This window comes from Notamacropus eugenii, chromosome 3, assembly GCF_028372415.1.
Source record: "Notamacropus eugenii isolate mMacEug1 chromosome 3, mMacEug1.pri_v2, whole genome shotgun sequence".
Taxonomy (NCBI): domain Eukaryota; kingdom Metazoa; phylum Chordata; class Mammalia; order Diprotodontia; family Macropodidae; genus Notamacropus; species Notamacropus eugenii.
The window spans coordinates 273,466,546-273,610,724 of NC_092874.1; the positions used below are offsets into that span (position 1 = coordinate 273,466,546).

The window sequence follows — 144,179 nt, forward strand, 5'->3', positions numbered from 1 at the left end:
TAAGAGACTGACGTAGTCCAGCTTCTCTCTAAGGAAAATCATATTGGTACCATCATAGCTGGAATAAGACAATCTCAACCGTACTTTCCAACTCTTATTCATGTTATCCTATAACCCACTTTACACTGCCTGCCTAGATACCATGAATATCTTGAAGAAATAACTTTGCAAATGACATAAATATGAATATTTATTATTAATACTACTACGGAAGAGGAGATAAGTGCCTCCTATGAATTAGGCACTGGGATGATAACTGCATAAGATTATATACATTTTATCATCTATGTAGTTGAAGAAAATGGAATTAATAGAATGGAAAGAATATTGTACTTAGTGTTAGAAGGTCTGGGTTTCACTACTGACTTACAACCTATGCAACCTTGGGGAGGTATTTTAACTTCTCTGGCTTTCAAACTCTCATCTGCAAAATAACAGGATGATGGACTAAATGACGTCTAAAGTCTGTTCCTTCCAACTCTATGATTCTAATAACCATGCAAGGGAGGAGATGCTACGTCTCTTATGATTCTGTTGCCTGAACAATAAATGCGTTCATCATTTCAGTCATGTGGGACACTTCGTGAGTTCATCTGTGGTTTTCATTGTGTTCTTTTGGCAAAGATATTGGAGGGTTTTGCCATTTCTTTCTCCAGCTCAGTTTACACTTGAGGAAACTGAGGCAAATGGGGTTAAGTGGCTTATCCTGGATCATACAGCAAGTATCTGGAGTCACATTTGAACTCAAGTCTTCCTTATTCCAGGTCGATGCTCTACAATAAATAACTGCGTGTGAGGTAAGGGAATGTTATGTCTCTTATGATTCTAATATATGAACAATAAATAATTTCAAGGTGGGAAATTCCATGTCAGGTATGTGGTATAGACAAGTGATGCAGAAGTGAAGTGGAGGGAGTATTTCCTGAAGGATCAGAAAAAGGGGTAGTGATGGATCATGTGACTGGATAGATGATCCAGTTTTAGGTTATCAAGAAGGCAAGTTCCTCCTGAAATCAGGCTGGCCTCTTCCTTTACAAGAAATAGTCCACTCCAACATGAAGTAGACAACTATCACATCTGGTACTGAACTTGAAAAGTTTGCCTCTAGCACTCATGGGTTTATCAGACTCTACTACACAATACCTGATTAGACTAGACTAGACTTAAGAGGTACATTAGAAAGTGTAGTACATTAGATCAATCACTGGCTATCTACACTCAGAAATTGGGTTCAAATTGTGCCTCTAGCGCTTATTGCCTCTGTGCAAATTACTCAAGTTGACTACACAAAAGACCATCACAAATAGTGAAGAACTCCCTCCTGATGTGCTTCTGGCTAGTAGATTTCAACAGCTCACCTCAGCTACATTCTCACCCTGGAGCCTCCTGTGGTACCTGGGGCATTGTTGAGTTCCCTCACTTACCAAACAAGGTGGTTGAACTGATTGGCATCTGAGGTCCCTTCCAGCTTTAGACATATGATTCTGGACTGTAAGTTCTTGAAATAACATAGGGAAAATGAACCCAGGACTTGGGCTTTCTTTGGCTAATGCTCCCTGGCAGACCTGTGGCAGCTTCTCAATCCCTTACTCACTCTCTTTCTTTAAAGTGGCCTGGCTGCAACTCAATCTTTCTCTTTCTGGCAAGTCAGTCAATGTCTTGTGGCCTTAGCCACATTTCTCTCTCCCTTTCTCTGCCAAACCAAAGACACAACCACATCTCAATGTCTCTCTGTGTTTTCTTCCTTCCCTCTTCTTTTTGTCCTTGTGTGTGGAGTTTGGAAATAGTAAGCTGGCTGAACTCTCACTTAAGTAAAGCCTAATGAGGTTTTTGGAGCATTGGACTGGTAATTATTTATAATTAAAAAATATATTTTTTTGCAATTGCCTTTTCAATTTATAAATTGTAATAAAAATTTCTATTAAAATCCATGTTCTTGCTAGGCCTTCTGACTCTCCCAAAAGGTAATGTCTATCTTACCAGCTATCAATCTGCCCCAATGATTTTTTGGCCAAATATCAAAGATAGCAACTGATTGTTTTGTTAACTATTTCTATCCTGAGGGTCTAAGAGAATGTTATTTTCACAGAACATATTTTATCTACGCATAATACAAACATAATATATCATGTATATATGATACATATATGTATGATCACAGATATGCATACACATGCTTATGTCCTTGAACTGGATGGAATTGGAACCCTGAATTATTGCCTGGATTGCAGAACCGTACAGGGGAAGAGTGATAGTTTTAAAGTCAAAGGATATAGTTTGAATTTTGTCTCTGCCAATTAGTATCTATAAAGCCTAGAGTGAATTATTTAACCTCTCTGGAACTCAGTACCCTAATTTGCAAAATGAGGGAATTGGATCAGCTAGATGTTCTCTGACACCCTTCCACATCTCGATATCTTGTACTATATAATGTAAAACCTTGGGATAAAGCAAAATAGAGATCCAAGTAAAGGTTTAGGTGAAAATTTAAAGAGGTAAAAATCACTTTCAGGCTAGAGTATTTGGAATTTGAGAAGGAGGTGACTTCTGTGACTTAAATGAAAATAATAGCTTATATTTGTATATTTGAAGGTTTACAAAGTGTTTTCCTCACAACAATAGACAGTGGGTGGCTTATTAGGTGATGAATTGGACCTAAAATCAGGAAGATCTCAGTTCAGATCTAGCCTGGGATAATAGTTATGCAACTCTGGGCAAATCATTTAACCACTGATTCCTTATCTGTAAAAATGATAATAATAGTATCTACCTCCTATCATTGTCATGAGACTAAAATCAGATTGTATTTGTAAAGGATTATTTAAATGCTAGCTATTATTATCACAATAACCTTGTGAGGTATGTAGTTTATTTATTAGTAATCTCATAATACAGATATTGAAACAGAGAGTTTTGCTTTTTTTTTTTAGTTTTAGATGGTAGCTGAGAAAGTATTTAGTTTGTTTTTTTTTTATAATGACCTCAAAGTTCTATCTCCTCTTGCTGTTTTTTCTTCATTTCAGTCCTGAATTCAGTCCATGACTCCACTTGGGTTTTCTTGTCAAAGGTATCAGAGTAGTTTGTCATTTCTTTTTACAGCTCATTTTACAGATGAGGAAACTGAGGCAGAGTGAAGTGACTTACTCGGGATCAAATAGGTAGTAAGTGAAGTGGGATTTGAACTTAAGAAGATGAGTCTTCCTGACTCTAGACCCTGTACTCTGTCCACTGAAGAAAGAATCACCACTAATGATTGAATATCAAGGGCTGTGACAAATGGTAGGGTAAATATTCTAGGGCAAGACTGAGCAACTTGACATAAAAGACTAGATGTCACAAAAGTCACACAAGTGACTTGAAGTACACGTAAGCTTTTCCATTCTGGAAGGAGCAACAAAATATCATATTTACTGGTACAACTTTTGAGAAACTGTCATCCCCATACCACCATGAGGCACTGGAATCGAAGTTTAGAGGACACTAAAGGAATGAAATTATGAAATGTCATTTACGTAATTTCCAGGATCTGGAAAAAAATCCAATTTCCATTCATTTTCACTCACTTCTACAGTTAAAAGACTTTAAAAATATGAAGTTAGGGTTCTCCATAGTTCACTGGGCAGAAGTATAGTTTTTGTTTAAAAATGTAAAATTTTAACGGTGCAAATATCAGATTTTTTCATATAGTTTTGACAAGACAGCCATCTAGATTTATTTTAATAAGCAGTCCTTCCCTAAGTTTTATACTAATGTTTACTTTAAAGGAAATGTTGTATTCACTCATCATTGCCTCACTTCAGAAAAATATGTGTGATTTTTTTAAAGGTATTAAGTTTGATGCCCAAGGATGTCTCTTGAAACATTATGCCAAGTGTCAATAAACTCAAAGCATGTCTTGCTTTGAATAGATCAGCCAGGGAAGTGATCATTTTAAAATTCATTAAACTCTTATTTTTTCCATCTTTCCCATAATTTTCAAGTACTTGTACCCAAAGGTATCTGGCAGTTTCAACCAAATTCACTGGAACCCAGTCAGTGAAGATGGGACACACCTTCAAAAATCAGTATTTGCTTTCCCACATGGAAGCATGGTTTCAATCACAGTGACTTTTTCTGGTGCCATAATTCAAACCCCAGAATTCCATTGGGTTTCTATAATTTCTCTCAGTCATTTAGATGAAAATTTAGTTTTTGAAAATGATAAGAAGAGGAATAGAAGTAACTCCATTGACCTTTCTGGCATATGGAAGTTAAAATGATTAAAAAGACTGACATTTCAGTACCACTTGGTAAATTCAAGGATATATAGTTCAGGGACCCTATTACAAAATCTTGGTCTAAATTATTTCACTAAGCAAAGAAAGACCTGTGGTCAGTTGCAGGCAATGAGGTCCACTATATCCTTAAATATATACCTTTTATGGGTTCTTTTGTTCTTAGGGCTCAAGTTCCTTCTCAGTATGAAACCCTTGATTAACCAGAATCCAACTAACCCCAAACCATCAATTAACTGGATTCTTTTTGTTGTTGCAGAAAAAAAGAAACGAATGAAAATAAACTAAAAACAGGGATTTCGTGGGAGTGGGGTGGAAGATAGAGGTATGGGAGGTAGAAACAAGAAAGAAAGCATTGATATGTGTGGTAGGTTTGGGGGCCAATAGATATTGAACTTACTTTCCTCCATTGTCTGTATTGACCAATTAGAACTGAGGTTTATATTATTGATGCCTAAGTGAATCTTAAGGGAAAATCATCAGATCCTAGATCTGGAGCTAGAGGAGATGTTAGAGTCCAGATAGTCCAACATTCTCATTTGACAGATGAGATCCAAAGAGGTGACTTGTCTGAGGTCACACAGATGTATAAAGTTGGGATTTTAACTTAGATTTCTCCCCAACTTATTCTCCTTTCACCAAGCTTAAAGGTGTTCACTGATTTTGAAAGAATTTAGGGAAGAATTTTTCCCCAGAGAAATGTGGAGCTGGAAAGGGGAAGACTGTGAGAGTGTTATTATTTCCTCTCAATTCTTTTGATTCTTGATTTTCTGGTCTCTTAGGTACTCTGCCTAAGTATCTCCCCCTTCCTCTCCTCTGGAAAATATATCTAATGGAATTTAAGTCAATAAGTATTCATTCAGTCCCTTTGGTTTTAATTATCATCTCTGTGCTGATAATTCTCAGATCTACTTATCCAGTCTTAATCTCTCTGCTGACCACCAGTCTCAGATCTCCACCTGATTTTCAGACACCTCTAATTGGACTCCAATAGGCGTCTTAAACTCAACATGTTCAAAACTTAATCCTATATCTTCTCCCCTAAATCCTCTCCCTTATAAACTTCCCCATTACTATGGAAGGAACAACAATCCTGCCAGTCTTCCAGATTCACAACCCAGATGTCACCTCCAACTCCTCAGCATTTTTCATCCCCCATATGCAATCTGTTGCCAAGGTCTGTCATTCTACCTTTGAAATATCTTCCAAATATGCTCCCTTCTGTCCTTGTTGACATTGCCACCATCTTGGTGCAAGTACACATCATCTTATAGCTGGACTATTCCAACAAACTACTGATATCTGACTGTTATAAATTTTTTCCAATTCTAATTTCTTCTCCATTCAGTCACCAAAGTGATTTTTCTAAAACACAGGTTCAACCAAGTCATCCCCTCTTCCCCACTTGATAAATTTCAGTGGCTATCTATCATGTACAGGATTAATTACAAAATTCTTTGGCATTCAAAGCCCTTCATAATCTATCTCTCCTCATTTTTCAGTCTTCTTACAACTTATACCACTCCTACATACTCGTCACTCCACTGACGCTGACCTCCTACATCCATCTCTCTGCTCAAGGGATTTTCTATGTGTGCCTCCCATGCATAGAATGCTCTTCCACACATTATCTCTGCCTCCTGGTCTCTCTGGTTTCCTTTATCTCCTGCCTAAAATCCCACCTTCTAGAGGAAGCCTCTCCCATACTCTCTTAATTCTAGTTTCTTATTTTTGTTAATTGTTTCCTGTTTATACTTTTTAATGATTATTTATATAAAATTACTTGCTTCTTGTCTCCTCCATTAGACTGTGAGTTCCTTGAAGTTAGACACATTTTACCTTCCTTTATTTCTGCAGTCTAATCACAGTGTGTAACACATTATAGGCACTTACTTCTTTGAGGAAGATAGCTGGCACAGTAGATAGAGGACCAGACCTGGAGTCAGGAAGACTCAACTTTGTGAGTTTAAATCTAGCTTAGACACTTACTACTTGAGTGACTCTGAGGAAGTCACTTAACCCTGTTTCCTCAGTTTCCGCATATCCAAAATTACCTGGAGAAAGAAATAGCAAATCATTCCAGTAACTTTGCCATGAAGAGTCAGGCACAATTGAAAAATGACTAAACAACAACAAAAAATAAGTGTTTATTGCTTAACTGATTGATACCTACTCTTTCCCAGATACTGAGCTAAGCAATGAGAACTTGAATACAACCACAGAGCAACTCCATGGAGCATGTATTTTATTAGAAGGACCTAGGTTGTAGAAAAAAGGAATGCTTACCCTGGTGAAAGAAAGACTTAGGAGGAAAATGGTCATTGTCTTCAAACATTTTGAGGATGATCTTTTGAAACAAGAATTAGACAGATTATGCTTCCCCCCTCTAAACACATTTGGAAACAAAGGGTGAAAGTTACAGTGTGGGGTCTCAAAAACAAAACCCCCTTCACAACTGTTAGAGTTGAATGAAAAGGCAAAGGACATCATTGGTACACAGTGAATTCCCTGTCACTGGAGGTGTCCAAGCAGAAAGTAGAGGTTAATTTTCCAGAAAATACTGTTGAATTTTGGCAGGCATGTTTGGCACCAACTCTGTTATTTCTAAGAGAAATAAGCTGTAAGTGATTATAAAACCTCCCCTGGTGCTCCTCTCATCAAAGTCCTGTCAGCAATTCCAAAACAAATCCTATGTGAGAAAAGCATGTATTTGAAGAAGAGGAGGGGGAGGAGGAAGAGGAGGAGAAGGAGAAGAAGAAGGAGGAGGAAGAAGAAGAAGAAGAGGAGGAGAAGGAGGAGGGGAAAAGAAAGAGGTGGAAGAAGAGGAGGAGGAGGAAAGAATATTATAACTCAGAAAATTAGATTTTTCCTAAGTACCAAAGAAAAACAATGACCAGAAATTAATTTTGTCTTTTCCACAGGATTTATTCTGTGAACATGAAGAAAAATGGTTTTTCATTCATTTATTTATTCAAAACATAGCTCTGAAGCTGGCTTGACAATAGGTTGAAATTTATCTGGTGGTTCAACAGTTGTAAATAGGTGGTTCTGTATGGGAAGGAAAGCATTAGCCAGGGTGTAGAGTAAATAGAATTTTACCAAAGGCATTGTGTTAAAACAAGTTTAGTCTGGATTCCTTGGGACAAACTAGAGGGTTGTCTGCACTGGTCAAAAGAGACCTAGGCTGGAAGTGAGGACACCTGAGTTCAGGATTCCACATCACTATTTCACTGTTTATTCTTGGTCTTTATCTCGGTGATGCTTCTATTTATTTCTTTGTAAATTGTGGGGATTAAACTGGGTAATAGCTAGGGTCTCTGCCAGTTTGGACATCCTATGATTTTAGGATCTAACTACCATGGGTAAGAATTTTTTTTAGAGGTAGTAGCCTAGAAAATCCCAGACACTTCAATTACTGACCCTCTAGAGAAGGGATTTTTAACTTTGTGTCAAGGCTGCAGGTGGTCTGTGAAGTTGGATGTGGAAAAAAATATATCATTATTTTCACTGACCTCTAACTGAAATTGAGCATTTCCTTCAATTATTTGAAAATATTATTCTAAGAAGTGGCTTCACCAGACTGATAAAAGGGCCCATGACCCTTAGAAATGATTAAGATCCCCATCTCTAGACAAAGTGATAACTACAGTGAGAATGTAGATTTGGGGGGAAGGTCTGTTTCTTTTCCAGTTCACTTCAATCAATCAATAAACATTTATTGTTCCCACTGTGTGCCACTTTTTAAAACACTATCTCATTTAATCCCCACAACAATCCTGTGAGGTAGGTGCTATCAACCCCTATGTATAGTTAAGGAACCTGAGACAGAGGTTAAGTGGCTTATCCACAATTGTACAGATAGTGAGAGCTGGAAACGACTTGAAATCAGATCTTTCTGACTCCAGGCCCAGCTTTCTACCCATTGCACCACCTTGAGGGAGACAATATAGTAGGGTGTTGAAAGTGTGGACCTTGGAGACAGGAATGTGTTCAAATTTTGTCAGTATTATTGATTTCCTCATCTGTAAAATGATTATTTCCAAGGTCCCTTCCAACTATGATCCTATAACTTGGAAAAAACCTCATTCTAGGCATGCTTTCTTCTTCTTCAACTGTGTGGAATATGGTGGTATCTCAGGGTATACTTCCTCAAAGTGTTCAGGGAGGACTAGCACCTCTGGTGTGAGGGCTTGCTAGACTTTTAAGGGCTGCTCATCCACAATTTGGTGTCCACCTGTCACCCAACTCTTCTCTGTGACTCTAAGAAGCTATAGATTGAGTAGCAGCCACACCCTAGTAAAACCATTGTGGCAGACAGATTGAGGATGACCAACAAACTTCAAACCCATCAGTTCCAAAAGGCATGAAGGTGACTAAAGCAGGCACTGTGGAGCGCTTAAAGTTTGGTCAGACATAGAAGATGCCAAGGTCATCCATTTCATCCTGAGCCATTACCAGGCATCTTGACCTTTGTTTTGACACTGGACTTAGATAACAATGGAAGGGAGAGTGAGACTGACAACTTTGTCCAATTCTACCTCACTTTAATCTGAATCACAAACAAGTCAATATCATCCAAGATGTCAGTTTATCCTTGTCCAAAATAAAGGATGAAAAACTTCCTCAAACTAGTGGATGCAGCTCCAGCTTCAGATGAGTGCTTTTGTTTATATAGAACCCATGGTATCATGAAGAAGGCTTCTCAGCTTGGATCACAAACCAGATGCGCTTCCCCACTTCCAAGCTGTATAAAAACCAGTGTTATATAATTTGGGCTTCTCCATCTTCCTGCTACTTCAATCAATCAACATTAAATCAATCAAGATTTGTATAGTGCATAGAGAATTCTGAGAAGATGGCAAAGCAGGTCAGAAAATTTAGGCTCTTCAGATTTCCTCCACAGTAAAAGACAGAACATGGTCTCAGAAGGAATACAGAGCAGTGGAAACAAAGAAAAGTCAGAGTAAAGTATTTCTTCTAAGACAACCTAAAAAGATCCAGGAAAGAACCAACCTCCAGGGGCAGAGATTTCGTGTGAGTGAAATGCAAACATCTCCAGGTCAACTTTTCAGAATCAACTAACAACATGCCCTAAGGGAGGGCTTGTTGGGAGGCAATCTTAGCCTTAGACACTTTTTCATCTCTTAGACAGCACACAGGTCTGATGGCTGAGGAGAAGGCCCTTCCACTGTTGAAGGACTCCAAGCACAGCTCTGCTGATCAGATGCAACTGTGGCCAAAGGAAGAAGGAACTAGCACATGCCTGGTGAGTGTAATAGCAGAAGGGCAGGGACTTTGTTGGCTGTGGGTACTTGCAGGAGACCAAAATCCCTGGTTTCAGTTCCAAAGAAAAGAGGACAACTGTAGTTAGTAGCCACTAAAGGGATGGCAGGGAGTAAAATCACTTGAGGGATAGTGTGATCAGGGGCTCTAAAAGTGGCTTAGGAGTGGAGAGAAGAGCCCAAAGTTGAGCCCCAGGACAGATCAGAAAATAGCAGTAAGAAGGATCTGAGGCTTTGGGAAATACTCCTCATACCTTGGAACTAGAAGTTGATCACACTAATAGCTGCAAAAAATGAAATAAAATAAAACCAAAAAAATGAGAAAGCAAAGGAGAAAGAACTCAACCATAGATAGCTACTATGGGGATAGAAAAAATCTGGGTTCACATTCAGAGGAAGATAACAGAGGTTAAAAAAGCTACTCCTTTTTTATGAGAAATATCAACTGGTCCCAAGTGCAAAGAGGTTTCTTAGAACTTCAAAAGCACTTTAAAATAAAATAAGAGAGATGAAGGAAAAATCAGAAAAAATAGTAATACAAGAAAATTATGAAAAGAAAGCCAACCAACTTGAAATAAAGAGCCGAAAACTTAAAGAAGAAAATAATTCTTGAAAACTAGAATCAGGCAAAGGAAAGCTAATGATGTCCTGAGACACAAATAAATAATAACACAAAATCAAGAATGAAAAAATAGAAGACCATATAAACCATCTCATCCAAAAAACAAATGATCTGAAAAACAGAGGAAAAATAATAAGATTAGTCAGACTGCCTAAAAACAGAGGAATCTTGACAGAATATTAAAAAAAAAAATTATCAAGTAAAATGCACTGAAATTCTAGAACAAGAAGGTAATGCAGAAATAGAAGGAAAAAAATACACCAATCACAACATGAAAGACATCCCAGGAGGAAAACTTATAGAAATATCATAGCTAAGTTTCAAAGCATCCAGGTTAAAGAGAAAATATTGGAAGTAAGAAGAAAAAAATTAAATATCATGAAACTAGAATAAGGATTACACAAGTTCTATCATCAACTATGTTAAAGGACCCTAGGTCTTAAAATACTATATTTGGTAGAGCAAAAGAGGTGGGGTTATGACCAAAGGGGATATTCCCTAGCAAAGTTAAGTATAATCCTGAAAAAAGAAAATAGACATTTTACTTCAGGTATCCTAACAAAAATAGGGAAAATTCAACATAGAATTCCCAGGAGAAGTATAAGATAAATATGGAAGACGAATTACAAAGGATTCAATAAATTCAAGCTGTTTACTTCATATTTGTGAAAATATTAGCAGTATTCGTATGATTGTCATAATTATTTGAGCAGTTGAAGAAAGTAATGAATTGAACTGAGTACGATTGGGTGATTCTAAAAAAAATAAATCTGTGTAGGGAGAGACATAAAGGAGTAATTATACAAATGACACACAAAAGGAGAAATTGATGCAGAAGATGTTAGTGCAGGAGGGTGGATAGTGCTAGAACCTTACTCTCATCAGGACTGTGTCAAAGAGGGAACAAAATATATATCTTCTATATTCTTCTAAAATCTTCTATATCCAGAAAGAAATAAGAGGGCAAGGGGGATAGGATCAGGAGAAAGGATAAGGGAGGGAGTCTTGCAAGGGTAGGTAGTTTAAGGAATAGGAGGGCAAGGTAGTGGGTAGAAGCAAAGTAGAGGAGGGGGGAGGAATAGGAATAGAGTGAGAAGGATAGTGAGGAAAAAGAGAAAGGAAGAAAATATACAACAAGCAATTATAGATTAAAATGTGAATGGCAGGGTGGAGGAGGGACAGAGCCAAGATGGCAGAGTAAAATCAGGAACTTCTAGAGCTGTCCCCTCAAAAAAAATCCAGCCAAATACCTCTAAAAATGACTCTAAACAAACTCTGGAGCTGCAGAACTCACAGAATGACAGCATAAAGCAAATCACCTGCCCAAGAGAGCCTACAAGGTCAATGGGAAATGTTTATCATGCTGGCTGGGAGCAGAGCACAGTCCAACATGGGCCAAGGCAGCACAGACAGGACCTGAGCAGGTCTTGGCAGGACTGAATCTTTGCCCCTGTAGTGGTTTCCAGATTTCACAACCCCAAAAGGGTGAGGACAAATTAGAAAGTCAGTGGAAAAAACCTGTCTCACCTATGTGAGACAGTAGAATAGTCCAGCCCCAGGTCAGGGGGAAGAAGGGGTGAGGTGGAGAAGTCTGTGGCAACCACAGCATCTGCAGGGGCAGAAGCAGAGTCTGTTTCTGGTGCTCTTGGTCCACAGATTGCGGGGGGGGGGGGGTTGAGTGGTTGACAGAACAGCCCCCATCCCCACCAGAAGCAGAGAACTACCTAAACTAAGAGCTCAAAAGTCAAATAACTGGCTGAAGAAATGAGCAACAACTGGAAAAAGAATCAGACTATAGAATATTACTTTGTTGACAAGGAAGAACAAAAAATACAAACAGAAGAAGGCAAAGAATTCATAGCTCCTACATCCAAAGCCTCCAAGAAAAATATGAATTGGTGTGAGGCCATGGAAGAACTCAACAAGGATTTTGAAAATCAAATAAGTGAAGTAGAGGAAAAACTGGGAAGAGAAATGTTAGTGATGCAAGAAAATCATGAAAAATAAGTCAACTGCTTTCTAAAGGGGACCCAAAGAAATGCTGAAGAAAATAGCATCTCAAAACATAGATTAACCCAAATGGCAAAAGAGGTCCAAAAGACCAATGAGGAGAAGAAGACCTTAAAAAGCATAATTGACCAGATGGAAAACAAGGTCCAAGAGCTCACTGAAGAAAATAATTCCTTAAAGATTAGAATGGAGCAGATGGAAGGTAATGACTTTATGAAAAATCAAGAAATTATAAACCAGAACCAAAGGAATGAAAACATAGCAGACAATGTGAAATATCTAATTGAGAAAACAACTGACTGGAAAATAGATCCAGGAGAGAAAATTTAAAAATCATCGGGCTACTTGAAAACCATGATCAGAAAAAGAGGCTAGACATTATCTTTCAAGAAATTATCCAGAAAAACTGCCCTGAAATTCTAGAACCAGAGGGCAAAATAAATATTAAAAGAATTCACTGATTGCCTCCTGAAAATGATCCCAAAAGGAAAACTACTAGGAATATTTTAGCCACATTCCAGTGCTCCCAGATCAAGGAGAAAATATTGCAAGCAGCCAGGAAGAAATCATTAGAGTATTGTGGAAACACAATCAGGATAACACAAGATATAGAAGGTTCTACATTAAGGGATTAGAAGACTTGGAATATGATATCCCAAAAGTCAAAGGAGCTAGGATTAAAACCAAGAATCACCTACCCAGCAAAACTGAGTATAATACTTCAGGGTAAAAAATGATCATTCAATGAAATAGAAGACTTTCAAGCATTTTTGATGAAAAGACCAGAAGTGAATAGAAAATTTGACTTCACAAGAAGTCAATCATTGAATCAAGAGAAGCATTGAAAGATAAACAGGAAAAGAGAAACCATTAGGGACTTATGTAAAGATTTGAACTCTTTACATTCCTACAAGGAAAGGTAATATTTGTAACTTTTGAAACTTTTCTTAGTATTAGAGTAGTAAGAGGAAAGACAGACAGACAGACAGCTAGATAGATAGACAGCTAGATAGATAGATAGATAGATAGATAGATAGATAGATAGATAGATAGATAGATAGATAGATACACAGACAGAGGGCACAGAGTGAGTTGAACATGAAGGGATTATATCTAAAAACAAAATTAAGGAATGAGAGAGGAATATACTGAGAGAAGGAGAAAAGGAGAAATAGAATGGGGTAAATTATCTCTCGCATAAAGGAGGCAAGAAAAAGTTTTTTCAATAGAGGAGAAGAGTGGAGAGGTGAGAGGGAAAGAATGAAGCTTACTCTCATCTGGTCTGGCTTAAGGAGGGAACAACATGCATGTTGAATTTGGTATGAATATCTATCTTACACTACAGGAAAGCAGGGGGGAGGGATTAAACGGGAGTGTGGGGGGATGATATAAGGGAGGGCAAATGAGATGAGGGGATAATTAGAAGTAAACACTTTTGAGGAGGGTCAGCGTCAAAAAAGAGAACAGAATAAAGGGGGACAGGATAGGATGGAGGAAAATACAGTTAGTCTTTCACAATATGACTGTTATGGAAGTGTTTTGCATGACTACACATGTGTAACCTATATTGAATTGCTTGTCTTCTCAATGGGAGAGGATGGGGAGGGAGGAAAGGAGAGAACTCAAAGTTTTAAAAACACATGTTTAAAAATTGTTTGTGCATGCAACGGGGAATTAAGACATACAGGCAGTGGGGTATAGAAATTTATCTTGCCCTATAGGAAAATAGAGGGGAAGGGGATAAGAGAAGGGAAGGGCATGATAGAAGGGGGTCAGATTGGTGGAAGTGATAATCAGAATGCACTCTGTCTTGGGGATGGGTGGAAGGGTGATATGGGGAGAAAATTTGGAACTCTAAATCTTGTGGGAGTGAATGTTGAAAACTAAAAAAAAATAAATTCATTTATAAATAAAGAAAAAATAGAATGTGAATGGGATGAATTTATCTATAAAATGGAAATGGATAGCAGATTAAAAATTTGAATTCAAAAGTATATTGCTTCAACAAATGCTGTAAAAGTGAAACATACAAAAATTAAATAAAGGTCAGAAGAAGAATTTATTATATTAAAAAGTGGTGTAGTAATCATGGTGTCAGACAAAGTTAAAGTTAAAATAGATTTAATCAAAAGAGAAAAATAGGGAAACACCACTATATGTCAGTCATATTATTCAATATTATTTTAGACCATTTAAAATAACTAGACAGTATAAAATATCTGAGTATATACCTGCCAAAACAGACATCAGAACTATATGAATATAAACATAAAAACTTTTTATACAAAACAGTTTAATCTAAATAATTGAAGTATTATTTAATGTTCATGGGAAGGCAAATCTAATATACTAAAGAAATGACAAGTTTATCTAACTAATCTATTTATATAATGCTATCCCATGCTTAAATCTAGTCTTCCTTGGTGGGGAGAGGGGGAAATAATGTAAAAAAGCACAGCAGAGAACAAAAGAAAACCTGCAAAGAAGCAAAGAAAAGTTGGACAGCTTTGAAAACCATGTTTAGTATTTGTTATATAGGATTTCTTGAAATGGATATGTAATTCTTTATATTGAAACCTCTCATTTTCTGCTGTGTACCTGGCAATTTTTTCCTCTTTTCTCATTTTTTACATAAGTTTAAAATAAATTTTAAAACTTAAAATAAAGATTTCTTTAATGCCTGCTGTGTGTCAGAAACTGTCCTAAGTGCTGTGGATACAAGAGGCAAACAACAGTGCCTGCTCTCTAGGAGCTTATAGTTTTATGGAAGAACATTAATCCCAAATACCAAAATTATTGAATATTTCTTTTTCTTCAGCTTTATCTATGATCCTTTTGGAATGTTAATATAGTATTTGACAACTCACTACGAAATACAGAAGATACTTTATTTTCTAAACACAAACCAAACCAAGTATGTCTCTTCATAATTGCCCCAGTGTGCACATAAGACATATTTGGCTTTGAGCTTAGAAATGAAAAGCTGTCTTTTAAAAATGAATTTAAAGAGATTATTTAAGAGCTTAGAAGGACAACTACGTGTCTCACTGGAGTCAGGAAGATGTAAGTTCAAATCTGGCCCCAGACACTTACTAGCTACATGACCCTGAGCAAGTTGCTTCATCCTGTTTGCATCAATTTCCTCATCTGTAAAATGAGCTCGAGAAGAAAATGGCAAACCACTCTAATATCTCTGTCAAGAAAACCCCAAAGAGATCATGAAGAGTTGGACACCACTGAAATGACTAAACAACAAGAGCTTAGAAATGAAATAAAAGAAACTTAAAATCTCTAGAACAGGGCTTCTAAACGAATCTTTGGTACATCATAAAGCCCTTTGGAATTATGGTGAAACCTTTGAGACCCTCCTTAGAATCATTGTTGTAAATACAGTAAGTAAAATACAAAGAAGACCAATTATTTTGAAATATAGTTATATTTTTTTAAATTCAGGTTTGTGGATCTCAGGTTAAAAACTCCTGATGGTGCATTTGCATATGATCTGTTGGGCATTATGAGGCAGTGCTTGCAAAATCGCTGGGAAAGAAATTGCTTTATGAACACAGCCCAAAGGATACATATCTCTTTTTTATTATCCCAACATGCACATGTGCAAGAGATGATGGTTTTTAAACTTGAGAGGTTGCCTCTGTAAAACTTAAAAAAATGCACAAAAAGGCAATATTGAAGAGACTTAGAGAGGAAATAAAAGAAGGGAAGAACAATCCCATTTGAATTAATAAAAAATGAAAATTATAATGTAAAAGAAATTTCCTGTGGCTGTCCCCAAATATGAGAAAACATCTGGAGTGCTACAAGTAATGAGACCAGGCCTGCACTTCAGAGGACAAATACTTTCTTGTGCATCAGGAAACAGTAAATAAAGAATTTATGCAGCCAGATGTTGTCCCGTGCATTCAGCCCTCATTCCTATATCTAGTCATGACAGGTGGGATTTTGTTTGCTTTGAGGATACTTGTCCAAAGGTCAGTCAACTTTACTGATGAATAGACAAACCTTTGTTTGTTGGGAGATCCAAATGACCTTGACAAAGAGAGACTTTTCTGACATGGGAGCATTTGTAAAATTAGTGTTACAATCCCTAATCACGGCACTTACAATCAGCCCTGAGAGAGGTTTGTCTACAAAGTAGTAATTAAGGCCATGTTTAAAGACAAGTACCAGGTCCAACAAGCCTCCTGTTGTCTCAAAAACAACCAACGCCCACTTCCTGCCTGATTTCTCGGGGGAAAATTTTTGTTTAAGAACTAGTTGAAAACCTAGAAACTGAGAAAATAACAAGGACCTGATGAATTAAGGGCTCTTTTGTAAAATTAATTTTTTTTAATTCACAAAAGTTATTTTCCCTCTTTTCCCCTTTCCCATTGATAAATAGAGAAAAGATTTTAAAAAAATTAAAACCCTTATAATAAAGGTCTGTCGTCAAACAAAACAAATTCTCACATTGACTAAGTTCAAGAAATGTTTGTCTCAGTCTACACATCTTTACCCTCCATAACCTACCCACTTCCTAATAGAGAGGTGATGAATTCAATCTATGCATCTGTACCTGAGTCTATATCATTTCTCTATCTGAAAATGGGTAGCCTTTTTCATCATGTCACCTTGAGTCCTGGATGGTAATTGTGTTGATCAGAGTTCTTAAATCTTTTAAAGTTACTTGTCTTCACAATGATTTTGTTATTGTATAAATTGTTCCTCGGGTTCTGTTCATTTCATTCTGCATCAGTTTATATGACAAAGCAAGGATTCTTAACCATTTTTGTGTCATGGACCCCTTTGAAAGTCTGGTGAAGCTTATGAACCCCTTGTTTTTAAATGCATAACAAAAAGGCATATAGAATTAGAAAGGAAACTAATCATATTGAAATACAGTTTTCACAACACACACATACATATATGTATATATGCATGTGTATCTATGTGCATACACATATGTGTATATCCACATACATATGTATGTACATATATGTGCACATGCATGTATTCACCTTCTTAAGAGTAGGTACAGAGGAATTCCCTCACTGTGTGTTCCCTAGACCACTGAAATCACAGGTCCAATCTGTATACTTTTCAAAGAAGTAAAGAGGTGATCAAAACTGAGAAAGTCTTTTCCCCTAGCCTCTTTTTCTCCACAGAGCGGTCTTCAATTCTGCAGGTCAAATAGAGCTCTGCTCCTCTTTTTATATGACATCCTTCTAATACTTAGACATACAATAATGTTTAATTTTCCTTCCAGCATAAGTATCATCATTTGTCCTTTGTGTGGAACAGTTGTGAGTCTCATTATCTCTTTTGGTCACTCTTCAGACTGTCAAAACTGTTTCTAAAATGTGATACCCAGTTATAAACGCAAAACTCTAGTTGTGATCTAACCAGTGCAGAGATTTGGAGAATACTGGCTTTAGAGTTAGAAGATTTGGGTTTAAATTCCACTTCTGATGGCAAATTGGCCAAGTAGCTTCACCTTTTGGGGCCTCAGTTTCTTCCTTTGTAAAATAAAGATTTGCACCATGTAGTCTGAAGAACTTCCAGTTCTAGATCTATGAGTCTATGAGCCCGGCACTTCACCTCTCTTAAAGAAGCCCAAGATTTCATCAGTGCAGGTTTCCTATAGGAACTTGCAAGGCACTAAAACCCAAAGATCTCTTTCACACGATTTCTTTTCTACTTGTGTATTCCTCATCTGACACAGATACAGTTGCTTTTTAAAAATCCAAAATTAAGATTTCACATTTTATGCCTGTTAAATTTTATCTTTATCATGCTAGACTGGATAGTCTTTTTACACCGAATCCGTTGCTTATCAGATTAGCTATAACTTCCAGAATTGTGCCTTCTATATTCATTCAAATAAATTCAGAAAACCTTACCTCTAAATCTATAATCCATTACGTCTACCCAAAAGAATACAATTCCTTGAGCCATGATTACGGCTTTTCTTTTTGAAACTCCAGTACCTAACACAGTACTTTATGTATAATAGGCATGTGATAAATATTTGTTGAGTATACCAGTATGCAAGTCAATACAAAGTTTAATGAGGAAAATGGTTAATAGGGACCTGTCCTTAGTGCATACACAATATTTTCTGTCAGTTTGCAATCTATGTGTTGGCTTCTGGAAATGTGTAATGGAGGAGCATTTCCCCTCCCTTATTTAGGACATGAACAAGCATTTTCTGATTCTTGTTGAATCACTGATGTTGGAAATACATTTAATTGTCTGTTGAACTAAAACTAAGCATTAATGTATGTGTCTCTTTTCTATGGTGATGAACAAGGCAAAAATTGTAGTAGGTCTACCTTACTACATAGACCACTAATGGCCTGTTAGAATTCTCAGTCAATTTGTGGGGTTGGAAAACAAATTGCAAGGGATTGACAAATAAATTGTAGAAAAAGGACTCATATTCTTGAGTCCAAATCTGGCACCAAACCATTACTAGATGTGTGACCATGGACAAGTCACTTAACCTTGTTTGTCTCAGGAACTCTTCTGTAAGATGATATGGAGAAGGAAATTGCAAACCACTCCAGTATTTTGGAAAAACAAACAAACAAAAACCACAAATAGGTTCATAAAGAGTTGGACATGACCAAACAACAAAAGAATTCTACAAGGAATTATGAGTCAGCATTATAAAATAAACCTCCCCATTTAAAAAAAAAAAAATTGCCGAGATTTTCTCATCTTTCCTCTTTGAGAATCTCTATCATTCTCCACAAGTTTTCAGACTTCATCAATTACCAGCTCAGCAATCTCATCTGGATACTCCTTTATTATTGTATGGTGTAGTTTATCTGGACCTGGTAACTTGAACTTATTGAGAGGATTTAATTACCCTCTTGATATCTCTTTCCATATCATGAATTTTAATTCTCTAGTAACTACTTTAAACCTTCCTGTTCTAAAATCTTTCCATAATCCCCTAACATGAACAGTAATTTCCATTGTCTATTATATACAAAACCAAAACCTTCTGACACCCAACTTCCAGACGTTGCTCACTTCTTCCATTTTCTTTTCATCTCTCCCCATATTTCAGGTGTGATCTTTCATCTCTATAACATAGCTATTTATTTCTAGTAATTAAGAAAAATCAGGGTCCTTAGGTAGGGCAGGAAATCTTACTTTAAATGACCAAGGTGGTGTCCCTAAGATTCACCAGCTCATAGCAGAGGATAAACAGTTGAGGGTGGCACCGTATTGAACAAGAAAACAATTTGTTAACCTGGAAAGACCAAGATAATGGAGTATGTAGACCCAGTTGGCAAGTAGTGGTGTCAGTGTAGAGTCCTAGACAGGACAACAGCCCACAAACCTAGAAACTTGTATTTGAATCCTAGCTCCATCATTAACCAGATGTGTGATTTGGGGTGATTTGGTATGTTTCTCTGTGTTCTGTTTTCCTCTTCTGTAAGATGGAGGGAGCTAAGCTTCCACAGTCTCTAAACTCTTGTCTGATTCTAAGATCTCATCCCTGTGTGAATCTACTGCTCAAATACTCTGATTTTAGGACTCTGAAAACATTTGTCCTGATACCAGAGAAGGTATGAGGAATTTTAGGTAGCCTAGGGTAACCTGGAGAATCTCAATGCAATCTACAGGGAGTTTTACCCTGATTTGTATTTGTTTGCTGATATGAGGGATAAATGTTAGTGTCTCTGGGTGGGCAAATATACACACATATGTGTATACACACATACATACTCATATATACACACATACATATATAACATATACAAACATACACTTGTGTCTGTATTTAAGGGAGGTCCTGATATATTTTAAGTGGGAGATTTTTCAAAGGATAATTTTATGCTTTAGTAAGAAACAAATTCAGAGATTTGAGGGACTAATATTGGAGAGGTTGCAATAATCCAGAAAAGAAAGGACCGCAGCTTGGAATAAAGATTTGGGTTAGAAATTCACAATTTACTAATAAAGTCTTCTTTATTGATAGCTTATTTAATAAGTGAAAGTAATTGAAAGTTTTATGAGAAGTTTCAAGAAGTTTCTGGAAAATCAATAAAAGGAACGAAAAGTTCTTAACATGGTGCAAATGATTCACTTTCACAAAATAGAAAGGGGAAAGAGGGGAAGATAAAGAGTATAATTCAAGGCCAAATCAGGATAATTTAAATGTTTTGGATAAACTTAAAAAAAAAGTCAGCCATCTAAAATTTTCTCCTTTTTTATAAAAAAAGATATCATAATACTTTTATAAGATTACTTTAGCAAATACCAAATTATTAGCATTTTTCTTTCATTTGTGAAGTATTGCAAGGCTAATAGAATTCATGACAGTTCTATCAGTCAATCATTATTTATGAAGTCCCTACTATATGCCTGGCACTGTGATAATCCCCAGAGATAAAAAAAAAAAAAAAAAGCAAAAGATAGTTCCTGCTCTCAAAAGCTGACAATGTAAATGGGGGAGATAGCATTCAGATAGAGAGAAAGAGAGAGAGAGAGAAATACACATATATACATATATACACATATGCATATATACATATGTATATGCATGTAAATGTATATACACACATATTTGTAAAACTACATATGTATTGAGATATATATAAACACACATTTACACATACATGCATATGTCAAGCTGTATGTGTGTCAAGATATATGTGTATGCTTGTGTGTGCGCACGTGTGTGTGTGTTTGTGTATATGTGTGTAAACAAATGGAAAGCTCTAGAATTAAGAGTTATTGGGAAAGACCTCCTGTAAAAGTTAGATTTTATTAAGACTTAAAGGAAGCCATGGAAGTCAGCAGGTGGAGTTGAGGAGGGAGAGCATTCCAGGGATGGGGCCAGGCATCTTTTAATAAATATCCAAACAATCCCTGGATATCAAGACATTGTCTCTGTCCACAGTCTTTTTGTCTGTTCTAAGTCTTTCACCAGCCTTATTTTACTTCAGGTCTCTACCCAGATTCCATCTTCCATGAAAAACCTTCCTGAACCATATCCTCCCCTCCTTCCTGCCTCCTCTTGACTCTAACACAAGTTACTAAATTTATCCACCTCCTAAATTTGTTCTCAGTCTCCTTCACCTCACATGTCTAATCGGTTGCCTTATTGAATCTACTTCCAACACATCTTTTGGATGTGTTTCTTTGCTTCACTCACATGGCCACCCGAGTGCCCTGGTTCAGGCCCTCATCACCTCTGATTTGGATCACTGCAATAGCTCCCTAATTGGTCTCTTGTTTCTGGTTTATCCACTAAAGACAAAAATAAAAGAAAAAAATGCTTTCTTCTTTAAATTCTAAACTTGAAGATGAAAAAAGAATGTATGTGTTTTTTTTATGAATGTATTGTTCCTATACTTTGCCTCCTGTAAGTGCTTACATATGATATAGTCCATTAATTTCAAACAATAGCAGCAATTACCAAGTTGTGTTGATGTTTACACTTCTGTCCCAGATCTAACTTGAGCAGCATGGTATTTGAGAAATAGTATTGTATGAGGATCATGAGATCATAGATGTGCAGCTTAGGATGGACCTTAGAAGTCATCTAGTGATTTTACACTGAGCAGAGGCCACATGGGGCGCTTGAGGTCCTCCAGGGCCAACCTTTGACAGAACCCAAACTTCACAGACCAAATCCCCTTCATAAAAGGATTTGTTCTATAAAACTTGGACTCAGTCAAAAGGCCCCACCCAAAAGAACCTAGAAAGCCATATATGTCCTTGAGGCCACAGGTTCCTGGATACCATTGATCTAACCAGGAGTTTGGAACAAGCCATCTCTTGGCCCATTCATGCGTTCCTGAGGTGTGTAGCTCACTGCCTTTGTAATTGAGTTTGAGCCCACCTTCTCTGGGTAACATATATATATGTGTGTATTTTTTAAAGGAAAAGTAAACCTCTTATTTTAAGGGGGGGGGGTGGATTGTTTTGTAACTGTCATTCTCACGATACCTTCTCCTTATATACCCTTTTGTAAAACTAGCTAATATCATTTGGCTGATTGATATCAGAAAGCATATCAGATAGGGTCCTTATGAAGAACAGTACTAGAAACTCCATCCCACAGAAACTTGAGGGGGAAAACTAATCAGCCAGGACCTGGGAACCCCAGAATAACAATGTGAAAACAAGTGGGAGAGAGAGACCAGAGAAGGGTTCACATAACATCCATATTCATAGTCCAACATATTTTTGTTCTCCCTGAGAAAATCATGTATGTATACGTATAAATGTATATAAAAGCATATATATACACATGCATGTACACACATAATGAACATGTACACCTACATATACATGTATACGTACACATACATATATACACATATGTGTGTTATGAGTATATGCACACACTTATATTTATATACACATATGTGTGTGTATACACATGCATACATGTGTGTGCACACACGTGTGTGTGATTTGAGCCCTACCCCTTAAAGCCAGGTCTTGTAGTTAAAATTCCATTCTCCATTGCCACAACTTCCTGAAATGCTTGTTTACATGAAGATATATCCTTTTCCCCCAATGGAATTCTCCTCTGCTGCTGATAAATCATGCTATTTCCTCTTGTATTAGCTACTTCAACATAGTGCATTTCCTAGAAATGGGGTAGTGGCCATCTGGGGTCTGGCCCACTAGTTATACAATTAGAAGCAGTGGGTGGAAGGTATGAAGGAGTAGCTTTTGACTCAGGGTATGGGAAAATTCATACAGAATCATGCTAAACAAAAATGTAACAGGCAGCCTACACACTGGAGCTATAAAGTCAAAGCTGGAAAATCATTCTTCAGGGATATTGTCAATGGAATTCTTGTTCAGGTATGATTTGAGCTAACTGATCTCTGAGGTCTCTTCCAAGTCTTATGTGATTCTGTCATACTGATAGACACCCCTCCCTACTGGTTTGATTTCTTTTAATAACATAGAGGAGTAGTGATCTGCTCTGGTGGAAGGAGCATACACATCAAGAAAAATAGAGCTTCTTGAAATATTGACTGAAAATAAGATGTACTATCTATGTGAACTTGGGCAATTCATTTAACTTCTCTTGACCTCAGTTTCCCCCATCTGTAAAATGAAGGAGTTAGACTAGACAGCCTCTGAATCTCTTTTAGCTCTAGCTAGGAGTCATAGATTTAGAAGCAGAAAATGTGTTAGAGGCTGGCTTGACCAATCTTTTCCTTTGAATGTTCAGAAACTGAGGCACACAAAAATAAAGTGACTTGCCCAAGGTCACAGAAGCAATAAATGGCAGAATAACATTTGACAACCACATCCTACTCAGTGAAATTCAAATCGAGTCAACAAGTATTTCTCAAGTAGTTACCGAGGACTAGACATTTTATAAGACACCAATATAATAAAAAGGCAAAAACACCCAGCTCCTAATCTTGAGTACAATGTGATTCCTGATTGGAAGAGTACATTAGAAACTGCAAGGGTCAGAGTGGGTTTTCTGTAAGGAGGGGTACGAGTTGAGTCATGAAGGGAGCTAGGGAACCTAAGAGGTGAAGAAAGTGAACTCCAGGCATGGTACAAAGGTGTACAGAAGGACCTAAAATGTTCTGTACTGGGAATAAGAAGTAAACTAGATCAGCCAGAAGACATGTAGTCTACCTAAGTGAGGATAATAAGCTTGGAAACAAATGATGGAGACAAATGATGAAGATATGAAATTCACCAGCAATGAATATGCCCCACAATATGCCCCAGACAGTGTAATAAGTGCTAGAGTGGGGTACAAAGACAAAAATGAAGTAGTCCTTGGTCTCAAGGATCCTACATTCTACTGGGGGTGGCAGGTGGTGAATGGGAGGTGATGTAACATGTATGTGGATTTGTTGCTCAATCATTTTCTACTGCTGTCCAAGCCTTCATGACCCCATTTGGGGTTGTCTTTGCAAATATACTAAGGTGGTTTGACATTTCTCTCTTCAACATGTACATAGGTAAGTAGATATAAAATATATATGAAGCCAGTTTGGAAGCTTGGGAGTCCAAGAGGTTGAGTATTCCAGGTATGATAGACAACTTATGCAATAACAAAGACATGGGTAGTATGACAGTCAACCTCTAGCGTAGAGTTGTTGACACACATCGAGTGAATACTTGAGTAGGGAAGGGATTGTTCTCTTCATTGAAACAACAGTTTACATGGAACCGGCCAATAATATGTATTTTATTGTGCTTTGTGCCTTTAAAAAAATCTAAATTCATCTATCAATTATGTAAGTTAACCATCCATCAACAACACCCATCCATCCAGAGTGTAAAGTAGAGAACACAGGTGAGAATGCCTGGAACTTGAAATGATTTATTATTTTGGTAGCCAAAGTGAGTTGTGCTTTCTTTAAAAGATTCTGTTCAGGGAAGGTTTGTAAACCAACACTTTTTAGAAGAAAATGTTAATATGAATACATTATGAGTATTTTTTTTTTGCCAGAACAATGATGATAGCGCTTTTTACATAGCCTGTGTAAATAGATACATTCAACATGATGCTTACAAGATGATAGTGGATAATAATTAGTAAACCTCCAGGGTTTGAATGAAAGCCAAAGACAATGATTGCTTCAGGAATTAGCAAAAAAAGGAAATAAAAATAAAAGTTCCCTTTTAAATTTGATACATTCTCAAAATTTCAAAAGTTAAAGTTTAATGATCAAATGTTAGGTAAACATCTATTCCAAATCTCATATACAACAATTAATGGAAAGTGGGAGGAACTCAAAAGATGTTTCAGAAAGTAGGCTGAAAATTGCAGGCAAAATATTATTTTTTTTAAATCATGGTAGGCAATTATTTCAACTGCATATTTGGTCTAAATGCGTAGTGAACTAATTGTAAAGGGAAAGTCCGCTTGACAGATTTCCAGTATCTAGCTTTACACTAACAGGCCTTTGCCACATTATTTTTACCTGTTACACAACCAAATCCCCTCTTTCGCTTACACACATTCTCTCTCTAGATCTATTTATAATTCCCCAGTTGGATGGCGGAGCGTTCATAGACACATCGGAAAGTCGAGGGCTGGATCTCCCAGTACCGTACGGGGTTGCTGAAGAGGCTCACGCCTGAGTAAGAAGCCTTTTTGGTGTTGTAACCCGGGGGGCAGAAGTCATTGGATCCCACATTGGAAATGTTGTTGTTATGGAGGTAAACCACCTATAACATAGAATTATGGGAAATAGGTAAATATTCTCAAAATTCACTAAAAATAACATATTTTCTTTAAAATTAAAACAGTCATTCTCTTTAAAAAGAAATTGATTTTACCTAATATGTCATTTTTACCTGTTTTTTCATTCATGTTGCTTAAATGAGTTGTTATTTCACGAAGATGGAGTCGAGAAGAATGGGGTTTAGAGGTTAGAGATCGTTTCTATTTGTATCACCAGTAAGGTAACAAGATGCTTTATACATAATAATGGTCTCTTAATAAATGCCTTTTTCATTCATTCATATAATAGTAAGTAAACAATCCTAAAAGATAAGTTTGAACCAGGTCTGGAGCAATTTTAATTGCCCAACAAGGAAATTTATGTTTTATCCTATGGCAACAAGGAGCAATTGCAGCTTCTTGAGCAGATAAATGACTGCTTTTCCCGTTATACTACATGTAACCTAATTATGTGGAAACAAAATCATAAATTCTGGTGTTTTGTTTTGTTTCATTTACATTTAAAAACTTGAGACAGACCACAAATAACATTGATATCAGGTAAGAACTAATGTATATAAATGGTTGCTTGACATTTACATAAATCATTATTGAAAACTGTATTCTTTTAATGGGCAAAAGTCTTAATCAATCATCTGATAGAAAATGGTGTTAAGACACCATTACGTAGGAAAGAAGAAAAAGAGAATGTGCATAATGTGAAGAACCATACAGAATTTCAAACCCTGAAAAAATGCTCTGACGATAAGATTTGGGGTAAATATTGCAAGAAATTGATGAAATTACTAAGTGTTATAGTGAATTGAATGTTCTACTTGCAATCAGGGAGACCTGTGTTTAAATTCTGTTTTAGATACTAGCCTTGTAACCTTGAGCAAGTCCCTTAGCCTCTCTCAGTCTCTGTTTCCTTAGCCGTAAAATGGAGATAATCATAATGCTTACCTATAGGGTTGTTATGAGAAGCAAATATATATATATGTATATATATGTATATGTATATGTATGTATATGTATGTCATGCTAATATATATATTAGCTTTACATATAACATGTACCTTTATTATCTTTTATTAGCTTTAAGTCTAATAAAAGATAATAAAGATAAAAATAAAATATAAATACAATAATATTAAAAGAAATATATAATAATAAAGGTTATATACATAGAACTTTGCAAACCTTAAAGTTTATTAAGTGTTTATTAAGGTTATTAAGTGCTTACTTTTATTATTGTAACAATAAAGTTAATGGTGTCAACATGGCGCTAACGAATAAATATAATAGCAGTTTACATTTACTTAGTGTCTTAAAATTTTCAAAGTATTTTACAGGTATTATCTCATTTCATCCTCCTGACAGTCCTGTGAGGAAGGAGTTATTATTCTCTCAGTTTTATAAATGAGGAAATTGAAACTCTGAATCCAGCTTTGAGACAGAAAGGATGCAGCTTCTGCTCTGAGGTAGTTTATCTTAATGTAAAATATTAGATCATGCAATCTGTTTATTCTATTGGAACATTTTGCTCCTATGTTAGGTGATATTTTCAGAGTAGTGTTTATTTTAGTTTCAGACTTCCTTCTCTTTTCTTTGAAAATTCTTGTTTTTACATATCCCTCACCTTACCCCTGGGAAAAAGAATAAAGTCATGCAAAATTGAGCAAAGACAATAATATCTGGAACTGGAACTGACTTTTCCTACAGTTCTGTGGTTAAACAAAGAACTTTATGCTCATTATCTCATTTCATTATTTTGATCAAAAAGTTGAAATGAAGGTAAGTTAAAAAAGACCCAAGACCCAAAGAGAAATTTTAATAAAAGAAGAAGAAATGCTGGCCGGGCCAGGAGGTTTTGTTTCAACTTTAATATGGAGGCAGGTATCTCTAGTCACACAGCTCTCTCTAGAGGAAGTGTGGAACAGTGAACAGAAAGACCTGCATTCCAATCCTGCCTCAAATACTTATTAGCTGCATGACCCTGGGCAAGTCATTTCCTGTTTTTGTGATTCAGTCTTTTCCAGTTGTATACCTATGAAGTTTTGATCTATGTGATGTGGTTGTTTCTTGGACCCCACTGAAGTTACAAAGGATCGTTTTATAATAAAGTTTCAATTGCTAGGCAATCTAAGGACATAGAACCTAAGGACAATGTAATAGGAAAGCTTACTAACAAATAGATGACTGACTACCAAAATAAATTTATGCCATTATAAAAGCTAAAAGTCAAAATTAGACTTTAAGATAATTGCATAATAGAATTTCTAAAAGGACAATTTATAAATTCTCTGCATACATTATCTGTTCTTTAATCATGGAACCATAGAATTGTAGATTGAGTTGGAAGAGACCCCAGAGAGCATCCAGTTCAACCTTGACATTTTATTTTTAAATACTCTGCTTTGATTTGTGAGAAACATGGGGAATAGAGAAAGAGAGAGAGAGAGAGAGTAAGCAAAAGAGGGGGTTCGGTTGTGTAACAGGTAAAAAATAATGTGGCGAAGGACCTGTTAGGGCCAACATTCAAAATGATGAGAATAAATAGAAGAAGGCAGCTTTTCTGGTCAGTCCTCAGGAATACTAGTATTATAGATTCAGAACTGAAAGGAACCTGTGAGGTAATCTAGTTCAAACCCCTCATTGCACAATCATGGAAACAGAGGTCCAAAGAAGGGAATCCAAGGTCATATGAGTAATAAGTGACAGAACCAGTTCCTTAACTCCAAATCCGGTACACATTTCATTGGGAACTATTGCCTATAAAAGCTTCTTTTCTTGCTCTGTTTCAACACCACTGAACCACTAAGGTGTATTTTCCCATCATTTTTGGCAAGTACAACTTGATAATTTATAGCAATGAGGCTGCTAATTTTATTAAGTGCATAAGTCTACTTCTAAAATTCAATAATTGGCTTTAGATCTGTCAAGTGCTGAAAAAGTTAGAAGTGTTCATTGATATTTGTCCCAGGGTCCATTTATGTCATTATTGAGCTCACTTTTCATTTGAAATTAACCTATAGTTCATGAGCTTTCAGGTGTGTATTAGAGCCCACTGAAACTGCTTCATGGGAACCACTTGTTAATAATCCCTACTTCCCAAAGCTTTTGTGAAGATAGAATGAAATATTTGTAAAGTACTTAGCATAGTACCTTACAAACAATAAGTTCTTAATAAATTCTTATTTAAAAAAAATAAGTGTTTATTTTAAAAATATCATGAGCACTTATCCTCCTGAAGTTGGCAAATTATACAAAACAGGGTTTGCTTTACTGTTTTGATTGTCTAGACACACAAAGGTCATGGAAGAAATGTTAATAATGCTGATTAAATTTAAATTATGTCATGAAACCTGTTTTCCAGTTGTTAAAACATTTACCAGTTCTCCCATCCCCCAGTTTTAAGTCTCCAACCAGGATGATCATAGTATATTTCATGTTGAAGATCTGTTTCTAAGAAGATTTTTAATGTACATTTTGTTAATTATGGCATGTTTTGTGTTGCATATATTGGTTCAGACCTACAAAACCAGTGATATCATTGGTATGGAGAAATCTCAGTGAGGAAACTCCTTCCACTGATGCTCACTGGCAACTTCTGGGTAATTTATGCCCTTAAAGGATTACCCAGAACATGGAAAAGTAATGTAAGTTTCCCAGTGTCACAGAAGAAAGATGTTCCAGTCAAGACTTGAACGAAGGTATGCTTTGATTCCAAGGTCAACCCATTGCACACTATGACAATCTGTCTCTCAAATCTTTGTTATTCCTGTTCAAAATACTATCAACAAAAAACTATTGAGTAAAATCCTTTTAACTACAAGAATTATACATGTAATCTTTGTCCTTTTCAATCCTCTCTATCTACATGACACTGTATACCTGAGTGCCCATGTACCCCATTACCTGAATATATTTGTGCTCTGCCAAACCTCCAGGCACTTTGAGAAGCTTGTTGTTGTCCAAGTGAAGCTCTCTCAGGCGGGGTGTGTTAGCCAGAGATCCATTGTCCATTGCAGAAATGCTGTTGAAACTAAGACCCAATCTGCAAGAAAAAATGATATTGAATGAGTAGTAGGCTCCAGTGACTTTTTCATGGTTATGGCTTATTCAATCAAATTTGTACAGATAAGAGGAGTGGTTATATTTTGAGATATAACTCAAGAGGCATCTCATTCCTTTGTTTATTGCTTCTGTCGCTGGAAATCAGCATGCTGTATTTACTTTAACATTACTTCCAGGGGAGAAAAAAAAGAGAGCCAGTGTTCTGATATAACGAAGGTTAGTACAGTGAGTACTCTATGGTGGAAGGAGTGAGCTTCACAGAGTTTAATCCATTTTCAGAGCTTGACAGCCTTTTAGCTTTGTTCCTAATGCTTATGTTAGTTGTCTAGAACAAAATTTCCTCTTTTGATTAGGCTTCCAATCTAAGAAGGGATTGTTAACCTCTTTGTGTGTCATGGCGAAACCTATAGATCCATTCTCAAAATAATGTCTTTAAATGCATAAGATAAAATAAATAGGATTACAAAGTAAGTCTATAAAATTAGAATAAAAATATGTATTTTTCCCATTCAACTCAAAGTTCTTCTGAAAATGTTTTACAGACTCTTTTGGTGTCCATGGATGATGTTAAGAAGCCCTGATGGAGGATGGGGACTGGGGTAGAGGTAAGTGTTGTGTAGTGGTAAAAATCTGAACCCAGAAGACCTGAGATCTAATCCTAGATCTGTAGTCTTGTTTATATGACCTTAGACAAATGATCTCCCTGCTTTGGTCCTCAGTTTCCTCATTAGTCAACTATGAGTTCATTTTAACTTGAACTCTATAACGTATGTCTCTGCTTTCCATTAAAAGGAAAACTACATACCTTTTGCTTCTTCAAGAGATTGTTTATTTAACCCTGGATGATATATGACTTCTGTCATCCCTCATTCTTTAGTTCAATATAATTCAACTGCCCTGGGCCTCAGTTAACTTTTTTTTTTCATTAAAAGAAATTCTTTTGACAAGATGATGATCTCAGAGGTCCCTTCTAACTCTAGAACTGTAAGCTCCCTCTGCCTCAACTTCATTAGCTATAAAATTGGGGGATGGAATAATGGCCTCTGAGACTGTATCAATTTCTCAATCTATGTCCTCTCAGAGACTCTTTTTCTTCTTATGTAAAAGGAGAGAGTTAGACTAGATGGAATTTGAGGTCTTTTCTATTTCAAGATCTACAAATTCTCTCTGCCTCACTTTATAAAATTTGAGGCTTGACTTAAACGGCCTCTAATGTCCCTTCTACTTCTAAATGATAGGTTTTTAATCTTCTTAAATTCCATTAGACAATAAGCTCCTTGAAGGTAGGGACTGTCTTTCCCTCTTTTTCTATTTACAGTGCTTAGAAAACTGCCTGGCACATAGTAAATACTTAATAAATATTAATTGACTGTGTGGTAGACTCTTTTGGCAATGTGGTGAAGTCTACAGAACCCTTCTCAGAAAGAAAAAAATGTTTTTAAATGCACAGAATCATATTTAGGATTACAAAGGAAAGCAATAATAATGAAAATTTATATATATGCACATATATATACACATACACTCATGTATGTACCCATGTACATGTATGTATAAATTCATATGTACATGTCTATGTGTGTATATCTCTGTGTTTTCATGAATCATAGCCTAAAAACTCCTATTACAGAGCTTCTACCCCTAATTCAAGCCCTTTATTTGACAAATTGGGAGTACCAAAGAACTGAATTGGCTTGCTCTAGATCATACGCTTAGGGACAGTATTATTAAAACTTAGACAAAATAAATTCACAAATCTAATTGGAGAGCATGGAGGAACAAGGCATTTTCTTTGGATTCAAATGCTCCATTAATTTTATTCATCTCCTTCTTTGCTATATTAATTGAACAAAATAAATACTAAGGTAGTAAACCTTAAAACATCTCCACATTGAAATACTTTGAGAGACAAACAACATCGTTTTCTTTTTTCTTTTGTTATTTTGAACTTAACATTTAGCCAAAATCAATACTAAATGGCACCATTTTTTAAAAGAAGCTACAGTTACATCATATGTAATTTTATCCTATGGGAATATGCAATATCTGCAATTATTTATCTATCCTTTTAGACCTCTGATGGTTGTTCTTTCAAGGATAATTCTATAAAGATTAAACAGATGCAGCTCATCTGCCTGCTTTTTTCCCACAGCTAGAGGGACCTAGTCAACAAGGAAAACTCAGAGAAACCGAATGGTTCTGAAAAAGAACTTTTGTGTATACTCAGAACAGTACAAGATGAATGGGTTCTGAGAACTGATGCCCCTAGTGGAAGAGGATATCATTACAACCCTCTAGGATGGCGATCCAGTCAGCTACTTGATAGCCAGGTAGCAAAAGCTTTGGGTTTATCCAGCTCATCTGAAACATGTTGCTGGAGGCTTGGCACATGCTTCAAAGCTGTTTAGCTATCTTGGGATTTAGATGCTGAAAATATAGCCAGTTTGGTGTAATACACACTTTCTCCTCACTGGAGACTTTTAGTTAGACTCCTTGAAGAATCCAAGGGTGAGAAGCTTCTTGAGAAAAATTCAAACAAGATTTCTTGGTCACTTTCTCATATTTAGTTTTTGACCAGATTCCAACGATAGGTTTATCTGTCCTTTAGGAAATATCTGTCTATCTATCTATCTATCTATCTATCTATCTGTCTGTCTGTCTGTCTGTCTATCTATCTATCTATCTATCTATCTATCTATCTATCTATCTAGCATGAATATATACTAGAAGCTTCCCCAAAAAGCCATTATACTACGTTTATTTTTTACTAATTTACTGATAGTAAAACTACTACTTTTTTCTCATCCTCTTTCTCTGTGGTTTCTCATTCTGATTTTTAAAAATTTGTATGTTCCATTTACATCCAGAATGCAATCATAATATATAGCATGCATTACCTTGCTATCCTTTTGTCTATTCTCTACATATATTCACCATATATCAGAGTTGGAAGAGGGTGGCTAGGTAGTGCACTGGATCAAATGCCAGACCAAGAGTCTGGAGAACTCATCTTTCTGAGTTCAAATCTGGCCTCAGACACTTACTAGTTGTGTGACCCTTGAGCATGTCACTTAATCCTACTTGCCTCAGTTTCCTTATCTATAAAACAGGCTGGAGAAGGAAATAGCAAACCAATCCAGTATCTCTGACAAGAAAACTCCAAATTTAATCACAAAGAGGTATATGTGACCAAATAACCACAAAAATTTCAGAGTCGGAAGGGACCTCTCTGCCCATCAAATCAAACCCACACATGGAAAAATAAAAAAATAAAAAAGGATCCCCATGCAACACATTGAACAAATGCTTGAAGTGTTCATTTTTTGGAATTAGAACATCTTAGGTTTATGAGAAATGATATAGTTCGTTTTTACAGATGGGAAGACAGATGACTTATCTAAAGTCACACAGATATTGACAGAGCTAAGACTCAATTCTAGGTCCCCTGAATCCTACTTTTGTGCCCCTTATATTATTTGGATGCAACAACACAGATATACCCAAATCAGGTTTATCTAGGTTTACCAAGAAACAAGTTGGCAGCCTTAAGGTCCCCAAATTAGTCCTTCATCTTTCCTAGAAATTAATACACTTCATTGTGGTCTTCCAATTAGAACAACAGCATCATTTTTTCCCTTCTTGAGATTAAAAACCAACGAAACAAAAAATATTAGAGACTTAGGGTAATAGTTCAAGAGCTGGAAAAGACATTGGAGGCCATCTAACTCAATCCTTTTATTATACAAATGAGGTAACTAGGCCCAAGAAAGGTAAATGATGGTTCCAAGGTAACATAGTTTGAGAGATGGGATTTTAGTTATGATCCTTTAACTCTGAGTCTGTGTTCTCTCCTACAATATTTAAAATACTCTAAAATGTTTTCAATTCACAAAATGACATATATGTACTTGTAAATGCATGTATGGATGGATCTGCATGTGCATGTGTGTATAAAAATATGCATATACATAACCATTACACTTATAAAAAGCTGGACGATAACATTATTACTTAGTCAGGCTGTTGAGTCCTTTTAGACTGGCTGCATCAACTTTTGTGATTTTGTTGCCGTCAAGATGGAGTTCAGTGAGAGAAGCCGGGAGACCTGCAACATGAAAACAGAGGATACTGAAATAGCAGATAAACATTCTAATTATAAATGGACAGACATAATGAGGAGGTCTGCTGCCAACTTTCTGAAATGTATAGTTGCCTAGAATTTACATGGAAAATATTGTAATAGACTCGGTCTTTAATCTTCCCCTCTGCATTCTCCCCATCTCTAATTGATGCCTTGCTTATTTGGAGCACAGTGTTTCTTCTCAGTACCTTCCCCTAGAATTGACTGTTAGCAAAATCAAGAACCTATGTTTATGGTGTCCTTGACTCTTGTCCTGGAAATTATTACAGAACTACACATGCCCAACAGAGACACAAGACTTGAATTGACTAATAGCCTGAGCCATGGTTGTATGGTTCATTGAGGTTACTCTTTGGAGAAACAAGAAAACCACCAAAAATGTTCAGTCATAGTGAGCCCATGTTTAAGAAAGATTTTGAGGCAAATGATTGTCTTCTCATGGGTTCACCAATTATATAAAATGGAAAAAATTCATTGAGGAAAATAACGAATTACTAACAAGGATATATTTCATTGATGTGGGCTTTGATTGACTGTCTAACTAAAAAATGGAACGTCTTTGAGAGATAGACACATGGAAAGCAGATCAATCCAATGCAACAATTTACTGAGTATGTATTAAAGGTCCACAATATGCCAGACACTGGGAACCATAGGCGAAACTATTAGAATGTACATTTTGTGAGAGTTGGGATTGTTATCCTTTGTATTTGCATCTCTAGCCCATAACTCAGAGCATGACATATAATAGGTGCTTAATAATTGCTTGTGATTGATTGAAATATTCTTTACTTTCATGAAGCTTACATGCTATTAAAGTCTAAGGATGCAAATAGCTGAGTAGATACTACATATTTGTATGCACATACATATGTATATAATATACACACATACAGAATATATACATATGTAATACATATACATTATGTATTTCTATATCTAAATATATGTGTGTATGTTTTATGTGCATGTATGCATACAGGTGTCTATGTATGTGTATTGTATGTGTACATATACACACACATATGTATATATGAGTATGTATGTATGTGTCTGGAGGGAGAGTCCGTGCAAAAGCATTGGAGCCATTAGATAAAATATTTCATAAGAATGATTAGACCATTTTGACTGAAACAAAGAGTGAGCAAAAGAGAGTCATTTGTACTAAATGTAACACATACATGAAATGCTTACATTTATGAGAACGTTTCTTTTTAAAAAGAAAATTAGGTGCATTTTATTTGAGTGACCTACCATATGTAACTCTCATGGTAATGTTAGTTTTAAATAGAAGGTACCCACTGAATTTTTGTGATACTATTTTCCCCTTATGACTGAGATATCCAAGTATTTGTTCATAAAAGTAATAGAATTTTGAGGGTTATTGTTTTCATTCTTTTTGCCCATCTGAAAGCACTGTTCTTTCAACCTCATATTGTTCCAGTTACTCTAATAACATCAGCTAGAAAGGAAATAATTGGTAAGTTACACTGCAGAAGTAACACCCTGATTGGCTCAAGTCTTTGCTTAGCCAACATCCATAAAAGTTCAAAATTGGAAAATTGCAAGATTACTTTGGTCTGGAAACTTTATTAAATTGCATCAACTCTTGTCAATGTCTCTGTAGTAAGTATGACCGCCTGGTATCCAAGATAATTTAGGAGGTTTTTGGCTGCTCCTGGAAATTCTTAAGTTATATCTAATGATACCTTTTTGCCTGAGTTTGGAGACTTCTTGGATGACTTTTGAACCCTACCACTGCTGAGATGTTTATTTATTCATTCATAGCGATAACTATATAAAAGAGATGTCACTGTGTGCTTCCTTTCCTCCAACAGATATTATTAGAAAAGAAAACCAATAATGCAAGTAGAGTTGACAATAATCATTATAGAATAAGATCTCATTGCCCACAAGGTCTCTCTTTTTTAAATAATTCCAAACCTGATGAGTGGAAGAAAAAGCTACATACTAACTCTGTCAATGAGGAAATTACTTCTTCCAACACAGGTCTGCACCTTCTAAATTAGAGTCAAAGAACTGACTAGAACACTGGTCTGTTAAGTGACTTGCTTCATATATAACCACCTTCAGTTGGGAGGTCTTAAACTAGGTCTTTCCTCATGGCTCTGAAGCCAGTTTTCTACCCACAGGGGCCAGGTAAGGCAAAAATAAATAAATGAATAAAAAAGAAAAAGGAGGAAAAAAGTTTTTCATTAGGTGTGCCATGATAAATCCTGGTGAATATGTTGATGAATATCTGGTCACTGGATCCAGATGACTCTGGAGGAGAAAGTGAGACTGGTGACCTTGCACAGCCCTCCCTCATTCAAAATAAAGTGCAAGTCATGTCATCATTTCTCCTATGTCATGGTCTTTGAAAATAAAATATAAACACAGCATGAGTAGGGGCTATTTACTTTGTGTTGGATTTTTTTCTTAATTTCTAATGCCTAGCCTATATTGTGGCATATAATAATCACAGAATAAATGCATATTGATTGACTTTTTGATGATTAGAAGTGACCCTGAGATGTCAAACGTTATGTCAGTCTATCTCTCATAGGTTCTATCAAGCTGGAAAGACTTGTGTCCACTAAAAAGTTTTACGTCTGTTTAGAGAAAGTTCAGACATGCTTGTCACCAGATTAGCAATAGAATGATGCCATTTGGACCCGCAATAACTATAGGAGACCACCCCCTAATTTAGTGAGGGGTTGCAATCTGTATATTGGAAGGAGGACCCAGTGCAGTAAAATTACATATCCTTGTAATGAGACATCTCATAATTATTTTATTAGCTCAAAGCAATTCAGTCATTTATCCATTGTGAATATCTTACCTCGAGGAACAGAAGTTATATTAGTGTCTGAAATTCTAATATAGGAAAGTTTCTTCATTCCACTGAAGGTCCCAGGATCTATTCCTGTGCTCTTAAGTGGATTGGTGCCCAGCTCTGTGAAAATAACATGAAGGATTCTGGGTAGATGGCTTGTGAATATTAAATAGCAAACTTCCTATATTTCAAAATCCCAAGGAGTATAGACTCAAAATTTCTATCTCCAATACCCTGTTGACCAAAACAAATGAGAGCCTTAAAAACCTGCCCACTGTTTGTCTTCTCCCCTAGAGTAATCAAATAAAAGATCTCTGAATTTGCCAATCCATGTTCATGAGCCCCCCAGGAAATCCTCTAAAACTTTTCCCACAGAAGGCAAGTGTTCTCCAAGCACACCTTACTGAAAGGCCAAATTGAATTAACATTTATGTAATTTGGCCTTTTTCCATGGAATTTGAATGTACCATCTCACCAATGACTTGGGAGGTGTTTATCAAAGGTCATAAAAAATAAGGCCAAGTCAAAACTGACCCGAAGATTAACTGGGGGTGGGGAAAGGGAGTTTGCTCAAAGGCCCCCCACATCTTAGCACAGGAGGCTAGTTTTCAGCAAATGCCTGACATGAGGATTTTATAGAGCACCAAACAAGCTTTATGTTAAACAAATAATAACACCTCTGCGAATGATTGAAATTTTTTTTCCTCTTTGTTTCTAAAATGCAGCCCTGACCTCAGAGTTTCTCCAACTCAGATTCCCATGAAAACAGAAAAGAAACAGAAACTTTGCCCATTTTCTTCCCCTGAGGACTGATTAACTTACTGGAGGTTACAGACCAGTGGGCTGTGATTCATTTTCATGTTTCTAGCCTATGTTCAAAATCAGCATAAGGGAAAGGATGGTGGCAACTGAATCACAGGACCTGGGTTCATACTTTTGTTACCACAGTCAAGTCACTTCACATCTCTGGAATTGACGTTTTTTCATATGTAATATGAATCATTGATACTAGATGAACCCCTCTAACCTTAGAACTATGATTCTATAATACCTAGCATCTCTCTCTGTTCTCTCTGTGTGTCTCTGTCTCTGTCTCTTTCTCTGTCTCTCTTTGTCTCTCTCTGTCTCTGTCTCTCTCTCTTGCACACATGCACACACACACACACACATCTCTGTCTCTCTCTTTTTGTCTCTGTGTGTCTGTCTCTATTTTTGTTGTTTCTACATCTCTGCCTCTTTCTTCTCTCTGTTCCTTTCTTATATCTGACTCTCTGTCTCTCCGTCTTCTTCTTCTTCTCTCTCTCTGTTTCTCTCTTCCATTCTCTCTCTATCTCTCTGTTTCATTCTTCTTTCTCTCTTTATTTCCCCCCTATGCTATTTCTCTGTCAATCTCGGTGTCTCTCTGTCTCATCTCTATCTCTCTCTCTGTTCTGTCTCTCCTCTCTGGCTCTCCCCCTTCTTCCTGTATGCCTGTATAGATCTTACAAAACACTTCTCTTATGCCCTTGAGGCAAACAGGACAAATATTACTGCCATTTTCCAGGCAATGACACCAAGACTCTCCTTGGTGATGCAATCTGATCACCACCATATGGCCAGAAAATGTCAGAACCAGGATCTAAAACACAGGTACTTTGCCTCCAGCTCCAACCCTCTAGTCCCTAAACAAAGCCCCCAATATACTTTCTCCTGCCAGGCTTATAGAGTTGAGAGAAGCACTGCACCATGGGATTCAGGGGTCTCAGAAATCCTCTAAGGCACCCTCCATCCCACCCCACCATTTCACAAATGAGGACACTGAGGCAGATGTCTGGATCACAGCAACAGCACATCCTGTACCTATGACGATCATCTGATTGAGCCCATTGAAGACAGCAGGCTTCAGTTTGCTGATCTCATTCTCATGGGCCCGCAGCTCCTGGAGGCTCTTGGGCATGTTGATGGGCAGTTCCTTCAGCTGATTCTTGGACAGGTACAATCTCTCCAGTTTTCCCAGAGGAGCAAAGGCCCCAGGGCTGATTTTGCTGATTTTGTTGTTAACCAGAATCAAAGCCTGTAAAATAAAAAAAAAAAATCCAGTGTCATCTCCAAGATTATCTGTACCCCATTGAGCAGTAATGCAGTGTATTTTGTCCATTTCAATTCAACAAATATTTATCGTGTCTGTTCCCAATGTGTGCCAGCCAAGAGGTTGTAGTGGTTGTTGAGTCATTTCAGTTGTGTCCAACTCTCTGTCGGACCTTTGGGGTTTCTTGGCAAAATTAGTTTCCTTCTCCAACTCATTTTAAGCATGAAGAACTAAGGCAAACCTGATTGAGTGGCTTGTCACATAGCTAATAAGTTTCTGAGGTCATATTTGAACTCAGGTTCTCCTGAATCCAGAGCTAGGGCTCTCTATCTGCTGTGTCACCTAGCTGCCCAACGAAAAGATAGGGTGGTTAAAAAGCTAGAGAACTGGCCTAGGATTTGGGAAGACTTGGCTTAACGTACTGCTTCTCATCCATCTTGCCTTCATGACCATGGGCAAGGGACTTCACTTCTCAGTGCCCTCTGGGTCAACTCTCTAAAGTGGCAATATGCCCAGCAGATGTCAACCTGCATTTGGTAGAGGAAATTCTTTATTTGGAGTGCCCTCCCCTGATGAAATCACAAGTCTGGGAAGGAAGGAGGGAAGGAAAGGAGGAAGGAAGGAAGGAAGGAAGGAAGGAAGGAAGGAAGGAAGGAAGGAAGGAAGGAAGGAAGGAAGGAAGGGAGGGAGGAAAGAAAGGTCACATGGCTGATAATATTCTATAGCAGGTTTTGAGCCCATGTTTTTCTTACTCCACATCCAGAACACTATCCAGTATACATCACTGCCTCAGAAAACCCAGGTACCCAAAAGGAAATAGAATCACCAAAGTTCACACAAACTAGCAAGTGCCCAGAACAAGGGCTTCAAATCCAACCTTTCCCTCCCTGCCTAAATTGCTTTATGTCTGCAGATCACAAGTCAAATCAAAGTCTTCGTTTTACTGATGAAAGGAAAGGTAAATAAATTATTCAAGATCATAGGTAGAAAACTGTAGATGGGATTTGAACTCAGGATTCCTGACTCCAGTACCTTACCTCTGCTGCTCATACTCATTTTTTAAATTATTCGGAATAATGAGACTCATTTTTTCCTTGTTCCATTAAGTTATCATCAGATCACATTAGTTAGAGTTGCAAAGAAGCTTAAAGATCATTGAATTCCTACACACACAGTTATATGCATACCTCATTTTACAAATAAGAAAACTGTGATCCAGATGGATTAGGTGACTTGCTCCCAAACAACACAGGTACTGGCAAGGGTGAGATTCAAACCCTTAACTTTCTTACGGCATTTTTTTTCTAGATGTCTCCTGCATCTTTATCACGCTCCTCTCACCATAGTCTTATTTCCACCACTTGCGACCTTAGACAAGTGGCTTAATTTTTTGGACCTCAGTTACTTCACCTGTAAAATGAGGGTGTTGGGTTCTCCAGAGTCCCTTCTAACTCCTGAATTTTAAACCAATGAAACTCATCCCTGTATGCTACCTTCCCTAATTTAGATTATAAACTCCTTGAGATTAAGAAGTCAGTCCTACTCATCTCCACCTAGCTGAAAAAGTACTCTATCTAAAGAATGTCTCTTTCCCAAGCTATCAATAGCTCCTCCTCTTTAGGATAAAATACTAACCCTTCACCTTGTCATTTAATGCTGTCAACAGCTTTGTTCCAGCTTATCTTTAGGGGCTTAATGAACATCACATCCCTTCATGAATTCTATTTTCCAGTGAAACTGGCGTACAAACTTAGCATCCCATCACTCACCTCTATACCTTTCTCCATACCTAGAATATGATCCCTCCTTAACTGTACCACTTAGAATATTGAGTTTTTGGCTCAGCTCAAGTGTATTCTTCTAAATGAAGTCTTTCCTGATTTCATTAGTTATTAGAATTCTGTCTTTCTGATTCCAAATTTCATGTACATACTTAACTGCTTTATGCCAAATCCCTATTCCTAGTATTGTAAGCCCGCTGGAAACAATGCCTATATTTTCCTTTGTCTTTATGTCTTCCTTACCTAGAATGGGGTTCTTTGAAAAAAAAAAAAAACATCCAAAATAAATTAATAAATAAAATAACATTCATCATATTGGGTTGGGTTGAATTGAAGTAGATTGGAGTTGAGATCTAAACATAAAACTACAAATATGTTAAATGAACCTCCTCCCAATGAAGTATAAACTGGTTCCTTTCCTATAAGACATAAAACATGCTATGTTCATTAATTAATTTTTTAAACTAGGATCCTTTTTTTCTTTAGCATCTGTTCAAATTGATCTTGCTTTTGTCTATTTTTATTTTTTTTTTACAATTAAAATTATGAAACACATTTGTGTAGGCACTATGATCCATGTGTAGGTCCATGGATGAAAGAGCTGCTGCCCACTTTATGAATGGTTAAAAAACTTAACAGTCCCCTTTTTTCTGATAGATACTTTGAAGTACCAAGAAAAAAGGATACATCACAGAGATGATAGCTGCTAAAAACAAACAAAAAACCTATTTAAAAGCATGCTTGGAAACACAAAGAACATGTCATTAGGGACTCCCACTTTAAAGAGAACAGAAAACAAGTGGGATAACCCTCATATTATAAAATTGGATGTATGCAATTTAAACAAATTATTCAAATTATACTTAAACATAACAACCTGGTATTAGGGTAAGAGCATTTTCCAACCCTTAAAAACTTGCCATAGCAAAAAACTTAGGGAAATGTATAAGGTTTTTCAGAATTTCTGTATTGCTAGAATAACAGATTTGGGGCCAAAAGAGACCTCAGAGGTCCTCTTATCCAATCCATTCATTTTATAGAACAGGAAACTGAGGTACAAAATTGGTTAAAGTATCCTAATCGAAGTCACCAGGGTATTGAAATGACAGAATTCAAAATCCTCTGCCATCAATTGCTCCATAAAGGAGACTTTAGAATGAAAAATGATCATCCTTCCTTGGGTCTTTTAATGTTATCTCAGACAATGGGAGGCAAGTTTATACATATCACCACACTTTTTTTAAATAACAATTTGAGAGTTTACAAAACAGAAATATCTTTACAATGATACTCTTAGGTAGGGAGAACAAACATTAGGGTTTTCATTTATTTCCCCTTTACAAATGAGAAATATGAAAAGCAAGGAGGCTAAGTGACTCGTGAAAGGTCATACAACAGGTAAGTGGTAGAGATGAGATGCAAGCTCATGTAACTGACTTACATAATCACGAGGCATTTACAGAGGTGGAAGGAGTCTAAACAAGCAAGTTCAATGCATTCACAAAAGGAATGCTCATTATAATGTGTCTGAGGTGTCATCTCACAGTCTCTTCTTAGAGATCTCCAAGGAGAGAGAGGCTCTACCTCTCAAGGCAGGTCATTCATTGTAGAGACTTCTAATTGTTAGGGATTCTCTGTCTCTGTCTCTGTCTGTCTCTGTCTCTTTCTTCTTCTTCTTCTTCTTCTTCTTCTTCTTCTTCTTCTTCTTCTTCTTCTTCTTCTTCTTCCTCTCTTCTGAATTACCCTCTTTTAATTTCCATCCACTGTTCCTGCATCTGATTCCTTATCCATGTCAGCCTTTCAAATACTTGGAGAGGTCTATCACATTGTCTCTGAGTGCTCTCTCTTCTCTGACACAAAATATGTAGTTTTTTTTTTAATCAATTTTCACATGACATAGACAATACCTCTCACCACTAGGAGGCAACATGGTGTAGCTGTGAGTCAAGAAAACAGTTCAAATTCTGCTTTGGATACTTGCTAACTCTTTGACCATGGACAAACTGCTGAACCTCTATGGGCCTCACTTTCCACAAATATAAAATGAAGCCCTTGAACTTGATTACCTCCAAAGTTCTCTCCAGCTCAATACTGGTGAATTTCCTGGTCTCCCTCCTTTAGTCCCATACTCAGAACTTATCACAAAAAGAAGAGGTCTAATGAGAACAGAATGCAGAGGGACTATCGTCTCTATATTCCTTGAAGGTGTTACTTTTAAAATATAGCCCAAGATCACATTCACTTGTCAGTATGATTGTTTTAAGCAACGTATCTTCTGATCCCCAGCATAGAGGACAGTGCGAGATCATAAGGCCATAGACTTGAAACTAGAAGGTAACTCAGATATTCTCATCCACCCCCTTCATTTTACAGAAGACAAAAAAGAGACCCAGAGAAGTTATGTGCTTTATCCAAGGTCACACAGAAAGTAAATATCAGAGGTAAGATTTAAATATAGGTGCTCTGCTTGCAGCACCAAGCAGTCTTTCAGTTGGACATGACTGAAACTGAATAACAGACTTATTGCACTTCCTTGTATAATATAAATTCCTTAAAGCATTAGTGACCTAGAGATGGGGTGATAAACTTGGAGTCAGAAAGACTTGGGTTCAAATCCTGACTTTGACATTTTAAAGTAATTAATTAATTAATTTTTCATTTTAAACATTCACTTTCATAAGATTTTGAGTTTTAGATTTTCTCCAGCCTTCCACCCCTCCCTCCTCCCCAAGATGGTGTGCAATATGATATAGGCTCTACTTATATTTTAATATTAAATACATTTTCACATTAGTCATGATGTGAAGAAGAATTACAACTAATAGGAGGAACCAGGAGAAAGAAGAAACAAAACAAAGTAACAAAATAAAAACAAAAAACAAAAAACAAATAGCATGCTTCTCTCTGCATTCAGAGTCCAAAGTTCTTTCTCTGCATGTGGGTGGCATTTTCCATTGTGAGTCTTTTGAAGCTGTCTTAGATTCATTACTGAGATGAGCTAAGTCTATCAAACTGACTTTGACATTTACTAGGCATGTGACCCCTGTAAGTTACATCATCCTTTTGTAGTCCTCATTTTTCATGAGGTGGTCAACTTCTATAATCTCCAAAGAGCCTTCCAGTCAAATCTAGGATACTTGCATTAGGAAATTCTTTCTTCCTATTTTTTCTTTCTTTTTTCTTTCCTTTCTTTTATCTTCTTTCTTTCCTTCCTTCCTTTCTTTCCTTCTTTCCTTTCTTTTTTTATTGTATTCCCAGTGAATGGCACATAATTTTTGATTAAAAAATGCTGGTTCAACAGTTAAATAAAAGATTATTGAAATTAAATATATGTATTCTTTAAGCTGACCACAAATTTCAGGTTCATAAGGTTGTGAACAGAGAAATGGAAGACAAATTAGAGCTCATTAAACATAATTCCCCCTCCTAAGTGTGACTGCAACCCAAACTAGTTAATTTCAATTCTTGTTAGAAACTTAGTTTAAAGGCAGAATGAGGTTGTAATTCAATTCTAGAATGAGGTATGGGGCAATTATCTGTTGATTCAAATCATCCAAGCTCTTTGTTGCTCTTCTTTTAGAAAAATAAAGAGGAGTTATAGATCTCTGCAGAATGTCTGGGAAAGATTTCCATGGAGAACATAATTGGATCTTTGAGAAGAGAAATAATCGTTCTAAGACTTTTAAAAATAAAAGTTTGTTCTTTGGTTGCCAAGTTCAAATCAGCAAGTGTATTGAGCATCACTCTCAATATTGGAGCAGGCTACAGAAAAGTAAGAGAGTTCCAAACCACAAAAAATCTATGACATGATTGGGGAAATAAGTCAAAAAGAAAGAGAAGGATAAATAATGAAGATTATGAGTGCTATGAAAATTTACTGGTGGGAGAAATCATTGTAAACTGGGATGGTTAGAAAAGCTTCCACGGATTATATAGGACTTCAGATGACCTTGAAATTTAGCTAGTTAAGTTTTTTATTTGTAGCAAGGTGAAGAAGGTATTTTAGGTGGGTGAGAATGATATGCAGATATAGAAAAGTACAAGATATATTGGGGACTGGTAATTAAGTCAAGATTGGAGGAGTCAAAGGGCTGTATCCCAAAGAGATCCTAAAAACAGGAAAGGACCCACATGTACATAAATGTCCATAGCAGCTCTTTTTATGGTGATCAAGAACTAGAAATAGAGGGGATGCCCATCAATCAGGGAATAAACGAACAAGTTCTGGAATATGAATGTAATGAATACTATGGGGCTATTAGAAATGATGAACAGACTGACTCCAGAAAAAACCTGGAAAGTCTTATATGAACTGATGTTCAGTGAAATGAGCAGAACCAGAAGAATATTGTACACAGTAACAACCACAGGATGAGAGGACTGTTTCTTGTAGACTTAGCCCTTCACAGCAATGCAAAGATCTAAAACATTTCCAAAGGACTCTTGATGAAAAATGCCATCAACATCTAGAGAAAGCATTATAGAGACAGAACTCAGAATGAAGCAGACTATTTTCCCTTTTGTTACATTTTGTTTTTCTCATGGTTTCTCTCATTCTTTTTAATTCTTCTATGAAAAGGACTAATGTGAAAATGTGTTTACTAGGAATGTATGTGTAGAACCCGTATAAGATTGCATGCTGTCTTGAGGAGGGAGGATGAGAAAATTTACTACTTATGGAAGTGATTGTTGAAAACTGAAAACAAATTAATAAATTTGTGGGGAAGAAAAGACTAGGGGAGTAATGTATTCAGTTTGAGACATCATAGGAGATTAGACTGAAATAGTAGGTTGGGGATGGAAGGTGTGGGCGGACATGGTCTGTGGTAGAGACCTGGGCCTGCAGTCAGGAAGACCTAAGTTCAAATTTAGACTTAGATGCTTCCTAGTTATGTGAGCCTAGGCAAGTCAGTTAACCCTATTTGCCTCAGTTTCCTTATCTGTAAAATGAGGTGGAGAAGGAAATGACAAACCACTCCAATATTTTTGTCAAGAAACCCTAAATAGGATCACAAAGAGTAAGACACAACTGAAGTGAATCAGTGACAGTAGCAGTGGCTGGGGTCAGAATGGGGAAGACCATTTAAATGAGAACAAGGAATTTGGGCTTTAATTCAGTATAGTCATTGAGAGAAGTACAGCATGATGCATGGAGAAGAGGCTTCAAAGGCCAGGAAGACCTGGGTTCAAACTTACTTCTGTAACTTTGAGACTAGTGGGCAGGTCCCCTTAACCTCAGTATCACAGACAACTCTCTAAGATTAAAAATTTCCAAAAAGAGGGAGCAACCTGCATGGACTGAGGGAATGTGCTCACTCAAAAAGTCCCTATTTTAATCAAATTATATGTCCAGGCCCCAACCCTATAGGTATTTTAACAGAGTACAAGGGAAAGAACCCTGAACTAAAATTCCCATGTTTCAAAGAATTTAAATGTTTGTTTCAAAATACTTGTGATCCATGAAGAAGAGAATGCCAAGGACCAAATCTTGGGAAACAGCCACATTTGCAGAGGGAAGAGCACAAGATTCATTAAGTTTGTCACAGGATCATAGATTTTCGGGTTGGAAGGGAGCTTAAAGGCCATCTCATCCAACATTCTTTTAACAGATAAGGAAACTGGGATCCGAAGAGAAATTCCTCATCCAAGACACTGTCAGTAGCATCGCAGCTGAAACTCAACTTCTCTTTGTCCCACACCCCTCTTGTTCTCCTAAGTCCTTCCCAAAATTAAGGTGGTCAGTATGTGAAAGTGAATTTGTGTTTATTATCTTTCATTAGATGGTAGGATTCCAGAGTCAGCAAATTCACTTCCAAGACTATTAAATAGTCAGAAAGCTCTTCAAAAAGCAATTAACCTAGGAATATAAAGCCAGGACACACATAACGTATGATAAGCTGAACCAACAGTTGTTTCTGCATCATTGAAATTCTGCCATTAGCTATTAAAAAAAATGTAAAAAATACAGATTAATCTAATCATTTCTAAGATATTTTCATTCTTCATCTTATTTTGAAGGAGAGGGAGAGACCTATCCACGTTGAGAACTCTCAGTTAACAACTGCTTATTCAAACTGCATACTCAACAAATATTGTCCAAATTCTAGTCTTCAGGATTTGTCTGAAATCAATGAGAAGATAAAGAAGTTGCCTAAGGTCTAGAGCCAGGATGGATTAGGGGCAGGACTTAAGCACAGACACTAAGACTGGCTTTGGTACCATATACCTTGTGCCATTTTGCAAAGTGGAGAATGGTTGTATCCTTTCTAGGGCTGGGGAAACAAAAGTCTAGGAAGATTACGACAGCAAAATCCAGAACTAGAATAAGTAGAAGAGGTTAAAAACAAAAGATGGTAAAGGCATGAGATGTATACAAGGAGTGGAAAGCATTCTTATGGATTAACAAATATGATGCTGTGTGTGTGTGTGTGTTTGAGAGAGAGAGAGAGAGAGAGAGAGAGAGAGAGAGAGAGAGAGAGAGAGAGAGAGGGAGAGAGGAAGGGAGGGAGGAGGAGAAGGAGAAAAGATACAGAGACAGAAATAGAGACAGAGAGATGGAGACAGAGAGAGACAGAGCAAGGGAGGGAGGAAGAAAGACAGAGACAGAGTACAAAAAGAAAGACAAAGGACATAGAAAGAGAAATAAACACAGAGAGAGATGGAGGGAGAAAGGGAGAGAAAGGAGAAGAGAGGAAGGTAGGGGGAATCAGGGAGAGAGACAAATAGAGACAGAGAGACAGGGAGACAGAGGAGACAGAGAGACACAGAGAGATAATGATTGAGAGATAGAGAAATATGAAGAGACAGAGACAGAGAGGGGAGAGACAGACAGAAAGAGAGACGGAGACAGAGACAGACAATTTATTGAGGTTAGAGGGAAAGTAATTGGGTATTTTTATGATTTACTCACACAGTGTGTGTTTTATTTTACTTTGAGATCATCTCAGGGCCAGTTCAGTTGTGTGTGTGTGTGTGTGTGTGTGTGTGTGTTGTGGTTTATTTTATTTACTTACATGGAGATCCTTCAGATTCTTAAAATCCCCATCTTTTATTTCAGCAATTTTGTTGTTCTGCAAATCCAGCAGGGTTGTGTCTGGAGGGAGATCTTTTGGCACTGATTCCAGGCCTGTGAAGGGCAGAAAGATAAGTGATTAGTAGAAAAGACTACCTAATCACAAATTGTGATTTTACAAAGTCTTTTCATGTTGCAATAATTTGCTTTCCCAGAAACCTCCCTTTCTTCTTCAGGGATTTACTTGGAGAGTGGCTTAAAAATATGTGCTTTATCTGTTCCCTCTAAGGCTCAGCATTTTTTTCTTCATTTAATGATAAACTGAACTAGATATTCCTCCCCAGAAGTCTGATCTCCTGCAAATCTCTGTTTCTCTAGAGAGTACATACCAACCCATGCACTCAGCAACAACACTCGTTCCCTTTCATTGTTTTTGTTTTAAATGTTTTCCTTCGATAAGGTTGTCTGTATGAGTCAAATGTCAAGATCCTAATATCTTCCCTGAACACTCTGATAAGAAAATTTTAACAATATCTAAATTGTCAGTTTTAAAGATAAAGATTTTTTTCCAAGATAAGTGTGTCAAAGACAGTCTTACCCTGGAGTAAATGAAATGAACAATTCTATTTTTTTTTGGTTGTCTCACAAACTTGACAATTTATCCAAGTTTTCTGAAAGAGAAATCTCTTCAGTTTCTGTTTCATGTGCCAAAGGAGTATTGGATAGTCTCAATCTAAGTGTCTCTTTGGGACCATTTTCTGAATAGTTTTTATGGAGCTAAAATGAAGTCATGGAAACAAAATGATCATGCTAAGATGTTGGATCATCCTTATGGTTCTCATCTTTCTGACAATTTAACTGGGGAGGGGGAGGGAGATGGGGAGGAAGGCTTGGGTATGGATTTTAGCCATGGATTATCAAATGGTCTACAAAGGTCAGAAGGATTCACAATCAGTCTACAGGGTCAATGAGGATAAGACACATTTGGAATCTTATCACAATGATAGTATTCCTTTCCATTTCCTTCAACCAGAATTTATTAAGTATTAACTGTATACAAGTCACTTTACAAGGAATCATTCTAGTTCTTTGGTCTTAGAGTAGTTTAAAACATTTAATTTGAATGTACTTTGAGCGTTTGATAAAAGTGATAACTGGCTACTCCTGTATATCAAAAGACTGTGGAAATTACCTCTCTAGTATTGCATAACCAAGATTGTTTTCCAAGAGAAAGACTTAGGTTAAAGAACACTTTTGTTTTGTTAATCACTCAGTTCTTGATTGTTTCTAAGCTTTATTCACATGTCTTTACTAATCTGATCATTTTTACTCAAGGTCGTTCTTGATCCCAGATCAATAGTCAACTGTCTTTCCCATTCTGGAAATATATTTAAAAAGGAGAAAGGTGAGAGGAGCTAACAATAGGATAATTTTCAGTTAGGCTGACTTACAGAAATCATCCATGGAGAATTAATGAGTGAAACATTTTCAACAACTGGTAGAAAAAGTAGTCAGCCTTGCAGGAATGTATTCAATTGAGGTTTGTAATAGCAACGGCTGCCATTTTAGGAAATGATAATTTCCTACTTGTATGCCTTTTGGGAAGTGGAAACCTCTGCCAAATTTCTGTTAATTAGATACTTGAACAGAAAGCATAAAGAGATAGTAAAATGCTTCTCCTTGAGAGGGGAAATTTAGGCAAATGTTTCCATATCTTTGCTTCTCATAGTGCCTTTCCAATATCTTCATTTTTAATGGAGTTTCTTTCTATATGTTTGACTTAACTTCAACATCTGACTTAATGTTGGGTCCTGGCCAAACTGAAAAAAACAAACAAACAAGCTCCAGGTGGGACATAAAGTGAGAAGGATGTCAAAGCACAGCACATCTGGCTACATGACAAGAATAATTGTGGTAATGTCCCTGAACTTGAGTTCAGCAGGAAACTGCTTGGGGTAAAATTCATGCATTTTCATATCTCAAAGCTTGGAATAGATCTCATCATCAGTGTGAAACCAGGGAAAAGTCAGAATTTAGAACTTGGGTGAGGGAGGGTACATCCAGATATTAAAGGCATTAACTCTAGCTTAGCCCTTCTTTACCAGGGTGAGTCTCATGGCAAACCTATGGTACTGACTGGTACTTAATCAAGATGAGTGCTGACAGAGACCTTTAGCAGGCAGTCTTTAGCAGCCCAGGAAGCAGTTAATCTCAGCAGTTGTTGGCAAGCATTGCTTGTAATATATCACATAATCCTAGGGCTAGTAAAGACATTGGGAGATTCTATCACTCATCCATCTACCTCTAGTATGAGAGAAGGATTTTACCCCTATGATATAGACTCATGAAAGTGACCTAAGAAACCATCTAGGACAATGCCCTAATTTGATAGATCAGCAAAACAGGACCCAAATTGCTGATGGAGATTTTTTTTTTTACTGATGTAGTTGGTTAGTATACATAGATATGAATTTGTAACTGTCCTCCTATGCAAACATCTTCCTATTGCCTAGAGAATAAAATATAAATTCCTTACATAAAATAGAAATTCCTTAGTATTTAAGGCTCTCCCCCCAATCTGGTTCCAACATACCTTCCTAGGCTTATTTTCCACTACTCCGCCTATTACAATCAATCAACAAGCATTTATTAAACACCTAAACCTAAGTTTCCAAAGTTGGTGAAACTGCCCCCAGAGAGCACTGGAATGATCCAGGGGCCTGTAGTAGTTTGAAATAACACACATTTCAAAAGAAAAAAGAAAGAAACATTAAAAAGTTGAAGAAAGTAGATTTCCAGGGGGCGATGAGTATTTTTTTAAAGGGAGCAGTAGGCCAAATAAGTTTGGGAACCTGTGAATTGTTCCAAGAATTGTGTTAGATACTGGGGATACAAAGACAGAAAAGAAATTGCCCCTGCCTTTAAGAAGGTCATATTCAATAAAAGGATACAATTTGCATGTACCTATGCATATTACCTATATATACACTCTATATACATATGTGTATGTATGTATGTGTGTATGTGTATATACATGTGTGTATATAAAATGTGCATGTTGTTCAATCATGTCCAACTCTTCATGACCCTCTTCGGGTTTTTCTTAGCAAAGATACCAGAGTGGTTTGCCATTTCCTTCTCCAGCTCATTTTACAGATGAAGAAACTGAGGCAAAGAGATTTAAATTATTCGGCCAGGCTCACACACTACCAATATGTGTCTGAAGCCATATTTGAACTCAGGTCATTCTGTCTCTAGGCCAAGCTCTCTATCCACTGTGCCACCTAGCTGAGATATATGTGTGGGTATCTGTGTATATCTATAGATAGATAGATAGATAGATAGATAGATAGATAGATAGATAGATAGATAGATAGATAGATATACACACTATATATACATATGTGTGTATATATATGTGTACATGCATGTGCATCTATATGTATATATACATACTATTTTTAAAAGGTATTTGAGGGGCACTAGAAGCTTGGAATGTAAGGAAAGGCTTCATGTAGAAGCTAGCTCTTAAGTCATGATCTGAAGGGAATCCATGTTTTCACTTGCCCAGTTTCTTCCTATCCCCTCTTCCATCTCTTAGATTGTTCTCCATGCCTGGATCTGCTTCCCATACATTTCCATCTGGTTCATTTGAAATCAATAAATATTCAGTGCCTACTGTGCTATATCTGCCTCCATAGCCTTTCTTGCATATGACCCCTTCTCTCTTCTCACATAGTCATATCCTTAGGTCAGGATCTCATCATCTCTTGTCCACATTATAAAAAGAGCTTCCTAACTGAACTCCCTTTCTCAAGATTTTCTCCCCACTCCAGGCCATCCTCCAAATTGACTCCTTCCTTTTAGGGAAGATCTGACTCTACCATTTTCCTACTCTATCTACCTCAGTACTACTTCCAGGAGAAACCATAGCTCTACTATATACCTTTTAAAATCAATCACAACCTGTCTCCACACTGCCTCTCAAGTCTCATTTGAGAATGCCTTCTAGCATTCTGTAATCTAGCTGAAATGTTCTGCACATGGGATACTCAATCTCCACCTCTGGACCTTTGCAATGGCTATGGCCAACACCTGGAATGCCCTCCCATCTCACCTCTCCCTCACAGCTTGCGTCTTTTCTTTAAGATGAAACTCAGTTACCATTTTCTACAGGAAGCCTTTCCCGAGCTTCTGCTCAACAAAATGTTATTGCTCTCCCTCACAAATCTCCTTGTGTTTAATTGTTTTGTATGGATTTACATTTATTCACTTTGAATTTATTGTGAATATACTTTTAGATGCACTTTTGTTTCTTTCACATGAAATTATAAACCCTTTGAGAAGAAGGATTTCTTAGTTCATTTTACAAGTATCCTCAGTGGTTAGTAAGGTGTCTGGCACATAGTTGGTACTTAATAAATGCCTAAGGATTGATTGATTGACATGTGCAAAGCACTATGCATCTCCATGTCTGAATTTTGTAAGTATCTCATCATCATTCAGATATCATGTGGAAGATTGACTTAAGAAAATTATTTTGAAGTTGTGCTAGAGAAACAAATGACTGGAATTGGGGAGACCAATTAGGAAACCACTTAAACAATTTTTAGCACATAGTAGGCACTTAATTGTTTATTGGATTTAAAGAAAGAATTAGGGGTATTGTATATATATATATATATATACACATATATATATACATATACATATATATGTATATATATGTATATATATATATATATATATATAAAGAGAAGGACACGAATGCAAAAGCATGTTTTTGGATAGAATTGACGAGACTTGACAACTGATTTAATATGGGGGTGAAGGAGAAGAAATAATTAAAACTAAGACTTTAAAATTGGATAAATAAAAGACTGTTGATGTCACTCAGAGTACTGTGGAGGTTTAGAGGAAAGTTTAAGGGAAAAGAAAATTTTGGATATGATGAGTTTGAGATACTTATAGGACAGAGATCCAGAGACAGAGAGAGAGGGAAAGAGAGGGAAGAAAATAAAGAAAAGGATAGGAGAAAGAAATAGAGAAAAGGGAGGGAGAAAAAAGGGAATAAACACCATGCAATGGTAGCACTTTAAAGAAACATGGAAAAGTACACAAAAGAGAAACATGTTTTGTTTGGCTTGTTTTTTATTAGTTTCCTTGGGACCAAACAAGTACTAGGATTGCCACGTAAGATTTTTCTCCTTGTTCTGTACATTTATGAGGGTATTGTGTGGGTTTTTAAGTTTATGAGTTTCTCAATGGGTGAACTCATTTGGAGGATTCATGGGAGGTTACAGACAGGCTTTTCTAACAGTCCGAAAAGGCACAGGGACAGCAAAAGGAATGTGATTGATCACTATCTACATCGTTGGAGGAGAAACCCACATTAATGAGATCATAGATTCTTTGAAGTCTCAAATTATTAAGTTCATATTAAAATGAAAAAAAAAAGTAGAACCAACATAAAAGTCTGCCTTTAAATCCAAGATTCATTCCTTTTTCACTAACACTGCATGGTTATCCATTTATATTATGGAGTGGAGACAATGTGGAGCTGTGGAAAGCTCCCAATATCCAAAGTGGGAGGACTTTGGTTCATATCTAGCCTCTGCTATTTTCTACCAAGGTGGTCTTGGGCACATCTCTCCATCTCTCTTGTCTTCCATTGTTTCAAATGTAAAATGAGAGGAGGTTACACTAGATGACCTCTAAGATAGCTCTAAATGCATGATCTGTGTAGATCAGCATTGTGCTTACTTTTCTGATAATGCAAACATCATTATCACCACTGTTATTATTTGAATCGTACCTCTTATTTGGACCATCTTTTCCTCCTTCCCTGTTTTCATTGGCTCAAATCCTAACTATCCATCAAAGTCCATTTATTCCTACTTTTTCTAGAAATTCTCCCAGAATCATCACCATCCCAAGTGACCCCTTTCCTCTGAACTTCTCCAAACTTATCAACCTAAGAATGAATTATGCAACATATACTGAGAAGGTAATGTGGTGTGACAGAGAGAAAACTGGCCATAGAGACTGGAAAATATAATTTCAAGTCTTGCTTTTGATCCATACTGTTGGTGTGATGACTCTGGGTAAGGTTAAAAGAACCTTAGTTTCCCTTTTCTATAAAAGGGACATCATAATAATAATAATAGCACCAACTTCCTGGGTTATTGAGGTTAGACAATATGTATCAAGTACTTTGCAAACCTTGAAGTACTATATCACTATTACCTATTTATTAAGTACCTACTACCTGCCAAGCAGGAGCATCTAGGCGACAAAGTGGATAGAGTGCCAGCCTGGATCAGGAAAACCTGAGTTCAAATTGGTCTCAAACATTTATTAGCTGTGTGACCCTGGGCAAGTCACTTAATCCTGTTTGCCTCAGTTCTTATCTATAAAGTGAGCTGGAGAAAGATATAGAAAACCACTCCATTATCTTTTCCAAGAAATCCCCAAATGAGGTCATGAAGAGTCAGACATGACAAATGCCTCAACAATCACAAAAATTTGCTGAACTATAGGCAATGAAGAGAAATAAAAAAATACCTATATTATAGATCAGACACTTAACTGAAGGTGGGCTTGACTAGATTGCCATGGTGATCTCTTCTTACCCTGAGATTTTGAGATTCCATCACTTTGAGGCAATGCAAGTTTGAATATATCTGTCAACTAAATAAAAAGTCTTCATGTTGACTGTATTGACATATTAAAAACAATTTGCCATAAATGTTTGAGTCTGTTCAAAATATACACTAGACAGATTGAGATTTTAAAATACCTAAAAGGACCAAGTAATTTTTTTTTTGCATCAGTTGATATACCTGATCCTACTAGTGTTAAAAGTTCACATGAAATTTCTTTTTAAAAGAAGTTTGGCCAGACTAAGTGAAATCATATTTCTTACCAAGAATTAATTATTTCTTTGAAGTGAAAAGTATATCATACAAAAAGCTTAAATCCTGTTTTTGTCCTAAATCGCTGTAGCTATACTGGAAAGATTTCACCTGTTACCTAATCTAACAAAGAACTATTTGTCATATAGTGGTAACTACTCTGAATTATAGGAATACTGGAGCAAACAACCAGACTATAGGCAACATGAGGAGTCAATTCACCTCTATTTTAGTAGTAGCAAACATCAAACCAGGTATTACCCTTCAAAGATGCATTTCTCCATGTTTCACATAGCAGTTAAATTGGGAGAAGAGTCAGTTTAAATAGATACAGAGACAAACAGACAGACAGATAAACAGATACATACATATATGTTCATGTGTGTATAACATTATATATATATAAAACATTTATACATATATATATATATATTAGAAAAATAGCATGCCATTGAAATGGTATCTTATGTTACTCTCATTCCTTCCTCATTTAGTAATGGATAACATTTTACTTTATTCTTCTCTTCTGCCTAAGAGAGAAATGGTCCTGTAAGACTGATTATTTAGTCAATGACTAATGATTCAATTATCGAGAAAGCGTGATTCACTTGGAATTTCAAATTATGTACATCTACTTTCTAAATAGTTAATTTTCTGTGTAATCCAATGTTTTACAATTTAAAAGTTATTAGAGAAAGATAAACTAAAAAAATCTGCTGCTAACTACAAATCCTTAAGACGTTTATATTGAAGGCAACGAATCTTGTAGTTATCCTTAAAATGTGACTGTCAAGTAGATTTATCCATTAATTTAGATAGCAATTAAAAACCTACAATTTTCTTCATAGGAGCTGTAATAGAATTTCAGAAACAACAAAGGAATATAATCTAATGATTTCAAAATTATTTTAAGTGGATTGTTTTGGTGACTGGTGTGAAACCAATTTAAAACAAATGTATAGGTAAATGCAATAGTTTATTAGTTGCTGTTTTTTAATGACTTAAACCATGGGCATATGATTTCTGACAAATTTCTGAAGACACAGTTTTTCCTTTATCAACTGTAGTGTTTCATCCCTTTTAGTTTATCATCTATTGTCATTAGGTAAGCCCACAAATTTATTTGTTATTCTCTAAATCAGTAAAGGTTATTTAGAAGCAATCATTCATAAAGTGTCAGAGGCTGAACAATAGTTTTGGCAAACTATTCCCCAAATATTCTACAGTTGTTTATTTTTAAACATATGTAAATTTACCTGCACCTGTGAATGTGATTTATATATTTATGTTTGTGTGTATAATATACGTATGTGTTTGCATGTGTGTGTGTGTGTGTGTGTAAAGGAACTTCAGTTTCTTTTTTAATGCATTTAGTTGAATTTTTTTTTAAAGATTTACTCTTTTTTCATAAAATCTGTCAGCAAAAAAGTACTTTCTGAAATGAAGGAAAATAAATAACTACTTTTCCTCACAGCTGTCCCAGTGATAAATGACTGTTCTTTTAACAACTGTAAGAAATCTGGTGAACATCAGTGTGGATAAAGGCCAGGTCATTCCAAAATTTCATGCATTTTTCAATGGCATGTTTCCAAACTCCAAGATTTATACAAGAGCTTGGTTCCCAATCTTATTTTCTTCAGTTGCATCTGGGATTTCAACTGAGAATAGGATGTTGATCTTTTTTTGACTTTATATTTTTATGTGCCTAAATATTAGCGATGTTGCCAAGAATTATCCTTATGGTCAAATGCAGGGATGTTCAAAGTCCATGCAGTACTTTGGATTGACATATGGGGTACATTATTGGGAGAAAGTAGAGGTCTTTGCACCATAATTCCTTTGAGTTTCTCAAAATGTACCCCATATATCACATCAATCCAAAGCTTTGTTTATTTTCAGTCTGTTTATTCTTATATTTTCTCTCTATTACTGAGTAACTAGGGAGATGAAGCTATTTTTTTTATTTCCCTTCAAAATTCAAAGGAAGAAAATTAGGTTAAAATTATTTAAATAATTCACCTGTTCTTGAACAGGACCTGGCCATCTTTTACTTCTGTATCTCCAATGCCTGGCAAAATATGTGGTACACAGTAGGCACATAATAAATGCTTGCTGATTGACATACCATTGACCTAATGCAACTTGACATACTCCAGATACCTTCAGGTACATTTTGGTTTGTTTGTTTGTTTTTGTTGACCTGTAAACCTTCCAAAGTTGCTGTGAGGTTCTTACAACTTGGAAAAAGGTAGCAAATGTGGATTTTCAAGCCTCTTTCACTATGTGAACTTCTCCAAAAAGGACCTGTGGAAGACTGGCCCTATACATGATTATTGAACAAGTAATGCTAAACTTACAAATGGAAGGTTATCTCATCAAATCATTCACTCAATCAAAAATATTTATTAAGCACCTCCTATGTGCTAGGCACCTTGCTGAGTTCTGGGGATACAAAAAGAGGCACAAAACCCCTGACCTCAAGGAGCTTACCATTTAATAGTATAGACACCTATCGATTCAGTACTTCCTCCACTGATGCAGATTGCAACCCCTCCATACCCTTCTTATTATTTGCAATTTTGATCATCAACTTTGTAAGAGTCCTTCATAAAGGAGCTAAGGTTCTAATACGACCCTCAAGCTATCCATTACACTGTCTCATTCTAACAAACATTTATAAGCAGCAACTTGTGACAAACATCGCACTAGATACAAGAGTGAGACAGTAGTGATTCTCAAAGAGTTTTACATCATACAAAGGAGAAAAAATCTGTTTCCAAATTCACAGATTAATAATATATGTAACAAATACGTATATGTGAAAGCCTACCATGATGCAGATGCACTGAGTAATGAAGAAATCAAGGAACATATGTAAGAGGTAACGCTTTGAGTTGAGACTTGAAGGGACCTTTCTCAGCCTCAGTTTACTCATATGCAAAATGGAGATAATAGTACCTCCTTACAGGGTTGTTGTGTGGTCAAATGAGATTAGATAGACAGATAGATAGATAGATAGATAGATAGATAGATAGATAGCTATAGATATAGATATATGTAAAGCAACATGCAAACTTGAAAGCACTATAGAAATATTGAATATGATTAAGTTATTTATAAAATATAAATAACCCAATGATGCCTTTAACAAAGTGGTATCCTTAGTACTCTTTAAGTATAAATCCGTTACATCTTCCCTTAATCTCATTCTTTCTCACCTCTTTTAAGCTCCCTAGGACTCTAAATGTATGATACTTTGATCCTTCTCTCAAATACATTTTTTTTCTTCACCATTGGCTCTGTCTTATCCACTCTTACCCTTAGACGTGCTCAGGTCTCCCCAGTCCCAACATATCAAGGACTGTACTGTTAAATGGTAAATAATCAGATCTGTGTGTGTGTGTGTGTGTGTGTGTGCATGGCATAGTTTAAAATTTAATCTGCATTATTAACATTTTATCTGCAACATTTCAGAATTTAGAATACCAGCAAATAATAAATCAGGCTTTGCTTTGTGATTTTTTGTAGATTTCCAAGGTGTAAACAATCACACTGAAAATTTAACAATCATCTTTCAAGAGCACTAAGAACTATCCAGTGCCTCAATCCAATGAAAGCCTTCCTTTGACTCCCTTGCCCCAACTAGTTGCCATCCCATATCTCCTCTCTCTTTCATTACTTAATTTCTTGGGGAAAGTTATACTTAATGCTTCTGCTTTCTCACTCACCACTCTAAGGTAAGCTTTCATTCACAACAATGACCTCCAGATTACCAACTCTGTTAACCACTTCTTGGTCCTTACCCTCCTTTTTTCTCTGCAATTTTTGGCACAATTGACCACTCCTTTCTACTAGATACCTTCATTTTCCTTAGTTTCAGACACAACACACTCTTCTGGTATTCTTCCTATTTCTCTAACCACTTCTCCATCTCCAGTTCATGGATCTCTTAACTTTCCTCTCTATACTCTCGCTCCCTTACAAATCTCCTTGGTTCCCATATCTTCAAATCCCATCCAGTTCAATGATTTAACACCATCACTAGTTAATATCTCTCCTCTGAACTCTAGATATGCTTTTGTACCTATCTTAAAAACCCCTTAATTAGTTGTATCATTAATACTCCAAGTTTAATGTGTTCAAATCTGGGCTTCCTTCCTTTGCTCTTAAACCTGTTCTTCCTTTTCCTTCAGCATTTATATTCAATCTGCTATCAGTTTCTATCAATCTTAGCTTTATAATATCTTTATAATTTTTCCCCTCCCTTCTCCTCCCCTCTTTTCCTTTCCTTCCCAAGTGCCATCATCCTAATATAGATTGTCCACTTTCCAGTGGAAAGTTCCTTTAGAGATTAGTTAGTCCAATCCATGTGCCTCCTAAACTATCTATCTATCTATCTATCTATCTATCTATCTATCTATCTATCTATCTATCTATCTATCTCCTTTAGTCTGTACTTCAAAACCAGGATTCTCTGTCATTTCCTGCACATTTTCAAACCATGCCACCTGTCCTCTGACCATCCTGCTTAACCCTGTCTCCCCCAGAATTTTCCCCCAGGACTCTATACCCTGAAAAGTGAGTGATTTTCCTTTTTTCTTGCCCAGAATTGGGCCTCTACCTTACTCCTGCCCATATGCACAGCTCTTCAGTGTCTGACACTTAAGTGATTAATAAATGTTTCTTCACTGACTGATTGATCTTCTCCCATTAAAATATAAATTCCTAGGACAGAAATTGTCTTTCTTGCTATTATTGATATTCACAGCACTAACACAATGCCAAGCACAAGATAAATGCTTAGTAAATGCTTTTTCATTCATTCATTCATCTGTTCATCCATATGAACAGATGAATATCCATCCATATTCTTTTCTAGAATAATTAATCTTTCTTTTGAAACTAGATGATCACTTCATTAACCTGCTCCAAAATTTTCATTTGTTCCCAATTACTTCTCCACGTGTCCAACTCCTCAGTTCGGCACTGTCAGCCCCCCTCAAAATTGAGAGCCTCCTTATCTTTCTAGCTGTATTTTAATTATTATCTTTTATTTATTCAACAGAATAGAAGACTGGTTATTGGATCTGCAATTTCATTACAGATGAACACACATTTAAGAAAAGACATTCTGCCAATGAATGTCTCTTAAGACTTAGAATTTTAGAGAGTTACCTACCTAATTGACCTGCCCTGATCTTCCAGTTTCATGGCTGCGTCTCTACCCAATGCCCCAGCATTGACCTGACAGTTTAAAATCCCAGAGCCATATGGAAGAATCCCAACTTGATCCCATTTGTCATTGAGGTCCTCTAAGATTCTATCTAGAATACTTGAATTTAATTCAGTCCATATTATTAAGCACTTACTTTGAGCTAAGTACTGAGGTCTTTATAAAATTTAGCCAGGATACATTCCTGCCCTCACAGAGCTAAGCCATGAAAACACTTTAAAACAACTTTAATAAAAAGGAGGAAATATTTCATATCCTGCTAACATGCAACTCAAATGGCTCACAGTGGGGAAAAAATTGGCATTTCTTATGTCTTTTGGAAGCCCCATTTATTTATTTACCCATGCTGATGGTTTTCTTTGGAGTATTTTCTCTAAAACCTAGTCTTAGATGTCATCATTCCAAGGTGAATTCCTGAAGATTAGACCTAGAAACCCCCAACACAATATGCAAAATGACCTTGCTAAGCATGATCCCAATCTTCTCAGATATGTCTTTTGGGGGTGGCAGGAAGGAGAGATGGAATCCAGACATAGGATTTCATCAGAGTGGAAACTCCCTTCATTTGTGCAATTTTGAAACCTTTCTGTAATTTAGATTTTTTGGAAATTGTTGAAGTCTTTGAGGTTAAAAGACTTGTCCAGTTTCAAAACCTTTCTACAATTTAGATTTTAAAATAATCAAGTTTTTGTTTTTTGTTTTTTTTTTAAACCTCAATATGAGATTCATAGATACATGGAGTTCCCCTGTGAGGAAAACCTTCCAGTCGTGTAAGTTGGTGCCTGCTCTGTAACTTACAGATTTTCTTCCCTCAGAGAATAACTTTCCTAAAACTATTCTTGTGCACTTCTAAGATTTATTTCCCAATTTGTAGACAGACCTTTGAGAGTTAGTGGGAGGCACTGAGAAAAGCAGTGCCTCGCCTATCAGCAAAAGCCAGAATACATTAGAGATGAAGATTGAACCTGGATCATCCTGACCCTGAGGTCAGACCCTCTACATACTACTCCAAAATATTTATCGATAGAACCAAAGTTACGGTACTGTACTGTGGCAGGAATTTGATACTGAAACTGTTTTCAATCGCCTGAACTATGCATATGTGCTTACACTTAAAACATTTTTATTTATAAATTATTATTAGACTATATTTCAAAAGTGGATATTTTGGCATACATACCATTTTCCATGAGGAAGACTTGGTGCAATCCTTCAACTACAATAAGATTTCCTCTAGGTTAGAAGTTACAGAGGAGATGCCACCTTTTATTTTTGTAAAGGGAATTTTTTTTTATTTGAAGATTCTCTAAATCAATGAAAGCACAAGTCTACACTTCTATTCCTAGAATTACTAGTAGTAAGATGTCCATATATTGGAGTCATGTTGACAGGATAGCTCCTTTTGAAATTCATACAATGAAATCAGAGAATATTATGTTCAACAAAATATTGCCTTATTAGCATGTGATGATGGTCCATATTCAGTTCAGAGTTGATTTTATGTCCCATAATATGTGTGATGATAAATAGATAGTTTTTTAAATATATAGTTGTATTTATATATTTATATTTTCTCCTTTGGAACAAATACACTAATAATGAAAATTGGAAACTCATTGCTCTAAATGACAATTTCCAAGAAATGTTTCCAATAAATGATGATTCTTCCCCAGGGCACTGTAGTATATGGGATGAGTGCTGAATTTGGAAACATGAAATCTGCAGTTCTGCCCCCTTACTAATTGTGCAAGTTGGAATAAGTCATTTAACTTGTGTAGTTTACTCATTAGTAAAATGAAGATAAAATGGTTTCTGAGGTTCCTCCTAACTCAGCCTATCATAAAGCCACTATTCTGTTATACTGTCTTGTCTTTCTGTTTTACTCTTCCCTTTTCATAACTGTCTCTTTTTCAGATCTCTCTTTTCATCTCTTTCTTCTATTCATCTTTGGTGATTTTCTTCCTTTTTTTGAAATTCCACTTTAATCTATAAAACATGGCTTATTATTGTATTTTTTTTCCTTTTCCATAGTTGTCTTTTACTAATGTCATTTTTGACTGGAGAAGATGACTTAGCTACAGTAATTCAAGCCAAGGACAGTTTCATTCTTTCTCTAGTTCAGCTAATTCAAAAGTCTTGTCAATTTTTGATGGATTGTTTAAGAAATGTATTTAAAAGGTTAAACCAGGATAGCATATGAAATATTGTGGGTGGGTTATCAATCATCTTTATTACTAAAAACAAATAATTCAAAGCTAGTAACAGTGAGTTAATCATACCATCTTCATAAGGATAAGGGTAGGTACTGGACCTGTCATTTCACTGGTATAAAGATCTCTGGGTTATGAAAGTTCATCTATTAATGCAAAGTCAGGGTCTTCTCTTCAAATTATGATCAAATATTAAAACGCTGAGAAGTTAAGTGGCTTGCCTAGAATCACACAGAAAAGATGTGTCAGACCTGGTCTTCCAGGCTCTGAGACTAGCATCCTTGTCATTATATCACATTGCCTCCCCATTATCTTTTTACAAGAAGAACATTATCTTATTCCCTCTATGCAAACACTGGGGTTGGGGAGGGGGATAATTATCTTAATGAGAGTTGCATTAACCACCAACATGGAATAATAGATTTAAATCTGGAAGGAATTATGGAGAGTATTAGCTCTACCTCTCTCCTATTTTATAGAGTAGAAAACTGAGGCACAGATGGGTTAAGTAACTTGTAAAGGATTATAACTACTAAGTCTCTGAGGCAGGATTTGAACCCAGCTCCTCGTTCCAGTCTTAATGCCCTATCCACTACACCATGACTATATTTGTGTCAGGCTTACATACAAACTTGAATGTAACTATTTTTACTATTTCAGATAGAAAAAGACGGACTAAATTAAAAAAGTTAAATTTATTGTTAAATGTGAATGGAAGACTACAGTTGATGAGAGTGGATTTTGAGTTTTTCTTTTACTTTTTCACAAATAAAATAGTTTTTAGCCAATCAATTGGCTCAACTTGTAGTCATATGATAATAACTCAAGAGTCGAAAAGAACCACAGAGGCCACTGATTGTAACTTCCTTAATTTAGAGATAGGGAAAGAGAAGCTCAGGGAGCTGAAGTAATTTGCTCACAGTCGATATATAGTAAATGTCAGGTATAGAGATTGAAACAAAGTCTGAAGAATTATTCTTCCCACTGCACCATTTCTAGAAATCACTACTTTTGGCTTTAAGAAGTGGATTTAGGACTCCAAAAATGGAAAATATACATAGATATGTAGTTGTGAATATATTTATGGGTAGGCACACATGTATATCTATAGGTGATTAATGCATTGTAGAGAGACAAACATATATATGTATGCACATGTGCTTTATATACAGATAGATAGGCAGATGATAGAGATAAACAGATGATAGTTGATAGAGGTAGATACACAATAACATATAGATAATCTATATACCCTATATAGACAATAATATAGATGATCTATAGATAATCTATAGAAAATCCCATGTGATATAGATTAAATTTTCAAGTTTTCAAACACCTTTCTTCAAACAGTCCTCTCTGTGGGAAAGAGGATAAGTTTGAGGAATTCTCTGGGAATATATAGAGAAGGCACCACATCAATGTCTTTCCTTTCGGGAAACACATGAATATATTAGCCAAAAGCTTTTATACTTTATGCTCACCAAAAGTGAGGAAATTGCTATGAAAGGTTCCTGGCCTCTTAAAAATGTGATTGTATTTATGATACTTGTAATTTTAATATCTGTTATGGAGCCCTCTGCTGATATGATCAATGTTTATGAGATTTATTACTTTAATATTCATTATTTTTCTGGACAGTCATTATAGAATTAATAAAGTTAACATGAGATCTTGGATGAAATTGTTGATCAGACTTTAATTCTATGAATTCAATATGATTTCTTAAGAATACCTAGTGATAAATCCCATCAGTTGAGGCAATGAACCATGTTGTGATAGAAAGCTGACTTCAGAGGAAAGAAAAGTTGGGTACAAGTACGTTCTTAGATGTGGAGTGGTTATGCAGAAGTTTTAATCTTTCAGTGTCCCAGGTAAATCTCTAAAACACTTAGTTGGAGAGTAGTTATCAATCTACAATGGGAGAGGGGGTTTCCAGAGTTCTCTATTCAAATGAAATCGTTGGCATGGTTTAAGACAAACAAACAAAAAAGAATTTATCTATATCTATAGCTATGGAGACAGTCAGATAGACAGGCAGAGACAGAGAGAGAAAGAGAGAGATAGAAACAGAGACAGAGCGAGACAAAGACAGAGACAAAAAGATAGACAGTCAGAAGCATAAAGAGATGGAGAAAGAGAGATAATGAGAGACAGAGAAAAGGCAGAGAGAGAAAAAGAGAAGCAGATAAGAGAGACAGAGCATGGCAGACTGAGACAGGGACAGAGACAAAGAGAATCAGTCATCTCAGCCTCAACTCCTTTCCTTCTACATAAGAGTCTATAAAGTACAAGTAAGAAACAGTGGTAAAGCAGATGGAGGCAGACAGACTTGAGTTCAAGCTTCCCCCCCAACACAATCAATTAACTAGCCTCATGCTAGTGATCATGGGGCAAATATCTACAACCATACTTTGCAGGTGATTGTCTAGTCTTCATAACTGAGGGGAGAGTCCCTTCCACCAGGAGGTTCTTTCAAAATTACACTGTCTCCCTATCCTTGCCCCCCAAGCAAAATAAATTTGAGAACTTTTTTTTCTTTTAATAAGACGTCTAGGGAACAGATGAAATGTGGGAAAATAACTCATCTTTACGAACACTGCCATGACTTTCCAAATCCTTGAACTGCATGCCATCCTACAACAACATTTTTATGATGTGTTCCTGTGAATGACTTGGTGCTTTTTAATGATGTGGAATTGGAAGGTCATCCAGAATGTTTTTATCAGTCACTGAGTTTGAAAATATTTGTCATGTAAACAGACAGTTCAGAGTAAGTTTTTGCTTTTTTGGTTTTTTTTTTCCCCCTGAAATTCACAAATGACTGGCCAGATCTCCCTTGGTTCCAGTATGTGGGGTCATAGAAATAATTCATGTCTTCATATCTTTCACTTTGAGCCTTAGAAAAAAATTGAGGAAAATTTTAGAATACCATTGCAGTATTGAACACTTCTCACCAGATGTCATTCTAAAGTCAAAACTGGTCAGACTCAAATATAAGAAGCAGAGGTAGGAAGTGAATGTTAGAGTTAGAGGATATTAGTTCAAATTCTAGTGTTGTCACTCTCTGGGTCTCAGTTTCCTCATTTGTAAAATGAAAGACTTGGACTAGTAGATCTCTAAAATGCATCCCAGCTTTAAATATAATGATTTGAATAATCCTATGACCTGGGTCTGGATCTTGGTTCTTCCACTTGGTATGTCACCTTGGAAGAATCACAACTCTTTTTTCTTCTTTTTGTGACCAAATTGCCTCTTATGTATTTGTAATACTGATGTTATATATTAATAATATTGTTGTAGATTATAGGATAAAATCATATGACTCTTTGTTTTAGAGAATAATATTCCATTAACCCTGGCGCTGGTGATCGCAGCATCAAGACTCCTGATCCCTGTGAATCACTGTCACTATTTCATTGTGACCTTTCCTTTTGTCTACCATTTCCTTCTTCCCTAGGACACTGCTGACCAAAACACCAGATATTTAATTTCCAATGAAAACTTCTGTTGAGGTGGCAAGTAGAACGTCTTCATCAAGAAGTCTTGCAGTTAATATCTTAAAAAGCTACTGACTAAGGTGGCCATGATTGATGAACAATGCCCCTCAAACAGTTATAGATTTTCCTCTACTTCTGCCATTAACCAGTCATGAAATTTATCATTTATTCTATTTTTAGTGTTCTCTCAACTGTACAAAAGTAGCTAGCACCCAAGGGGAGGGATCTGGGATCAGGAGAAAGATCTTGGACCCAAACAGTAAGCCAGACTTTCTAAGAAATTAATCATGAAAAAAAAAATGCCTGTTGACTTGACAACTTCTCTCAGCCTTAGTTTTTGTTTTGTTTTTATTTTTTTTTTCCATATGCAAAATGAGGATAATAATAGCAACTACCTCATAGGGTCATTGTGAAGATCAAATGAAATAATATTTTCAAAATGATTTGTAAACCTTAAAATACTATATAAATGTTAGATATTATTCATTATGCACCTCAAATATAAGCCCATATTTTGATACTTCAACATTTTAATATAATTTTGTAATGTCTTTTAGCATTGTGTTAATAACTTTTCTTCACTATTGAGTTCCTGAGATAAGCAAGTCCTGGAATGCTTAAATGTTAAATTAAATGTTAATTAAGTTAAATGTTGAATGTTCAAGTTCCATTGAACCAAAAGCTTAGAAGAAAGGACACTGGTACTAGAAATTTTTTATTATTTTAATTTATTGCTACTGACTTAGATGTTCTTCATGGAAATAATAGATTTCCAAAGACCTTGTCCTTAAAGGTGAAATGGATTGATTTTTCCCATTCATTTTAATTCTTCTATGCAACATGACTAAGGTGAAAATGTGTTTAATAGTAATGTATGTGTAGAACCTCTATAAAATTGTATGCTGTCTCTGGGAGGGAATGACAGGGAGGGGAGAAGGCAGGGAGATAGGGGAAAAAACCTAAGACGTATGGAAGTGATTGTAAAACACTGAAAACACATAAAATACTTTTTTTAAAAAGGTTAAATGGATCTTCGAGGGTCTTATTTTTACAAATGAGGAAATGGAGGTGAAAAAAGAAGTAGCATGTTCCAGGGAACATAAGCATCAAACTACAAAACCAGGATTCAAACCAAGGTTATAGGATCCATGACGATATAATTAGATCACATTTGTTAGGTGCTTTGCAAACCTCAAAATATCATCTAACAAGTAATATACTGAAAACTGAGATGAATTTTAGAGACCTTCTAGCCCAAGTCCTTAATTTTAGAAATGAGCAAACAGAGGCCAAGTGAGCATCAGATCAGGATTTGAACCAAGCTCTTATGATGTGGTACAGTGTATAGGGCACTGGGCTTGGAGTCAAAGACTCCTCTTCATGAGTTCAAATGCAGCCTCAGACATTTACTAGCTCTGTGGCCCTGGGAAAGTCATTTAACCCTGTTTGCCTCAATTTCTTCCTCTCTAAAGTGAGATGGAGGAAGAAATGGAGAAGTCCATTCCACTCTAATCCAGGATCTTTGCCAAGAAAACCTCGAATGAGGACATAAAGAGTTGGACATGACTGAAGCAACTGAACCAATTATGACTCCAGAGCTCACCCAACTTCTCACTATCCCACAGCTAAGCACTCCACATCGCCTGCTTCATTTGCCTTCATGGCCATTGGAACATATTGTTCTCATCCACCCATTCCACCAGATGAAGTCTTCACATGCTTGGAGTGTCTACTCCTCTAACTCATCAATGGGTTTGAGAACCCTTGATTACCCTCAACTTGATTTGGCCCATCCTGCCAAAACAGTTTACCACAGGTAAGGCCACTGCACATTCTACAACTTCTTGGAGCCACAGGTTAGAGTTAAGTGGAACAAGTAGATACCACAGGTGGAAAAAGTCCCCAAAAAGACTCGGCAGCCATCATACCAAAGGTGCTGGTCCTTCCTGAACACATCCTACACCTGTTTCTTCCTAGATCATAATTCATTTGACTAATGCTAAGCTTCTATAATGTGATGTTGAAAGCTAATGAGGTACTTAAAAGAAAGGAATTTCAAATGGACTTACCCAAATCAGAACACTGAACAACTCGAAGATGGCACTGGCAACGGAAAGGGCAGACTGGCCCCAGTGGTGGTTCTAACTCAAAAAGAGTGTCGGTGGGACCTATCCCAGAGGCCTCATCCTCGAGCATAAAGTCAAATAAGCCCGTTTGAAATGGCTTGGCCCAGCAAAGTGGCACAAGAAGGAGGAAGATGATAGTAGATTTCATGGTTTATTTCATTGATTTTTCAGGAGTAGAGAACCTAGGGACCAAATGAAAGGGTTAGGAAAAGATAGAACATCATTACAGAATGGTTTCATCACAATATCTCATTGTAGATGCACACAAGTGTTCGCTTTTGCACCAGCTAGTAGAACTTTAAAAAGTTGTTCATGGATCAATAAATTAATATTTATTAAATCCCTTTTATGCAAGAGGCACAGTACTATGAACTGTGGTTATAAATATAATAAATATAAACCCTATTTGCAAAAAAAAGGATACTTTCTAAAAGAACAGGGAAATTGTTGGCACATTTCTACTACATGCAATTGGAAGGGGGAAGGGAATGGGAAAATTATTTATTTAGATGTGAAATAAGATCATATAGCTTCTGTACCTTCTAACCCAGAAGTTCCACTGCTAAACAAAGGAGACTGAAAGAAAGGTTCATGTACACTAATATAACTAGTAATACCCTTTTTCTGCTGCAAAATATAATCTAGTTATAGCATAGACACCTATGGTATAGACCTTCATTCTTGCTCCGTGGGCAACTCTCTTAGCCCACTAGCATTTATACTGGTAGATCTAGGATTCTCAGGGAAAGGAATTTCTCACAGGCCTAAGGATAATCCTCACATTGGGGGATATTTTCTACTACTTGCCACCGTAGCTACTAAGACTCTATTGGTGTGTTTACCACTTCCCCATCAGTCACCATGGTACCATTAACTCAAACATAAAAACTTGCTAAATAATAAGACAAAAGCAACATCATATTTACTCAATAGAAAATCCAAGAAAGAATAATCACATAATTTGTTCAACTGAATGCCAGAACAGGAATATTATTAAAGTCCTCCCATAAAACTAGGTCACACTTCCTCATCAATGCACATAGAAACTTAGCAGGAAAGCACATAATTAGGGAAACCAATGGACCTGGGGTAACTTAAACTCTGGACTACAGGTCACAATATCTCTGGTTCCTTCAGGAACAATCTTCCCTACTTAAAACCATTTCTGTAATAGCTGCTCCCTTTCTTGTCCTTACCAGTCTCTTGCTAGGCAAAACCACTCCTATTCTACTCATATGATAATGAATCAGCAACAAGATCTTTTCCCTCATTGCCACCCTTAACAGGACACTAAGAAAAAATATTATGCTCTTTCAAAAATAACATACTCCTGAAATCTAAAAGTAACAGAAGATTCTGCTTTGCTCAGTCAGCTCCAATTCTCAAAGCCCAGCTCACAAGAAACATAAATGCAAAATTTTTCCCTCTTGAACAAGAGAGGATAGTAAAAAGCAAAAAGGCATCTGTGGGAAGTTTCCTTTCTCTCGACTGTACATAACACTGGATACCAATAAGACCCAATAGATCTGGCTACAGCAAGATCAGTTCCCTCCTAATAAACTTGCAGCAGTGGCTCAAGACTCTATCTAGTCAAGGAAAACAATAATTCTCTTTCTGTTTCATCTGGGAATTTTCAATGTGTTTTATACTCCTCTTTGTCCTCCTCCTTTATTTCTTCCTTTTCTTCTCCTTCCTCCCCTTCTCCCTTTCCTCCTTCTCTCTTTTCCTACTTCTTCCTTTTCTCTTCTTTCTACCCTTTTAGGGTAAATTGCTTCCCTCTGAAAATAGGTACCAAAAGTTATATTAACTTTAGAAAAACAAAATGACATTTGCCAAAATTCCTGTATAAACAAAGGTTAAAACTAGTTCATTGATATTTAATGAATCACTCCCAATACAATATTAAATAAAACACTGTAACTTGTCACATCTATTTATGTTTTCTTGAAATATAATTTATCTTCCAATGGAGTAGTGATAATGAGTTCACCCTCTTTAACTTCCAATATTAGTGGATGTTTTGCAACATTTGGTTTGATCACTTCAATTATCTACATTATATATTCCATATTACTGTTAATACTTGAGGTTTGTGTCTAAAAATCCAATAAAAAATACTTTTTCAGTCTTCTCTTGACTCTTGTTTTTGTATTCACATTTCCTACTCAACTCTGGTTTTTTCATTGGAAATGCTTAAAAGTTTTCTACTCTATTAAGATTTATGACTTTTTTGGTTTGTTTCATTTTTCCGCTGTAGGATTATATTTAGCATTTCTGGCTATTTTATTTTTGCTTGCAATCCAAAATCTATTGCTTTTTGGAACATTTAATTCCAAACTCTCCTTTCAGTTTTGTAAAATCTGCCAGCTCTTGTGCAATCCTAATTGTGGTTCCTTGGCATTCCTGGGACTTTTATTATTGTTTTTTTCATGAGATTGTAAGTAGATTCCTTCTACCTTTATTTTTGCTCTCTTTTTCTAATAGATCTGGACAGTTGGGCATGGTTTTCATGGTTTTGAGGAAGCCCAATAATTATTTTTTAAATAATTTTTATTGATGTTTTCTGTTTTTTATGTCATCATAATTTTCCCCAGTATCCCTTTGTTCCTCCCTCCCAGAAGGGGATAAAAGAGAGAATAAAATGATCAGAATAACTTCTCAATAGTTGAAAAAATGTGGAAATATGTTCAATATTTAATATCTGTGGGCCTCATACCTCCTGAAAAGGTGGGTTGGGAGTGTCTCTCTATGTATCTTCTTTTCAATCACAATTTATCTTTAATACTTTGCAATACCAGTGATTTTCAAATTACCCCTCCATTATACGTTTTTAAGGCAGTGGATTTTGATCGCAAATATATTTTATGGATCTTCTATTTCCTTTTCTTTCTTTCTCATAAAGTCATTGAATCTTTTGATATATTCTGATTTTCAGGAAATCTATTACTTGGATTAGGATAACCACTTAGTTTTCTAGGTTATTTATTCTATTAATTTTCTCCAGAACATTCCAGTTAAAAAATATTTTGCTTCCTTTTTTCTACATATTTCTGTAGCCTTCATAAAAAATTCATTTTCCCCCTTGTGTTTCTGCTGGCATTTGTTATGATGCTACTCTTTCCTTCTAGGTCAAATTTTGGGACATTTCTGGACGTTACATATATGTAGTAGCTTGGTCTCGTTTTGTGTCATAGCACTTTTGAGTAGGATGGTTGTCTCTGCTTCATATCATCCTGAGTCATCTGAGTTTCTGCACTAATCTCTACCTCCTGATGTTTGTCCCCAAACCCTGAATCTTAAAGAGTCAGACCGCTAGATCTTCAGGGCTAGCTATGCCAAGAACCTCAGATCTGAAAGAGATAGGATCTCTTGATTTGAATTGTACCATCAACAAAGGCACACTGAGCTAGTTGCTGGTGTTCTACTTATACTAGTGCCTCAGCTGTGGGTTTTCAACTACTCTGGTATTTTCTTGGGATCCCTTCTATTCTGACTGCCCAAATCTTATAAGTGTCACAGACCCATCTCTGCTCACACTAGGCGATATCATCAGGATTGTTTGCCAGTGCCTGTTAGGACTAAGTTGCTGGGTAACCTTTTTTTTTCTTCCTTGAAATCCCATGGTGGAAGAAGTCACTTACTGATCGTTATTTGCCCTAGTGAGGTTTTTAATTTTTATTTGCTAATATATGTGATCTAATCTGCCTGCTTCTATTCAAATTGTCATCTTGGCTAGAAGTCTTTCTGCTAAGTTCTTAATAACTTGTAATGCCTCAAATCAGAGATTGCTGGTAGTCAGTTCCTCAGATTTACTACATGGAGGAAAGACCAAAAAAATGAAATTTCTGTCAGGTATGAAATCAGGAGTCCTTATATAATCTTCCCATGGTCCCTAAACAGTTACTTGATTTATAGTTTTGCTAATTAAAAACTTGAAAATTCTAATACAGTTATATATAAATAAGATAACTGACCATTATGCCCTACGGACCCCATCATTTCAGCCTGTCTTCTTTCAAATAGATTCTCTCAGTACATTCATCTAAGAAGCATTTCTCTATATAGCCCTCAGAGCTTGTGTCTCACCTCATTTACTTGAGAGATTATGGAATTTGTCATCATTCCATGCACAAGTGTTCATTTTTGCCATTTTCAGTATTCGAGTTATTCATAGGTGAAAGATAAAATACCATATAAAACAAATGGAAACAAAATAAGTGACACTGATTGGACAATGGAACAAGCTGTGGTGTGTGACGATAAGGGATCTTATTGTGCAAAATAACAACTATGAAGTTTTAGAAAATCATGGGAAGAATTACGTAAACTGATGCAGAGATAAGAAAGCAAACCCAGGAAAAATAGACACAATAAAATAGACACAGTGAGAATTGAAACAATGACTAAAAAAAAAAACAAAAAACATGATGAAACTAAGGATTGTGCAATTATAATTATCAAGACTGGTGCCAAAGGAGAGATCATAAAATGAACCTCCCTTTCATCTTTGCAGATGTGGAATATTACATATAATGTCATATTCAGTTAATGTTGCAGAAATGTTTTGTTTTCCCTCTTTAATATAGGTAGGAGATGTTAAATAACATATTCAGAAGTGAAGGTGATAAACAAATTTAAAGTGTCTAAGACATGAAATAAGTCTTTTTGCTTATTTGTAGATGACATAACCCTAAATGGTGTGTGTGTGTGTATGTATGTGTGTGTGTGTGCTTGCACATGTGTGCTTGCGTGGAGGGGAAGGATTCTAGGATTCAAGCTACAAAAATCATACCAAAGTCACAGAATCACAGAAAAGTGAAATCGAAAGAAATTTCAAAAGTGGAAATTACCACAAGACAATATCATCCAATCCTCTCATTTTTGCTACACAGAAACAAACTGATGCCAAGGGAGGCTACGTAACTAATACAAAATTATACAGATAGAAGGAATCAGAGTAAGGATTTCAACCTAGGTGCTTTGATTCCAAATTTATCATTCTCTCCCCTACCTCATGATACTGAGGCCCAGAGTGTATGTGGCTTACAAGCAGCAGATTCAACCATGTATTCACTAAACTCAAGATTCAATTCACTTAAATCATTTTACTGTTTTAAATCAGTTGCCCATGAATTCCATTTAAAAGCTATGTGTGTAGTGACTGATGATTGATTAGATTAGATTGATAGATGATATTGATTGATAGATTGATTAAATTAGATTGATTTTTATATTGAAAATCTACACACATATATGTAGATAGAGAAAAGACATAGAGAAATAGATAGCAGGGAGGATAGAAAAATGATATAATAGAAAGATTGCTAGATTTAGAGTCAAATGACCTGAGTTCAAAACTTTATTCTGTGACTTATTTTCATTGTAACTTTGGGAAAATTGCATAAATTTTCTGGGTCTTAGTTTTCTTACCTACTAAATGAGGTTGACAGGCTATGTGGATTTTAAAATAGAGAGAGAGAGAGAGAGAGAGAGAGAGAGAGAGAGAGAGAGAATGCTGCTGCTGGTGAAGATAGACAGGTAGACAGAGTAATACATCTATAGATTACCTTAAGATATTTTGTATCTACTGAAAAGAAATCCGAAAAATGATCAGATTAGAAAAAATGGTAGTGTGCAAAACATGGTGAATTTCAAGTTAAGAGAATATGAGTTTTCATCATGTATCTGCTACTTATGACTTTGGGCAGAGTTTTTGGTGGTTCATTTTCCTCATCAATACAATGTACTAACTCTGTAAGATCCTTATCACAGCCCTTTGACTTGCTTCTTTTCTCAGTTTTTAATTTTTGAAGGAAGCATATATTTCAACAATAAAAACAGTTGTTAGTTTCAGTGAGGTTATTTTTTTCCTCTTTTTTGTCATTTTAAATACATTGATCTATTGGATAATTAGTTAATTGAGTGAAATATTTGCCCATTTTTCAGCTGCGGAGATGATTCATTTAGTCAAAACTGACTATGAATATGTACCCAGTTATACAATCAGGCACATTTTTTGCTAATCTTGAATATGGACCCTGTCATCTCTGTCTTACCCATTGTGAAACGGCAGAGTTGCAATATAGAAGGCTTGTTTTCCCCAGTTGGTGCTTAGTTAACTGACTTTATGAAATTATTTACTGACAATCAGCCAAATTAAAAATAATTAATTAAATTTTAAAGTTTAAAAGTTTTATTTTAAAAGTTTAAACTTTTGGACACAGCACCTGATTTCCTCACCCTCATCCCCAATGCTCTAAGAAGCAGGGTCAGATATTAGTGAAACAGCTGTTTGAATCATCTGGTTCTTACTTTGCATTGCAAAGATTTGCTTAAAGACTACAACTCCTTACCTTGAGCTAAGGAGTTCCTTTGAATGGATTATCCAGTGGCTTTTTTCCTATGCTAAACCTGCTGATTTCCTAATATTGTTTGACCATCTGGAAATCTTTACCTCAAAGCCAATGGAAAAGTCACAAGTTTATCTTAATTTCTTATAGTTTGATTCTTTATACATACTGATTTAATAATCAGTATAAATATATCAGTATATTTCGAATGCAATATAAAATAATAAATATCCACCACTGTCCTTTTTGAAACTAAAAAGCCAAATGTTTACTTAATCTATTATAAATCAATTCCATGTTAACATACACCCTCTTAAAGTCCATTTTTTTCCTTTAGTTAAAATATTGCCTTTCAAAATCTACTCTATTGTTTGGCAACTTTCTCTAGGACAAAATTATAGAGAGTGGTTTTCAGTCTGCTACATGTTAGAACTCAGAGTTACCACAAGTTTGCTGGGTTTGCATATTAAAATTCTCCATAACTTTGGGAAGAAATTTAAACTAAGAACTTGCATCTTTAACAAATTCCTCTCATAACCCAGATAAATGTCATCTAACACTTTTTATTTTTTCATTTTCAAATTACATATATAATGATGCACATTATATGATAAATGCTATTTATTATATTATAAATATTATATATATTATAAATTTATTATATTACAAATATTATATATTATAACTTTATTATTTATTTCAGAGACAAATATCCATAGGTGGTTATCTTTCCCAAAAACAATGTGGATCAGCAGAAGGAACAAGGGATTTGAAGTCAGAGGACCTCAGTTTAATGTTGACACTCATTTACTACCTCAGTTACCTTGGGCAAGTCATTGAATCTCTCCAGGTCTCTTTACATTTGCTCATATGTAAAATAAGGATATTGGAGTAGACTACCTTGGAGGTCCCTTCCAGCTGTGATCTTATGATCCTAGGTGTATGGAACCAGGAAAGGAATATATTTCGTGTGTGTTCTAATGTATTCTTGTGCCCATTTTTTCCCACAATTTGACACTAAAAAGCATCTCATTTGCCTCATAATCCACACCAGTTTGCTAAGCATCTTCATTTTTGTTTCTGAAAAACTTTTTTTGGATTGATTATTTACTTACTCCAATGTCTCATCCAAAGAGTGTACACCTGTGCCTTGCATATAGCTTCATAAAGCTATGTTCAGTTTAAACTATCTTGAATTCAGTGTTCAGTGTAGGGGCTGGGATAGAATTACCATAAATGCCATCAAATTTCTTGCTAAAATTCCTTTCCCTTATTAGTGGCACTTGGATACCCATAGGAACAGCATCTTGGGATAATGACTCATTATGCACTTGGGTATTCCCAATCACTACTCAGTCTGCTGGGAGTCCCATATGGTATGTGGGTCTTAAAGTTTTGCAATTGAGGGGGAAAATACACTAAGAAGAAATTATGGCCTATGTGTTTATATTTCATTCGGTAGACTTACCATTACTATGAAATGGACAAAGGCATGCTGAGCAACCCCATTTGTTCTTGACATATAAAAAGGAGAGCTGTGTCTGTTTAAACATCCTGAACCTAGCCTAAGGAAGAAGAATTTCAAGATGATTTAACTAGTCGTCCCTCTTCTTTGAACTGCCAATTAAATAGGAAATGGGCATAGAAATGAATTTTACTAGCAAGATTCTTCTTTTCCACAGATTTTCAGGGATCAAATTAAATTAGTTTTATTTCATCAAAATAACTTCCGTTTTTCCAATTACTACAGAAATGCCGTTGTATCTGCTTCAGCAAGAAGAAGGTCTCTGTGATGATATTTATGCCTATGGTATCGATATCAAAGTGGGCTTGGCCAGAGAACTTTATACTTAGAAGGAGATAAGTGAAACAATAAACACATGGAGAGAAGGGGGGAGGGGAATAAAAACCTCCAGCCTCAAATCAGTTCACAGAATCAGAAATAAAGCTTAAAACCGAGAAAATCAAAACATTTATCCATAAGTCAGTTAGCTATAGAAGTCCCTTGGCTATGGTTTAACTCAAAATAGTCAGGGGAAGAAAAAAGCCACAGGCGTCCACAGCCCTGGGATCCCACTTTACTGGGGGGTCATCATGTTACCATCTCTAAAAAATGATGGAGAAAAAATAAACCACACACTTTGATTTCATAGTGAATTTATCTTATAAAATAGCCACGTCCCCATTTAAAATATCAAGCGTCATTGCATGTCTTGTCCACAGAATCTATTTCCAGCCATGGAGACTGTTGATATTAAAAGTCCAGAGGCATGGTGTTCTGTGATTCTTTCCATCTTTCCCCAAAGAATCAATCTCCTTTACTGAGGATCTGCCCTTTGTTTCCCAGAGTTTCAGCTCTACACATTGAATCTTTACAACTATAACCCCTCCCTTTCCCTCCATGGTAACTTTATTCCGATGCTTAAAAAGTGCTAAAAGACAGCTAAATCTACAGGAGTAATAAGTAAAAAAATAGTAACAACGACGAAAAGAACCCTGAATTCATAGTTCTACTAGATCTGGAATAACTCAGAAACATTTCCCTGTAAACATGAGTGAAAGAATCAAAACATTTCATTACCAATATTCATGCAGGAAAGCAGCTACTCATTGTAAGGAAAAAAAGTCATCTGTGTTTAGAAACATCCATTCGAGAAGCAAAACTTAAAAAAAAAAAAAAAAAGGCACCTACAAACACCAAGACAAAGTATTCAAGCTCTTAAAAATGACTGCCCCAACTTCTGTTCTCAAGCAAGTAAGAAAATGTAGCTTTAAACCTGCTTCCAAGTTTCCTAGTTCTTCTACCACCATCCCTCCCCCAGCTCATCCCTTTTGCTCCCGACCGACCGAAGGTTTATTAGTCTGCAGCAGCGTGCGGGACAATTACTGAAAACCATACCTTTTCATCCAGGGCTTTGCCACAGGAGCCCTCAAAAGCTGAGATGTAATTACACTAAATGTTCAACCCAGGCAAGGGAAAAAAAGTTTGCAGGTGTGGAGAGGAGGAGGAAGAGGAGGAGGGGGGCAGGTTACTGCTCTGTGACTGTCACTTGGTGGAAAACCTTCTTGCTTCTTTCTACTCCATAGCCCTGTTGGGAGGAAGAAAAAAAAAAAAAAAAGGTTTCCCTCAATGAACACAATCCAGGCTGACACCCACATTAGATCATATGGTAATGATATGTCTCCTGTATTGTAGCCAGAAACTTTATCGGGCGCTTTTTTTTTTTTTTTTTTTGCTTTATTTCTTTTTCATCTGTTTAGCATCCCGAACTGCTTGTGCTGAAAAGCTGAGCAACTTGAATTGTGATTATCTTATTTACTAGATTCATTTCCTTTAAAAGAGAGAGAGAGATTTTTAACTGAAGGCTTGGCTTTGTTTCCCCCCTCAACTTTTCTTTCTATCCTGGTTTATAAGTAACATTTATCAGCCTGAAAGGAGGATTTTTCCTCCCTTATTCACAATACCTGGAAGCCTAGCAAATAATCCAGTATTTATCTTGTACTTATTCTAAATGTGTTCTGCATCAAATATGTGAGAAATCTTTAGTTAAGAAAAAATTACTCAATCTTCTCTTGCTTCACTCTGCAATTTTTTTTTGTTTATTTTTTTAAACAGAAACTCAAGTACTACATCTTAAATGCTATGGGAGCATTTTTATATACTTAGAATGGTTACCTAAAGGATCCTGGAAGGAAGCCAGAATTTTATATGAAAAGCCTGTCACTTATTATTTTCATTACTCAAATGATTCTGACATTTATGACCAGAAATGTTTTGTATAAACTAACGCAGCCTTAAAAGTGCATCCCCCTTCTTCCCCCTAACCCTTGCCTCCCAAATGTAAAAAGCACAATAGATATAACGTCATCGTTGTTCCAAAAAAAAAGTGATCTAACTGTGAACACCAAGATTGTGAGAGAACATACCTAATCTAGAAGTTGATCATATGTCACTCTGTGGTTGGGGAGGTGGGTTTGAAGAGAATGTAGTTATTATTTTCTTAAATGAATCCAGAATTTTGTTAGCTATGGATATCCAGGAGCTTTCCAAACATCAGAAAAGGGAGAAAAGAATCCAAATCTCCAAGAAGATGTTTACTTAGCCCCTGAAAAGCACTGAGAACATTAATAACAACTCCCTGGTTCCAAATGCTTTGAGATTTCTCTTCAAAGTTTGAAAAGTTCGTGTCTCTGTGTTTTGACTTGCTTCTTTCTGCCTGCCCCTAGGCTGTGACCAGGTGCAAACCTGAAGAAAATTTCTTTGAAACATGAGCAGATGCACCCCTCTTTTATTTTATGACATTCTCCACCACCATCATGAAAGAAACAGAGACAGAGATGAAGACAGAGACAGGGAGACAGAGAAAGACAGAGGGGAGGTGCTGTAATCTTCTGCTAGAACATAGTAGAAATAAACTCAGGTGGGGAGGGATGGGGTTCTAAACTTTTGTATTTCTATTCTCTCTTTTCAAGTTTCTGGCTAAATCCCACACTGTCACCCAGAAGAAAGTAACACAGCTCCCCCTCCCCTCCTCCTTTTCAAATTGTTTTCTATACCCTTTTGTATATTTGACTTGGTGTTGTTAGGTATGTAACTGTATTTCCTGTGACCAACATATTCACCATCTATTAGGGCCTAGAAAGGGATGGGCTTTCATTGGCCTGAGACAGAACTGAAAACTGAGTGAAAGTTTTAGCACCTCAACTTCAGAGTTTTCTAGTCCCATCCCTGCATTCCCACATTCACTTCTTTGGTAATGTGTAACTTCAAGCTTTCTCACTAACAAAAACTGTTTTCAAGAAAGAAAATAAAATTAATGACAGAATATGATAGATCTGTGAAAGAACTTAGAAACCTACACTAAACCAACACCATCATAAAAAGGAGGAAACTGAAGACCTTGGAGGCTAAGTAGTTCAACCAAGGCCATACAAACCAAAGATAATGGAACAAGAATCCTAACATTTTGCAGTTTGATTCCAACTGGGAGGGGAGGGGTGGGGTGGAACAAGCAGAAGGTTTTGTCACTTAGCAAGAAGAAACATTTGGTATTCATTTGATGTTTATGTGACTTGCAGAGAATATGAGTAAGGCCCCCAAGCACTTTGGGTGGACCCCCTATAGTGGATCTACAAGGAGATATGGACAGTGATAACAGGATGGTCACTTTTAAATAAGAATTGCGGAAGGAATGCCCAATACTAGGAGAGCATGAAATAATTGGTGTGCTGGAAAGTATTTCTATAAATAAAATAGCACTATAAAATGATAATTATAATAATTGCATTAGGCACTGTACTAAGTGTTGTGGATATAAAGATAGACACCCCCCCCTAAAAAAAAAACAACAACTCACCAACAAGTTGCCTACCTTCAAGGAGCTTAAAAATCTAACATGCAAACAAATATAAGCAAAGCAAATTCTATGTAGAATAAGTAGTAGGTAATTAACTGAGAGAAAACACTGGAATAAAGAGGCATTGAGGAAGGTGGGATTTTAGTCGAGCCTTAAAGGAAGCTATGGAGGTGAGAAGTCCAAGAGGAGGAGGGAAAGGTTTCCAGGAAGGAGTCAGACAGAGCTAATATGTTAAGGTTTGCAAAGCACTTTACAAAGGCTGTAGACATTTGAAGACCAGAGGCGAACTTATTGATGCTCCTGAAATTAAGCAAGTCATTTGTGGCTGGATATTTGCCATCTACGCTATGGACAAAGCTAATTCTGGAGAGTCATATATTGTATAATTTAGAGGATTGCAGTAAGAGGCATGTGCAGATCCATGTCCCCTCTTCAATTTCTTTTCTTAGATAGTTCCCTGGAACACCAAGAGATTACGTGTCTTGTCCAGAATCATAAAAGCAATGTGTGTTAAAGATGAAGATTGATCCCAGGTCTTCCTGGTTTCAGGGTCAAGAAAAACTAAAGACCTGAAATTATTTACTTATTCATCTATTTGTTTACTTATTTCTTCATCTCTCTATCTATATTTGTCTATGTCTCTATTTCTATCTGTGCCTGTCTCTATCATCTACTTCTCTATCTATTCATCTGTCTTTATATCTACCTCTATCTATTTATCAATCTATTATCTATCCATACATTTCTATCTCTCTGCCTTTCTATCTATTCATCATTCTATCAATCTGTCTATTCACCTATTTCATTGCTTCTCTCTCTCTCTCTCTCTCTCTCTCTCTCTCTCTCTTCTCTCTCTCTCTCTCTCTCTCTCTCTCTCTCTCTCCCTCCCTCTTCCCCCCTCCCATCTCTATTCTCTCTTACCTCTCTATCTTTCAAAAGGAGAGCTTGAGGCTGGCATATCTCTTGAGCTCAGTCATTGAGTTTGAATTTCTGTGTGAGAGAGAGAGAGAGAGAGAGAGAGAGAGAGAGAGAGAGAGAGAGAGAGAGAGAGAGAGAGAGAGAGAGATGTTAAAATGTTTTAAACTGCTTCTCATTTATATTTCTTAACTAATAAACAACCCTATATTCAAAGCCACAACTAGGCTCTTGAAACATGAATTTCTATTAGTACTGACACGTGTGTGTGTGTGTGTGTGCTAGTCTTCACCATTCGGATTTGCAAAGAACTTTTCTAAAATCTCAAAGTTGTTATAGTTATTGTTTGTTGCATTGCTTCATTTCTATTTTGTAACACTGATTTGAGAAAGTAGGGGTGTGTATTTGTGGCTGAGTGAATCTTAATCACAGTGAGATTTTAATGTGCCTGTGACTAACTTCATTCAAGTCCAATAGTTTGAACATGAGCTGGAACCCAAACCTAGATTTCCGAAAGATAAGTGTGAAAGTGAACAATTTTGAAACTCAAGGTCTTTAGGCTAATCCTATACCCAAGTCATTCAAACTCATCCTACTCTGAAATGTCAGCCTAGTCTTCCCAGAAATGTTGGCTGCCATGTAGAAATGTGAAATATTTAAATTCAAATCACATACCCCATCCACTGTTAAAAATGTCTGCACTGTAATTTCAACTGACAAGTCATCAGTTAGCAGGATAACTGGATTCTGTGTCTTGTCAGAGTTCATTTCAGGGCTGGCCATTTTCATTAGCAAAGCAATTGATTTAAGTGACAATTACTTATTAGCAGGATGAAGAATGCCAGGCTTGAAAAGGATTCTGCCATTTCCTGAGAAGCCAGGTGATTTTCTTCACACACTTCATGGGACATTCGAAGACCAGGGTTATACGTCCAGACCAGGCAAGTTCTAACAAACTACATTGTATTGCGTTGTTTCTGTTGCTATTTCCCTCACCATAAACTGGTGGTTTTTCAGGCATAGAAGTACCATGGGATGGGCATGATGAAGTTAAGGACAAACTCTAATGAATGTGAAAAAAAATGTTTGTTTGTCACAATCCCTTTGCCACCTTCTCCTCCCTTTCTAAATCTCAGTTGCATCCCAGCAAAGTAGTCAGGGTCCCATTGATATTCTCTATAAGATTTCTGCCTTCCTTGACCCTCCAAACCCACTTATCTTGCTAGGAAAAGTGAATTTTCCTTCCCTTTATTTTCTCAGTGACTTGTCCAGATAATTTGGTGATCTAATTCAACCTAAAGGCTAATGTGTTACCTTTCCCAGTGGTGTCTGTCTTTGGGCAGGGTCTACCTAGGAATAACAGTGTCTAATGATAAAGATGAGTAGATCTTTAAGGGCAGAATTTCAGATACCAGCTTTAGTGGTGTTTTAAAAAACTCTTTCTCAAAAATGTTAAGTTACATATCTCTGGTGATAGTGACACATTATATTGATCTTAGAAAGACAACTGAAAAATATGTTATAAGGTCAAGTTTTAGGATTGAGATTATTGAGAATGATAGTCTAAATTTATAGAAGCTGGATTTTGTTTTCATTTAAAATAAATCAATTTATTTTACATTCTTTTGTCCCCAAATATTTCTCCAACAAGAATGTATAAATAAAAGCAATTCTGAATTTGAATAGTTAAAAGAAACAAATCCACACATTTGCTGTGTCCAAAAATATGTATCTCATTCAGCACCTTGAAATCATCACACTTCTGTCAAGTGATGAGTCACAGGCTTTATCACTGGTATTCTGAAATCATGAATGGTCATTACATTGAGCATAGTTCTTATGTCTTTCAAAGTTGTTGTATTCTGTCCAACATTGTTGCATAAATTACTCTCCTCATTTTGTTCTGCTGTGTTCACACAATTCTTCCCAGGTTTTATTTATTTTTTTTTTAATTTATTTTTTTTTATTTTGTAATGTTTAACAATCACTGCCATACAATTGCGATTTTATCCCTCCCCACCTACTCCCCACTACCCCACTCCCTCCCCACGACTGCATACAATTCTGTATAGATTCTACATATACTTTCCTATTGAGTATATTTTCACTATAGTCATGCTATGTAGTCAGACTAAGATAAATGAAAGAAATCGTATAACAAATCAGAACATGATACACAAACACATACACATACACAAACATGATCTGCTACAATATGTGAGTGACTTCCATATTTCTCTCTCTGAGTGTGGCAGGCATTTTACCTTGAGATCCTCCATTGGGATTTTTTTTTTTTTTTTTGGTAAGAAGTTCTTGTGTTATTACAAAAATCTAAGTCTACCAGAAAAAACTCTCACACACTGTGGTTGTTGCTGTGCATAAAGTTCTCCTGGTTCTGCTCCTTTCACTCAGCATCAGGTCATATAAGTCCTTCCAGGCCTCTCTGAAGTCTTCTTGTTCATCATTTCTTATGGCACAATAGTACTCAATTACATTCATATACCATAATTTATTCAGCCATTCCCCAATTGATGGACATCCCCTTGACTTCCAGTTTTTGGCAACTACATAGAGTGCTGCTATAAATATTTTTGTATATGTGGGACCCTTTCCCATTTTTATGATCTCTTGAGGATATCGTCCTAGTAGCGATATTGCTGGGTCAAAGGGTATGCACATTTTTGTAGCCCTTTGGGCATAGTTCCAAATTGCTCTCCAGAATGGTTGGATGCGCTCACAGCTCCACCAACAATGAATTAGTGTTCCAACTCTCCCACATCCTCTCCAGCATTTATCATTTTCTTGTTCTGTCATGTTTGCCAATCTTATAGGTGTGATGTGGTACCTCAGAGTTGTTTTGATTTGCATCTCTCTAACCAATAGTGATTTAGAGCATTTTTTCATATGATTATAGATATCTTTAATTTCTTCCTCTGAAAATTGCCTGTTCATATCCTTTGACCATTTATCAATTGGGGAATGACTTGTATGATTATACATTTGGGTCAGTTCTCTATATATTCTAGAAATGAGGCCTTTATCCCCGAGCTTAGCTGTAAAAATTCTTTCCCAATTTACTACATCCCTCCGTATTTTGGTTGCATTGGGTTTGGTTGTGCAAAAACTTCTCAGTTTAATGTAATCTAAGTTATCCATTTTGCATTTCATAATGCATTCTATCTCTCCTTTAGTAAAGAATTCTTCCCTTCTCCATAGATCTGATAAATACACTATTCCTTGCTTCTCCAGTTTATTCATGGTATCAATCTTTATACCTAAATCATGTACCCATTTGGACTTTATTCTTGTGTACGGTGTCAGGTATGGGTCTATGCCTAATTTCCGCCACACTGTTATCCAGTTTTCCCAGCAATTTTTGTCAAACAATGAGTTCTTATTCCAGAAGCTGGGGTCCTTGGGTTTATCAAACAGAAGGTTGCTATATTCCTTGCCTGCTGCATCTTGAGTGCCAAGTCTATTCCACTTGTTTACCTCTCTGTTTCTTAGCCAATACCAAGTGGTTTTGATAATTGCTGCTTTATAGTACAGTTTGAGGTCTGGTAGCGCTAGGCCACCTTCCCAAGCATTTCTTTTCATTAGTCCCTTTGATATTCTGGACCTTTTGTTTTTCCAAATGAATTTTGATATTATTTTGTCCAGCTCTAGAAAGTAATTGTATGATAGTTTAATTGGTATGGCACTAAATAAGTATATTAATTTGGGTAGAATTGTCATTTTTATTATATTAGCACAGCCTACCCATGAGCAACTAATGTTTTTCCACTTACTTAAATCTGACTTTATTTGTGCAAAAAGTGTCTTGTAATTGTGTTCATATAATCCCTGGGTTTGTTTTGGCAGGTAGACTCCTAAGTATTTTATACTGTCTACCCTAACTTTAAATGGGATTTCTCTTTCTATCTCTTGCTGTTGGACTTTGTTGCTAATATATAGGAATGCAGAAGATTTGTGTGGGTTTATTTTGTACCCTGCAACTTTGCCAAAGTTGTTTATTAATTCAAGTAATTTTTTACTTGAATCTCTGGGATTCTCTAGGTAAATCATCATATCATCTGCAAAGAGTGATAACTTAGTTTCTTCTTTGGCTATTTTAATTCCTTGGATATCTTTATCTTGTCTAATTGCTACAGCTAGCATTTCTAGTACCATATTAAATAATAGTGGTGATAATGGACAACCTTGTTTCACCCCTGATCTTATTGGGAATGCATCTAGCTTATCCCCATTGCATATAATGCTTGCTGAAGGTTTTAGATAGATACTGCTTATTATTTTATGGAAAGTTCCCTTTATTCCTACATTCTCCAATGTTTTTAGTAGGAATGGATGTTGTATTTTGTCAAAAGCTTTTCCTGCATCTATTGAGATAATCATGTGGTTTTTGTTAGCTTTGTTGTTGATGTGATCGATAATGCTAATAGTTTTCCTAATATTGAACCAGCCCTGTAGTCCTGGTATGAATCCTACCTGATCATAATGTATTAATCTCGTGATAAGATGCTGTATTCATTTTGCTACAATCTTATTTAAAATTTTTGCATCTATATTCATTAGGGAAATTGGTCTATAATTTTCTTTCTCTGTTTTATCTCTTCCTGGTTTGGGTATCAAAACCATATTTGTATCATAGAAAGAATTTGGGAGGACTCCTTCTTCCCCAATTTTCAAGAATAGTGTATGTAGTATTGGAATTAACTGTTCTTTAAATGTTTGATAGAATTCACTTGTGAATCCATCTGGCCCTGGAGATTTTTTCCTAGGGAGTTCATTGATGGCTTGTTCAATTTCTTTTTCTGAGATGGGGTTGTTTAAGTATTCAACTTCCTCTTCTGTTAATCTGGGCAATTTGTATTTTTTAAAATATTCATCCATCTCGTTTAGATTATCGAATTTGTGGGCATAAAGTTGGGCAAAGTAGTTTCTAATTATTGTTTTAATTTCCTCCTCATTGGAGGTGAGTTCACCCCTTTCATTTTTAATATTAGTAATTTGGTTTTCTTCTTTCTTTTTTTTAATCAAATTGACCAAAGGTTTATCAATTTTATTAGTTTTTTCATAAAACCAACTATTGGTTTTATTTATTAATTCAATAGTTTTCTTAATTTCAATTTTATTAGTCTCTCCTTTGGTTTTCAATATTTCTAATTTGGTATTTACTTGGGGATTTTCAATTTATTCTTTTTCTAGCTTTTTCAACTGCAAGCCTAAGTCATTGATCTCCTCTTTCTCTATTTTATTTATGTAAGCATTTAGAGATATAAAACTTCCCCTAATAACTGCTTTTGCAGTATCCCATAAGTTTTGGTATGTTGTCTCACTATTGTCATTCTCTCGAATGAAGTTGTTAATTGTTTCTATGATTTCTTCTTTAACCCAACCCTTCTTTAGAATTAGATTATTTAGTTTTCATTTGATTTTTGGTTTCTCTTTCCATGGGCTTTTATTACATGTAATTTTTAATGCATTATGATCTGAAAAGGATGCATTGATTATCTCTACCTTTCTGCACTGGATTGTGAGATTTTTATGTCCTAGTACATGGTCAGTTTTTGTAAATGTTCCATGTACCGCTGAGAAAAAAGGATATTCCTTTCTATTCCCATTTAATTTTCTCCAAAGATCTATCATATCTACCTTATCCAGAGTTTTATTTACCTCCTTAACCTCTTGCTTGTTTATTTTGAGGTTGGATTTATCGAGTTCAGAGAGGAGGAGGTTGAGGTCCCCCACTAGTATAGTTTTGCTATCAATTTCTTCCTTCAACTCCCCCAACCTCTCCTCTAAGAATCTGGATGCTATACCACTTGGAGCATACATGTTTAGTAATGATATTGCTTCATTGTCTATGGTGCCTTTTAGCAGGATATAGTTTCCATCCTTATCCCTTTTGATTAGATCTATTTCTGCTTTTGCTTTGTCTGAGATTAGGATTGCTACTCCTGCCTTTCTTACATGAGCTGAAGCACAATATATTCTGCTCCATCCTTTGACCTTTATCCTATGTGTATCCCCCCATTTCAAATGTGTTTCTTGTAAGCAGCATATTGTTGGATTATGGCTTTTAATCCATTCTGCTATCTGTCTCTGTTTTATGGGAGAGTTCATTCCATTCACATTCACAGTTATGATTACAATCTGTGTATTTCCCTCCAACCTCTTTCCCACCATTTGTGCTTTTAGCTCTCCCGTCTCCCTTCCCCTCCTCAATAGTATTCACTTTTCCCGCCCTCCTCCTGCAGCCTTCCCCTCCTTCTTTTGACCCCCCTCCCTTTTAGTCCCCTTTACTCTTATTGCTTCTTTCCTCCCTTTTAGCCACCCTCCCCTTTCTTCCCCCTTCCTCTCCTACTACCTATAGAGCTAGTTAGGATTATCTACTTAAGATTATTGTTCCCTCCTTTGAACAAATCAGATGAGAGTACCTCTCAAACAATGCTCATCTCCCTCCCCTCCTTCCCTCTACTATAGTTTTGTACTTCTTCCTGTGATATAATTTGCCATTTTCTGCTTCCCCCTTTCCACACCTCCTATTACATTCCCTTCTCATACTTAAATCATATTTTTGACATGACATCATTTACTTTATGCCCGTTCCCTCTACATATATCCCTTTTATCATAATAGCTGCACAGTTCTCAAGATTAACAGGTATCATCTTCCCTTATAGGGAGGTAAACAGTTTGCCCTCATTGAGTAGCAAGTTTTTGTTTTTGTTTTTTCCCCTCTGTTTACCTTTTTATGATTCTCTGGAGACCTGCATTTGAAGATCAAATTGTCTATTGAGTTCTGGTGTTTTGGTCAGGAAGCTCTGGAAATCCCTTATTTCGTTGAATGACTTTCTCCTTGCCTGAAACGTTATGCTGAACTTTGCTGGGTAGTTGATCCTTGATTGAAGTCCCAACTCCTTTGCCTTACGGAATATTGGGTTCCAATTCTTTTGATCTTTTAATGTAGAAACTGCAACATCCTGTGTGATCCTGACTGTGTGTCCTTGATATTTGAATTGTTTCTTTCTGGCTGCTTGTAGTATTTTCTCCTTCACTTGATAGCTCTGGAATTTGGCAACTATATTTCTTGGGGTTTTGAGTTTGGGATCCCTTTCAGAAGGGGAACGGTGGATCCTTTCGATGACTATTTTGCCCTCTGAGTCTAGTACTTCTGGGCAGTTTTCCTTGATGATTTCCTGGAAGATATTGTCCAGACTCTTTTCTTCATCATGGGTTTCTGGCAGGCCAATAATTCTTAGATTTTCTCTCCTGGATCTATTTTCCAGGTCAGTTGTTTTTCCAATTAAATATTTTACATTTTCTTCTATCTTTTCATTCTTTAGATTTTGTTTGACTGATTCTTGTTGCCTCATTGAGTCATTAGTTTCTACTTGCCCAATTCTAATCTTCATCGTAGTGTTTTCTTCAGTTAGTTTTTCCATCTCCTTTTCCATCTGACCAATTTTTCCCTTTAAGGAGCTATTTTCTCCATTTAATTTTTGTACTTCTTTTTCCATTCGACCAATTTTCCCAGTTAGGTTTTGGGTTTCCTTTTCCATCTGATCAATTTTCCCAATTAGGTTTTGGGTTTCCTTTTCCATTTGATTAGCCCTTCCTTTTAGGGAATTATTCTCTCCAGTTAATTTTTGAACTTCCTTTTCCATTTCTTCAATTTTCTTTTTCAGGGTGATGTTCTCATCAGTGAATTCTTTTTTTATAGTTTTAAAATCATTGGCCAGTTTTTCTTTTATATCCTTCTTCAGACGTTCCAGGTAATCTAGTTGTGCTTGCGAGAAATTCATAGTCCCGTTTGAGGTTTCAGATGGAAGTACAGTCTCAGCTCTAACCTCTTTGGTGTTTGTGTTTTGGTCCTTATCCCCATAGAAAGATTCTATGGTTTTTTCACTTTTCGTCTGCTTTTTCCGATTCATGATGTTGGCTGAGTGTTGTAGCTTTTGGTTCTTTCAGTCAGAAGGTACAGATCTTTAAGTTGAGCTGATGTGTGTCTAGGCTAAAAGCAGGCTTTTGTTTTTTGTTTCCCTGATCAACCCTGGGGTTAGCTTGTTAGGTGTGTGGGAGGGGTGGTCTGGTCTCAGGATATCTCCTCAGCTGACTTGAGGCAAAGGCAAGATCAGGGGATGGTGATCCCAGCTTCCCTGTTGTCTTCCCTTTTCCCCTGGAGGGCTGGGGCACGCCTAGAAGCTAACACGTGTTCCCGCCCCTCCTGGGGCTCGTCTCCCGGCTCTGAGGCTTGCCTGGGTCTCAGTGCGAATTTTCTCTGCCCTGGGTCGTCTGTCCCTCCAGCCGTCTCCGCCACCGTAGGAAGAATCCCCCTTTGCTACTTTTCCAGCCTCTGGTGTTATGAGACCACCTGCCCCCTTCTGCTGTTCCCACTGATCCAGCATTAATCTGGGGAAAAATTTTATGGTTCCCTCACGGTCATCAGGGGGGAGGAGAGAGCACTTACTGATCACTCTGCCATCCCAGTTCCTGGAAGTTCAAGTAGTGACCCACCGGAGTCTGTCTTCAGGCTTAAGATTTCAAGGGCTGCTGCGCTGATGTCTGGCACTCAGTGGCTCTCACCGGCTCGGCCTGGCTTATCTCCTGCTCCGCTGGTCTCGCCTGCCACTCTCGGGCTCCTCTGGTCCCCTCCGCCCTGCCGCGCTGACCACGCTGCGCTGTGCGCCAGGGTCTTACCCCCGTAGAACAGATCCCTCCCGTGGACCCTCTGGTCCAGCCTGGGCTCCGAATCTGTCAAAGTCCGTCACCCACTGGATTCTACACCTCCAAAGTCTGGTCAGACTCTCCCCCCAGAGATATCCAGAGGAGTTTTTCCAGGAGCTTAGGTGAGTCGTTGCTTTCACTCCACCATCTTGGCTCCGCCCCCCTAGGTGATACCCCAGGTTTTATTAAAATCTAAAATTTCTTAAAGCACAATAATAATCTATTACATTTATATACCGCAATTTAATAGGAGAAAGGCTGAATAAATTGTGGTGCCATGGGCTTGAGAACAGGAAGAATCTTCTTGCTGAGTTCATATCTGGCCTCAGACACTTACTAGGTCTGTGACCTTGGGTAAGTCATTCAACCCTGTTTGTCTCAGTCCCTCATTTGTAAAATGAACTGGAGAAGGAAGTAGCAAACTATCCCAGGATCTTTTCCAAGAAAACCCCAAAATGGGGTCACAAAGAGTCAAATACAACTGAACCAACTGAACAACAGCTCCTATTAAATTATACACTCATTGCTTCCATTAAAAATCCAACATACTTTCATCTACTCATATACTATACTTCTCCCTCTCTCAATCAAAAATTGTCTCTGTTTATTCAGTGACATTTGGTCAACCCAACAACCTATCACCCCCTGACTTTAAAGGATCCTATGGGTCACTGGCTGAGAGAGGAAAATCATTGTTACCCTCAAATACCTTCCTTAAGTAGAGTTTTTAATGTTGTTTTTAGTTTTTGAGTTTTTTTAAGAAGTATTTGGGGGGTTTTGCTTGTATTTTCCTCTCTCTTCTATTTACTTAAAGAAAAAGGAAACCCTTGTAAAAATAGGAAGAGTTAAACAATAGAAAACCTCATGTTGAACATGTCCAAATATGTATCTCATCCTTCATTTCAAGTCAGGATTCTCCGTGAGGTAAGTAATCTTTAATACAATAGAGGAGAATATAATTATAGAAGTTTTATGGAGAGAATACAAAGACAGAGACTGAGAGAAGCAGAGAGAGAAAGACAAAGAGAGGTTGAGAGAGAGAGAGAGAGAGAGAGAGAGAGAGAGAGAGAGAGAGAGAGAGAGATGGAGACAGAGACAAAGAGACACAGAAAGAGAGAGTGGAAGAAAGAGAATCCAGAGAGATTTATACCCTGCCTTTTACTTTTTAAATTAAATTTAATAAATACTACTAAAGGACTTACTATATACAAGGCACAAAAGCTTTTATGACCATCTAATTCTTAATAACATTTAACATTGTGGTCAGATATAAACATAGAAATAATCAAGTTAACAAAGAAGTTAATGTAGCTAAAATATGGAGGCTAAGTGTTAGGCAATGACTTTCCACAAGTAGAATATGAAAACAGAATTTCCTCTTGTCATGTTTGTTAGGCTGCTTCTGAGCATAACGTGTGAACAGTATGATGATCCCTGGAAGTCGGTAGGACCTTATGGCAGCACTATGGCCAGCACTATGGAGTTTGGAGATCCCTAGATGTCTTTGTATCTTTGAATTTCTTTGTATCTTTGTATCTTTGAACTTATTTCTTATTGAGAAGGATATTCTATGACCCATACTGCTGCTACTGAGTTGCTAGAGTTCTTGGGCACCAGACAACAAGAGGATTTGAATATGATAAGTTCAAAAAAAGCTACATTCTTGTCACTATTTTCTGAATCTCGCATAGGGTGGGCAAAGGTTCAGAGGTTGAAAAATCATGATAGACTGATGTCAAACCACCCTGAAAATAACCAATATAAGTGATCTCAAATGCAAATTCTATATTTGTAAGAGATGTTTCTATATCAGTAATCTTATCGTACAAATATAAATCTATAATTCTTATTTTTTAAGTATTAATCCCCAATAGACCATTCAGTTGGGAAGCTCTATATCATCCTAAGCCTTGGTACATTGGAAATAACATCCTCACCAAAAGGGGCATTTTGAGGAACTTCATCAAGTAGAGGGCACTTTTATTCTTGACACTGAGAGTCTCCAGTGGCAATGAAGGACAGCTTAGGCAAACCTGTCTACCAACATTAAGACTACCTAACATTGATCACCAGAGAGTCATAGAACCCGTTGTCTCTGTGGTTACAAGGATTCTTGTAACAATTAATCTGTTGATGAACATGCATTTGTGGAACACTTATAATAGCAATATCTAGTATTTGTATTACCTTTTAAGGTTTGAAAAGTGCTGTGTACATGTCAAAACATTGGATCCTAATAACAACCCTGGGAGGGTTATTGTCTCCATCTTACAAGTGAGGAAATTGGGGTTAGATAACTTTCCCAGGGTCAAAAGACTATGTCAGAGGCAAAATTGAAAGTCAGCCTTCAAGATTGTAAGTATCCAATGGCACTAGGCCACTGTACAAGTACAACACAGGAATTTTAGGGGAAAAAATTAACAGATAGCTTGAGACTCCTGTGTTCAAGAAGCTGCAATTCCTTTTAAGGAGATTCCAAGGGTCTCTTTGTTAGCAATGAGGCAAGACTCCTTGGCTTTGACCATGCTCAGATCCAGATCACAGTCCTGAGTGACAGTCCTAGGGCAAGAAGGAGCACTAGAACACCAAAGTTTATGTTTATGGGGACCCTCCTCACAGTTCCAGGGCAGAAAAGAGTGCTTGTGGTCACTCATAGACCTGAGCACAGGCCAAGAGAGTAGTAAACACCTCTTCTGAAATCACACTGCCTTAAAAGAACCAAAAGCTTAAAGGTGCTTAGAAGTATCTCTGAAAATAGCTGCAGAAAACCCCTGAAGCTTGGGACAGTACACCCTTCATGCTGCAAGCAGAGCCCTACTTTAACAAAGAATTAAAAGTCAAGAAATAGGCTGGCAAAATATCAAACAACAGAAAAAAAATACTTCTTATCATAGAAAGTTACTATGGTGACAAGAAAGATTAAAACACATGCTCAGAATAAGATAATAAAGCCAAATTTCCTACATCCAAAGCCTCCAAGAAAAAATATGAATTGGCTTCAGACATTGAAAGAGTTCAAAAAGGATTTTGAAAGATAAGCAAGAGAAGTACAGGAAAATTGGAAAGAGAAATGAAAATCATGCAAGAAAATCATGAAAAACAAGGCAACAGTTGGGTAAAAGGGACAAAAAAAGCACTGAAGAAAATAACTGTAAGAAAAGCAGACTAGGTCAGATAGTAAAAGAGGAACCAAAAGTCAATGAAAAGAATGCCTTAAAAAGTAGAATTGGCCAAATGGAGAAAGACATAAAAAAAAAAAAAATCACTGAAAAAAACTCCTTTAAAAGGGAGGAGGGAAGAAGAGAGAGAATTTGGAACTCAGTGTTTTAAAAGATGAATATTAAAATTACTTTTACACTTAACTGGTGCAAAACAAAATCCTAAATTAAAACAATAGCAGACAGGTGCATTTTCATACATCTCATTTGGGGCCATGATTGGACATTTTGATGTCATAGCATGCATTTGGTAAAAACTATTAACTATTCTAAGCTTTGGTTTCCACACCTGTCAAATGGTGATAACAAAAATTTTCATTTCTAATCTTCAGAGTTGCTTGAAAATATTTTTATTAATTATATATATATATAAATTATATTAATTCAAGGTGTAAAAATTGCCATTATTTCAACACGATCATAAGTTGGAATAATACTCAAGATAAGACTTTGTCACTTAGCATCAACATTTCCTTTTTAATGTCCCTATAATAGTAAAAAACAAAACAAAACCACTGCCTTGGTATTCATCTGTCATTGCTAGTGGCTCTCCACACCCTGCAAATCTTTCATCTTCATTTCCAATAAAAGTAGTCTGATTTTTATTTCCATTTTGTATAATAAATAAAATCATTCTCTCTTTTTTATTCATCTCCTAGATTCTTACCAGAGTTGTGAATTCCATTTGGTAGACCAAAATTTGAGATATATAGGAAACTAGAAAAACACATTCAATGAATGAAAAGTCTGATAATTAATATAAGATGGGGGAGAGAACTAAGCCTTTGAAGAAAGATTAATTTAAATAGATCCTTTTGTGAAAATATTAAAGATAAAATGATTTTTTAAAGTTTTGATAAAAGCAAGAACAAGAAAATGATGTATCTGCTGTTGCCTTCAAAATTGATCCACTGTTTCTCTCTGAGTAAAGAAAATGTCTGTGTTTTTTCATTGACTGCACTGCTCCAAGGAGATAAAAGTGGTAGCAAATTTTCATGGATAGATATATAGATATGGGTGCAGATATAAATAAATAGATATAATTATGATATGGATGCAAAGATAGATGTGTGGGCATGCAGAGAGAAAGTGGGGAAGGTGTTTTTAAATCACTTCATCTAATTCTCTACCTTGCCTCTTTTCTAGAGAGACTGCTAAAGACTTTGATTAAATTTCTGAGGAAAGGTTGGCTGCCAGATCCCCAAATGATACGCTGCTCTTGATTTGTTTTTTCAATATCTTCAATAAAATGTCCTTCTTTTACATTTGAAGTAAATGACAATGGGTATCTTCTTTGAGCTATTTTCCCAGCAAAGGTCTAGATTTGTGTTGGTCTGGTCATTATTGTGTGATGTTAAATTGGAGGGACTAAATGAAAGTTCTCTCTTTTGATTGAAGATTTTGTTTTTTGGCTATGAATAGCAAATTACCCACACTGTAACAGTGAAATTATCATAGATCAATGTATAGAAAGGGTCTTGGAGTATATCTGATCAAATCCCTTCTTTTTACAGAGGAAAAAAACTGAGGCCAGGGTGATTAAATCACTTAAATCCAGAGTCACACATGTATGTGTAGAATCATAGATTCAGAGCTCAAAGGAAATTCAAAGACTGGCTAGTCTAGCATCCTCCTATTATAAAGAGTAAATAGAGGCCCACTGAGTCATTTGCTACTAGATCTCAAAATCTACTACCCTACACCAGTGGGTTTCAAAGTGTGGTCCTAGGAATCCCTAAACTCCTTTCAGAGCATCTAAGATGTCTTAAGATAATTTTCATTAAAAAAATTCTAAGATTTTTAAATTGTTAATATGGTAAATATCAATGAATATAGACAACATAAGCAAAAGGTCTTTGGGAGGGGCCCTCAATAACTTTCAAGAGTGAAAAAAGATCCTGAGACCCAGAAGTTTGAGAACCACTGCCCTATAAGAATGTGTGTATACACGTACACATAAATACAAACCTGGACATATATTTAAATATATTTAAACATATACGAAAATATTTTAAAATATATTCCATAATTATAAAAATATATTTTAAAACATATAAACATATTCCTAAAAAGCCAAGAGGTTAGCATATCAAAGGTTCAAGGGCAACTTTACAAACAAATGAGAAAATATATATATATTTGAGAGGAAAAACAGCAACATTGAAATGAAAAGCCAATAGGTTATATTCAATTAGCAACACTATGCATAAGAATTTTTTAAGTTATTAAATAAGTGAAGCAGTCTGTAGCTCTAGATAGTTTATTAAGTTAATTAGATAATTAAATAAGATGACTTCAAAGCATCTTTTATCTCTCATTCTGCTATATATAAAGTAAATTACCCAAATCTTTGGGCTTAGGGAACAAATAGAAGAATAGGAGAAAAAATATATTTTTTTTAACTTGAGCTATTTATTTTTTATACGAGCTTTCCCCAAGGAAATGTATTATCATTGTGTACAGATTGAATTCCACAAGCAAAAGTGACATTTTTCTAGTGCCATGAAAGGGACAATTGAATGCTCAGACTGTCATCATTAAGAAGCATCATGATTTAATGGGGGAAATGTTTCTGGACAAAGAACTGATTTTTCTGATACTTGTGCAACTTTGGGTGAGTCACTCGACTATGTGCCTCAGTTTCCCTGACTGAAAAGTGAATTAGACTACATACTTTCAAACTCTCCTCTAGCTCTAAATCCTGTGCTCTTTAAAACATTGACAATGTCAATGTTTTACCCATTGTCAAGGTGCACAAGATTCCAATGTCTTTGAAATGAGCAATCCAATGAGCAAAATTCAAACATAAACTAACAGAGTTTTTAGACAGTCTGAGGTCGTACATTTTTTTTTCTTTTCAGAATGACACTTGGTCTTTGTGATTGATTTTATTTCTGTAAATTGCACTTGATAAATATACATTTCTTTGAAGGCACATAACATGGCAATTTAATCTCTCTGAACCTCAGCTTCTATAGACGTAAAAATGAGGATGGTGCTTGCATTAACTACTATACAGGGTTGTCCTGAGGAAACAAAGCATAAATGAGTTATGATTACAAACTGTCAATAAATAGGATGGAAGATGAAAATTATAAAATATTTACTAAGATTTGCTTCCCAGTCACCCTTTCCTAGATAGCTTTTGAAGTAGGCAAGATTCCTATTTGTTGGGAATACATTAATAATGCAGATTGGTGAGGTTCGGGATTTACTTGGGTTCAAGTTTCTGTACCAGTCCTTTTGCCACCTCTCCTAGTGCACCCCACCTCCCAGCTCCTTAGGATAGTTTACATTTGACCAACACAGAACTCAATGTACTTAACTCTCAAAAACCCCAATATGTTTCCTTAAAAGATGAAAGATGTTTATAAACCCCACAGAACTAGACTGCACATAGAATTTCAGAGGGATTTCTAGCTCAATACAAACAAGCAAATCTTTTTAAAAATAATTACCTCTACATTGAGAACCTGTTCTTTAACACTAATTTTAAGGATACAAATATCCATGAATATTATTTTAGGGAAATGAAATTAGAATTAGATTGTCTTACATTAGTTCCGATGGTAGATGTTATACTTAGAAGTTGTGAGTCATATGGTGATAGAGAGGTGCAAATTTGCCACTTGCCTCTTCTTCCACCTTTTCTTGCTTCTCTTTTTTCTTGTGCTTGAAAGTCAAATTTTCTATTCAACTCTGATCTTTTCATCAATAATGCTTGAAAGGCCTCCATTTCATTGAAGACCATTTTTCCCCTGAAGTATTATACTCAGTTTTGCTGGGTAGGTGATTCTTGGTTTGAATCCTAGTTCCTTTGACCTCTGGGATGTCATATTCCAAACCCTTCGATTCCCTCATGTAGAAGCTGCTAGATCTTGTGTTATCTTGATTGAGTTTCCACAGTACTCAAATTATTTCTTTCTGGCTGCTTGCAATATCTTCTCCTTGACCTATGAACTCTGGAATTTGCCTATGATATTCCTAGAAGTTTTCCTTTTGAGATCTCTTTCAGGAAGCAATCGATGGATTATTTCAATATCTATTTGACCCTCTGGTTCTAGAATATCAGGGCAGTTTTCCTTGATGATTTCTTGAAAGACGATGTCTAGGCTCTATTTTTAATCATGGCTTTCAGAAAGTCCAATAATTTTTAAGTTGCCTCTCTTGGATCTATTTACCAGGTCAGTTGCTTTTCCAATTAGATATTTCACATTGTCTGCTGTTTTTTTTTTTTCCATTTCTTTAATTTTGTTTTATAATTTCTTGAGTTTTCATAAAGCCTTTAACTTTCATCTGCTTCATTCTAATCTTTAAGGAACTATTTTTTTCAGAGAGCTTTGAACCTCCTTTCCCATTTGGCCAGTTCTGCTTTTTAAAGCATTCTTCTCCTCATTGACTTTTTGAACCTCTTTTGCCATTTGGTTTAGTCTATTTTTAAAGGTTTCATTTTCTTCAACATTTTTTGACTCATTTTTCATATTTTCTTGCATCACTCTCATTTCTCTTCCCAATTTTTGCTCTACTTCTATTACTTGATTTTCAAAATCCTTTTTGAGCTCTTCCATGGCCTGAGACCAATTCTTATTTTTCTTGGAGACTTTGGATGGAGGAGCTTTGACTTTGTTGCCTTCTGTTTCTATAGTTTGATCTTCCTTGTCACTAAAGTAAGATTCTATAGTCTGATTCTTTTTCCGGTTTTTGCGCATTTCCCCAGTCATTTGCTTGACTTTTGAACTTTTTGTCACTGTAGTTCTCTGCTTCCAGTGAGGATGGGGGGGTGTATTGTCAGCTGCTTGATCCCCCCACAATCTATAGGCCTAGAGCTGGAGAAACAGCTGCTGCCTCTGCCCTGCTGTTGCTGCCATGGGATCCTCCTCTGTAGACTCCTCCACCCCCTCCTCTGCCACCCTGGCGCTGGGACTGGACTACCCTACATTCTCACATAGGTCCCACAGGTTTTTTTTCACCGACCTTCTAATTTGTCTTAGGCATTTTGGGGTTGTGAAGTCTGGAAACTGCCACTGGTGCCAGAGACTCAGTCCCCAAAGGCCTACTCAGGTCCTGTCTGTGCTAGCACAGCCCACACTGGACTGTACTCTGATCCTAGTTTGGCATGATAGATGTTTACTATCATCCTTCCAGGATTTCTTCTGGAGAATTGCTTTACTTTGTCATTCTGTGGGTTCTGCAGCTCCAGAATGTGCTTAGAGTCATTTTTTATAGGTATTTGACTGGGCTTCAGGGGAGAGCTCTAGCAAGCTACTGCTTCTACGCTGAAATCTTAGCTCTGCCCCCAATATCCCTCTGAGGTTTTACATTTTGACAGGTGCCCCCTCTCCTTCACAGCCATGGTTGGTTCTAGGTGAGATTTATTTTTTTCCCCTATTCTTTCATTTCCTCCTTAAATACAAACACTTGCCTAGCATGCTTTATACATAACAGAATGAGAGAAAAGAAAGATTTTGAAGCCATCTTATTTAATTATCTACTTAACCTGATGGACTATATAGAACTCTGGGCAAGTTTAATTTCCTAATAAGAATTTGTATAGCACTAAACCTATCAATCAATAAACACTTACACAATACCTGCTTAGCCAAGCATGCTATTAGGTATCGCAGATACAAAGACAAAAGTGAAATATTCCCTACCCTGGAGGTGTTTATGATCTAGGCGAGATAGGAAAAGAAGACATGGAAGACACAGATTACTAAATCAGCAAATGTTTGTGACTCACCTACTATGTGTAAAAAGGTTTTGTTTAATTGTATCCAACTCTTCATGACCCCACTTGGTGTTTTCTTGGCAAAGATACTGGAGTGGTTTGCCATTTCCTTCTCTAGTTCATTTTTTCAGATAAGGAAACTGAGGCAAACAGGGTTAAGTGATTTTCCCAGGGTACATAGCCAGTAAGTATCTGAGGATAGATTAGAAGTCATGTCCTCTTGATTCTAGGCCCCAGGTCGTATCCATTGTACCACCTCGCTTCCCTGTGCTAAGACTAGGGATGCAAAACTGAGTAGCAGCAAAACAGCAATCCTTGCCTTAATGGGATTTGCATTCTATTAAAGGAAATAAGAATACACAATAAGAATATGTAGAAGAAAATACATGAGCACACGTGAAATATGGATAATGTAGTTAAATACAAAATAGGGAGAGAAGTTCCTAACAATTGAGGGGTTAGGAAAAGCTTCATGCAGACGGTGGTGCTTGAGCTAAAAATGGAAGGAAAGAGGGCACTTTGTGGTTTGGTGACTGCCAGTCCAAAGATACAGAGATTAGATTGTGGAAGATTAGAAAAAGTAAAATTACCAGTTTGATTGGAACACACTGTAAATAAAGGGGGATCACATGAAATGAGAATGGAAAGGTAGGTTGAGACAAAGTTATAAAAGAGATTTAAATGCTAAACAGAGTTTTGTCTGTTTTTTCAACTTATAGGCAATGGGGAACCACTAAGTTTGATTGAGTGGTAGTTGGATAACATGGTCAGATTTGTACCGTAGGAAATCACTTTGTCATCAGAGTGGAGAATGGATGGGAGAAACAAGGGATCATAAGTTCTGAGACCAATTAAGAGTCTTCTGCAGTGGTGTATGAAGGAGATAATGAGGGCTTCAGTTAGGGTGGTGGCCATGTGAGTAGAGAGAAAAGGATGGATGGGAATGATGTAGTCAAAACATTGACTTGATGGAAATAAATTTTTGCCACTTTTTTTCTCTACAAAGAAAGGTCATCTCAGGGCCAGTGTTAAAAAAAACAATAAAAATACTTAATTGGGCTATTAATTTCTGAAATCAAACAAATATTGCAAGAAGAGGATTTTAATAATTAAATATTAACACTAGGGGAGGAGAAATTAAGATTATAATTTCCTTCAACAATTCTTTCTATCCACTTAAATCAGCCAGTGGTCAAAATAGATTTGTGGGTAGGGGGTGATTTGTTCTATTTTCCATGAAGGCCTGCCATTTTGTTTATACTGTTGTCTGAAAATTCTGGGCTGTTTGATTTGGAGTATTCAAGATGCAGGTCATGTCTGCACAGTGTGTACTTACCCTGTGAGCAAGCTTCTATTTAGTCTGCAAAGATTCTGCTTTTCATTTGGTCGTAAGCCGAGAAAAAATAATTCACCCAAGGTCCAGAAGCTTGTTTGTATCACTCACCGTCTGAGCTCTGCTGCTGTAAAGCAATAACTAGGCTACTTGGTGATCTGATCTCCTTTCTACCCAATTACAATGAAGGATGGTCTGAGAGTCCCAAGAACAAGCCTTCCCTGCTGTCTTCAGGGCAACTTCTGCCAAGAATTCAAATATTTCAGGAATTGGGTGATATCAATATGGTGGATAGAATTCTTTTTTACTAATGTTATATTTTATAATGATAAATTATACATTCTCATATATGCATAGGTATATATGTACATATAACATGTGTATGTATGTATTGTATACATAGGTCTGTATATGGAGCTTGTTGCAATCAACATAATACCATCTACCAAAAGTACTATCTGAAGAAATGTATGTATGTATGTATGTACACACATGTATATATATACACATACAAATATAAATGTATATGTATGTGGGTGAATGTTCATGTGTATATAATGGGAGTGGAGGTGAGACATGGGTGTAAAGCCTTTCACACATCACATGTACATTTATATGTCTGTATTTACATCTGTGTGTGAAGGGAGAGAGAGGAGGAGGAATAGGAGGGAGGTAGGAGAGGGAGAGAGAAAGAGAGAGAGGGAAAGAGAGAGGGAGTGGGGGAGAGAGATAGAAAGACAGAGACAGAGAGGAAAGAGAGAGAGAGAAAGAGAGGGAGAGAGTGAAAGTGAGGGGAAGATAGAGGGATGGAGGGAGAGAGTGTGAGAGAAGGAGAGAGAGGGCATAGGGGAGAGAATCCCAAAGTCTTAGTGCAGTCAATGTCTCGCTATGCGTCTCTTTCTCCATCTCTCTCTGTATGCATAAGTATGTACATACATACATATGTATTATGAATCTATATGCATTGTAGCATTCATGTACTGTACACATGTACATGTGTACACACATACACACACATGAGGGCAGCTAGGTGGTGCAGTGGAGGCCTGGAGTTAGCAAGATCTGAGTTCAAGCATTGCCTCAGACACTAGCTGTGTGTCCGTGGGCAAGTCCTTTAATTCTGTTTCTTCATCTGTAAATTAAATTTAAGAAAGAGATGGCAAATTTCCATTTACCTTTAAAGACCTTTGTCTTTCCCAAGAAAACCCCAAATGGGATTCCAAAGGGTCAACCACATCTGAAAAACGACTGAACAAAAAATACATACACATACAAGAGTATATTTTACAACTATCAAAATATATTAATAATTTAAATTACATACATTAAATAAATGTTAGTATGACTATGATAAATATAATTAATTGTATTCTTAATGTAATATTTTAATAAGTAATAAATGATTAGATATCATCTATAATTTAGGTTTTTAAAAGTAGATTACTTATTGATTTGTAAAGTGAAACACGTTGCAATATATAGTGTTTATGTGACTGATGAATAAATGAAATCACAAATGAGAACCAAACTGGTGATAAGCATGGTGGTCAGGTGCTGGAAATGGGCTGAGAAAGGCCAGGGCTCAAGTGAGACCACTGCTATTTATTAAGCTATGTGATCTTAGGTGGGCCACTTAATCTCTCTGAGTCTCAGTTTTCCCAAATGTAAAACGTGAAAAATAATAACTTTGGAATCTACTTGATAACATTCTTGTGAGGCTCAAATAAAATACTATATGGTAAAGTACTCTGGGAATATTGACATCCTTTTTATTATTATAAATGATAATAACATTAATTTCCACATACCTGGTAAAAGCAGAGACAGATATACATACAATATGGGAGGAGCGGGGCAGGTTGCATGCATGTGTGTTAAGACTTTCAGAAACCAGACACATGTCGCATGTGTATTTGTATGTCTGTATGTATTTGTATGTATATGTGTGCACATATATGCAAATACATATATGTATAAACAATATCCCTAATTTTTGATGCAGTTTTATGTTATTAAAGAACTAAGACTTTTGCTACACTCAGTATAATATGATATGGTATGGTATGGTACAGTAGGATACGGTATATAATATGGTACAGTATGCTATTGTGTTTATATATAGACTGAGACCAACAGAAAGACAAAAACAATGAGACACGGAAAGAGACCTGCAGCTCAGGTGGCAGGTGTTTCCCTTCTCATCAAAAGGTTGAGGAAGATTTGCTGAAGATCTAAACCAAGGTGGTACCAGTGATGTGACAAATACTGAAGAGATAGAAATGGCAGGGGTACAAGGAGAGCACTATGGCTGGGTACTTATCATCTCTTGCTCTTGCCAAATGGCCAACCTCTTCTGTCTCTGCCTCTATCTCCTCTACCCAATTCCGGATCCCCTCCCTTCTCTCTCCTCCCTCCTTCCTTCCCATCCACCCTCCCTCCTTCTCTCTCTCTCTCTCTCTCTCTCTCTCTCTCTCTCTCTCTCTCTCTCTCTCTCTCTCTCTCTCTCTCTCTCTCTCTCTCTCCTCTTTCTCTCTGTCTCTTTTTCCCCTTTCACCCATTCACTTCCCCTTCCCCCAACTAACTCTCATCCTTTCCTTCCCCTTTCTCTGTCTCTGTCTCTGCCTTTCCCTCTTCTATTTCCCTTTCTCCTCTCTCTTCTCCCCCTCCCTCTTTCTTATTTATCTGCGCATTTGCACAATATTCAATATTCTTACTGAAAACTGCCTTTACAAAAACTGAAGGCATACTCTTTGGGAATCTCAGATGGTCCTTTTGTCAGATGACTTTTGCTGATTTCATCAAGTTCCAAAAACACTATAGAGACTCCTGAAATAGATCTACAGTGAGTCAAAGGAATATGACTTGGCATTCATATAAGCAAGGCCAAGTGGATGAAAAGTATCTGTAATCCATATTCCAATCTGAATGAAGGTGAACACCCTATTGAGCTTTTCATACAGTACATATATCTGGAATAGAGAATACAAAGGAACAATTAGTTGAGGCCTCAGTTGAAAAGAAAAAAGAGAGAAGACTGAATTGCTTGTGGAAAATTAAAAACTCTTTTGTTAGCCTTAAATTTCCCATGAAAGCATTGAACATTTTTAAAAAATATGTGTATATATACATACACACATTACTTTACATATAAAATGTTAAAGTGTGTATTATGCATTTGTGTGTGTGTGTATATATATATTACTTTTAAAGTTCTCATTTAGACACACATATTATGTCTATCATAGGTAGACAGACAGACAGACAGACAGATAGATAGATACAGAGAGAGAGAGACAGAGAGACAGACAGACAGATAGAGCAAATGTACATTGAAGATCTGCTAATTTCGTTTCCACAAGGAATTTCAGATGTGAATATTCTCTCTCCCAAAAAAAGATAATAAATCCAAGATTCAGTAAATAAGTGCCAGGGTTTTTTCTAAGGCATACAGAGATTGAATGACTTGCTCAGGGTCATATAAGTAATAAGATTCGGAAGTGGGAAGTGAACCCAGCTTCCTGTTTCCAAGTCAGAATTTTATCCATAGGTCAAACCATTTCTCATCATTGTAAGTTTCCTCTTCTTTTTCTTCCTCCCTTTTTCCTCTCCCCCCCTTCTTCCTTCTCCTTCCCTTGTCCTTCTATTCTTTCTCTTCTCTCCTTATTCCTTTTTCCTTAGCTCTCTACCTTGAGTCCCTCTCTCCATCTCTCTGTTTCTCTGTTTCTCTCTGTCATCGTCTTTGTCTCTCTTTATCTGACTCTGTCCCTTTCTATTTCCCCTCTCCCCCCTACCTCATTTTAAGCACACCCATTTCAAATATCTAAGAACACTATAATTTGGAAGAAATATGTGGCCATTTGATGCTATAATATATATTTAGATATTTTATGAAAACCTTGAATCACTGCTACATTAGTTTATAATTAAGAACCTATTTTAAAAGAAAGAAAAATAAATAAAAGAGCCTATAGGGATAATAGAGGAAGATTAGGTAGTTGTGGCACTTTGTGTTCACAGTTTAAATCTCTCTAAGGTATCATTCATCAAAAGACCAACTTCTCATCAAAGTTCTTGGTTCCTGGGGGCTGATTTCAATCCATTCCCAGGTGTTTTTATTGGGCTGATGCTTTGAGACAGTAAAAATTACAAGAGACAAAGTTTTTAATTCTCCTTAAAGGCTGGGATTTTGTTCAAACAGTTACCTTAGCCAACCTTCTGGGAAGACGCTTGGTAACTGCCCCAGTAAAAATGGACTATCCTTGCCTTCTAAAGAGAGACAGAGAGTGGAGTGAGTGCCACCCAGAGATGACAAGACCCATTGTGGAATGTGTTTTAATTCCCTGTAATTGAAGAGATTGAATGTTCCCAGTTGGCAATTACAAGGCAGGCACCGACATGAGGCTAACAAGAGCTTACTGAGGTCAGAAGTTTTCGAGGTCCTCTTTCCTACTTAAATGAGAGTGAGATAGGCAAAGGAAGATTGGGGTAGCAGCTGTCAGAGGCAGACACACTTCTACTCCAAGATGGGACCTGCTCAGACCTTCCAAGTGAGATAAAGTTGTGGTTGGTTAACAAACCCTGGCATAAGACTTCTTCATTGAGACCAAAGCCATGCCAAAGATGTCAAATAACAGAATCATAGATTTGACACAGGAAGGAATCATTGAGATTATCTATTTAATCTCATTTTACAAATTAACAAACTGGGGCCAAGAGATAGGGGTGACTTGCTACAGTTAACAGGAGGGTCCCTATCCAAAGTTTGGGAGACAAACATTTTCATTAAGAATAGAAATTAAAGTTTTTCTTCATACATCCCCTATAGTTCATTTGCACATTTATAACAGTCAAAATAACTTATACTTTCAAAGTCATTACTGCATACAATGTTCTCCTGGTTCTGTTTGTTCACCCTTCATTATTTCATGCAAGAATTTCCATGTTTATTTTCCTAAGATTATTGAGTTTGTCATTTCTTATAGTACAGAAGTATTCCATTAAAATCAGATAACACAACTTGTTCAATCATGCCCCAATTGATTGTGTTTTCCTTTGTTTTCAAAGAAGACCATGCCATCAGAGAAATAATGACATGACTTGCACTTGAATTTGTTTGGAGTGAGGGAGGGCTGTGCAGGTCACCAGTCTCACTTCTCCTCCAGAGCCATCTGAATCCAGTGACCAGATATTCATCAGGATGAGACTGGAGATGACCCAGGATGAGGCAATTGGGGTTAAGTGACTTGCCCAAGGTCACACAGCTAGTGAGTGTCAAATATCTGAGGTGAGATTTGAGCTCAGGTTCTCCAGACTCCTGCACTGGTGCTCTATGCAGTGCACCACCTAGATGCCCTGATTGATGGGCATCCCTACAATTTTTCAGTAACAGACCAAGTAGTGGTAAGTACAAGTAGTTTAATAACTCTTTGGATATACTTCCAGATACTCTCCAAAATAGTTGGATTAATCCACAACTACAACAATGAACTAGTGTCCCAGGTTTTCCACATCTCTTCCAATACCCATCCTCCTCCTCCTCTATCATTTTAGCCAATCTGTTAGGTGTAAAATGATATCTCAAGGTTGTTGTAATTTGCATTTTGCCAATCAGTAATGATTTAGAGAATTTTTTCATGTGACTATAAATATGTGACTATAAATTGGTTAGTTGTTTTTTTTTCATCAGAAAACTGCCTGTTTATATCCTTTGACCATTCATCAATTAGGGAATGAGGAAACTGAGGCACCAAAGAATTAAATTACTTTCTAAAGGTTCTGCTTGCAGTAAGTATCTAAGGAGTAATTATGAATCCAGGTATCCCTAACTAAATCTAGTATTCTATCCACTTCTCCAAATTGCTTCACACAGATCCCATAGCATTGCCCCTCCTAAAACCTGGTGTCTGCCAAGAGTCCATAAAGTTTAAATGAGATTAAATTTTGTTGTTAGTCTACAAATGAACCTTTGATAATGCCTTATTACACTGCTCATGGTAGGTATTTGCAAGAAGACCACCAAGTAAATAAGTATGTCTTACAGACGTGCCAACCACAGGTGGTTGAACATTGTATTTCTTTTGAGTAATTCTACAGTTAAGGTGGGGCTGAAAACCTGAAAAAGAATTGAAGCAGACCATACATATGCAATAAAGGCAGGAATCTGAAATAAAACTTGAGGTGAAGAGTGATGCCTGAAGCAGCTCCACCTAAGGGTTTTATCCTTTCTCTTTTCTGTCTGCCTTTCATCTCCTTGGGAGTCCAAAAGGAATCTGAGAGTTGAAAAGAAAAAGTAAAGAGAGGCAGGGTTAGGGATGGAAGTAGGGTGCAAATTGTCAAAAACCGGGGTTCTTTTAGTGAGTGGAGAGATTTCTGATGTTCCATGAATTTAGATGGGAGAAATAATCTTTATCTTCACTAACTTCCACCTGAAATTTAACATTTCCTCTCATCATTAAAGTAAATAAATAAATAAAAATAAAAACAATTCTGGAAGGATTTTCAACCCTTCCTACCAGATTTTCAAAGGTGCTCATCACACAATAAATGTGTGTTGTCTAAAATAATGCACACTAAGTGTAGTCTAGCATTGAGTCAATCAGTAGAGAGTTACAGATAGCAGCTGATTTCCTGTGTGTGCACAGCTGGGCAGCATGTATTCCATTCATGTATGTCATTCTATACACATGTCTTAGATACATGTTTCCTAAGTTTGTTTTGTATTTCTTTTGCAAATATTTTGTGTTGGATTATTTATGTATATGTATGTATGTATATGTGTATTTTCTTCTTGGTGAGAGTGAAAGCACCTTAAAGGTATGAATTGCTGTTTGTTTTTTTTCTCATTCATTTTATTTGCATCTTCAGCACCTGGTCCTGTGCCTGGCACATACCAGATTTGGTCAATAAATGTTTGCCCTTTGAATAAGATCTGTCCTGGAGGAAACATAATTCTGATGAAGTTGAGAGATCATTCTGTTAGTATTTATACAAAGAGAATAGTAAAGCCATGAGAGGAAAATCAGTTATTATTATGCCCCCACAATACAACTGAGAACATTAATAAGCACCAAGCCATATGATCACTTTTCTACTTACCTATCTACCTCTCTCTCTCTCTCTCTCTCTCTCTCTCTCTCTCTCTCTCTCTCTCTCTCTCTCTCTACCTGTCCATCCATCTATCTATCATCTAATATTGTGATCAATCTATACTCCTATTGAGGTCATTCTTGATGAGAATATTAAAAGGGAACAGACAGACTTCCAATACTGATATCCCATATCAGGCCACATATTCACCATTATACAGTTGACTGAAAGTTGTAGAAAATAGAAGATCCTATTAGGTTATACTGTTTGATGACTATAAAAAATAATGATCGAGGGCATTGGGTTAAGATGTCAATGTAAAGAGGAAACCAATTCTTCCAGAAACACCCCAGCAAAGATTGCAAAGGTCACCAGATGGAATAATAATAAAGAGCATCCCTGGTCAGTTTCCATATACAGTTTAGAATTTTTTAAGAGGACAGCCTGAAGCCTTTGGGTGTTCAGAGAGTGATCATACCAGAGGAGACAGAAGCCAGTGTATTAAATAGAAGTAAAGTCTCAGAGAAAAACAATATTTTGGACACATGGAGTAGAACAAGGGCTGGAAGTGAAGATAAACATTATAATCAATAAAGGGCACGTAAATAATTAAAATTATTCAAATTTAAACAGAAACTAAATAATATAATCCTAATGAATATGGCAGTCAAAAAAATCATTCCCCAATATAAAATTGGCCAAATGATATGAACAGACAGCATCCAAAAGATATTAAAATTGCTAACAATCATTTAAAGTAAAGCATGGGTCCTATAAATTTCAGGAAGCAGTGAGTCAGAAAAGTATGGCGAAACTCAGGAAAATGGAGCTGCAAGGCATAACATGGTTGGTAAGAAAGTTATAGCCTGGGAGTAGGGAATGAAGTCAGAACAACGTTTGTAGAGTCAGAAGGCTCAGTCTGAGTCCTGACTCTGACAGTTATTAGCTTCCTAACCCTGGGCAAGTTGTAATATGTTTTGTCTATAAAACTGGAATATTAAAATGTACACTGCCTAAGGTTTCAAAGGGTAAGTAGGATGGAGCTTGCATCAACTTGATAATATTACATAATAGCCACTAAATAGTTTATAATAAAAATATTTGTGTATATGTATGTAACACATGCACACATAAATACAATATGCACATACATATATGTCTATATACATTTTATATATAATTGTGTTGTTTTCCTAATGCTAAAGCATCTCTACATCCTTGGATTAAATCTAGTTTGACCACAATGATTTTGGCAGAGAGGAGGTGGAGGGGCAATATATCCCCTTAGCATTTTTGCTGGCATTTATTTACTAATTGGTTTGTTTTGTTTGTTTATTAATTTTTTTATTTTTGGATTTCATGGGGATAGTGATCTTTAGATATTTCCTTTGCTGTGTAGCTTCTATCTTAGTTAATATGATTAAATTGTTTTCTTTAAAAATATTATCAAGGGTCATAGATTTAAAGATTGAAGGGACATTGGGGGCAAACATATACAATTGCCCTTGTAGCAAAAGAGAAAAATGAATAGATCAGGTAAGCAAATTACAGAAAGTTGAAGAAGAGTTGTTTTTTTCTTATTCATTATTTTTAGAACAATTTGTGTTATGTAGGAAGTAATAGTGCTTTCAAAGTTGGAAAGAATTAAATAAATCAAACTCATTTGTTCTCTCCCATTGGTTCTTCATTCACAGGTAAAACAATTTATTTTTCTGAAATAATATAGTTTAACATCAGTGTATTGGGGGGGGACAGAGCCAAGGTGGTGGAGTAGAAGGACAACCTGTAAGAGCTCTCCCTCCACAGCCCATAAAATACTGGTAAAAATTGACTCTACACAAATTCTAGAGTAGCAGAAGCCACAGAACAACAGACTGAAAGAGATTTCCAGCACAAGGCAGCCTGGAAGACCAAAAGGAAAGGTCTATTGCATGGGATGCGGAGTGAAGCCCAGCCCAGCCCTGATCATGCCACGAGACAGTAACAGGACTAGAGCAGACTTCAGAGCGCCAGCAGCAGCAACTGCGGTTCCCAGCTCCCTCAACCCAAAAACTCCAGAGACAGCTTAAAAGGTCAGTGAGAAAGCTCTTCACCTGAGTGAGTAGGGAGCAGGGTCCTCCTACCCTGGCCCCGGCCCCAGGTGGACCCAGGTGGACCCAGGTGATGGCAGCATCCATTTTTGGAGCCCTCAGACTAATGATTCTGGGAGAATTGAGCTGCTGCTCTGGATCTCAACCCTGAGTGGCAATTCTGGAATGAAGAGGAGCACTGGCCTGGTGGAGCTGGTAGAGGCTCTGGAGAGGGAATTCTTCTCACAGACCTTGGGCAGAAAAGCTTGTGGTAGCTCCCAGAACAGAGTTCAGGCCAGGAGAGGAGTAAATTCCTCTTCCTTGATTGTGCCACCTTGGAGGAACTGAGAACTTACAGGTCCCTAGAGTATACCCTCTTCTTGACAAAGGACTCAAAAGTCAAATAACTGGCTGGGGAAATGCCCAAAAAAGGGGGGAAAGTAAGACTATAGAAGATTACTTTCTTGGTGAATAAGTATTTTCTTCCATCCTTTTGGATGAGGAAGAACAATGTTTACCATCAGAGGGAGACATAAAACTCAAGGCTTCTGCATCCAAAATCTCCAAAATAAGCACGCAATGGTCTCAGACCATGAAGAACTCAAAAAGGATTTTGAAAATCACGTAAGAGAGATGGAGGAAAAATTGGGAAGAGAAATGAGAGAGATGAAATAAAATCATGAAAAGTGACTCAACAGCTTGCTAAAGAAGAACCAGAAAAGTGCTGAAGAAAATAACACCTTTAAAAATAAGCTAACTCTACTGGCAAAAGAGGTCCAAAAAGCCAAAGAGGAGAAGAATGCTTTAAAAAGCAGACTTAGCCAGATGGAAAAGGAGGTTCTAAAGATCACTGAAGAAAATAGTTCTTTAAAAATTAGAATGGAGGGGGATGGAGTCAAGATGGTGGAGCAGAAAGGTACACATACACTAGTTCTTTCCCCACAGCCCATAAAATACCTGTAAAGAAAGACTCTCAACAAATTCCAGAGCAGCAGAAGGCACAGAACAATGGATTGGAGGAGATTTCCAGCTCATGGTGACCTGAAAGGCCGATGGGAAATGTCTGTCACACTGGACACATACACACCCACACACACGCACACATACACAGAGAGACAAAGAGCACAGGGTGAGTTGAATAGGAAGGGATAATATCTAAAAAAATGAAATTAAGGACTGAGAAAGGAATATATTGGGAGGAGAAAGGGAGAAATGGAATGGGGCAAATTATCTCTCATAAAAGAGGCAAGTAAAAGACTTTTCAGTGGAGGGAAAAAGTGGGGAGGTGAGAGGGAAAACTTGAAGCTTACTCTCATCATGTTTGACTCAAGGAAGGAATAAAATGCATGCTCATTTTGGTATGGAAACCTATCTTACAATACAGGAAAATGGGGGAGAACGGAATAAGCAGGGTGGGGGAATGATGGAAGGGAGGGTAATGAGAGGAGGGAGCAATTAGAAGTCAACACTTTAGGGGAAGAACAAGGTCAAAAGAGAGAATAGAAGAAATGGGAAGCAGGATAGGATGGCGGGAAATAGAGTTAGTCTTATACAACATTATTATTATGGAAAACTACACATATATAGCCTATCTTGAATTGCTTGCCTTCCCAATGGGGATGGATGGGGAGAGAAGAAGGAGAAGTTGGAACTCAAAATTTTAAGAATAACTGTTGAGTACTGTTCTTGCATACAACTGGGAAACCAGAAATACAGTTAATGGGGTATAGAAATTTATCTTGCCCTACAGGACAAAAGAGAAGTTGGAGATAAGGTAAGAGAGAGAGGTTAGAAGGGAGGGGTAGATTGGTGGTAGGGGTAATTAGAATGCTCGGCATTTTGGCGGGAGGGGAGAGATGGGCAAAAAATTTGGAACTCAAAATTTAGTAGAAATAAATGTTGGAAACTTAAAATAAATAAATTTTAAAAAAGAAAAAAAATTAGAATGGAGCAGATGGAAGCTAATGACCTTATGAGAAACCAAGAAAACAGAAAACAAAACCAAAAGATTGAAAAAATAGAAGACAATGTGAAATATCTCATTGGAAAAAGAACTGACCTGGAAAACAGGTCCAGGAGAGACAGTTTTAAAATTATGGGACTACCTGAAAGCCATGATAAAAAAAAAAAGTCTAGATATCATGTTTCATGAAATTATCGAGGAAAACTGCCCTGATATTCTGGAACCAGAGGGTAAAACAAATATTGAAAGAATCCACTGATCATTTTCTGCAGAACATCCAAAAAGAACAACTCCTAGGAATATTGTAGCCAAATTCCAGAGTTTTCAGGTCAAGGAGAAAATATTACAAGCAGCCAGAAAGAAACAATTTGAGTATTGTGGAAAAGAAATCAGGATAACACAAAATCTAGCAGCTTCTACATTAAGGGATCGAAAGGCTTGAAATATGATACTCCAGAAGACAAAGGACCTAGGATTAAAACCAAGATTCACCTACTCAGCAAAGCTGAGTATAATACATCAGGGAAAAAATGGGCATTCAAGTAAATAGAGGACTTTCAACCATTCTTGATGAAAAGGCCAGAGCTAACTAGAAAATTTGACTTCCAATCATAAGAATCAAAAGAGGTAACAAGAAACAGAAACAAGAACAAAACAGAAACAAGACAGGTAAACAGAAAAGAGAAATTGTAAGGGACTTGCTAAAGTTGGACTGTTTACATTCCTACATGGAAAGACAATATTTGTAACTCTTGAAACTTTTCTTAGTATTTGGGTAGTTGGAGGGATTATAAAATCTTGTCAAAAATAAATACATAAATAAGATCAGTGTATTATATTATGATAACTTGGAGCATTTTATATTTCTATAGATACAACTCTGTTTCCTTTTAAATTTCCAATTGTACAACATATAATTTTGCATATTAGCTTCTGATGTTTTTTGTTTCACTTGTAATTTCACCATGTTCATTTTTGTGTTGATAATTTCGTTTTTCTTCCTATTCTTTTTATTTGCGTCATTGGAAAGCTTGAAAATTTTGTTAGTTTTCTTAAAGAAGCAATAGCTTTATTTTTGTAACTTCTATTTTTAAAAAATTCCAATTTATTTCTCTACTTTTTTAAATATTCCCTCTTCTATGCTTATTTTGGCTTTGCCTATTTGTTGATTTTCTATTTTTCTAAATTTCATATTCATTTCAGTCTCTATTTTTTTGATGAGTTAGTGTTTGTCCTCTGGAATATGGCTTTTTTTCTTTTTTCTCCTCTCCTTTTCTCTCTAAAGTATATTTTTAGGTTCTTTTGTCATCCTTTAAACTCTTGGACAAGCCATTTAATGCTGTGCTTCAGCTTCATCTGTAAAATGATGGAGTTGACTGGAAAGACTTTTGTGAACTGATACTGAGTGAAGTGAGCAGAGAGAGGAGAACATTATGCACAGTAATAGCTACAATGTGCAAGGACCCTTCACAGCAACGCAAGGACCTAGAACATTTCCAAAGGACTCATGGTTCAAAATGCCATCCACATCCAGAGAAAAAACTGTGGAGTCAGAGCACAGAATGAAGCAGACTATTTTCTCCTTTAAGTTTTGTTTTTCTAATGGTTTCTCCCATTCAGTTTAATTCTTCTATGCAACATGACTAATGGGAAAGTGTGTTTAATAGGAATATATGTGTACAACTTATAAATGATTGCAGGCCATCTTGGGGAGGGAAGGTGGAAGAAGAGAAGGGGAGAAAATTTGGAACTTACAGAAGTGATAGCTGAAAACTGAAAACAAATAAATTAATAATTTGGGAGCAAAAAAAGACACAGTTGAACTGGATAACTGCAAAAGACCTCCAGTATTAAATCTATGAGCTCATGAGCTGGATTCAGAAAGTTTGAAATGAAGTCTAGTCATATGGCCTCAGGTCATGTTCCATCTCAGACACTTAGCTGTGTTACCCTGGACTTAACCTCTGTTTCCTTCAGTTTCTTCATCTATGAAATGGGGATTAGAAATAGTAATTACCTCCTAGGGGTATTGTAAGGATCAACTGATGTATTTATAAAGTGCTTTGCACAACTCCTGGAACCTAGTAGACATTCTATGTGTTAGCAACCACCATCACGATCATTCGCTTTCATACAGTTACTATTTGATTGTGAGTTGAATCACTTCTTATTCAGGACATTGCTATTTACTCACATTATTTTTTTAAATCACAGATTCATACCCCATGACTTTCAGTTCATATGTTACTTTCTAATGGAGGAAGAAAAAAAAAGCAAAAGGAAGTTGACTTTTCTCAGTTTCAGTTTCCTCACCTGTGAAATGGGGCTAATAAGAGTGTCAACCTCATAAGGCTGTTGTGAGGACAAAATGGGACACATAAGCAAAGCACTTTGCAAACTTTAAAGTGCCATAGAAATGTTGATTATTAGGATACATAGATGCTTCAGGATCCATCTAATGGACTGTAAACTGAGACAGGATCTGTCAGGCTAGAAAGGCTCTGAAAACAGTTTTGGCAGCAGGGTCGCTCTACTCTGAGGTCAGATGTGACCCTCTAGGTCCTCAAGTGCCACCCTTTGAATGAATCCAAACTTCATAGAACAAACCCCCTTCATAAAAGGATTTTTTTATCCAAGTATTTGTTCTGTAAAATTTGGACTCAGTCAAAAGGCCACTGGTTCTCCTCCCCTGCTAGACAGTCCCATCACCCAGGAAGCTGGGTAACCAATTCTTTCACTATGGTGACCTAAGAAACAAAGAAAAATTTAAAAACAAATCAGAGAAGTAGAGCTGGAAAGATAATTAACCTAATTCCCTCATTTTACAGATGAGGAAACTGAGACCCAAGGAGTTTAATGACTTTTCCCAAGTCACCTGAATGAATCATCTCATTCCAAGGACAGAAGTCTCTGTGCTGACACCTTTCATGTCAGTGAAGATGGTAAAATGATGGGAAAAGAAGCAGAAGACTCTAAGACTCAATAAGATTTTAGACAATCTATAAATATCTTTATCTGGAGATTTATTATAGAGAATTAGAATTTTTCTTTAATATTTTCTTTTATCCCTATTTATCTAAATTTTGGCTATTCACATTCAAACTTAGGGATCAGAAAATTCAATGACTGGTAAAGAGATTAAAAGAGCATTAAATGTGCTCTTGAGCGCCAATGGACCTTTCGAGACACCCCTCCTCACAACTTCCTCCCTCTCAAAAATAGGTGCCTTAGGACAAACAGTGACAGATGTTATAGCAGTCAGGCTCATGGTTGGGCAGATTTATAAAGGTGCCACTGAGCCAAAACTTTGATGATAAAACCAGGCTTTCTGCATATATGAATATGCACAACTCATTTTTTGAATCAGTATATATGCCCTTTGGTATCATGATAGTCTGTGGCGTGCAAGGATGTAAAATGGGAATTTGCCTTTTTGGAAAAAATGATTTTGAAACCCAGTGGAGATGGATTTTTCCACTAAGATTTAGTCATCTGAAACCCCATTGCCCAAATCCTTTCATGTGGGGCCTCAGATGGGTCATATAAGAATGTGAAATAAATGGCTGGTGAAAACTTGAGTCTGGAGTCTTAACTCTTTTCATGCATAATTGATGTGGACAATATCAGATCAGGTCAGCATGGCTACCACGTCAGCTCTTGCCCAAAAATCATTTCTGCTTCCACCCACCTGATTGAAGAATCCCAACCTCCATCCCATCCAAATCTCCTCATGAAATCCCACTATTCTGTACCAAAGCAACTCCCTCTACACTCTGATCTCCTGTAGAACCAAAGGCACAGGAAGGGAAAATAATGTGGTTGGTACTGATGTCCTATATGTTCCCTTTTCTGTCCTTATCACACTTTTTGATCTGGTCTAGTGAAAGCATGATGATGATGATGTTTGGGGACCACTATTTGCTTGAGATTTCAATTCAGTGAAAAAATGGGATGAATTTGAAATCCTGAGTTCTGGGTTCAGTTCTTGTCAGACACCAACCAGAAAGTTTTATCACCTCAATAGCCTTTTATTTCCTAATCAGAAAATAAGGACTAACAGTTTGCTTACCACCTACTTCCCTTTTGTGAAGCTTAAATTGCTATACAAAGGTGAATTTTTATGGTTAGCAAAAGTTGTGTATAATTCGAATCCATCAGAGAGTTTGTATAGTATAGTATATATTGTACATCTAGATCCTTCTTAGAATCCCTAGTTTCCTTTGAGAATTGTCCTAAACTTATGCAGTTAGGTTTCTCAGAGGATACAGTGCTGGCCTTGGATCCAGGAGGACTTCATTTCAAATTTTATCTCAGGCACTTATTAACTGCATGACCTCTGGCAAGTCACTTAACCCTGATTGACAAACAAACAAGCAAATCATTTGACTTGAACTCCACCTTTTCAAAAGAGCTTTCCCAGAGCTCGCTGTAGATAAAAATTTTTCCTCCAAGTTTACTTCCCATCAATCTTGTAGGTATCATGTATTAGTAATTATATGTTGTCACCTTTTCCCCCTCCCTTCCCATACCAGACCATCAGATTATAAATTCTATGATTCTCTTTGCATCCCTAGCCCCAGGTACGGTGCCTGAACTCTGAATAAATGCTGATGCATTGATAACTAGGCAATATATATATATAACATATTATATATTATATATGTATATATAATAAATACACATACATATATTCACACATATACATATACACATATGTATGCATGCATATACATCCACACGTAAATGTGTGCATACATGCATGTACACATACGTATGTACATACATACCTGTGTATATATACATGTATATGTTATATTTGGTCTTTTTTTTTCTTCTTCAACCCTCAATTCAACATGGCAAAAAAAAAAAAAAATCAGTGTATCCGTATTAGCTACTGCACAACTGTAGACACCAGTCTGGTCTCTAAGTAACAGGTTAATCAGATAAAAGAAGATGCTTCCATCACCTCTCCTAGCATTTTGGGCAATATATTACAATATATTCAATTCAGGCTACGATGTGTGGAGTGTCCTATCTACTCCTCTAAATGCCATCATCCAGTCATTTTCTGAGGCTGCCGCCCATGCCTGGTATGCTCTCCCTCCTCATCTCCATCACCAAACCTCCATGACTAACTTCCAGTCCTAGCTAAAAACCTCAGCATCTTCAAGAAGCCTTTCCTGATTCCCCTATAATGCTAGTGAGTTCTCTCTATTGCTGATCTCCAATTTATCCTGTCTATATCTTGTTTATAAATAGTTGTCTTTATGTTGTGTCTCCCGTTATATTGTGAGCTCCATGACAGTGGGGACTGTTCCTTTATTTGTTTGCCTTTGTATTCCCAGGAACCCTTAGCAAGTTTCCTGTTTTTCATAGAAGGCACTCAAATGTCCATTGACTGACCAGTTGATTGCCTACACCATGCTCCTATTGAAAAACAAAACACAAACAAGCCTTGGGATTCATGTCGGTTGGAGTAGATTACTGACATCTCTGGGTTTATAAGGATAACAAGTCACTCAAAACTAAATTATCTGCACAATTGGAGAATTTGTTGCTCCACTTAAGGGAATTCTTAAGATTTTGAAAGCCTGTCCCATCCCTCCATTTCCCAAAGCTACTGAAAGTAAAATAATTATTTACCCTAAGCAATATTATACACAGAAATAATTAAGCTTCATTTGTAATTATTTACATTTAAATAAATTAATTCAATAAACTGTCCTATTTTTTTCCCAGTTACTTCCTCTAAATCTCTCTTAGGATTATGTTTGTCCATTCACATCCATTAAGTTATTCTCTTTTGGTCTAAAGTGTGTGTGTGCTCTGTTTTTCTGATCCCAACTTCTTTTTTTCCTCTCTCTGAAGAATTTTATCCATACTGACATGTATTCCTTATATTGGTTATATTGGTTATATTGGTCACCAGTCTTACATCTTACTGCCCACCTTCAAATATATTTTGTAATTGAGTGACCCCAGCCACCCTCTTGATATTCTTCTTTCAAGGCTCTCCAACTCTTGACTCCTGGTGTCTTCCACTTTCCCTCTACCTCACCCCCAGCTCTTGTCTAGTACTCTCTCCTTCCTCATTTCTACCTTCTGGCTGTCTACACTCAGTTCAAGTCCTTGCTAAAAACTCCCCTTCCAAAGGATTTTCTCAACCCCCTTTAATGTTTATGTCTCCCCTTTGTTAATTATCTCACATTTATTGTATATATCACTTATTTGTAGGTAGTCGACTGAATATTGTCTCTCCAGTGAGACTGTGAGCTCTTCCAGAGGAAGGATTTTTCTTTCTTTGCTTGTTTATTTATTTTCCTTTCTTTGTGTTACCAATACTGTAATACCAATACTGTGCTAACACAGTGCCTATTCTAAGGTATCAATAAATACTTGTTGGCTTGACTTGGGATCTACATTTTAAGGGGTCTATGAATGACTTTTTCAAAAGGATAACTATTTTAAGATAAAATTCTTCCTTTGCAACCTTATCTGTTTTATTTTATGCATTTAAAAACATCCTTCTGAGACCAGGGGTCCATGAGCTTCATCAGACTCTTCTAGGGGTCCATGATGCTAAAAAAGGTTAAAAATCCCTATATGAGGGCATTTCCCTCCATTCGTGACCCCACAGTTTATCCAACAATCCCCCAGTAAGAGAAGTTAGGTTACTTCTGGTTTGGGGCAATACACACCACCACACACACACACACATACACACATTCACAGGCATATATGTGCATATGCATGTAAATATGGTAATATATGCATAGACTATCTATGTGTGTATATGTTTAGCAGTATGTATATAGTATATACACATATAGGTGTATGCATATACACATACATATAAATGTGCACATGTGTATACATGTATATGTGTGTATGTATATACACATGTATAGGTGCATATACACACAGACACATACACATATATATATATACATGCATACACACACACACACACACACTATGTGTATTGTGTGTGTATGTATGCGGGTGCCAGAAATCTGAATTCTGGATAAGCGGGAAATTTTGGTGTAATTATGTTCCTTAGCAAGCACACATATAGCTATATATGCACATATATGTACGTATATGCATATATACATATGTGTGTGCATAGAAAGTACATATATATGCACACATATGTGCACTATGTTTGCACATATATGTATTGCATTGCATATGCATATATTATATGTATATATGTGTACATACAAACGTGTGTATATAGTACCTATAAATAATTTTTAAACAAATACATTTCTTTTCTTTTGGGAGCATAGATGGAGGAGTGTCTAAATCTTTCTAAAGTGTCTAGCATATTCCCTCCATTGTGCTAATTTTGCCCAGTAAAGAACTCTGAATCTTAATGCCTCAGGGGTTTTCCTCAGCTCTAACAATCAATTCTTACATCTTCATCTTAGGGGTTTGCGGGGGGAGTTCCTCCCTCTCTGTCAAAGTGTTGGTTGTTACTTCTCAAGGCTCCCATCTTTAATGGACTCTTTACGCTATTTCTCTTGGGCTATTTCTAGTCCACCAAACAAACAATCATGTTGGTTACTGTTTCTGTTAGGTCAGAGTCAAGAAGGCCATGGCTTCCATGCAAGGTCTTTGTGGTAGCAACATCAGAGGCCTTTTCCTCATTGTGGTTCTCCTCCAGAGAAGATGTGGTTGCCAGAAATCTGCCCTCTGGATAAATAAGGGTCTTATTGCGATTATGTTTTTAGCTGTTAAGACTATCATTATAGTCCTCCTGACTCCAGCTTTTACTGGTGAGGGGACTGCCCACTTCTCGGGAGAACCGAATAAAGGAACTACATTCATCTAAAAAGATGGAGGTTCAACCATCGCAAAAAACAGATTTATTAATCCATGCCAGTAGTGGTGACTCAGACAAGCAAGATAGCACAAGTGTCAATAGTATTATCACAAGATTTGTGTCTCATGAAGAGAAAATCCTGTCTGAAATCCAAGAGGAGAAACAAACACTAGAAGAATTAAAACTTCATATAGACAAATTCCTCCCAATCTCGCTGGACATAGTTAATATCCAAGAATCTTCAGAGGAAGATGAAGATTGTTTTAAAGAAAACTCTTCAAGAGACAAAAGTACATCACTAAGTTCTCTGCCAAGCAACCTCCAGGCACATAAGAACACTGTGGAAAATATCAGAGGTATCAAGAACAACATCAGAAAACTCTACCAGCTCTATGAAGTGATTGAATTGACTTATCAATGAAAGCAAGATTCTGGGGATCGGCCATAAGGCCCTACTTAAGATGTGGAGCAAGTAGAGTAAGAACCAGTCTGAAAATGTGGATGGTGATACACAGCACCTTGAAGCCCTGACTCTGGACATGTCCCGTAGCATTGCCCTGAAATTACTGTTGGCCTTCATGGACCTCATGCCTAAAGTCCAAAGTCTCCCAAGCAGCCTCCAAGACAACCTCCAACAGGCTTGTTATGACATGCAGAAGCTTCATTCTACCTTTTCCTTGAGTGGTGGTTTTCAAGATCTAGACAAGCATCATCTGACCCAGAGCCAGTTTAAGGTGACCCAAGCCCAGGGAAATATAGAAAAATTATTCTGTTATGGAAGCTGGCAAAGAAGTATTGTGTTAGTTTATAGTTAAGTACTATACTCTGAATACTTTTGAAATTATGATAATAAAGACTGTCATTATAGAGCGTGGATTCTGAGTTATTTTCCTAAGAGTGGCCATGAATTTGTACATTCTTTGAAATGCACCATAAACGAGCAAGAGAAATGGAAGGAAAGGGCTTAGAATTGGGTCCAGTCTCTCTCACTCAATTCCATTCCATTTCATTCTACAACCTTTCATCAAGCATTTCCTATGTACCAGGCAATGAGGCTATAAGTGAAAAGACAAAATCAAAATCCCCTCCCAAGAGGGGTTTACATTCTATTGGGGAGACAGAGCATGTACAAAGATAAATAAACCTATGAAGTGAGAAGTTTGGGGGAACTGTGTATTGAAGCCTCACCAGCAGGATGACTTGGATTCAAGTTGGGTCACTGGCACTTACTTGCTATGTGACTGCACAAATGACTTAAGCTCTCAGTGCCCCAGGCAGTTCTAAAACTACATGACAGGTGACAGGTTAAGTGACTTGTCTGAAGTCACACAGGTAGGATCACAGATCTAGAAGGGGAAGGTACTTTGGAAGCTATCTATTTACTGAGAAAGAAAATGAGGCTCAGGACAGTTAGGTTGTATGCCCAAGGTCACACAAGTGCTGAGCACAAGAAATAGGATTTAATCCACATCCTCAGAATCTTCACCACTGCACCATGAAGAAGGAAGATAATTCATAACTATATATCAGGTGTGACAAAAAGAGTTGATGCAAAGTATTCTGTTAAAATTCTTGCCCAAATTCTCATACTCATGGGGGAAAAGAGCACAAGAGCACAAGTACATTAGTGAGGGACATGTATAAAGAATCCATTAACCAAAGCAGAAACTTGAACTTGGAAGCTTTCATTTCATTCACAGAGTCCTCATGGAATTCCCTTTAGGTCTCTGTTAGACAAATTGCTCAAAGAAACTCCCAGAATCTGTACCTTTCTCAAATATATAGTAAATAATTTTCTCTCCCACAAAGGCTCATATTCACAAAAGCTCCTTATATCAATGGACTGATTGTTTTTCTATATCCATTGTAGATGTTTCCACTATCTCTCAGCCACTACTGCTCCAGAAACCAAACCTATCAACTCCAATGGACCATTAAGATCTCATTGTTGATGGGATCTCTGATAGGATCTCCATATTTCTCAAACCCAGTGGTTGTCTAGATATGTCCATCCCTTAGTCTTCCACAATAAGAAGTTATGAACAAGAGAAACAGAGGTGGCCAAGTGTTCATAGCTACCATGGCCTGGTGGGAGAGAAGGCAGCTCTCATCCTCACTCCCTTACTTGGATCTCAAGAATACAGCTCAAAGTATACATGCCTCACTCATAGCTGAAAAGAAAAGAAAACAAAGAAGGAGCAGGTCATCCCTTTTGTATACCCAACTCAATCTTGCCTTAGCAACCCCTTGGTCATTTAGTTATTCTGATGTTAAAACCAATGAGATTTTTTCTTTTTTTTACCATTACCTAGTAACAGAACCTTGTGAATTGGAACAATGCCTACTTCGAGCTTTCATGTAGCCATTTATACTGAAACTAGGTAGAGAATATCTGCCCACATTTCAAGAACTGCTTCCCTTCATCCTCCCACAGGCCAGATAATACATGATTGAGAGCTAGAAAAGGCCTTAGATGTCATAGACTTCAACTCCTTCATTTTGCAGATGAGGAAACTAAGGCAAATAGAGTTAAAAGATATGCCCTTTGTCTCGCATTTAGCAAGTGTCTGAGGTAGTATCTGACTTCAAGCCCATTGACTTATTCATGATATCAAATTTGAATATAGGAAGTCTGGGCCATCTATTCATTCCAGTCATGCAAATGGAACCTTTAAAAATCCAAAGCAGAAGAGTAAAGAACTAATGAAAATAGCATTGCAAGGTTTTTATCATCTTGGTACTCTTTTATTTAAGTGCTTTAAATTCTTTTAACTTTAGCCAGTCAAATCCATATGGACACCATTTACAGATAGCTATAAATAAAATATTTCTTAGTAGAAGGCAAGTGCAAAATAAATTGGAAATTTATGTCCTTTTCTTTCAAAATATTTTTGGGAGCCAAAACTTGCATTCTAAAGATCTAACTTGTGGGAGAAATAACTTTCAAGAGATTTCAAGGTTAGGATTTTTTTATTTTTGTCATGAATGGGCATGTCAACATTAAAACTGCTCTTTTTCATGTAATTGTATCTATAGAGAAATACCAGTCATGCCCAGTGTATATTGGAAAATAACTATTTTCATTGCTCTAAAAAAGGTGACAAACTTGATGAAATTTAAGGATGATTAGCTTAGTAGCTGGATCAAAGTGTTATTTTATCAACCATCAGCAGCTCATGATTACTGGTAAAAAGTTCATTTAGAGCTTTTATTCTGTAAGAATCAAAAATATACTTAAGCTCAAAGGGAATAATCTCAATCAATGGAATGGAAATAATGTCAACCAATTCACAGATTTTATGAAAAGAAAGCTGAGAAACAAAGAATAATTTGCTTAAATTCACACAGTTGGCTCCTGTGTAACCTAAAAAACAGGTCTCATGATTCCAATCAATTGTTCTTTACACAACATCATCTTGCCTTGACTACTTACTTTGGGAAAGTTGACTATGCCTCCTCCATCTTTTCTAAATTTAAAGAGCAAAATGAGAACCCTAGTTCTCCATTGTTACTTTTATCTTGAAATCAACCTCTCCTCTTGAGAGAAGGTTAAAACAATTTGTTTAAAAGCTGTTTTGATGACCTCTGGCAGTGAAAGAACTCTGAGCTTTCAAAAGAAAAATCTGACATATGCTGAGTTTTCAATGTTTTCATTTGGGAAAAAATAGTAAAGTCAGAATATAACCTTTAGCAATCAAAGTGAGACTCCTTCAGTATTGAATGGGGGATTTGGAGGGCTAAAAGGAACAACTACATGCTAGCCTCTCCTATCCAAAGCTCTGCTTTCACATTCAGTTAGCTTGATTCAATAAGTTAGGAAATGAAGTTTGATCCACATTGTTCCCTTTTGACCCTGTCAGTCTGACCTAGTGGGCATGGGAATCATCAAGGAAGCCCTGGGGTTGGAAACCCTATACTTTTGCTATTTTTTTCCTTCCTTTAATAAAATCTTCATTCTCCGAATTTTCAGTTGAAAACATAAACAATCATTGAGATGATCCAGGGTACAGTTGCTATGGTGTCATGCCTCATCTAGGGTTATCTAATTGAATACAGACCACAGTATAGTGCTTATTCATTCTTTTGGAAAGAAAGTCACTTCAGTTTACAAATTAATTACTAGTAGAAATACATTTCTACCAAGAGGCAGTGTGGTGTTATGACAAGGATGAGAAGGACTGCGAGACAAGAAATATGGGTATTTCTAGTCCTGCTTTTTTAAGTCCTGACCTCATGAGATATGACATTGAGAAATCACTCAACTTTTGTGGGTCTCAGGTTACTCATTAGAGGTAGCTGGTGTTTCAAGGGAAAGAGTCCCAGTCCAGCAATCAGGAAGATTTTATTTTCAATTCAACCTCAGACACTTACTAGATGTGTGACCCTAAGCAAGTCACTTAACCTCTACTGATGGGTCTACAATGGTGCCTCAAGCATCTCCTCACGCCAATCCATTTTCCACTCAGTCACCAATGTAATTTTGCTTAAGCACATCATGTCAGCCCCTGCCCCATTTAGTAAGTTCTAGGGATTCCCTATTGCTTCTAGGATCAATATAGTTTCTTCAACTGTTCAATGCAGATAATAGCACTTACCTCACAGGTTGTTGTGACAAATACACACAGACCTCCATATTTATTAGAGGAATTATATGTGTACTCTCTCTCTTTCTTTGTCTTCTCTCTCTTTCTCCCCCTCCCTCCCCTCCTCTCTTTTCTCTCCATATATAGGATATGTCTATGAATGTTACATGTATATATTTATGTACACATACACATATGCATAAACAGGTGTATGTCTACACATACACATATTTATGATTATTTATCAGTCTGCTCATATAAATTTATCATTAAGCTCTTACTAAGGTTCCAAACATTGGCCAAGTTCTAGAGTCACGAAAAGAGGTAAGATAGTCCCAAGGAACTAACAATTGAATGGAGGGGATGACAAGCAATCAATCATACACAAACAAGCTATATACTGGATCAATAATGAAGTAAAGAAAAGAATTAAGAGGAATTGGGGAACACTTCCTTTAGATGGTGGGCTTTTAGTTTGGGACTTAAAGGAAGCCAGTAAGGTCAATAGTTGAAGTTGAGGAAGGAGAAGATTTCAGACATGGGGGACAGTCAGAAAAAAATGTCTTGATATGAAAGATGGGAGAACCTGGGGGCAATTGTTACTGGATCAAAGCATATATGTCAGAGAGTAAGGTGTAAGAAGACAAAATATAGAAGGAGGCATGGTTATAAATGATTTTGAAAGCTAATATTTTGTGTTAGATCCCAGAGGCAACAGGGAGTTATTGGAGATTTTTGAGTTGGGAGGTGATAAGGTCAGTCATGCGTTTTAGGAAAGATCACTTTAGTGGCTCAGTAGAGGATGGATTGGAGTGGGGAGATGCTTGAGGCAGGCAAACCCACAAGCAGTCTACTGCAACAGTCCAGGCATGAGGGGATGAGGCCTGCACCAGAGTAATAGCAGTGCCAGAGAAGAGAAGGAAATGTATTGGAGAGATGTCACTTAGGTGAAATCAACAGACCTTGGTAAGAGATTGTCTTTTTTTTGGGGGGGGGGGGGAGGGGGTGTAAGGAAATGAGGAGTCAAAGATGACATTAGATTGCAAATTTAAGATATTGGGAAGATGGTATCTCCCTTGACAATAATATAGAAAGTAGGAGGCTGGGAGGGTTTAGGTAGGAAGAGAATGAGATCTGTTTAGGACATATTAAGTTTAAGATGTCCAAGATGTTTAAGACATCCAGTTTGAGATGTTTGAAAGGCAGTTGGAGATACTAGATTGGAAGTGAGCAGAGAGAGAGTGTGGCAGGAAGGGTAGATGTGAGAATCTTCAGCACAGAAATGGTAATTAAATCCATGGGAGTCAATGGGATCACCAAATGAAGTAATGCAGGGAGAGAAGAGAAGAGGGTCCAGGTTGCATCCCTGTGATAACAAGATATGATCCTGAAGAGGATTCAGCAAAGGAGAGTAAGAAGGAGAAATCATATACGTAGGAAGAGAACCAGGAAAGAGTGGTGAATCAAAATCCTACAGAGAAGTGAATATTAAGGAGGAGAGAGTGATCAACCGTATCTAAACTGCAAAGAGGTCAAGGAGAATGAGGATAGAGAAAAGGGCATTGTATTCAGCAAGTAGGAGATCATTAGTAACTTCTGAGAGATCAATTTCTGTACAATTGTAAGGTGAGAAATTAGACTGGAAGGGATTAAAAGTGAGAAGAGAGAAAGTAGAGGCACATATCATAGACAGCTTTTCCAAGGTGTTTGACAACAGAGGTCAGAAGATATTTAGGATACTAAAGGGAATAGAACAGAGCTGTGCAAACCTACCACCTCGAGGTCACATTTGGCCCTCCAGGTTCTCAAATGCGTCCCTTTGACTGAATCAGACCTTCCTTTATGTTGTTGTTGCCTCATGCTCTGCCTTCCTTTCATAGCTAAACTCCTGGGGGTAAGAAAGCAGAGAGGGGAATCATCTATAATCACTGTCTCAAATTTCTCATCTCCTGACTAATTCCCAAATTCTTATAATTAGGCGTCTTATCCATTTTATAGTTTTCTCACTAGTGCTGAGAAGCACAGTATGGTTTAGTAGGTAGAGAAAGAACTGATTTTGAAGTTAGGAAGTTCTGGGTTTGAGTCTTGACTAATGTATCTTATCTGTATAATTCTAGGAAAGTCTCTTGACTTCTCAATATTTTTCTAGACTGTTCTCTAAGACTTCCTCATCTGGAAGTTTCCCATCCCAAGGAAATCACAGGATAGTCTAGAGACTACTCCAAGTTGATTATCTGTACATGCTGAATCAACAATTATTTCCTCTGATCTTTAAAAAATAACGATTTTTTTTGTTTTTGGTTTCTAACATTCACTTCCATAAGAATTTGAGTTGCAAATTTTCTCCCCATTTCTCCCATCCTCCCACCATAAGACAGCATGTAATATGATATAGGCTTTACATATATGTTCATATTGAATCTATTTTCATATTAGTCGTATTGTAAAGTTGAATTAGAACTAATGGGAGAAAACACTCACTCCTCCATCCTTTTTGACATAATAACACTTCTTTCTTTTGGTTTTCCTGAAATTTCTGTTCTGGTTGCCCACCTATGTGAAATCTCTCCTTTTTCTTTGCTGGATTATCTTCCATTTCCCCTTCCCTAACTTTAAATGTCTACCAAAGTTCTGTCTTGGGCCCTCTTCTATCTCTTCACCTTTTCCCTTGGCCAAAAAAAAAAAAAATGGATTAGAGTAGGCAGAAAATTGAGGCAGCAACACCAATTGAATTCAATCACAATAGTCCATAAATGTGACAAGAGCATAAAATAGGGGAGTTACTCTAGGAGTAGAGAGAGGGGAAAGCATGTGAAAAATGTTGTGAAGGTAGAGGTGATAGTATGTAGCAAATGATTCTGCAGAGGGGATGAAGGAGAGGGAGAAGTTGAGGATGACCCACAAGGTTATGAATCTGGTCACTGGAAGGATGTTGGTACTCTAAAAATAAATAGTAAAATTAGGGAGCAAGATGGATTTGGGATAGAAATGCAAACAGTTATACCGTATTTTTGGAAATTCTGAGCTTGGCACTGTGATGGGGAATTCTGTTGGAAATATCTAATAATCAGTTGGTGACATGGGACTGAGAGTGTTTTAGGAGAGAGGTTATTGAACCTCCAAGGAATCTGACACATCTGTTTCTTTCTCTTCCCTTACACAATGCCCTCTCCAATCCAGATACTAATGACTTCTCACTACAATAGATACTCAATTAGTGTCCTTATATTCAGTCTCTTTCTTTTCCAAACCATCTTTTACATCATTGTTAAATATTCTTGAAGCACAGTTTTGGACACATTACTTACTTACTCAAAAGGCTTCAATGTCATCTTGTTGTCTTTAGCTATAGATAGATAGATGATAGATAGATAGATAGATAGATAGATAGATAGATAGATAGATAGATAGATAGATAGATAGATAGATAGACAGATAGATAGGTAGGTAGGTAGGTAGGTAGGTAGGTAGGTAGGTAGGTAGGTAGGTAGGTGGGTAGGTAGATAGGTAGGAAGATAGGTAGATAGACAGACAGACAGACAGATAGATGGACAGATGGATAGATGGATAGATGGATAGATGGATGGATGGATGGATGGATGAATAAATAAATAAACAAACAGATAGACAAGCAAACAAAGAAGTAAGTAAACAAATAAATAAGCAAAGAAAGAAAGACAGAGAGAGAAAGCCTCATTCATTATGTGATTCTAACCTACCTTCCCTGGCTTATTTCTTCTTCCTCCTCTTCTAACACTCTATATTCCAACCAAACTCTATGTCCTTGCACTAACTACCTCCCCGTCCCCAATTCTTGGAGTGAATTCTCCTTCCTCATCTTTGCCTCTTCGAATCCTTCAAGGCTCAGTTCAGGTATCTGCTCCATCCTCTTCCTCCTCTTAGATTTTTAATGTTCTCTCTCTCCTCAAATAACTATTTTATTACTATTTTTACACTATATTTATTATTAACATAGTATTGCTATATTGATTATATATCATTATCCCTCCAATAAGAATAAAAGCTCCTTGAGATCAGGAACCATGTTCCATTTTGTCTCTTCATTCCCCGTACTCAGCAGAGTGTCTTGTATATAGTAGGTGCTTAATAATTTGCTTGTTGAATTGAACAATTAATAAGGGCAATTAATGTCTTTGTTGTATTAATGCTTGTATTAAAGACTTGTGTTGCTGTTATGTGTTTGTCCTTCATCCTCGAAGAGGACCACGACATCAAGAGGATGACATGACTTACAGTTGACTTTGATTTGAGTGAGGGAGGGCTGTGAAAGGTCACCAGCCTTACCTTCTTCTCCTGAGCCATTTGGGTTCAGTGGCCTGATATTTATCAAGATGACTAGAGGTGGCCCAGGAAACAATGTGAGACCGTGGCCCTTTCAGGCTAAGGTCTTATAGCATTCTCACTTTGAGTGAGTTACACCTATTCAATGAATAGGCTTCTTTAAATAGTTGCTCAAGGGATGGCCCCTTTAATCAAAAAAACAAAAAGCAAAGAAACTGGGAGAAGAAATAGCAATAGTAAAAATAGTGTGTTCTTTAGCACTGTTACAAAAGTGAGTGCATTTGCTAATTTAAAAAAAAATAAAAAACACATTTCCAAAGCCTATATGGTCTAGATAGGATGAGGATCAGCTCATTCCTCAGGAGTCAGGAATGGAAATAACACAGCCACGTCACCTAACACAGGCCAGCTGGATTTCTGTGGTTAGCAGAGGCCCTGGTTTCAGTGGTATGCAAACAAGGGTTTATGCACGGCATTTCTTTGGCCTGACTGTTTAGCAAAGATACCATATGTGCAGAAGTTACTAAAAGTCATCTACAAGCTGGATTTCAACATTAAAAAGAGGAATTTGCACAAGTTAGGGAATACACAAGCAGAGAAACCAAGGTAACACTCTCCAACGTGTTAGCCAAATAAACAAACCAGGCTAATCCCTAAAATCCTGTAAATTGTGTTTGATTTTCTCCTCTTTTCTTTTTTCCTCCCACAAAAATTCATTTAAGTTCGACCTTATCTGCGAAGAAGTTAAATCTTTAACAGTTTCTAGCACATTCCCTTTTCCTAGTAGGCAACTAAAGAATATTGCAATGAATTATTAAAACGTCTTTCATAAGTGTATACCTACAGTAGAAGACTGGCATTTGCTTTCAAATCTGAATTCAAAGACTTCCTAGTTATGTAACCCTGGATAAGTAACTTAACCCTGTTTGCCTCAGTTTCTTCATCTGTAAAACTCACTGGAGAAGGAAATGGCAAGCTGCTCAGGTATCCTTACCAAGAAAACCCCAAATAGGGTCACAAAGAATCAGACATGACTGAAAACAATTCGACAATAAACAAAAAATAAATATTCATATTTGGTCTCCTAGCAACAGAATACTCCTTTGACTGTTCATTATTTTAGATCATTGAAATTTCCTTCTTATTTTAACAACTAGGTTAATTTGAAAAATCTTTTTGATTGTGGAATTCACTCCACCAAGACTACCTTTGGGACATGAAAGTTCCTCAAAGATCCAATTCCAGGATCATTTATGAAATGCCTGTGGACAGACACATAGAGACAAAAATTTAAAAGTTCCCACCCTCAAGGAATGGAGTTCACTGCGAATGCTTTGTTCCAAGGAATTCAAGAGTCACTGAATTGGGGTGGACAAGGGGCTGACCTTAGAGATGAGAGGATATGAATTAAAGTCCAGTCTGACAAATATGAACTAGGATAAATTACTTAGCTTCTCAGTGCCCCAGGGAACTTCTCAAGATTATAAATTCCTGACTAATTGCCATCTGCATGAGTGGTGTGAATATATAAAGTATGATTAGATATCTATATATCTGCCCATATATATAGATCTATATCTATGTGTGTGTGCATATGCATGTTGGGGGAGTGTGATCAAAGAACTGCTAATTATAAATGGGTTAACAAATAAATTTTAGCAGATGTATACAAGCTATTTGTTCCATTTTTTATCTCAAATTTATCTTATATATCTTGTTTTTACATAGTTGTTTGCATAGACTGTGGGTCTGAAAGCAGAAATTGTTTTTTATTTGTATTTTTTTAAACTTTCTTTGTATTGCCAGCACTTAACATCTGTCTAACACATAGTAGATGCATTATAAATGATTGTTGTCTATTTGGTTTTTTAAAGATAATAATCTTAGCTTGTATAACCCAATAGTATGTAAACACAACCCTTTTGCTGGGAGCAGTATTTAATCCATTCTTTCCAAATGCAAAGGTTTGTTTTGGGACAAAACCATGTAAGTAAATGTTAGAGTTCGTTAAAGTTAGTGGTAAATCTCAGGGCTTCCTACAGAATGTTTATATTGCACTGAAATCTTAATAACATCTTTTTTATCTCAATTATGGGCTCTATTACATTCTTGAAAACACATGACTAAGAAAATTGTTTTGTCTCTCCGATCCTATCTGTTTATAGTTTTGCAAGATTTTGTTAAGACCCCAGAACATTATGGAGTCTCGTAAATGAGTCCACTGATCCCTCGAGAGATCTTTGTCTAACCATCCACAGAGGAAAGTGCAAGTGGATGAAAAATGTGCATTATACAGATCATGATATACAGCTACATATACAACCTATACACCTGACCTACTACTGCATATACTTTGATCAAACATTATATGTGGATGATGAATTAAGCCCAGAATCAAATAGGAGGGGTAAAATATGGTCAGTTACCTTTGGGAAATTGTGTTGCACTTCAAATGACTTCAGATTTCACATAGACGCACTTTTTAGAGAACAATATTCTTATGGTGATACTGTAAGACTACAAAGCATGGTTAACAAAATAAATAGATGCATGAATGAGAAAATAAATGTATGAATGAACAAGCAAATGAGTCAATAAATAGGTGAACAAGTGAATAAATTAATGAAATAATAAATCCTTAGGAGTTTTTCAGTGAACTGTAGGGATGGAAAAAGAGGAGATATCTTAAATTATATCAAGTGGGAAAGATAAATGAATAAACCAACAAACTTTTGTCAAACTTTTACTATATGCCAGGCACTCTGATACATGCTAAGATACATATAACAAGGAAACAATCCTTATTCTCAGAGTGTTTATATTCTAAAGGGGGAAAAAAACAATAGATACAAAGGTAGATAGATACCTATAGATATGGATATAGATGCAGATATAGTTATTCATATTATTGATAGGCATGGACATAAATATAGATGTAGATATAGACATAACTGTCAATATATAGATAGGGTATAGGTGTATGCCTAAACACCTGTGCCTATATGTATACAAATAGGTGTGTGTCTATATATGTACACATAAGAACATATATAATTATATTTAGGATATAAAGACAAGAAATACATATAAAAAGAAAGGTTTGGGGGATAGAAGGCATTTGGAAGAATCGGGAAAGGCTTCATACAGAAGATACCACTTCAATTCAATCCCAAAGGAAGAGAGAAAGAGCTTATTAATTTGAATGGAGGCAGTGTATTACAGATGCAAAAGATGGCCAATTCAAAGGCATGAATACAGGAGATGGAACACCACATGTGAGAAGGAGAGAGACAAAGTCAGTTTGTCTGGATCCACGAAGTGTGAGATGTGCAGGAATGTACAACAAGGCTGCAAAGATGGGTAAAAACAAGTTGAGAAAGGACTTTAAAATCTAAGAGGCAATTAGGAGCCAATAGAATTTCCATAGGAGAGTGAAAGGTTTGGATTCCTGCTTAAAGAAAATCACTATGTCAGCAGTGTGGAGAATGGATTGGAAGGATGACAGACAAGGGAAGGACACCCTGAATTCTCTGTTGCGACCAATATAATGTTAACGTGGAAAACCCTTGGTACAAGGGATTGACTTACTCTGCGTCCATATTTTCTCAAATTTATAGATAAGGATCTGACAATCTACAATAGGGTTTGGATATGTGTATATAATGCATACATACACACACATGTGTATGCATGTATATGTACACAAATGCACACATGTGCACATGATAGTATAAAATAGTGTATTAGGTTCACAGTCAAGCACTTTTGTGAAGTTCAATGTGGTAAGCTTGTTAATAAATGCAAGGCACAATCAAAGAAAGGACGTGACATTTCTCTTCGACTCTAATTCGTAGTTAGGAATTAAATGGGTGAAGAAGTGATACGATAAATGAACACTGAATTTAGAGACACAAGTCCTGGGTTTGAATCCCTCCTCTTCTATGTCTTATTTGTACAGTCTTGGAGAAGTCATTCTCTCTCTTGGCCTCAGTTTCCTTGTCTATAAAACGAAGGAACTGAGCCAAGTGTTCACTAAGGTAACTTATATATCTAAATCCTAGATTTACAAGGCAGGATCACATGTTCCAGAGAACAGAATGAGAAAGGGCATGAAAAAGAGAAGGGTCAGGGTGTGTTCAGGAACAGAAAGTAATTCCATCAAAGTAGGTGGAGGGGTATAGTGTAAGATAAGCTGAAAAAGTAAAATGGACTTTCCAAATTCTGGAGGGCCTTGAATGTTTAATTAAAATACGTTTAAATTATACTTGATAGGTAGTAAGGAGCCTCTGAAGATTTTTAAAAAGAGACATTAATCAAGATTCCAAAATACGTCTCAACTAGAGTTTTAGGTATGGCTTTCCATCCTAAAGTATCATAGCAGTCTACAAGAAAATTTTTGCAAGAGAAACAGATCAACTTGGCCTTTGACATATGTAGCCCCAAGAATCTGTGATGCTAATTATAAACCTCATATTAATTACAGAATCTCATGATGCGTAAATAACTATTGTCAATTCTCATGACTTGCATTCTGTCCAAGATTTTAATGGGGTATTAATTGGATTCATTAGCATACAAAATGGCACTGTTCCCCAGGGCATGTTTTGCTCTATTTAGTGTATTCTACTTTAATTTTTCTTGAATAATTCTTGCTTTCCACTTCCATGGTTTTTGTTTTTTGAATTAGACCTCACAAAAAGGAGATCTTTTATTTTATCCATTGAAGGCTTACCTGTGGATTCCCTTCTGATAGTTCTACCATCTGGATTTCAGCATGTTGCTGGATACAGTCCCACATGACATTCTTAGTTACAAGTCAGAGAGATTTGGACTCAACAACATTAATTCTAGGAGTATTCAACTTCATTTCAATGATGAAACTCGTTACCCTCAACTTGGAGGAAGGTTTTTACCAAAGAATCTCAGAGATTTGTCGTTGGTGTACTTCTATCCCACATGCTCAAGACTTGAATGAAGGCACACATGACAGTCAAATTTGGGGATGAGAGAAAACTTGCAGGGTTAACTGAGAAGCACACACTTAGGATCTCAAAGACCTCAACAAGATAGAACATTGAGTTAAATCTGATAAAAAGTAAATTTAATAAGAATGAACATAAAGTCTTCCTTTTGGGTTCAAAAATTCAATGGTAAAAGTGAGGAATGAGAAGGGTGACAACTAAACTATAGTTCATGTGACAGAGATTTTCATGAATTATAAACTTATCATAATTCAACATAATGATAAATAAACAAGCAAAAAAGTCAACACAGTTGAAAGACATTGTGTTCAGAATGTAGGAAGTGTTAGTCTAGCTAAAGCCATCCGTAGATGGACCAAATCTAGATTGCCATGTACATTTCCAAGTGCTATGTTTTAGGAATGAAGTTGACAAGTTGATCTTTAAGAGTGGAGGATCAGAAGGTTGATGATTTTGGAGGCTATGGGAATTCTGTATTTACTAGATGAATTAAAGACATATTTTTTTTTTTTTTGGAAACATCTCAAGTATTTGAAGAAAATGTGGGGAAGGGATAAAATTTATTCTTCATGGCCCTAGATTAAATATGATATAAGGATTTACATCAAAAAGAGTCAAATTAGCTAGATAAGGCATTTATTAAGTGCTTACTATTTTCCAAGTACAAAGATTTAGATTTCTCATGAGACCAAACTTTCTTTTTTAACAATTTGAGCTGATGCTCTGGTCGAGACAATCATCCAAGACAATTCCAAAGGACCCATGAGATCCTCTCCAGAAGGAGAACTGATAAACTCTGAATTCATACTGAAGCATATTTTTTGGTACTTTATTTTTCTTGTTTTATTACTTTTCTCGGTGTTTTCTTTTGCAACACGACAAATATGGAAATATGTTTCAAATATTCCCATGTGTCTAATATATGTGAAATTGCTTGCCTTCTCAAGGAGTAGGGAAAGGAGAGGGAAGTAGAGAATTTGGAACACAAAATTTTAAAAAAAAATGTTAGTTTTATGTGTAATTGGAGAATGTTTAATAAAGTGAATAAAATATACTTTAACAATAAAATAATTTGAGCTGATGCAAAGGGGAATGGGCTGTCTTGAGTTCCTCTTCAAATAGAGACTTGATGACTATGTATTAGGAGTAATTTCAAGAGGAGGTATGTTTCTCTAAAAATCTATGATTCAACATCTCTCTAACCTGTGTTACTATGCTCTTCTTCTCCTTAAGGTCTTCTTATGCATTGTCTTCCCTCTTTAGAATATTCTTTACTTACATATTTCTATTCCCAGCTCTCAGTGATTGGTACATAGTGAGTGCTTAATAAATGTATGTTGACTCTCTGCAAATGACTTTTTTCATAATTCCTGGCATTTATTCTCTTGACTTTTGTTGATCATGAGACACATCTATCTTAGCCTTCTTTGTCACTGTCCTCCGCTTTCTATGACCCTATTTTACCTTTGTAGTCTTTAGTAAATGTCCTTAAACTCATGAACTCCAGATGTCTCCTCCCCCCTTCCTTGATTTTTTTAAATTAAAAGGGTAATCCCTTGAATAACTACTTAAAGAGGCCTATTAACTAAATGTGCTTTATCTCACTCAAAGCGAGAACCTGAAAAGATGGGTCACCGTCTCCCATTGCATCCTGGGCCATCTACAGTCATCCTGATGGATATCTGGCCACTGGATCCAGATGACCCTGGAGGAGAATGTGAGGTTGGTGACCTTCCACAGCCCTCCCTCACTCAAATCAAAAACAGCTGCAAGGCATGTCATTCTCTTCCTGATGTTATGGTCCTCTTCAAGAATAAAGGATGAACACAAATAAATGACCTTAAACCTATGAACTCCAAACATCTCCTCCAACCTTATTTGCACTTTAGTAGTTAGTTGATGCCAAACCTGGACCTGAAGTCTGGAACTCCACCCTGCTGGAACACTCTACATAAGATTGAGATTTGGAAGAAACTAAAGAGTCCATCCAATTCAACGCATTCATTGTACAAATGAAGAAAATGAGGCCTTAAGACTTAGTCCAAAGTCACACAAGTAGTATGTGTCATAGGTAGTTTTTAAACCCAGGTTCTCAGGCTCCAAGTCCAGTGTTTCTTTTCCCTGTACCACAATGCCTCCTGTATAACCTTATAAAAGTCTCTTATTCTCTCTGGGTCTCATTTTTTCATCTGCAAAATGAAAGTGCTAGGCTAGAGTGTTTAAGGTTTTTCCCAGATCTAAAACCATGATTTTATGAGATTATAACTTGTTAAACTTCCATTAAGCTGCATCCATCTTCTCTGCCAAGATCCTGTGCCAGCTATGATCCCAGTTTTTGGATTGTCTTCTGTGGAGGTGAAGAACCAAGCCAGTAAGTAGCAATGGGCTATAACACTGTGTATTGGCAACAAGGCATTCATTGAGTGAATTTAATGCAATGTTATATTTTTAAAATATATATCAACATCTGGTATTCTTCTAATCACATTATATAAAGTGGTGGTATGTTACTTACCATTTCCTCCTCCATCCACATTTAAAAGGAAAGATTTTTGTTTCTTTATGTTTGTTTGAAAAGTTTCCTTGTGCGAATTATATTTTTCTTACTTTGCTGATTTCTTTGGGATTTCTTTCTGGATAGAAACACTTCTAGCAAGACTGAGACACAGTCACTGGTGGACTATTACCTTTTTGAATCTTTGCTTTGATCACCAAACAGTCTAAGTGAGAGAAGATTTTGTAATATGAAAGGGACTCTACTCATTTGCAATCAAGTTTATTTAAAGACACAGCCCTCTAAACTACTAAGAGGCAAGTGACAAGGTATAGACATCTGAAAAAATATACAAAAAACAAACATGCCATTATTGTTTTTTTTTTTTTCTTTTGGTCCAGACTTATGACTTCATCAGTATAAATTTCCAGAAAGGCAAATTCCCTCTACCTACACCAGTCTCATAGAATTCTCCAAGAGGACAAAGGGTTGAGTGATTTGACCATTATTATAATGTGCTAGTTGTCAACTTCAAGACTTGAACCTAGACCTTCCTAGTTCCAGAGACAAAACTCTGTCCCATACACAATGCTACCTCCCTAGTCAGGGTGTCCCAAAAGCCTTAGTGCAATCTTAAACTTTAATATCTTAAAAGCGTTTTAAGATTTTGGGACACCCTGTTCTAACACACACACACACACACACACACACATATATGTACATACATACATGCATACATACATACACATGGGGCCATCTCCGGTAGTCCTGATCTATATCTTCCTACTGCACTCAGATGGCTCCAGAGGAGTGAGTGTAGTGACCTTGCACAGCTCTCCCTCACTTAAATCCAGTTCATTTGCAAGTCATGACATCACCTTCTTGATGTCATGGTTCACTTCAAGAAGGAAGGACAAACAATGAATGAACAATGCATACATACATACATATATACATACATACACACTACCTTACCACTTTACACAGCTATTAATTTTAAAACTGACCTGACTTTGGATACATGGGAGAGAGAAAGAAAGAGACAGATAGACAGAGAGATGCATGTATATATGCCTATGCATATGTATATACATATATATGTATCTCACATGTATAGGCACACAAACACCCAGCGCATGTACATATACACACATTTTATGTGCAGCATGTACATATATTTTGTTTATATATACATACCCACATTTCAGACTTTTGATGTACCCTGTATACACATATGTACACATACACATATATATTCACATTTATCTATCTATCTATCTATCTATCTATCTATCTATCTATCTATCTATCTATTTTGACCCAAAATTTAGTGCTAGTTTTAAATTTTAAGACCTATGTAGGGTAGTGTGATAATAGTTTGTGTGTATAAATGTATGAGTTTGTATACATGCATGAACAAAGAGTATACTACCTTCCACACAATGCAGATATAAAATGACATTTTACTATTACTGCCCCAAATACTGATTCTCCAACCATTTCATATAAATAGTTTATATTTTTTTAACACTACATTTCAGTTTGGATCAGCAAACTGTAATCCAATTTCTTCATCGTGAAATAATCCTGGGTCTGCGAAGACCTCCTGGTGCTGTGGCTACAGATGGTTGGAAAAGAAATATGAGCTTGTCTGGCCAATTGCTGTCCCAAGATAAAGGACATCTGTAGATCTTTTTAGTCTCAAGTGTCTCATGAAGGGAGGGCTGGGCTAGTTTCTCCTGACTTCTACAGATGTCTACATAGCTTACTATGATTCATGAGAAAAAAAATTCTGCCTCTGTACTCTAAACTTTATTTTTTTCAAGTGTATGGCTTAAGAATATATAAAATTTCTATATACTCATGTATATAGAAATATAACCAGTAAGCATGTGCTCGTATGTAATACACACATAAAATTTGATTGCACAATGCATACATAAATACACAGGGCGTCTCAAATACTTCAAGGATATTTTAAGCTATTAAACTATTTAAACTGAAAACGTTCCTGAGACTTTTGGAACACCCTGATTATGTACTTTTCACATCTCAAAATTAGGCACAAGTATATGCTTCAAGGTGTTGTTCAGTGGCACCATTGACACTGTTCCAAAGGGCAGGCAGATCCTGAGCCCCCAGAGAACAAAACCAGGGGAGATAGAGGGAGAATAAAATGAAGTCTGAGTTAAATATACCTGGATAGTTATGTTAGAAAAGGACAGATTTATTGGGAAAGAAAAATGTAATGTTAAATTTTTTTCATGAACTAGTTAAGGTATATAATTACAGAGATAACTTAGAGTAGTAGGGAGTTCTGGGCTTGGAGTCAGAAAAACTTAATTTACCAGATATGTAACTCATATAAGTTTTAAGTACATTAGGAAACTTTCTGGGACTTAGCTACTAACTCATAGATGAGTTATGTGCTATATGGTGATAGAGGGAGCTCCCACTATGGAAGTCTCCCCATGCTGAGGAAATCTCGGATCTTCTTGTCCTTCCCGTACCATAGTATGTAAATCATAGCTTTAAAATGATATTCTCCTCTTCAAATTCAGACAGAAAATTTGTTCTAGAAAGATGACCCCTTCCACTATAGCAGTAGGATTAAACATATAGAAACAGATAACCACGTATGGACAGAGATGAGAAATAAAGAAGATTGAGTAGCTAAGAATAATCCCAAGATGGCAATCAATAAAGCTAAATCCAGATTCCATTCCCCATCTCAGCATTCCTTCCGTGTGTCCTAAGCCATAGGGCTCAATGCCATCATGCCAACTACGTCTTTTCAACATGAGCGAATTCTAAGAATCTCTATTTTCTTAATGTTTTTATTCTTGATTTTCCAGCTTTTGTCTCTTTTTTCACCCTCCATCTTCCTTTTTTGTTCCTTTTATTCTTTCTCTTTTCACTTTTTCTCTATCTGATTGTGGTCAAGTCACTGTCTCATAGGTTGTTGGAAGGATCGAATGAGATAATGAATGTGATCATGAATCTGTAAATTTTAAGTGCTACATGTCAGCTTCGTAATCTTCCTTCCTTCTTTTCTTACTGTTCTTTCTAGCCTTTCCCTTTTCTCTTTCTTGAAAACCTATGTCCTTGTCAGTCTATCCCCACCTCAACTTCCATCAGAAGGTAGTTACAGCAAATCGTGTCATTAGATATAGTCAACATTAGGGTTTTTGTTTCTTTGGAAATTTGTTAGTGTTTCATTATTTTCAATTTCTTGTATTCTGCTGCTTTTAAAAAATGGAGTTGTTTTTATTCTTAGTTTATCCAACACCAAAGAGAGAGACATTTACTTAAATGGATGAACAGACAAATAAAGACAGACAAAATAGAGGAGGGATGAGGAAGAGGGAAAGATAGAGAGACAGAGAAGAGAAAGAAGAGAGGATGAGAGAGAGGAGAGAAAGAGAGAGAGGAGATAGTAAGAGAGAGACAGAGAGACAGACACAGAGAGAAGAGAGAGACACAGAGATGTCAGATAACAGAATTTTTGACCTCACCTTCTTGGGGCTGTAGGTATTCACTCCCCTGTAGGTCAAATCCTGAAGAATCTAATTTAAAAACAAGCCCTCACCATCTCCCCTGATACTTGCCCTGACCAAATGTCACTTGGTTCTTCTCTCATCCATGAAATAAACACGAGTCTTAATTTATGTATTCTCTTCTGCAGTTAAAATGTGAGTTTCTTTAAAGAAGGAACTAACTTTTTTTTTGAGTCCCTCAATTTAGCTCTAGGCTTACACATTGTAAATGTTTAATAGAGGCTTTTCTATCCCATTCCAGAAAATATAAAGCAAAGATTCAAGTCTTTGCCTCTATTTAAAGGAGACTCCAGGATCATAGGATTGAGAACTGGAAGATTCTCTACTCCTCCACCCTCAATTTTTCATAACACTTTGACCTCTTCTCTGTATTTCTTTTCTCATTTTAACTTGCCTTATATTTATTTCAATACATAGTTCATCCCCTGTATTCAATTGTAAACTTTTTCAGGAAAAAAATGCTATAACACGTTTTGCATCTATGTATCCTTGTACAATGTGTAGGGATTTGCACATATTAGTGTTTAATAAATGAAGGATTAAATTAAATAAAATTCCAGGAAGAAGGCATTTCTATATTTTTTTCTTTCACAAGAGGGAACTAGTGAATTAACTCATGTAAGCCATTTTGCAGTCAGTCAATAAACATTTATTAAATCCCTACTATGTTCCAGGCACTGTGCTAAGAATTGAGGACAAGGAAGGAAGCCAATGTCTACTCTGAAGGAGGAAACAGTCTGTTAAGGAAAGACAACACATGCAAAGAGGCTGAAACCCAAGGGAAGAAGAGGAGGAGCACACCGACTGTTCTGTAGCCAGGTGGGAAATAATGAAATGCTACTGTGGCACCCCTCTTTAAATGGCGGATCAAGGAAAATCATTCTACTATCTACCCTCTAACCCTTCCAATCAGAGGGAGGGAGGGGCTAATGAGGAGATGTGAGTTTGGGACTTGAAGCAATTACTAGTGACAATGATGGAAATCATCTGACTGAAAAAACATAAAACACTATGAAAGTGCCAGTTATGAGATTTTTGTCTGTTTGATGAAGAAGAATCCCAGAGTGGAAATTTCATCCGCTAGTATTGATTGTCAACTCACCTGTAATTTAGGATCGTTACTCTAGAGCTAAAATCATTTCATCCAATGTCTCTCTTTGAAATCAAGGCAATATATGGGCTTAGAAAGTTTCCCAGGGCACTGGGAATTTAAGTGATTTGCCCACAACAGAGACACTGGAGTCAAATATCACTGATGGCATTTATCAACTGTGTGACCTTGGGCAAGTCATTTGATCTCAACTCCCTCAACTGCAAAATACAGAATTTTGTCTAGATGATCTAGACCTTTCCAGGTCTAAAGCTGTGATCTTATGATGATTCTATGACTCAGCTGATAGATATCATAGGTAAGACTTGAACCTAGCTCTTCTTCACTCAGAGGTCTCCCCTCAATCCATCATGCCTTCACAGTAACTTTCTAATGGTTGCTGTATTTATTATAATTATGATCATTGAAACTAATTTGTGATATCATAGTTTTAGGGAACTTCCAGTGCGGGAAAATACCCTCTACCAAAGCAGGCTGTCACCACTTCCATATTTTATGATGTTATAGAAAATTATTTGAGGCTATGAGAAACTGTGACCTTCCCAGGATCATGTAGCCAGTGTGTGTCATAAATAAGAATAGAACTCAGATAATCTTATGGGCTAGGTTACGTCCAGATAGGAAATTCTTTGTGCCAATGCTGATAAATTCCTTTTCTGAAGTTTATAGTGTTAGAGACTTAAATGAGGCACTGAGAGGCTAAATGATTTTCCAAGGTTCACACCATCATATCTATGCCCACTTTACATCTTGACTCTTAGTATTGTCGTTACTGTTTCTAAGTCATGTCCTTACCTGGTAGATAAAGCTGTTTTTGTTGTATTTGTCTCTCCAATTTGTTATCTATTTTGGAAAGTGAAGAAGAATGTTTCTGAGTCAGTGTATGTCTGGATTTTGTTATCAACATAACACATAGGTTTTTGTTACCAAAATTTTGTTTTATTTTGCTATGACACTTTAGCTACACTTTAGCCACAAAATATCAATTGGTACGGTGCCATCAACTGCTCACGATTCCCTACTCTTGTAATACCCCCTTACTGTGAGACATGGCTGTCTCTAATTAAATCTGTCTCGGTGTGGGAGCCAATTCTCATCATGGATAACTTGAGGAAGTTGGCTCTGGGAACACAAGACTTCCCACAAATGCCCTTATTTGACTGAGTACAGGCTTCACAATGGGACCTTTTGATTCCAGTATATCAGCGATGTTCTTGTCTAGTAACTAAGACCTTTAAGTTTGGGCCATGGTCTGATAACTCATGCAAAGAAAACATGAAAGTTGGATTACCAATAACTTCCATAAGTTGTCATCTGATCTAGAGCTAAGCTGGGACCTTAGATATCATGGGGTACTACTCCATTTTATAGCTAAGGAAACTGAGGCCTGAAGAGGTTCAGTAAATAAGATGAGGGGCGGGGAGTTTAAATCTAGGGGCACACAGAACCATTGACTCATATTTGAATTTGTAGTCAACAAACCTGTCATTTTTCCACACATCTTTTACCCATGTCTGCCCTCATATTTGAGCAGATCAGTTTCTGAAGCCAGTTGTTAGACTTTTTATCTGTCCTCATTCAATTCCATCTTATGAGATATTGCTTATCATTTTAGTCTGCTGAGATTTTCTTGGTAGTTGATTCTGTCACCCAGCATTCAGCTTTCTCTTCCAACTTTTTTGTCATGTGCAAATTTGATTAACTTAACTATCTCTGCCTTCATTTAAATCATTGGAAAAAATATTAATAGCATAGAGCCAAAGACAAATCACAGTCAGTCAGTCTATAAGCATTTACTAGTGGTTACTATGTGCTAGAAACTGGGCATGGTGCTGGGTTTAAAGGCAAAAAGAAATGACTACTCATTAAATTAACTATAAATTGCCATATCACTCACATTTCTCCATCTTACAGTCAACAATAGATGAGATTTATGAGTTGTAGTTACTTTATGCTTTCAATGAGGGTGAACACGGCATCAAGATCAACTACCATCCTGATGGAAAGTTATTCAATTTGAAAAGGCTACAAGCCAAGACCAAAGTAGAGAGAGTGTTGGTACATGATTTTCTGTTTGCAGATGATTGTACACTCAGTGCTGCCACTGAAGCTGAGATGTAACGAGGTATGGATCAATTTTCTGGGGTCTGTGCTAATTTTCACCTAACAACTAACACCAAGAAAACACAGGTGCTCCATCAGCCCCCATCACACCATCCATACTTGGAACCATTGGTTACAACAGATGGAGAAATTTTGAATGCTGTGGTTAAGTTCACTTACCTTGGTAGTGTACTTTCCAGGGATGTACACATTGACAATGAGATTGATGCACACAATGCCAGAGCTAGCTCAGTGTTTGGAAGGCTCCAAAGAAAAGTTTGGGAGAGAAGAGGTATTAGATTGACTACCAGACTGAAGGTCTAGAGAGCCATTGTGCTGACCTCATTGTTGTATGCCTGCGAAACATGGATAGTCTACCAGCACCATACCAGGAAATTGAATCTCTTCCATTTGAACTGTCTGAGGAAGATTCTGAGGATCACCTGGCAGGATAAGGTACCAGACACTGAAGTCCTTGCTCGAGCTGAACTGCTAGACATTCAAACTATGCTTCAGAGAACACAGCTCCAATGGGCTGGCCACGTTGTTCGAATGCAAAATGCATGCTTGCCAAAAAGACTATTTTGTAGAGAACTCACGTGGGGCAGGCAGGTGGTCAGAAGAACAGATATAAAAACACTCTCAAGATCTCTCTCAACAACTTTGGATTTCACTGTGCAACATGGAAGACACTGGCCCAGGACCGCTCAGCGCGGTATGCCCACATCAAAAAGGGTGCTGTCCTCTATGAGCAAAGCAGAATTGAGACAGTACAAAGTAAAGGTAGAATGTGCAAATTTGAAGTATCCACCCCACATATTCCCATGGACTATCTGTGTCCAACTTGTGGTAAAGCATTCCGAGTTCATATTGGTCTGATCAGCCACAGCTGGACACACTGAAATTTCACTTTATCATGGTGATGTCATTTTGGTCCCCTTTGTTAATGAAGTACAGCAATCAACTCTTTTTCTCTTGTGAATAGATCTTTCCTCTAATTGCCACTAAGAAGAGTTGTTACTTAAACAGTCTCTTTCCTTATCAGTGATGCCTAACAGCACTGTCTCTATTCCAAAGGTTATCATGCATGTGTGTGTGTGTGTGAGAGAGAGAGAGAGAGAGAGAGAGAGAGAGAGAGAGAGAGAGAGAGAGAGAGAGAGAGAGAGAGAGAGAGAGGAGGGAGGGAGGGAGGGAGAGAGGGAGGGAGAGAGGGAGGGAGGGAGAGGGAGAGGGAGAGAGGGAAAGGGAGAGGGAGAGAGATTATTTTGGGACAGATAAGCAACATGGTAGACAGAGTGCTGGGCCAGGAACCAGGAAGACCTAAGTATAAATTTTATCCCAGATATTTACTAGCTGTGTAACCTTAGACAAGTCATGTAGCCTCTTTTGGTCTCCGCTTCCTCATCTTTAAAATGGGGAAAATAATACCTACCCCCCAGCATTGTTGTGAGGATCAAATATGATAATAACTATAATACACTTGGCACTGTGCTTGGTACATATTAAGCACCACATAAATGTTGCTTTTCAGTAATGTCCAACTCTTTGTGATCCCATTTGGTGTTTTCTTGGCAAAGATATGGGAATGATTTGCCATTTCTTTCTCCATGTCATTTTGCATATAAGGAAATGGAGGCAAACGGGGAAATGAATTGCCCAGGATCACACAGTTAGTAAGTATCTCAGTTCAGATTTTAACTCAGATCTTCCCAAATTCTAACCCAGCATTCTGTCTACTGTGCCACCTAGCTGCCCCATATAAATATCTGTTTTTGTCATCACGATGGTGATGATGATGATGGATCCCTTTTTGGCTAACTTTTGAAGTCTACAGGTCCCTTTTCAGAATCACGATTTTAAGTGAACAAAATTAAATAAATAGGATTATAAAGAAAACTAAGTATAGTGAAATATAGTTAGCAAAATATTTTAAAAGTTCACCATTCCCAAAGAAATGACCCCTATTTTTTCCAGTAATACTTGAAGCCTTGACACTCCTAAAATCAAAGTCACTAATGGCTCAAAACGACACACAGATGAGTAAAAATATTGTAAATGTGTGGAATAAGGAGCTCCAAAATGCCTCTGCCATTAAAATTTCTGTTGATCACAAAGACTCTTGTGAAACTTTTTCCTACAGATAAGCTTACTGCTAGGTGACGTGGTGAATAGTATGCCAGCCCTCAAGTCAGGAAGACCTAAATTCAAACATTTGCCAGCTATGTGACCCTGGACAAGTCATTTATCCCTGATTGCCTCAGTTTCCTCATCAGTCAAATGAACTGGAGAAGGAAATGAAAAAATAGTCCAGTAGGATTGCCAGGAAAATCCCAAATGTGGTTGCCAAGAGTCAGACATGACTAAAAAGTGACTGAACAAACAATATGTTGTCACACCTTCAACATGGTTAACTTCCTCAGGCCTTCTGCATATGCATTTCTCCTAAAGAGTAAAAAATAAAATATGGTCATATATTGAGTTATGCATCATTATAGATTGGGAATATGCCACTTTCACTGGATATCTGGATATTTGAAGACCTCCATGATTCACCTCTCTATTATTCCATTAAATATTCTATTTTTCATTAATTCCAATAATCTTTTTATTCCATTAATGGTGTGGGAATGAAGATTACTCCTTCTCAAACTTGGTGTGGTGGGGGTGTCCAGCAGAGAAACTGGATGAAGAATCTGAGGTGTTTACGAGCTGACAAAATTAATTATCTACTAAAAGGGATGTCTTAAATAATAAAAAATTAAACTTTTTATTATTATATAATAAAATATTTATTATAACATATGAATCTTGTCATATAATGTTATATTATTTAGTTATATATTCATCATATATATTACATAACAAAATTTATATTATTATATAACGTCATCATATTTTCATGAAGATACAATCTGCAGAATATTAGGGAATTGTTAGCATAGAAATATCATCAGAATTTTGGATCAGAATGCTACCAGAGCTGTCACAGTCATACTTTATGATCCTAAAAGCGTAGGGCATTTGGGATCTCTCAGAATGAATGATCTGTTGGAAAAGATTAACTATGAAGGTACTACATCTCTTACAGATAAATTCTTCTCTTACTGGATATGACTATGGAGAAAACTGGTTTTAGAAAATAATGAACAAACTCTTAGTCCTGAGTTGACTCAGTAGACTGAAGACAGCTCTCATCAATAACCACAGATCC

General features: G+C 36.7%; 1 protein-coding gene, 1 long non-coding RNA gene and 1 pseudogene across 4 annotated transcripts in view; 2 read left to right on the forward strand and 1 right to left on the reverse strand.

Moving 5' to 3' along the window:
• Window positions 1-24,500: 24,500 nt before the first annotated feature.
• DCN (decorin) lies at window positions 24,501-79,952 on the reverse strand. 3 transcript variants are annotated; one of them, XM_072655557.1, is made up of 9 exons: window positions 79,889-79,952; window positions 76,510-76,699; window positions 67,204-67,442; window positions 47,279-47,391; window positions 38,256-38,469; window positions 36,423-36,536; window positions 33,451-33,544; window positions 29,281-29,419; window positions 24,501-25,367 (listed from the first exon to the last, which is right to left on the reverse strand). In XM_072655557.1, the coding sequence occupies exons 3-9, from the start codon at window positions 67,406-67,408 to the stop codon at window positions 25,173-25,175; spliced, it is 1,074 nt and encodes a 357-aa protein (XP_072511658.1). In that variant the 5' UTR covers window positions 67,409-67,442; window positions 76,510-76,699; window positions 79,889-79,952; the 3' UTR covers window positions 24,501-25,172. The 3 variants fall into 3 exon arrangements, with proteins under 3 accessions (XP_072511658.1, XP_072511657.1, XP_072511659.1); XM_072655556.1 differs by lacking the exon at window positions 79,889-79,952 and adding an exon at window positions 77,538-77,942; XM_072655558.1 differs by lacking the exon at window positions 79,889-79,952 and having other exon boundaries at window positions 76,192-76,515.
• Window positions 79,953-106,781: 26,829 nt separating this feature from the next.
• LOC140532047 (perilipin-3-like) lies at window positions 106,782-118,705 on the forward strand (annotated as a pseudogene).
• Window positions 118,706-133,701: 14,996 nt separating this feature from the next.
• Window positions 133,702-144,179, forward strand: part of LOC140531536 (uncharacterized) — a 17,626-nt gene continuing 7,148 nt past the window's right edge. The window contains exons 1-2 of the long non-coding RNA XR_011976360.1: window positions 133,702-134,074; window positions 138,429-138,573. This is a non-coding gene — a long non-coding RNA (uncharacterized lncRNA). The remainder of the gene's footprint in view (window positions 134,075-138,428; window positions 138,574-144,179) is intronic.

What these genes read in the sequence shown, in the direction of transcription:
- DCN (XM_072655557.1), bottom strand. Translation starts at nt 67,408, where the DNA reads ATGAAATCTACTATCATCTTCCTCCTTCTTGTGCCACTTTGCTGGGCC. An exon ending in TATAACTTCTGTTCCTCGAG is followed by an intron (nt 33,545 to 36,422) that starts GTAAGATATTCA and finishes TTCATGTTGCAG; the next exon opens with GTCTCCCGGCTTCTCTCACT. An exon ending in GGACTCAACAGCCTGACTAA is followed by an intron (nt 29,420 to 33,450) that starts GTAATAATGTTA and finishes TTTTTCTTGCAG; the next exon opens with ATTGGGTCTTAGTTTCAACA.